The 119,970-nt window shown below is 49.4% G+C and overlaps 8 protein-coding genes and 1 long non-coding RNA gene across 20 annotated transcripts; 4 read left to right on the top strand and 5 right to left on the bottom strand.

Annotated features, from left to right (window-relative positions):
• Positions 1–23,081: 23,081 nt before the first annotated feature.
• On the bottom strand, positions 23,082–51,038 carry CDC42 (cell division cycle 42). 4 transcript variants are annotated; one of them, XM_048326217.1, is made up of 7 exons: positions 50,937–50,952; positions 49,593–49,670; positions 38,010–38,151; positions 33,588–33,660; positions 30,533–30,642; positions 30,240–30,437; positions 23,082–24,483 (listed from the first exon to the last, which is right to left on the bottom strand). In XM_048326217.1, exons 3-7 carry the CDS (start codon positions 38,112–38,114, stop codon positions 24,394–24,396), a joined length of 576 nt encoding a protein of 191 aa, XP_048182174.1. In that variant the 5' UTR covers positions 38,115–38,151; positions 49,593–49,670; positions 50,937–50,952; the 3' UTR covers positions 23,082–24,393. The 4 variants fall into 4 exon arrangements, with proteins under 4 accessions (XP_048182174.1, XP_048182172.1, XP_048182176.1 ...); XM_048326215.1 differs by lacking the exon at positions 49,593–49,670 and having other exon boundaries at positions 50,937–51,037; XM_048326216.1 differs by lacking the exons at positions 23,082–24,483; positions 49,593–49,670 and adding an exon at positions 24,744–25,967 and having other exon boundaries at positions 50,937–51,038.
• Positions 51,039–53,647: 2,609 nt separating this feature from the next.
• C22H1orf50 (chromosome 22 C1orf50 homolog) lies at positions 53,648–57,478 on the bottom strand. The gene is made up of 4 exons (XM_048326445.1): positions 57,296–57,478; positions 56,334–56,420; positions 55,174–55,305; positions 53,648–54,533 (listed from the first exon to the last, which is right to left on the bottom strand). Exons 1-4 carry the CDS (start codon positions 57,437–57,439, stop codon positions 54,342–54,344), a joined length of 555 nt encoding a protein of 184 aa, XP_048182402.1. The 5' UTR covers positions 57,440–57,478; the 3' UTR covers positions 53,648–54,341.
• Positions 57,479–57,574: 96 nt separating this feature from the next.
• Positions 57,575–65,484, top strand: P3H1 (prolyl 3-hydroxylase 1). The gene is made up of 15 exons (XM_048326444.1): positions 57,575–58,136; positions 58,484–58,636; positions 58,794–58,983; positions 59,451–59,582; positions 61,431–61,570; positions 62,247–62,336; positions 62,447–62,499; positions 62,862–62,983; positions 63,164–63,291; positions 63,399–63,494; positions 63,610–63,760; positions 64,235–64,352; positions 64,563–64,638; positions 64,796–64,936; positions 65,014–65,484. The coding sequence occupies exons 1-15, from the start codon at positions 57,630–57,632 to the stop codon at positions 65,131–65,133; spliced, it is 2,217 nt and encodes a 738-aa protein (XP_048182401.1). The 5' UTR covers positions 57,575–57,629; the 3' UTR covers positions 65,134–65,484.
• A 1,389-nt stretch (positions 65,485–66,873) lies between these two features.
• CLDN19 (claudin 19) lies at positions 66,874–70,637 on the top strand. The gene is made up of 5 exons (XM_048326193.1): positions 66,874–67,096; positions 68,015–68,179; positions 68,408–68,495; positions 68,917–69,122; positions 70,260–70,637. The coding sequence occupies exons 1-4, from the start codon at positions 66,874–66,876 to the stop codon at positions 69,071–69,073; spliced, it is 633 nt and encodes a 210-aa protein (XP_048182150.1). The 3' UTR covers positions 69,074–69,122; positions 70,260–70,637.
• A 2,381-nt stretch (positions 70,638–73,018) lies between these two features.
• On the top strand, positions 73,019–77,359 carry LOC125336984 (claudin-16-like). 4 transcript variants are annotated; one of them, XM_048326188.1, is made up of 6 exons: positions 73,019–73,169; positions 74,568–74,764; positions 75,061–75,163; positions 76,110–76,274; positions 76,423–76,614; positions 77,180–77,359. In XM_048326188.1, exons 2-6 carry the CDS (start codon positions 74,576–74,578, stop codon positions 77,269–77,271), a joined length of 741 nt encoding a protein of 246 aa, XP_048182145.1. In that variant the 5' UTR covers positions 73,019–73,169; positions 74,568–74,575; the 3' UTR covers positions 77,272–77,359. The 4 variants fall into 4 exon arrangements, with proteins under 4 accessions (XP_048182145.1, XP_048182147.1, XP_048182148.1 ...); XM_048326190.1 differs by having other exon boundaries at positions 73,020–73,169; positions 74,568–74,737; XM_048326191.1 differs by having other exon boundaries at positions 73,023–73,169; positions 74,568–74,689.
• A 1,660-nt stretch (positions 77,360–79,019) lies between these two features.
• Positions 79,020–88,558, bottom strand: YBX1 (Y-box binding protein 1). 3 transcript variants are annotated; one of them, XM_048326186.1, is made up of 8 exons: positions 88,237–88,558; positions 87,832–87,895; positions 84,374–84,407; positions 82,191–82,280; positions 81,669–81,971; positions 81,236–81,315; positions 80,867–81,144; positions 79,020–79,390 (listed from the first exon to the last, which is right to left on the bottom strand). In XM_048326186.1, exons 1-7 carry the CDS (start codon positions 88,391–88,393, stop codon positions 80,898–80,900), a joined length of 975 nt encoding a protein of 324 aa, XP_048182143.1. In that variant the 5' UTR covers positions 88,394–88,558; the 3' UTR covers positions 79,020–79,390; positions 80,867–80,897. The 3 variants fall into 3 exon arrangements, with proteins under 3 accessions (XP_048182143.1, XP_048182142.1, XP_048182144.1); XM_048326185.1 differs by having other exon boundaries at positions 79,020–79,395; positions 88,237–88,557; XM_048326187.1 differs by having other exon boundaries at positions 79,020–79,395; positions 80,867–81,132; positions 88,237–88,556.
• Positions 88,559–91,660: 3,102 nt separating this feature from the next.
• Positions 91,661–101,463, bottom strand: PPIH (peptidylprolyl isomerase H). Its single transcript, XM_048326247.1, has 10 exons — positions 101,355–101,463; positions 100,938–101,002; positions 100,319–100,342; positions 99,779–99,823; positions 99,307–99,349; positions 97,224–97,316; positions 95,615–95,702; positions 94,728–94,768; positions 93,445–93,533; positions 91,661–91,850 (listed from the first exon to the last, which is right to left on the bottom strand). The coding sequence occupies exons 1-9, from the start codon at positions 101,418–101,420 to the stop codon at positions 93,465–93,467; spliced, it is 534 nt and encodes a 177-aa protein (XP_048182204.1). The 5' UTR covers positions 101,421–101,463; the 3' UTR covers positions 91,661–91,850; positions 93,445–93,464.
• A 281-nt stretch (positions 101,464–101,744) lies between these two features.
• On the top strand, positions 101,745–111,431 carry LOC125337016. Of its 4 annotated transcripts, none has more exons than XR_007207909.1 (4): positions 101,745–101,786; positions 102,941–103,033; positions 110,360–110,453; positions 111,223–111,431. It is a non-coding gene; the product is annotated as an uncharacterized LOC125337016 (long non-coding RNA). The 4 variants fall into 4 exon arrangements; XR_007207907.1 differs by lacking the exon at positions 111,223–111,431 and adding an exon at positions 110,643–110,868; XR_007207906.1 differs by lacking the exon at positions 111,223–111,431 and having other exon boundaries at positions 110,360–110,868.
• Positions 111,432–115,426: 3,995 nt separating this feature from the next.
• HIPK4 (homeodomain interacting protein kinase 4) lies at positions 115,427–117,374 on the bottom strand. Its single transcript, XM_048326012.1, has 2 exons — positions 115,656–117,374; positions 115,427–115,453 (listed from the first exon to the last, which is right to left on the bottom strand). Exons 1-2 carry the CDS (start codon positions 117,171–117,173, stop codon positions 115,427–115,429), a joined length of 1,545 nt encoding a protein of 514 aa, XP_048181969.1. The 5' UTR covers positions 117,174–117,374.
• Positions 117,375–119,970: the final 2,596 nt, after the last annotated feature.

Genomic DNA, 119,970 nt, shown 5'->3' with positions numbered 1-119,970 from the left:
TCAAATTTATAGGCTCAGAGTCTCTACTTTCCTGAAGGAGAGGAAGATGGCGTATAGAAGTTTATCAGAAAATAGCTCTTGAACCCAAGAATTAGAACTTTCTAAAGGGAGTTTTCAGGCTGCTTCTGAAAAAAAGAGAGTCCAGGCGTCCTGTTGTACTGCAGAATTGCTTGTTGAGCTACTGTCCAGGGAAGAAGTTGTGCAGAAAATTAAATGTAGAAGGGTTATAGAGGCCTTCAAACTTGGCTGTAAAACAAGATGTCCAAGAATGACCACAGAAATACAGAATACGTTCAGAGCAGTGCAGAGGGTCAAGGCACTGGTTACTATGTAGCTTAATTTGAAAGGTGAAAAAACATGGAATTCTGGGGGGGGGTGTGGGGGAAACATCGGTATTCATGTGGCATCTCAGAATTACCAGGGGTAACAGATTTTGCATAGACAAGCTCCATGAGGCCAATACAAAGTGATGGTCTGCCTGCAGCCACTTTCAAGGAATCCATGAACATCACAGAATCACAGAATCGCAGTGTGGTTTGGGCTGGAAGGGACCTTAAAGCTCACCTCATTCCACCCCCTGCCATGGGCAGGGACACCTTCCACTAGACCAGGTAGTTCCAAGCCCCATCCAACCTGGCCTTGAACATTTCCAGGGATGGGGCAGCCACAGCTTTTCTGAACAACCACTGCAGAACAGTGACACTCTCAAGGGGCCTGGGACCACAAGGGATGACTGGGACAGACCAGACCCCCAGGATGCTGTGAAGAAAAGTGAACTTTGAGATGATCATGGGGGAAGGCAGAACAACCAAAGTGAAGAAGCAACAGTGGAAGCCCTGTAGATAGCTCATCTGGGACCTGTACTCTAGGGTGAGTACTCTGCTACCTGGCCAGCTGAAAAACATGCAACCATTTAATTTCCATCAATTAACCCAGCACATCTGGGAGGGCCTTAGAGCTGAGTTAGATGCAAATTAAATCAGTCCTTTGTGACTTTTTTTTCTCAATAAAGTCACTTTGTCATCTCAATTTTCAATGTGACACATCTAGGAAATGTCAGGCTGGTAAGAAATGCTACTGGGATTATGGTGACATTGGAGCCCCCACTCTGGGGCACCTGCAGGTTCAGGAAGTCAAGGCATCAATTACACATTGCCCTTAGACTTTTTCCTTTACCTTCTCTTGGTTAGAGAAGGCTGGTGTCTATCACTGTACCTGCAAACTCCACAAAGGTTGGAGCACAGTCCTGGTCTCCTTGGTGAGTGCCAAAAGGCACAGAAACCATGGTAAGAGAAGGCATTTATGGAATGGGAAAGCATCTTCCAACGCCAAGGTGTGAGAGAGCTGCCATCCAAGGGCTTTGTCAGATGAAGGTGCTGGAGGCAACAACATACCATTTAGGGGAGCAGAAGTCAGGATGAAGATGTGGCTGAGGAGGCAAACAGATTTCAGAGCTGTCCAGGCAGAAGACACCAGGCAGAGGCAATGCTGGAGATGTTGCCACTTCCCCAAGCATTCTCTGAGTTTCTCAGCAAGCATGAGCTGGAAACGTCCCAGAACCAAGCAAACAGCCCAGGAGGCATTGATCTCTGGGCTAGTGAGGATGGTGCCTGGAGAGCAGGTGAAGACAAGGTTGTAGAAACCAATTAAGAGTGAGGGCAGTGGGATAAATCTATTTGAAATCTCCCTGCATGGCTCTGCCACAGTTTAAGAGCAGCCTTTTGGAAGTGCCCAAGATCTCCTAGCAGAGCAGTTTCCCAGCTGAATCCCATGCATCTTCCCATGGTGCTAAGTCCCATTCGCCCACATGCTTCCCCATGAAGAAAACCTCCTAGTGCTATGGAGGCAAGAGCAGAAGAACCCGGTTGGGCAGATGGAGAGCAGCTGTTTCATCACTGCTGAAGAAGTGCTCAGCCCACTGGAGATTTGGGGGAAACCCAATTCTGCCATGGGGCTGAGCACTTACAGCACACTGAGGAGGAAGCGAAGGATGCAGCACTCAGTCAGGAACAGCACTGGGTGTTCCACAGGTCATCTGACCAAAAGGGCCGTTCAGGGGCGTTCTGAGCACAGTAACAGACTCTGCACATGTTTTTCCAGCCCAACCCAGCTCAGGAGGGTCTGTTCTGCACCCTGATACAGCAGAGGCCCTGATCTTAACTCTGAAAGTATAATAAAAATCCCCTCTAATAGAAAAATGCACAATGGTCCTAATGATACCAAGCCCTTTTTATTTCCTTTGCAGTAACCAATGGGAAAACCACCTCAAGCTGCTTTTGTCCCATCCTATTTCTGTCTCCATCTCTCATTTCCTTCTATCCAATATTACCTTCCAAATTCCTACTCTGATCCTTGGATAATTCAAACATATTGCATTGCTTTACAAACTGTGTTATTTTATCCTTTTCACCTGCCACTTTTCTTTTAGATAAACACTCATAACTCGCAACACATCACTTTAACTCTTTGATTGTCACTGGAAATTGAACCAGCTGAGACCTTCACTGGGGAAATTCTTTCTTCTCCTTTTCTTCTCTGTTTTGTGTGTTAAGCCAAGCAAAATCTCACCTGCCTTAGCACTGTATTCAGATCATTTTACTTAAGCTCTGCCTAATAGTTTTACCAACTTCTGGCCCTATTGTATTTGTCTAGGCCTCACTTGTGGTGTAAAGCTGTCTCAATCACAGCTCCTTGTTGAGACCCACTTATTTCTTGCCCCAACCATCACTTCTCAGGATGTGAAGGCCCTGAACTGTGCACAGGATACAAGATTCAGATACATGCACACGCCCAGCACCTCACAACAGTTTGCCGTCCCAATGCAGTGAGCATGGACAGCATCATGAGCAGGAGCTGAGCAAAACACTCCCAAATGAGGAGCATTTTCCTGATGCTCCTTCCATACCACTGCCATCACCCAAAGTCCAGGCCTGCCTCGTCCTCACTGTTGGGTCTGAGCTCAGAGCTGCTCCAGCAACACATCTTACAAATCAGCAGAGTCCAGGCAAGCCAGAAACAAGCCTTGGTGGAGCTGGAGAACAAAAAACACAGTATGCAAAGGGAAAAAGTTGCAAGCTACAGTTCCCCTACAAACAAAAATCAGGAGCATTTCAGTCCTCATTCTTACATCCATCACCCAGGGATCCCTGTTCAGTACCTTGGGCTTAGTTGTGCCTGCACTCCTCAAGACCCAGATCTACCTCCTGTAAGCATGGGAGTAGCTAAATCATCTCAAATCCTTCAAAACATCTAATCCACTCAGTCTTCCCAACCTTAATCTGTTTTGCTTCCCCTAACTTCCTTCAGGACACAGGATTAAAGTGGGGTTTTGGTGGAGTTTGCTAAAGCAGGGTTTTGCTTTTGCCTGCGAAACATCCTGCTGGATATCCTGCTTTGGCCAAGTGCTACTCACTGCTGGGCCACTGCAGCCAGCAGACTGGTCCTCCACCTTGCACACACTACTACCGTGTCCTCAGTTCCAAGGGGCTACAGAAACATGTCATGTACAAGGCAGGTGAGGTGGTGTGGAGAGGAGTGACTCGAGCCCATCTTTTCCGCTCCCATGAGAAGACATCTCCCGGTATCTATCAGTGGATGCTGTCATCTTCTTCCAGGGCCACGCTCACCAATCTTTGGTCACCATTTTGAAGAAAAGGGCCACAGCATGGAGGTCTTGGGAGGTCCCACACTAGCCACAGACCTCCTGGCCTGAGCACTCTGCCATGAAGCCCACGTATTGCATCTCCTCCTCACCAGCACCACTCCAAACCAGATCTCAGGAGTGGGACCAGATGGACTACAGCTCTGCCATGAGGGATGGCTGTTTGGAAACAGCTCACAAATCAGGGGCGATCCCACAGCCCTCTGAAAACTGCTGCTGGCTGCTTTGCCATGGGCCTCAAAAGGCTACCGGGAGGTGCCTGGGTTAACAGGGCTGCTCCACTGAGATCCTCCAGCTCAGTCGGGGTCACAGCCAATCTGTGTCGCAATGCCTCTCTGAGTCATCTGTTTCCTTCCAGTCACTGAAAATGGCCTCAAAGTTTGTACAGATGGTGCTTAATCTCCATTTGGACAATAGGTGTTTGGGCTTTTAAAGGACAATTACTGAAGGAAAGCAGGGGCAGGGACAGAAGGGTGGGAGAGGGCACAGGCAGGATGCAGGCCAGTAGAGCAGCAAGCAATGCAGGGCTAGGCATCCAGCAGGGGTGAAGCCACAGGACAGGCATCCTGGTTTAGCCCACAGAGGCTCAAAGCAACAGTCAGTGCTAAATCTCAGAGGTATGAGGACCAAGGGACCCTGTCCACCCAAGACCTGAGTCTGTCTGGGGTTTTCAGTCCTTGACCTGGCACAGAGCCCTCTCCCTGCACATTGCCCTGGGTTCAACATGTTTTGGGTCAGCAGCATGAGCATGGCTGCATGAAAGATGGTGGCACGGTTGGTGGCCTCTTCCCAAGGCCAGGATAGCACCTGGTAGCACCTCCTCCTGCCTTAGATGCCACCCAGCTCTGGGAAAGGACATCCCCTCCCACCAGGATGGACAGCTGATGCTACAGGAAACAGTGGTGAAGCTGACCTGCTCAAAGGGGAATGATGGTGTGTCCAGCCTGCAAAGGTAAACGCTCAGCAGCCCACAAACAGCGCCCAGGGTTTGGGTGCTAGCATGTCTGGAGGTCCCAGAAACACTCTGTACAACACACAGTGTGGTGCTTTCAAGGCCTGTCCACTCCTGCTTGCCCTCAGCTGGGCTCATATCAAGGTGAGTGAACTCTACCACCACCCCAGAACTGAAGCTCTGGTAGAGACCAGGTACAGTGGAAGGACAGGAATGGAGGGGGTCAGCTGATGCTTGGTGTGGAAGGTATCTTTTCAGCTTTATACCAGCTAGCGCTTGTATTTCAATGCCTTAGAAAGCCTCGAGCAGCCTTCAGAGGTAGCACGGGCGATCTAGCACTTCAGTAGCTCTAAAATCGGTACCTGAATCAGCTGCAGAGCAAACACCATCAGCAGAAGCAAAGAGGGAGAAATACAGCTCCCTGCTCGCTCAATTCCCTGCAGTTAGAAGCTTTCAAATGAGACAGACAATCAGAGACGTTCACAGGAAAGTGGCTGAGCTGAGAGAGAGCATGGAGCCTCCCCTCGACCATCTTTTATTAGGAGAAGGGGAAGGGGGAGGACTGAGGGCGGACCCGGGGTGACCGGCCAATCAGACACTGCTAAAGAGTCTGAGTTACATTTGGTTTTGCCCGCCCTTGGAACAAAGGAGCTCGGAGCACATGGGCAGGAGCACGTGTCTTTGGGAGGGGGAGGGGAAGCTCAGAACAGGCAGCAACAGCTTGGAGCAAGGGAGAAGCCTTTCTGCGGGGCAAAATCCTCCATTCCCACCACTTGTCCCTCCCAGCCACCATTCCCACCAGTCAGAGCACTGTGGGACCTACAAACAAGCATAAGACCAAACCTGGGTGAGCCAATGCAGGAAGAACCAGCATGGGGATTTGGGGCTGGGAAAGCCTCTTGCCCACCAGTTCTCCCTCTCCATTCTAGAACAGATGATGTGCAGCAGGGAAGGGAGTTGCTCTCTCTCCACCAGAAACAGAACATCACCTAGGCCTCCCCAGCCACACTTGCTGTCCCTATCATGCATCTGTTTGACACATCCCCACACTTCAGAAGCAATTAGCAGCTGAACTGAATGAATTCCCAGCATGGCGGGTCCAACACAAACAGCACAGGCTGGCCCATGCCCCACACCTCTGTGCATTTTGGAGGGCCGGGGTTTCCCTGCCAAGAGCAACAAAAATAACTCACTGCTTCTCCAGGTTAAGAAGCAACCCTGGAGGGCTGGAGCATGATGGCTGAGGCTGAACTCTGCCGCTGGCTCCTACACCAACAGAAAAGCAGCCTCTGTTACCTGGTGGGTCAGGAGGAAGGCAAGTCTGTGCATACAAGGGTCCGTGTATGCAGTGCCTGTCCCGGGGGCCTGGGGAAGGGGCATGAGGGGTGGGGGGCAGGCAGCGAGGGAACCCCAAGCCAGGGCACAGGAGTGTTTCATGGAGAAGGTACTTGCAAACGGCACCTGCAGGGTGTTTATCAGCCCCTCCATGGCTCCAGCAGCTGAAATAACAACTTGGGGAAAGGGGGGAAAATACTGCTGGGCCTCCTTGCCCCAGCCCTGCTTGGCTAGGCATTGCTGGGATGCAGGCCAATGGGTCAGCACAAGGATCAACCCATCCCCTCTGGAGCCAGGGATGTTCCTGGGCTTGGTGACAGTCCCCAGCAGGGTTTTGGGACTCAGCCAAGGCCTCCTGCTCATGTTAGAATCACTCATAAGCAGGGTGGATAGCCTTTTCTGAGGCACATCACAATTTTGGATGAAACAGGTTAAAACCAGGCCCCTCCTCTCCAGGGACATCATGTGACAATGAAGGGACCCAGGCTGCTCTCCAGGAGACTGACAGCTGAGGACAGGACCCTGCCCCTTGGCATGCCAGGGGGCATCAGGCCAGCCCTGCTTGAAGCCATTTGGCACCAGGCACTGCGCAGCTGCTGTCAGGCCAAGATGCCACTCGTGCATCCCCAGCAGGTCAGAGCTGCCCGTCTTGTGCAAGTGTGCTGAGACAGCCGCATGGTAGCAGCCAGCACACACCAGAGCTGGCACACGAGGATATGTGTTGGGAGCAGTGTTGGAGAGAAGCCGGTGGGGTTATGGTAATGCTGAGAACTGTGTCTTGCCTGGGATCAGCAGGTACTGGGGATCCCAGATGGCATCAGAGAAGCCATGATCCCAGTGTGTCAGCTCCTCCTCACCTTTCACTGTATTGGAGCTGTACTTATCCCACCCAGCATCCATGCCAGGACACGGCCAGGATCATGCTGCAGTCATCTACTGGAGGAGAGATGAGAGCTATGTCACCAAGGAGTGTCCACAAACTCACATTTCCCATATATACCCAGGGACAAACCTCTCCTGTGGGGTCCTTTGAAGTATACTTGGACAAGCAGGGCCTTGCTGCCCATCCTGCCCATACTCCCCAACCAGCTTCATGACCAAGCAGTGGAGTAACCATGACACCCCGAAGAGCTGGGTTCAGACAGCCCATCTGGACACAGCCACTGTCTCCCAAGGTCACGGTGCACACGCAAGCCTTTGGCCCACAGACACTTGGTTCTCTGCCGTGAGCAGGGGTCTGTCCAGCTCCTGTTGCAGCACACAGCCAGGGATTCACCCCAGCGGAGCAGTGCCTGGCTCAGGACGCATTTCCACCCATGCTGTGAAATCACAGCCACTGCCCCAAGAGGGTAATGGAGAGGGCCCAGGGTCAAGCTGTTAAGCTCCTGTCTGTGTGAAACCTTAAGCTGTCCTGTGATCCTGGCCAGGTATCCCCATGCTGGAGCACCCGGTGGCATTCAGCAGACTATGCCTCAATGCAAGCATCCCAAGGACTGGGGGCTGCCAGCACCAGGAGGGTTCAAAGGCAGCACCAGCAGGCACAAAGCAGCCCTTTTACCACCCCTGGCCAGCCCTTGGGCTCCCTCCTATGGTGCCTGTGGGTGGCCAGAAGCTTCCAGCCCCACAATGCATCTGGAAGACACAGAAGAGGAAAATGTGAGGCAGCCAGGGTATAGGCTGGCAGATGGATCAGGGGTTGGAGGCACGTTCGACAGCGGGAGAGTCAGACCACCACACCTGGCAGGACCAAGCTCTCCCTGAGCACTTACCCCAGGCAGCTCGGCTGGGAAGAAGAGCCGGAACGAGGATCTGGAAAACGACAGGCCTGCCAGCCTGACCATGGAGCATATCATCTTGAGTGCTATCACACAGCACATACAGGACAACCAAGGGATCAGACCCAGCCAACAGGGGTTTAGGAAGGGCAGGTTCTGTTTAACCAACCTTTTCTCCTTTTATGTCCAGGTGACCCACCTAGGGAATGAGGGGAGGGCTGTAGATGTCTACCTGGACATCAGCAAAGCCTTCGACACAGTTCCCATGGCATACTCCTGGAAAAGCTGGCAGCCCACAGCTTGGACAGGTACATCTTCACTGGGTGAAGATGAACTGGCTGATAGCCAGGCCCAGAGAGTGGTGGTGAATGGTGCTGCATCCAGTTGGTGGCCAGTCACTAATGGTGTCCCCCAGGGATCAGTGCTGGGCCTAGTCCTGTTTGATATCTTTACTGATGATCTGGATGAGGTGATCGAGTGCACCCTCAGTAAATTCACAGACAACACCAAGTTGGGTTAGAGTGTTTATCTGCTGGAGGGTAGGAAGGCCCTGCAGAGGGACCTGGACAGGCTGGATAGATGGGCTGAGACCACTGGCATGAGGTTCAGCAAGACCAAGTGCTGGGTCCTGCACCTTGGCCACAATAACCATATGCAGCACTACAGGCTGGGGCAGAGAGGCTGGAAAGTGGCCCAGCAGAAAAGGAAGTGGGGGTGCTGGTCAACAGTGGCTGAACATGAGCCAGGGGCCCCTCAATTCAGAAAGGACATTGAGGGGCTGGAGCAGGTCCAGAGAAGAGCAACAAAGCTGGTGAAGGGTCTAGAGCACATGTCCTATGAGGAGCATCTAAGGGATCTGGCAGGGCTCAGCCTGGAGAAAAGGAGGCTCAGAGGGAACCTTCTTGCTCTCTCAACTCCCTGACAGGAGGGTGTTGCCAGGTGGGGGTCAGGCTCTGCTCCCAGGCAACCAGCCCAGGGGGGTGGTGGAGCCACTGTCCCCGGAGGTGTTTAAGGTACTCAGTACCATGGTCCTGCTGACATGATGGTGTTCATAGGTTGGACTTTATGATCTCAGAGATCTTTCCAACCTAATTGATTCTGTGGTTCAGTGTCTCCTCAGTGTATTCCACTGAGCCCAATGGCTGGGATTGGGCTGCCATGAGGGTCTTATCCTCAGCAGTGTGGACAGGAGGATGAAGCAAGCCGTAAGTACAAAACATGGCCGGAGATGGTCTATACAAATGCCACAGCAGTGGCAGCTTATTTTGGGAATGCTGTGCAGGCAGCTGAACTCCTAGGACATCTACCCATCAGATTCCCACCTTTCCCACACAAGGTCTTCAGGGACAAGAAAAGAGCCAGGGACACAGAGGAAAGATGCTCCGAAAACCATGACTGAACAGTCTGCCCAAAACTCCAGGCCAGCTGGGACTGACCCAGCACACCATGGCACCAGCCCTGCCACAGAGCAGACTAACCCAGCATTGCCACAGCTGATTCCCTTGGAATTAGGGACCTGAGGCAACCACTTCTCAGGCTTCTGAGAGCTTTGAAAAAACAATGTTTCCATTTTGTCTTGGTTCCTCAGGTGCCAGCACCTCGCCAAAACAGAGGAGAAGCTCCCAGCCAGAGATGCCAATATACAGCCAGCCAGCCAGCTGGGTATCAGCCTCTGGTTTTGGCTGTGCTGGGGGTGTCTGGTCCTTCAAGCTTTGACAGCACCTGTAGTGACCAAAATGATCCTTGTCACTGCAGTGACATTAAGACAGACTCATTCTGCCCATGCCTGTGCCTTCCAACCAGCCCTCAGGAGGGAAAGCAGGCAAGGAGCCAGAGCTGGCAAGTTCAGCGAGCAGATTCAGGGGCTTTTTGGATGGGACAGTGTCAAAAGACTGACAGACCCAGCTGCGTACTAGAGCCCTGGTTCCCTGAGCTCTCCCAGGAATAATTGACACAGACCTTCCCAAATCAGCACCCTGGTCCCATGACTTGCCCTTGGGTCAGTGGAGTCAGCAGTAGCTCCTCCAGTGTCACTTGTTTTCATGTTCCCCCCTTACTCATCCTCATTTTCCAAGACTCCAGGACCCAGTGTTGGTCTTTGGATACATACATCACTGATGGAAAGCTGCAGGATTGCTTAGGCACCCAGGAAGGAGCCTAGGTCCCTCCAGCTTTCTTGGTGTGCCTTGGGGGTCGGTGCAGAGAGATAAGGGGGTCTGGCAACGAACATACAGCACACGGAGTCTCCCCTACAGCTCCAGCTGTGGCAGGACCTGCAGGGTGCACCACGCTTTCCAGCATGATAGTTCATAACTCTACCCAAGACAGTAATAAAAGGCATCTGGGACATTGTCATGGTTTAACTCCAGCCAGCAGCCAAACGCCTCGCAGCTGCTCGCTCACTCCCCCACCAACAGTATCAGAGAGAGAATTGGAAGGGTAAAAGCTGGAGAACTTGTGGGTTGAGATAAAGACAGTTCAATAGGGAAACCAAAAGCCACATACACAAGCAAGAAAAACAGAATTAATTCACTGCTTCCCATGGGCAGGCAGGTATTCAACACCTCCAGGAGAGCAGGGCCCCATCCCATGGAACAGCAGCTTGGAAAGACAAGCGCCATCACTCCAAATGCCCCCCCCCCCCCCCTTCTTCCCTCTAGCTTTATATACTGAGCATGATGTCATGTGGCCTAGAATATCCCTTTGGTCAGTTTGGGTCACCTGTCCTGGCTGTGCCTCCTCCCAGCTTCCCATGCACCCCCAACTTCTTCCCCAGCATGGCCTTACGAAAAACAGAAAAGGCCTTGGCCCTGTGTAAGCCCCACTCAGCAATAACAAAAGCATCTCTGTATTATCAACCCTGTGTTCAGCACAAATCCAAAACACAGCCCCACACCAGCCACTATGAAGACAGTTAACTCCACCCCAGCCAAAACCAGTACACAAAGACAGGGAATAACATGGCTGTAGCTCAGAGGCTCCATTATCAGTACGCAAATAGGTGTCCCTCCTCAGAAGCAGGGGACGGGCAAGGAATGGACTGAAAATCCGGCTTCACTCATGACGCACACCTGGAACACAACCAGGGCGCTGGCGCTGGGCTGTGATTCTGCCGGGCAAGGCAAAGGTGGGAGCCAGACTTACCTCCACCTCCAACAGAACAAACACCTTGGCATCACTGCATCAGCAATGCACCTCTGAGTACACGAACAAGTCCTTCCACAGATTTAATGCTGGGAAAGGGCACTGGACATCATCCTCAGCTCCAGTAATGGCATCGTAGTTGGTTCAAAATGTTTTCAGCAGCTGCCATCACCCTGGAACTCCCCACAACAGAGATGGTCAGTGCTCCATCCTCTTCCCATCTTAAAACTCTGCTTTAGAGGCAGTATCCTGAGTCTCTGTGCTTCGGGAAGGGAGGCCACAGCCTCAGCTAACCCTCAGTCACACAGCAGAAGTGTCTGCCATTCCCTGCTCTCTTCATCAGGTTGGCCCCACGTGGGACAGGAGCAGCAGGCTGAGCAAGCAGCACCCTCAGCTCACAGTGTGCTGTGAGAAGTTTTAAACACCACAAAAGTAAATTGCACCTTCTGCAGAGCTGGAGCTCCCCATGCAAACTTGGTTATCTTTACAACCAAAGCTGCAATCTTCCTGGGAATTCAATCAGGTCTGTTAGACCAGAACTATTGTTTTCAAACCTAAATTGCTGTAGGTCACAGGAGGGGAGAGGAGGCAGAGATCCATGATCATCCATTGTCTGGGTGGGTTTGTTAGAAACAGTTTGACAGATAAGTCATGTCGGAGCCAGGCTGAAGCCAAGGCAGGATGAAACCAGAGGGGAGCAGAGTAAGGGGAAGACAGTTGAACAAGGGGAGGTCAAGGAATCAAACTGCAGAGGCAGAGCCTGCACCATACAGTGGGCAGGGACCCCAGGAAGGACCAGGGCAAAATGGCTTTAAACTGAAAGAGAGTAGGTTTAGATTAGACATTAGAAGAAATTGTTCCCTGTAAGGGTGGTGAGGCCCTGGTACAAGTTGCCCAGAAAAGCTGTGGCTGCCCCATCCCTGGAAATGCTCAGTGCCAGGTTGGACGGGGCTTGGAGCAACCTGGGATAGTGGAAGGTGACCCTGCCCATGGCAGGGAGGTGGAACAAGATTAAGGTCCCTTCCAGTCCAAACCAGTCTGGGTTACTATGAAAAAGCAGATGCCCATGGCATCATGTGAAGGCTTTTCTGCATCCACTGTCAAGTTCATCACTTAAGGGTGGTGCAAGTACTACATGCACCCCACACATCCCACTAGCACTGTGGACACATCACATGGCCCAGACCCTTCCTCTTTCCTACCAGGGTTACGAGTGTATGTGAACACATACCTCTGCCAGATCAGGTCACCCCAGGCAAATCATGCCCTATTCTGTCTCCATACAGGGCTGAGGAACGGGACAGGCTTGATCACGGCACAAGGTCCAAAGCCCATCAAGCAACATAATCCCATCTTCAAAGCAATGCTGCTCTCTAGTCATGGCAGCTGAGCTCCAGCCGGACACCACAGCCAGGTTTTCAAAGGTATTTCAGTTCCTCATCATACAGATTAAAGTCTGGAGGGATTCTCAGAGGCACCTCAGTACCTGCATCCATCAAGTTCCCGAATTACTCAGGCATCTCAAAAGTCTCCTGCTCTGCTGCAGAAACAGCCTGCCCCCCCCCCCCCCCCCCCGGCCAATTCCCTGGCCAGTATCTGTAACTGGTAGCAGCTCTTCCATGTCCCATGAAACCTGTCAGCTTGGCAGATTCCAGCGTCATCACTCTCAGCAGACAGAAGATGCTCCCACTCTTTCGCTGAACCTCAAAGGAAAAATCCCACCCTGGAAACTCAAGTGGCACGTTCCATTCATGAAAGAAAGGCAAAAGGCCCAGGAGCCAAAACTGGGGAGAGGCACTGGTCTGCTGGCAGTGTACTCCCTCAGATAGGTTTGTCCCATCCAACTTACAGCAGTTTCTTTGACCAAAGAGGCCAAACCACCTGGTTCACCAGGGCTAAAGACAATAGGGGACAGCACTGAAGAGATACCTACAGAGACAGGGTGTCTCAGCAGCATTCTACCCACCCTGGACCATGGAATATCCTAAGCACGAAGGCACCCACAAGGATCATCAAGTTCAGCCCCTGGGTCTGCACAGGACACCCCCAACAATCCCACACTGTGTTGTCCAAACGCTCCTGGAGCTCTGGCAGCCTTGAGGGCATGACCATTCCCTGGGGAGCCTGTTCAGTGCCCGACACCCTCTGGGGGAAGAACCTTTTCCTAACATCCAGCCTTAACCTCCCCTGACAGAGCTTCATGCCATTCCCTTGGGACCTGTCACTGGTCACCAGAGAGCAGAGATCAGCACCTGCCCCTCCACTGCCCCTTGTGAAGAAGCTGTGGACTGCAATAAGGTCTTGGATCGAGGTACCTGATGGGAACTGTGCCCATAAAGCACTCCACGGGGACACAGCGTCAGGGCAAACAGTCACTGAGGATGTCCTTGCTTAGCAGCCAGGGAAACCCAAACTGCTCAGCACAGTCAGTGGAACAAACTACCCCACTAAACCCCCAAGCCTCTCTCCTCTTCCTCCTGGTCCTCTGTAAACCAGGGCTGGGCTCATCCGGAGCAAGCCAGAACCAACAGCAGCAGCAATGGGAGCACAGCTGGATGTGGCTCACTCGGCCGATGCTGCAGCCCCAGCACAGCTGTAAACAGCTCAGCAGTTTGTGCACGCCCCAGTATTGATGTTATACAAAGGAGCTGGAAACGTAAATGACTGCACTGGACCCACAGCCGGTGGCTGCTGGGGCAGACAGCCCCAGCAAAAAGAAATCCAACTCTTCCAGCCCCCTCCTTGGCACTGGAGCCAAGGACCGGGCTGGCCAGGAGCGAGCAAAGCCTTTACATGTTTGCCATCTAGTGGGCTGGGGACAACCTGACATGGGCTGTCCTGAGACAGCTGGGACACACCTCTGCCCTGGGACACGGCGGCATCCCCACTCAGCTCCTTAATGCTCTGCAGTGCAGGCAAGACAGCGAGGTGGACCAGCACCTTGCAAAGCATCCTGCGGATGAGAGCCCAGATCTGGGAGAACATGGCTGGGGACAACATCCATCAGGGCAAGGGGGCTGTGCTTATGTGGTGAGAGCCCAAAAATCTACCCCTGGCAGCTAAGGTGGTGCCATCACAGCCAACATGACAAGTGGGGCTGGAGTATGGATCTGCTGGAGGGCAGGAAGGCTCTGCAGAGGGATCAGGACAGGCTGGATTGATGGGCCAAGGCCAATTGCACAAGGTTCAATAAGGCCAAGTGCCGGGTCCTGAACTTGGGTCACACCAAACCCAGGCAGTGCTCCAGGCATGTGGAAAAGTCTGGAAAGCTGCTGGGCAGAAAAGGACCTGGGGGTGCTGTACATGAGCCAGTGTGTGCCCAGGTGGGCAAGAGGCCAATGGCAAAGCAGAACCAGGCAGTGATCGCTCCTCTGTGCTGGGCACTGGTGAGGCCCCACCTCAAAGCCTGGGGTCAGTTCTGGGCTCCTCATGACAGGAAACACTGAGGGGCTGGAGTGTATCTGGAGAAGGGAACAGAGCTAGGGAAGGGCCTGGGGCACCAGGAGCAGCTGAGAGACTCAGGAGGCCTCAGCCTGGAGAAAAGAGGCTCAGGGGTGACACAGTTACCCTGCATGCGACAGGAAAATGGAAAACTACCAACCCAAATGGTGGATTTGATCCCAGTTAGTAAAGTCCCATGACCAGAGGAGGGGACCCCATGATGAGGTTGGCTACACGGGCTACAGCGACGCACATGCTGAGGCGCAGTGAGAAATTCCAGATTATTTGCTGCAGCCAACTCCATCTCTGCCTGTTCTCCCACTGCACAGAAGTGACAAATTCTGATGTTATCCGCGCACATCCCAAATCAGTGATCAGTGTGTCAAACAAGGAAAGAAGAAGATACTGTGTAAAACATTTTCAGGTTTATTTTAAGCAGGCTTTTGCTATCAGCTAGCACCTTTTGGTTGGCCCTCAATTGCCATAGGACACTTACTTTTTCTTCGGTTTTTCCCTTTTTATTTTCATTAATTCAAAGGAAATAAAAAAAAAGCCTGCAGCCTCACAGCATCCCTGGAGCTTGGGTACCACCACCAGAATCTGTGCAGAAGCCCAGATTTATCTGCCTGAGGCAAAAGACACAGACAGCCAGCCTCACTAGTGCTTGGTGGGCTCATTTCTTCATCCTCAAACCCAAGAAACACCCCAACCCTGCAAACACCATGCCTACAGCAATACCTACCTGGTTTACTGCCAGAGCCCTACTCCTGGTGCAGAACATGAGTTGGGAAATGCAGCTTCATGGAAAAGGCTTTTTCCTTGTGCTTCAGAGGCAGATCCCTGGAAAGCTGCAGTTGCTGCTGTGCGCTTCTGTGAGCTGGGCTGAATGGAGGCACCACAGGACAAGACTGTCCCACCCGCAGCAAACCCCGACTGAGTGAAGGGTCCCATGTCACACCAGTTGTGCTCACAAATCTCTGATTGGCTCTGTAGGAGCCACTGAGCTCCAGTTCCTGTCATGTAGCAATCCTGGAAAGCTGAGTAGACCTCACCTTCCACCAGGATCCAACCCCAGACAGAGTCAGGGCCAAATCAACGCCCGTTACCTCACCCTTTGCTGGCACACTCCAGCTCTGAAGCAGGGCTAAATGCCTCCAGGAATCTGGAAAAGCTATGGCTGCTCCACCCCAGAAGCATTCAAGGCCAGGTTGGACAGGAGAAACCTGGTCTAGTGGAAGGTATTTCTGTTCATGGCAGGGGATTGCAACTAAATTACCTTTAAGGTTTCTTCAAACCCAAAAAATTTTAGGATTCTGTGATTTACCATAACAACCCCCTTGGTTCCTGAGTATCCCCTGCCATCAAAAGTGACTTCAGCAGCCACCTGCATGTTGCAGCACTGCCACCACCAGGAATGAAGTCAGGGACATTGTGCTCCAGAGTGGGCTGCCAATGTCTCTTGAAACCACATACTGGATAAAAAGCATGCAGCCCCCTCACAGCCCCCCCCACCCCATCCCCCTGCTCTCCCACCTCTGCCTGCTCTGCTTTCCAGAAAGCAGACTGGCTTCTCCTCCACAGCTGCAGCACTCAGACATGGCCAGATCTCAGAGCTCACCAGGCTCACAGGAACCAAACCTCTTGGCTGCCAGGATGATGCCTGAGCAGTTTCTAAAAGTGGTGCCCAGTTCAGACTCTCCCCAAGAGAAGGGAAGAAGCTGGAACAGGTTTCCAGGACAAGCCTTTCCCATGCTCTTAAGCTCCCACATACATCTAAGCATCTTCCCTGGACTCAGCACAGTCCTGCACCTCCAGAGCACACACAGGCTGGAAAGAAGGAGCTGGCTGCACTGCCAGGCCATGGCTGAGGGGGCTGAAACACTCCTTGAGGGCCAAAGCAGTCACTTACCTTGCCTGGAAGACATCAGGTCTCAACTCCTGCAAGCTCCCGATCATTTATGTTTGTGGTTTTGCCCTGACTAGCCTCAGCTGCATTTAAAGGGAATTGCTTCTCACCCTATGCTGACCCTGGGATATAAGGAAGGTCCACAGCCCAGAATGGCACAGGCAGGTGACAGACAGCAAACAACTAAGAAACCACGAGGGAGGAGCCCATTCCACTATGAGCTCTGGGAAGCATGCAGCACTGTGCCAGCATCTCCACTTCCCCTTGGATACCCAACTGTGAAAGGTGGGAGGAAGATTTGGGAAACACACGATCCAAGCCAGGACTAGCTGCAGATCAGGAGCATGGCTTTTTGAAGGTTCCCACCTGATGGGAAGAGGAACACCATCAAAACAGGAGAGAATTATGAAGGAGGGGGCACGATACCCATGGGCTTCACTGTTGCCACAGCATCTAGCAAGAGAACCTCTGCTCCAATCTGATCCTCCCAAAGCACTCAGGAAGGGCCAAGAGGTGTGTTTCTCCTGGGGTAAGCTTCCTCCAGCTGTAACTATGTCATTGGGAGCACAGGGAGGTCATCACAGCTATGCATGGGACAGCAGCCTAGACGCAGGTCCTATACTAAATTCAAGGAAGATGTATGCAGCACTTCGCTTCCAACACCCCCATCCTTCCAGAGCTGGGTGCTGGATGAAGTAACCAACCTTTCCCCTCTGTGGAAAGAAACCCTCTCTCCTCCCCATGCAATTACAGGTACACTTCGGTGAGCAACATCACCCCAAAATAAGAGATGCTGATGCTACTCCACAAACTGAGCATTGGTAAGTCATCAGTGTCCTGCACTTGTGCAGAAATCACTTTTATCCAGAACAGAGAAGAGCTGGACTATCCAGCAGCAACATTTCCTGGGATGTCAGTGCAGGAACTGCAGATGTCTTATGTTTTGGTACAGCCCACCTGCTGTAGCTGCTCCCAGAGAAACGACCACCCACCAGACCCTTGGCACATAGGTCTGAGGTCACCCAGCAGGAGCCAGCACACAACCCTACACAGTATGTGTCCAACTCTGGATCAGGTTTCCAGGGACTGTAGAGACAGGACCAGTACATCCCTTGTACCATGGGGTTTAGGCTTCTCCCTCACACACTGAAAACATCACTCACACAGGCACTTCAGGCTGAGTTGCAGCACAAAGAGGTACAGGAGGGTGAGCAGATGCACACACACTTCCCACGTGTGCAGGCAGTCATTTGAGGCTGCACTACACAACCCTCAGCAGGGTCCTGATTTCTTCAAAACCAAAGAAAAGCTGGAAATTCAAAACTAACAGAAGTATTTTCACAGATGCATGAAGTCTGAAGGTCAGGAACTCAGGACATATCTAGTTTAATTTTATGTAGTTTATTCCAGCACAAATACTGATGGCAAGAGATTAAAGGTGATGGCAAACCTATGCTCAAGCCCATTTCTCATCAGAGCCCATGAAGAAGCCTGCTGTAGAGACCACAGTCTGCATTTTCCTGCTTCAGAACTCCACCCCCTCACCCTGGAACATGAGGCCACCTCCCATGCAGGAACCAACCTCTACGACCCTTACAGTCGATTCCTTTGGCACCTCATCAGGCTTCATTAGCAGCACCATGACCCAGGTACCGCTTCAGGTCACCCAGGAGGCCCGGAAGACTGCTGGAGTCGAGCCCACTATGTCCCACGCTGCGGGCTCCTGCTCCAAGGGTCGCTCAGGTCCGGAAGGTCCCATTGGCAGCAGAGGCTCTCACGAGCATGTGACGTCAGGAACACAGGACAAATTCCAATCTCAGCCCTTCTGTCGCAAACCACCAGAGGGCAGCTGGAAACGCACCATGGACACGCACACACACGGTGAATATTCCCTTGCCCAGCTACTGCACCACAGGAACTAAAAAGACACCCCAGCGCACACACTGCCCTCCAGGGGCCAGGAGCTGCCCCCATCCCTGCCTCAGGGAAGCCCTCTGCCAACAGCCAAGAAGTGCCAGGGACCTGACAGCACACACTGCACGGGGCCTGTGTCCAGCTGGTCCTTAGCTCTCAGGGCTCACAATGACAACTCAAACCAAAAACCTCCCTGGCATAAGGGAAAGAGTTTACTAACTTCCAGGGACCACTACATTAGGGGGTGGTCAGATAAATATACCCCCTTGGTTACGCTGACCCTCTGTCAAAGCAGAGCAGTAGGCAGAGGGTAGCAGCATCAGGATGGGTCTAAAAAAACACACAGTCTATACCCAAGAGAACCCACAAAATCAGACAGGAGACCTGATGCAGATCACGATTTTCCTTGCCCCTCATCCAAGCTCCTCCATCTCTGCTACTATCAATTTATTTTGCATTCAGGCTTTTTTCCTAAGCCCATGATGAGCTGTATTTTCATCTCACCTCACTGTAGTGAGGAATTGGTCAGTCAGCATCAGCTTCCAGAGGAACTTCCAAAGGAGGGAGGACCCCTGGACTTGCCAGTGTGTTTACAGCGGGGCAGCAGGATCTCTAGCTAAGATAACCTTGTTGTTAAGCTCCAGCCTTTGCCAATGCTGCCAGCTTCTTGCGCAACCCCGGACAAGTCATTTAGGGCAAAAGTACACAGAGAGCTCCAGCCAACTCCCAGATCACTGCTGCTTTTTTCCCAGGCTCGATTTCAGGAACTGATTCAGCCCATGAAAGGGACAGATCACCAACGGGACCAAGCTGACAGAACTAGCAGAAATTCACTAGTGCATTTCACTAGCTAGAACTTGTTTATACATCATTTAATCAATTCAGGATTATTCTTTGCAGTTTTTGAAGCAGTAATTTCCTCTTTCACGCTTGATCTTCTTAAAGAGGAACAACAGTGAGGGATATTTTTCAGAGAAAGCAGAGCGTGGGCTGCCAGGGGAAACAAAGCAAGACACCTTCCAAGCACAGCACCCCAGAAGCACCCCATGGAAAAGAGCCAGACAGAGAGAGAGAGAGGATGGTTCACATAAGATAAGGCAGCAGGAAGGCTGGGTCAGGTCAGTGCTGACAATGCTCTTGCAAGTACCACTCAGAGTCTGGTTTTAAAAGCAGGCAGCTGCTGCCATCTGCAAATCAAGAACTAGATGGTGGTCAAGTACCAGAGGACACTGCTGTCTCTTGGGAATATGACAAAATCATTGGTCTGTTTTAGCTGTGTGCAGCAGCAAGCAGCAGAGGCAGCAGGCGCAGATCCACCAAGCAAAACCAACTAGTAGCAACACTGAGATTTTGGGGGCCCTTCAAACTCCCTCCAGTCAGGCTCCAAATTCCATTCTCTACTGGAGGGCAATACACACATTTCATCTAGTACAAATCCCACTAGCACACTCCAAAACCACTATGGGATGTGAAATAGAGCACATAAAGGACAGAAAACTCAGGAGATTTTTACATCAGTCCAATGTAACACTAAAGCAGCTGCATAGCTGCATTCTGTCAAATCTCCTTTTCGGGAACCCCTTAGGACAGGAAGGGCAGACACACATAATCCAGGCAGAGACAGTGAAGCACAAAGGGAACCATCACAGGTCAGATGAACTAACACACTCTTTGGAAAGCCCTTCAAGGCCACTAACTGGGGATGTATGACAGTTTGTGTAATGCCACGAAACCAACTGCTCAGAAGCCTGGGTGACTCGGCTGTGTTGGGGAACATGCCATTGCTCCTGAAAGCTCTTCTCTCAGAGGTCCTATCAAATGTGCCCATCTCTCCTTACTTGATACCCTCCCCATATTTTAATTAGGGCTATACCTCACTATGTGTAATGCCCAGCACTGACAGCAAGATCCAGCACACTACTGGGAAGGAGAGGGAGGAGAAGAGTGAAGAACACAGCTGAGCAAAGGAGCTACCTTCTGGGAAAGTTGCAGAGCTCAGCCTGCCTCACTGATCTCCCAAACACTTCAGTAAAGATGACCCTTACTGCATCTGATGTTCAACAGAACCATTTCTTCCATGGCATAACAGTTTCCCATTCCTCCACAGGGAAACAGACAAGGGAGAACAAGAAAAGGCTCATGACTCCAACATGATTGCAGAGCACAGAAAAGCTTAGAGAGAAAAGACAGACATCAGTTTAACACAATGTTAGCACCAGTCTGCATTACAGCAGCCATGCAGAGTCCATGCCTGCACCAGAAGGTACAGAAACAGCAGGATTAGCTGAATCAGCTTAAATACAGAGGAAAATTTCCACATACCAATTAAATCAGCAAGGCAGGGACTGAGCATAGGGCATGCTTAAAATCATCATCTGCTCAGGAAAGCAACTGCTGCCCTGGAGCACTCTTCCCACCAGTAATCAAGCCTGGAATCCAGTGTCTTGGTCCCCTACAAGAGGCAGGGCTTTTTTCCACATTAACTACTTCCTATTTAGTCCTCAATTTCCGTATGTCAACTCCATTGACAACAGAACAGTGGGAAAACAAACTGATTCATGCTGTTTGTCACCACAGCACACAGGAGCTTACCTGATACAGCTGTAGTGGTCACACTGTGGGCATGCTCCCACCTACTCCCTAACTCTCTATACTAGATCTGCTCTCCTACCTCCTCCCTTGCACTCTTTTTGGTATCAGCTTGACCCTGAAAAACAGGGTCCACTAGTTCATCAAGAAAGTATCGTGCAAGATGTCACATTTCCATGCAATTCCTGAATGTAACTGTCTCCCTGTACAGCTTAATGGAGCTGATGTTAAAGACGTGTGAGAACACACAGCCCAGACAGGGAAAGGAGATGATCCCTGCTTCAGAGACAACAAACAGCTGATGAAGTGCCACTTGCTTTGAGCAGCCAACAGAAGCAAGAAATTCGCTCACTACCTGATTAATACTAGGAACCAGAGATTCACAATGAGAGCCAACCAAAACCCTCAGATCACAAACCTAATCCTTGTGCAGGAAGAACTAGCTGTTCAGTAAGAGTTACATGAATAACCCAAAGATTTTAATAAGAAATTGCAGTGGCCCAGCTAATAAAACACAAAGCTGCTCTTCAGCCTCCATGCAGCCCTCAGTCCTTGGAACAAGTTTGATATGATTCTCAGGCATCTTCCCATTAGAGATGTTTGGCCCTTTACAGGGGACCCCATCAGCACACGTAAGGCCAAGCTGGATGGGGCTTGGAGCTACCTGGTCTAGTGGAAGGTGTCCCTGCCCATGGCAGGGGGTGGAACAAGATGGGCTTTCAGGTCTCTTCCAACTCAAACCAGTCTTGGATTCTGGGATTTTATGTAACAGCTGGTTAAGCAGCCAGTCCAAACCTCATGTTCTGTTTGTGCTTATGAGCTACTACAGGTACCTCAGTAGCCCTCACAGGTGAGAGGACAACAACCCTGAGCCACAAGCACATCTGCAGAGGGAAATCCTCTGTCAGTAATGTGAGGAAATCCCAGCTCACAGCACAGACTGGCTGGCCATACCAGGATCAAAAAAGTGCCTCCAAGCCCTGTGCTCTCGAATCCACTAGCTGAAAGCGGCAGTTCCAAAGCGGGAAGCAAGTGGTGGATTTGCCTGCTTTTGCCAGTTTTTCATGCTTTCATACAGGAAGACAGTCACCACAGAGCTCATTCAAGAACTTGGCAAGACAGAGCACATCTCATACATCTGGCCTCAGACAAACCTCTCTACCACACTCCAGCAAAAACCAGGCATAGCATGAAATAGCTCAAGAGCTGTTTGAGCTTGTTTAACCAGTCGCAGGCCTGGGATAGCTATGTCCTAGCAGATCCAGGAAGCTATCAGGCCTCTGCAAAGCTAATGCAACACTAAGAGGAAGGAAACAGCATCACTCCTTGAAAAGTACGTTTTCATCATGTAGTGCCTCCTGGATTCCCTCCAGAGCCAAGTTTAACCTTGTGGCCCTGATTTAACAGAACAGACTTTATTGCTTAGCCAAAAGTGATGCCTTGAGGACTGGCACAGATCACTGCCATGAAGATGTATGCAGAGGGACCACTTAAGGACATATCCAAGACAGAAAAGGCTTGACAGGATAACCCTGAAGAAGTCATAAAGGGTTCTCCCTCCACTCCAAAGGCAGTTTCCTGCAGGCAATCCCTTGGTCTTGCTGATATTTAGACATAGGAATTAGGATTAGCTGTCACAAGGTGCAGAAGCTGTAAGAACAGCCACCAAGACGTACCAGCAGAACCTTCTCCAGGAAGCCCAGAGTTCCAGCCAAACCTCCCCACAGAAGGCAGCAATTAAAACTGAATTGCAAAGTTGAACAGCAGCACTAATCACTATGAAAAGTGGAAAACCACACATTTTACACTAAGATTTGGGATTAGAGTACCCAAAAATCAGCTTCTTAAAAGAAAAGTGAGGCTCCTTCTAATGAATTTTAATAAATGCAAGTTATTATCAACAGTGTAAGACTTCACTATTCTTCTGGAGCATGAACTTTATCATGGTGTGATAAAGTGTATGCAGTTCTGGGATAGGTAGATGTCATTTGTCCCTTTAGGCTTTCTGCTATCCACTCATGAGGGGGGAACAACAGGAAACCTCTTGACAGAAGAGGTGCAGGAGCCCAATAAGCCCCAAAAGCCAGCTTTTACTATTTGGGAGCATGCACACTGAGTATTTCTTTCATTAAAAACTAACAAACCCTCTCTTCATAGGGGTCTGACAGCGAAGATGTTGCATCAAAGATTAGAGCAATTTTGACTGGACTGCGGCCAGAAGCAGACTGACAAGGATTAAACATTAAGGAAAGACCCGAGCTAGCTTGCAAGGAGGAGAGTGGGGCTCACAAGGGATAAAGCCAATATTTACAAGTGCTTCACACTCAGGAGAAAGGCAAAGGAAATAACTACCCTCAGGCAGGCTTGTGAAGATACTTTATGTTTAATACATCTGAAAAGAATGCATATACAAAGAACTTAGACATGAAAAAGCATTGGTTCAACACTAATGAGTCTACAAGAAATTGAAATTTTGGAAGATGGAGAAGATTCCCTAAGTCTTAAAAAAATTTGAATTTGCAAACCAAATATATTTTTGGTAAAATCCTTACAATACTGCAGTTGGTCTATGTAGAGACCCTGCACATGATCCTCAGGGGTTGGAGCCCCTCTTATAGGTTCAAGGTTACTCACGAGCAAAATGCAGAAAAAGGGGTTCCCTCAACTGGTCCCAATATGGTGCCACACCAAACACCAGAAGCCCCTCCCTGCAATTCCTTTCAACTGACACAGGCCTATCTTTCCACCCCTCCCTGAAGGATGCCAAGCCATCCAGCAAGAGATGCACCATCAGAGCCAGCTCCAAAACCCATTGCAGCATATCCCAGGTCCCTTCAGGGTGTCCAATAGCAGTGTATGTGCTGGTAATTGTAAGCGTTTCTCTAATAATTAAGGATTGGCAGAAGGTAGATTCGTTAAAAGCCAACTGACCCAGCTAGGCATGTTTTCAAAGGCGCAGTTATTTCTTCAACATGAGCCAGAAGCTTATGATGGCAAAGATTAAGGAAGAGACTGGCAAGTTAGTTTCAAGTCTGATGGTGCATCCAGAGAAAATCATTCTCCTATTCCTAAGGCTTCATAACTTAGAGGATGGGATATAAATTTATGACCTGCACAGTAAAAAAGCCAGGGGAAAAAGATACAAGGCAACTTCAGAGAAGATGTGTTTTCTACAATCCTTCTTAGAGGAGCACCAGCTTGGGACATTTTATTTTCCTGACTAAAGTCTGCTCATACCCAGGCTGCTGGCTGGCTGGCTGCAGAACAGCCCTACAAGATCTAGAAACCAGAACCAAGTTTTGCCACACTGGCATAAGGGGCAAGGCTTCAGTAAAACAGCCTAAAATTAGTCTGTTACAGAAAAAGTCATTGAGCATGCCTTGATGTTAAACAAAAAAAAATTAGAAACAATAAACAAAAAACTAGTAATGATCAGTGTTTTCTGATAATACATAATTACTCAAAATTAACTAGTTTAACTGAATTGAGGGGGCACTGGGGAATAAACACTAACATTCTCATCTCACACAGGGATCGTGTGGGGGAGATGGGAGTGCAGGGCATTTGTCATTATTGCAAAAACAAATTTTAAAATTTGTATCTTTAGTTTGATTTTAACATTGCTTTTAGTATGACATCAAACACCAGCTTTGCAGAAAGGGCCGTGGAGGGATGTTCATAGCAGCACACACCTGCGAGTCTTCTTCGGCTCCGGGGGCTCCAGGGCAGCCAATATCGCTTCGTCAAATACATTCTTTAGGCCTTTCTGAAAAGGGGCAAAGAGAGAAAGGGGCAGTCTCATTTTTGAGTTTTCATACAAACAAAACCCCAGAAAGCTAAGTGGCAGCCACACCCCTCTAAGGACAGATGGAGATTTGCCATCCCCAAAGCCTGCCTGCCCAGCAAGGCTCCATACCACTGCTGTCAGCAGCTCCCGAGCACAGCATCTCATTTTCAGAACAAGAAAACTTATCCTCTGAGAGCAGAGCAGTGTACTTCACAAGAAGCAAAACACACGCACCAAAGTAATTTCCTTAAAGCAATTTTTATGATTAACTGGCTACTCACACATTTCACATGCTAATGGCAAAGTAGAAAGTGCTGCACTCGGATGGAAGAGCTCAACCTGGAGCACACCTGGGACAACACACACCCGTGTGTCAGTGGAGGAGAAACAAGGCAAGCATGCAATGATAACCTGGTCCAGTACATGCTCTGGTTGGGCATCCAGCCCCAAACACCCCAGGGTTAGAAGTAGCCAGGCAGAGCCCAGAAGCTGCCATGGTAGCAGAGAAGTCAAACTGGGAGGAGTACAGAGGGGTACCATACACTCTGTTAAGGATTAAATGGGAGCCAGGATGTGCAACTTGAATAAAGCTTCATCAGTCATTTATACAAACAACCGCAATTTTTAATTTCAAAATTTAAAGACAAGCTACAATTGATGTTTTTTCCTTAAAACAATAAAAATCAGAACCACGATAGTAAGCAGAAGCTTTACATCTTACAGTAACAGGTTTTAAGGATTGATTATTGAAATGAAGAGCTCTACCATGTTAGTGAAAGCAAGAATTTTAACAGTTCATAAAGCAGTAGCAAGTACATCAATATTTCCTTCCCCCCAAAGACTGACAGATACTCCACCTATAGCACAGACAGCCAAAGCAACAGCAACAGAAAACATCTCACTGCACACAGGAGAACCAGAAAACCCTTCACGTTACAGCATCATTTGCAGATCACCAGTTCAGGTACTTTTGTCATGCAAATACAGTTAAGAGTCACAAGTAGAAATTGAAAACATTCACACTGTTTCTTTCAGTTGGATTCAGGAAGATCAAACATCATCTCTTATTTTTTTGAATGTTCTTTAAATAATGATGTAACCAAATCCTTTCCCCCAACAGCCTGAATTATAAAGCTAGCCACACCTGGCAACCCAAGCAGCAGGGAGTTAAGCGAGTCCAGTTCACGTTCCACAGTCACAATGTTTTACTAAAGATCTCAAGTACTGTTTTCAGTCCAAGAGCTAATACAGAGGTTGCTCTAAGATGGCAAGCAGGCACAACAGCTTTCAATCAAGGTGGTTTGATTCATTTTTAACCAGGTTTCTACTGTAGTGGGACAGAGGAAGCAGCAGCAAGAGGGGAAGAAGAAAGTTTAGAATATACAGCACTTCCTTTTGGGCTGAGTTTCCGGAGGCTCGAGGGCAGCTAGGATAGCCTCATCAAACACATTCTTCAGACCTCTCTACAAGACAGAGGGGAGGAGAAAAAACAGCAGCCAGGTTAGAGGATTAGAGAAAAACAAGCAGATACAAAGAGCATTCAGGAGCAGGCTGAATTCACAGAGGCAGTAAACAGATTTACTTTGCAAAAAACAAAGTAGATCCCAAGAGGAAATCTCATTTAGATGACCCAGAAGTCAATGACAGACAGACAGAACATGTGACAGGCCAAGTCAGACAAAATCAACACTCAGAAGGGCAGAGGCACAAACACAGCAAGAACATGGGGGTGCGGGCAGAAAAAGGGTGACGGTTTCCACTCCACTGCTGTACATACATTGAGGGAGTTTACAGGGGAATAAATCAAGCAGACAGCAGCTTGCCCCACCACAGGGACCAAAAAGGTCAGTTAAACCTTTTGTCATCACCCACGGATAAGCGAGCACCTTGGATGCACAGACTACTGCTCCCAACTCTCCAGGTGGCAGCTGGTCCAGAGCAAAGGCTCCAAACAACTCCTCTGCTTTGTGAATTCAGCCCCTGAATAACTGAAGATCTCCAAATGGCTGGGAACACACAATCTGGGATGGAAGCAGGACCTCCCTGGTAAGCCATCATCACTGGCAGTCACTAACTCTCTGTCTTTAGAAGTGATGCAATATCTTACCAGTGCTACTCTGACACTGGGAGCCAGCATGGAAATGGTGCATTTCAGTTATTCAGTTTAGTTTCCAAAGCAAGTGTAACCACAGAAAGATGGGAACAGCGTTAGGAGTGGGAACAACTGGGATCCAACACCAGACAAGCAGTCACAGAGCTGCAGGACTCTGCAGGGGTTACACCGGAGCACGGAGTATGCGCTGCATTTGCTGTAAGCACAACAGGAACAGTGCAGGGTGTTACCACTCCCACCCAACTCTGCCAAGTTACACACCACACTGGAAGTGAAACCTGGCTCAGTTTAGGCTAACTGGACTCGCCTAAATCTACTGTCATGAGTGCACCCTTCAAAAACTCAGGAGAACTGTTTATGACAGCTAAAGGCAAACAGAAAAGCTTCAATTACATCCTGTAAACAACTGCAGTCTGTGCAAAATTTAGACTTCTTCTTTTAAGATCACTCAAATGTAACTGGTTTCTCCCTTACAGGTTATACTGGATATATCCCTTTTAGAAGGTCTTTAATCTTGTTTACCGAAGCACATACATGGGAGACCTCTAACGCAGTGCCATTTGGAAGCATTTAAGGCCATCACATGCAAGATTATACTTGAAAGAACAGTATTTAAGGAAACGACAATGTACATTCTGCACATTCTGTACATCCTCCCCAGCAGTTTTTCTTTTTCTTTAAATGAGTTCCAACTCAGGCTCACAAAAGAGCTAAAAAACTTCAGATAAATAATGCCTCTGAAGTCTAAGTACTAATTAGATTTCCCTTCTCTGTGAGAATAATGCTGTGGCATAAAATCAATTATGCACTGTTAGACAGATGAAGAACCCCGGCAGGACAAGAGTCAAAAAACCAATTTTACTTAAATCCTCCTATTCAGAGACTCCTCTTTTATTTTCCTATTGCCAAGGAGAAATTTGTTCAGGAGTGCAGAATGTGGGATTTGGTTTGAAGGACCTAGCCAAAAAGGGAAGAGGATAAAAAAAAAAAACGACTGGGACAAAATTATTGCGAAAATGGACCAGGATTAATAGCCTGGATGACCAAGAGTAACAACATGGGGGAAAGGAGCTGTGTTCAATACCACAGGCACACAGGCCTGTTAAAATCACGACTTTTGTGTTACACAGGGAACAGGCTGAGATCAGGCTTCCTTTACTCCCTCTGTTTATGGACAACTTAAGGCCCTTTATAAATCTGTGTCAAAATTGTCAACCTACCATCAGGAGGGAAAAGAAACCAAATTCAGCACTCTCTCTGGTATTAGGTACTAGGATTGGGCTTCAGAAAGTCCACTCATACACTTGCACCCAAGAGTAACAGAAGTAACAAACACTGTAGTTGCAATCTGTCAGTCACCCTTTCCTAACAGCAAAGCCTGACCTACTTGTCACAGTGACACTGGGCCCTGTTTTGTAGAGAAAGGTTGGAGATGGACACTGAAAATGCCTTCATCACAAAAAGGGATTCCACAACCTGAGGAAAAGGGGATAGAACTGGCTCTCCAATAGAGCATTCATCCAAACTGGGGGAGAAGATACTCTGTCTTTACAGAAAAAAACTCAGAAATTCAGCCTCTCATGACTCACACAGTACAAAAACAAATAATGCCAGCTCCATGATTCTACGACTATTTGCTAGTGGGTTGCCAAAGTCATTTGTAAATTAGTTGGGAAGAAAAAAAACAGCCTGGACTGCTGAGGTGAACTGCACAGACAGCATCCAAGGCAAAGAGAGACTGAATACCCAGCTGAGTCTCACTTCAGCTGAAATCAGCTCCTATAGCACTGCCTTGCAGGTAGGAAAACAACCCTCCCGGCCAGGGAAGCAGCCGGCTTCTGTGTTCAGCAAGCTGCCAGTGAGATCACTGCAAGAGCTCCACACAACCCTTCGCAGTTCAGCTATGCTGCTGTTCACCAGCTACTGATGACAGACCCAGGAAAAAAGTGTTTTGTGAGTCAACAACAAATGAAGGGAGAAGAATGGAGCAGATGCAAACCGACTAGTCGTACAAGTGAGAAGGCTTCTGAACCCTCCTCCCAGGTCACTCCTGACTCCTAAAATTATCAGTGGGTATACAAGCACTAATGCTCTGGAAAAAAATCAGGCTGAGCTTCCAAGTGCATAAAGTCGTTCACTGCAACAGATACAGATTAGTCTATCTGGAAATAGAAAGAATGGATAAACACTGCCACTTTTTTGTTATATCAACTCTTCCTCTGGTAATTCTAAGTGATTCCATGCAATTTGAGCAGACTATAAAAGGCAAGTCCAAAGCTACAGAGGAAAGGTCTCAGTGAGCAATACAAGACAAAGGCCCTTGCAGGTACTTACCCAGCTAGCAGGTTCTACAGCCTAGTTAGCAGCAGCATTCAGGCTGTGCCAGACACCATCTAAAAAGGTATTTTGGGGCTGAGCAGATCCAAGAAAATTACAGCCCAAGCATAAATAACCCTCAGCTTGCCTGTGGGCAGTTAGGAAGCACGGCCAAGACCACCTTTTGATCAGGGATTCCCAGGATGAACAGCAGCATGCCTCACCACACCACCTCCAGTGCCAGCATCCTGCACAACTCCAGCAAAGCCACTTCCTTCACAGGAAACACCCAGGCGAGTCTTTGTTACAAAAAGAGCCTCAGAATTTTAAATTGAATGGATTTTAAATGGTCAACATGCAATCTGGGCAAAAGGGGCAAGATAAGTAGAACTTCAGGCTTTGTGAAGTTTGGCAATAAAGTTTCGTGCTCAAGGAGATGAATGCACAACATAACTGGAAAGAGTGAGGGGCTTGATACTGTGCACCCTGGTTCATGCACATCAGGAAGAACAAATTCTTTACAGACCAGCATTAAGGAAGTTGTTAAAAGAGTTGTAGTCAATTCTGCAAGAGTAGGAACTCTGCAAGAGTAGGATTAAGTTCCCAGAGCATCCAAAGCCAAGGCAACAGACCAGCTAGCCAGAAAATGGCTGCCACTCCAGTATTCCTAACTGAAAGGGAAAAGATAATTGCATTTCTTGCCCTCAAATCAGCTACTTTAGCTGGCTCTACACTCACATTCACAAGTTATAAACATGATGTGAGAACTGTCTTAAGAACTATTTAACTGTTATTTTCTGTTTCAACAGAACTTCCATCTGAAGGAAGGACACAGGAAACAAGCTCACCACCAGCTGCACAGGAAGAGAAGGCAGCTCTCAACTATGAAGGTTTCCGGTCTTACAAGTAACAGCATTAACTTTTACGAGAGGCTTTTTTTTTCCTTCGCCTGCTCGCTTCAGCAGTGAGGTGCACTCTGTATCCCAACCCAATTATTGTCTGTAATGTACCTTTTTCATTTTTCAGTGAGTTTTCAACAGTTATTTTTCTCCAGCACAGACGCAAACACAGTAAGCACATCCTCCTCCATCACCCCTCAACACTAGGCTTAAGCCACACAGGCTGATTTTCCTTGTACCACTGCCAATTCCCTGTGCCTTAGAACAACACAACAAAGAGAAAGCTACAGTGTAAATAGCAGAAACAGAGTTTACACCCTTTCACATCCACATTGAGCTGTTTTTCCCTGGAACTGAAAAAAGTATGGAGTATAAGCAAGCAAAAATGGTCAAAGACCAACCCTCACCTGCGTAAGCGCAGAGCATTCCACGTATTTTACAGCCTTCAGGTCCCGGGCCAGCTTTTCAGCAGTCTCTGGAGTTATGGGCTTCTGCTTGTTCTTGGCAAGTTTCTCAATTGTTGAGGGATCATCTCTTAAATCAATCTGGGTCCCAACAAGCAGAAAAGGGGTCTTTGGACAGTGGTGAGTAATTTCAGGTACCCACTAAAGACAGACAAGACACAGCATTTGTTACTAACCACCTAAGATAACTCCTGACATACTTCAGCAGCTCCCTTTTCAGGCAGAGTTCAACCAACCTTTTCTTTCACATTTTCAAATGAAGAAGGAGAGACCACTGAAAAACAGACCAGAAATACATCTGTCTGTGGATAGCTGAGAGGTCGTAATCTATCATAGTCTTCCTGACCTAGAGAGGAGGAAATTAACACTGTATTAGACCCAGACAACAAAATCCTGCCCTTTATAGGGAGCCAGAATGCACATTTCATCACGGTAACATTGCTGTGATTAATCCTAACTCTTAAGCAAAGAGCCAAGCTTAAGAATGGTGAACTCAAACATTTCAAAAATCTAGGTTTCAAATCCAGAATTCATTCAGTTGCTATGTAACAGCGAGCTGCTGAAAGTCACAGGAAAGCTGGGAAGCCTCCAATACATTTTGAGATCAAACACCCTCAGATTGCTTAACACCCTCCTCAATTATAAAGGGAGGTTGCAGAACATGGATCCAGTTATAGAGGAGGTCCTCTGCACCTAGTCCATTCATTACAGGTATTATGCCATCAAATTTCCTTACCCTGCAAAAAAAACCTTGCTCTTTGAAGGGGAGAAAAAAAATAGTTTTGTTCACAAGAATGTTCTGACTTATTCTGTGAGCAGTCAGTGAAGTGTCTCCAGGCAAGAAGAGGAGAATGTTGCTGGTACACAACTGACCAGGCCACTCAGCAGTATTCTCCAAAAACATCACTAAAGTCCCAGCATGGGCTGTGTTTTGGAAGAAGCCAGCCTCTTCCCTTTGAGTCCCTGTGGACAAGCAGTCTCTGTAAGGCACCATTAGCACTGATCCACCAGCCTGACTCTGTCTAAACTCATTCTTAAACCTCCTCCTGCCCAATTCAGCAGTACTGCTTTTAGAAAGTAAATTTGGGACTGAAGCTGCTGCATACACTGACAACCAAATCCGAAGCACTCGGTTAAAATGTCTCAGATTCCAACTAATGCTGTCTCATTCATCATACAAGACAAAGACCTCAAAGAATCTTGAAGGAGCCGACACAACACCTGGGACACCTCAACAGAAAAGACCTACAGTTTGAAAACAGAAATCTAGACAGCCTACTTCAGCTACTGTGCTTGGCTGGACACAGAGGAGTAAGCACTGACCAGAATGATAGTCTCAGAATGGTTTGGGGTGGAAAGAACCTTGAAGCTCATCTCATTCCACCCCTGGCCATGGGCAGGGACACCTTCCACTATCCCAGGTTGCTCCAAGCCCCATCCAACCTGGCTTCGGACACTTCCAGGGATGAGGCAGCCACAGCTTTTCTGGGCAACCTGTGCCAGGGCCTCACCACCCCCACAGGGAACAATTTCTTCCTAATCTAATCTAAATCTAAAATATCCTGTGGCAATTAACAGAATATTCCAAAAAGTCTGTCTTCCAAGTACAAGCTCAAAACACAGACTTGGGTTTTAACCTGAGAACTAAAAATAGGGGTTTCATTCATTGCCAAATTTTGTCACCTGTATTGGCTGCTACTTAGCAAAAAGCAGGCAACCATTAAGAACAAATACTTTCCCCTCAGAAGTCCAGCTCTGGAAAGAAAGCCTTTACATTCACAAGTGCAGAGAGTCACCTACATGCACTCAGGTCATTTGGTAACTGCTCAGAATTACAGGCTGGATCACTGCTCATGTTGATAGTACATGAATGTGCGTAACTACGCACACACCACTTCTCAGAGGTCTGAACCCTCATCATGAAAACAGGCAGAGAAGGACCCAACACAACTTTCACCCACACAGGGACCATGCAATGCTACAACTGCTGTAGGACCACCAAGTCCCTAGAGCACACCACACAACGTGTCAGGAAGGAGTCTCTCTTCTCCACCTAACTCCTTATCCATGAACGAGGAAGCTTACAATAATGGGAACACAAATCCCATTTGGGAGGAGAACATGGAGAGCTAAAGTGAAGCCATGCTGAAGAATACATTCAGTACAGACAGCTCAGGGTACAGCTGCAGTGCCAGCTGCAGGTTGAGCTCTGGGTGTCCGGGAGCCCCGGGTGAGCAGGCACTGACCCTCTGCACAAAAAAAGGGCCCAGGGACCTGTGGCACCACCAGCTGATGGACGTTCAGAGATACAGCAGGAGCCAAGGATTCAGCTGGAAGCCCCCAGACTTTCAAACACACGCTGTGAGGGACACAAAAGCCCACAGTTTGCTTTGTTCAGGGTCCCCTCTCAGAGGCGCTAGCTCAAGCTGTTATTTTGGTTTTGCACCACAACTAAATTTTAAGGATCTAGACATCTGAGACATCTATGGGAAACCTGGGACCAAGGCAGTAAGGAAACCTTGTCTGACTGCAAAGTGTGGTGCACGTTGAGCGTCAAGCGAGGCCCCACTGGGTCACTGGAGCTGCTACTACAAACAGACTTCAGTCCCAGCTCAGGTGGTGAAGTGTGACTGTCAGAATGGCTCCTGGATGGGCAAACAGGAAAGTTTCTTCAACAGCTATAGGGTTTAACTGGAAACCTAAGATTGTTTCATTAATTAAATTAGACGCTAATGATGCATGTAAGAATACAGCTGGAAACAGATTAAATTATATCAGGACAATTTTAGATGAAAGCTTATGAACTAAGCTCTCTAGAAGGGCTCTTTTGAAGAAGAGCTTACAATACCAGTTGCTGCCACATCACTTCAGTATTATTATGCAGTAGAGACAGGGTATCCAGCAGCTGAACCAGTTTCTACCCTTTCTTGGTAACTGTTCACACACGCAAAGCAATGTTTAGCTGTTTAATCACTGCACATTTCTCCAGCCTGAAACTGAGAAGCAGCTTAAACAAGAGGCCAGCAGATTTTTAATTTTTAAAAGCACGCACTGAGAGGGCTTATGAAATCCACACCGTGACTTCATCCACATTAAGGATGCAGAGACATACACACATTTAAGACATTCCAATATCAGTCATTCTGTCTTGACAGAATCAAGAGAGATTTTCCCCTTCCATTAAAAAAAAAAAAATATCACCAAAAAACCCCCAACTGTATGTCTCCATGTTCAACATCACCTCAGGTAAATCTTGGTCAGGTACAATGACGTAAGCACTTGGTTTCTCACCTGCAGTATCGAAGAGGCCAAGGGTGTAAGGCTCTCCTCCAATCATCACTGTTACAGCATAGTTATCAAAAACCTGTCAAGAAAAGAGACACACATTCAGAGGGGACATGAACAGGCCATCTCTCAAACCATCAGCTTACCCATCTTGCCAGAGCACCTCTGATTTGAACAAGAGACACCTCTACAGGAAAACAGAACCATCAAGCTTACACTGCTATTACCACTAATACCATTAACAGAACAATTCCATATGGAATAGGGATACTCCAGCTGTTTCCATGACATACTAAAGCAAAGGCGTATGATGTACACCACTGAATAACACATGGTAAAAACCACTGAGCAAAACACCTACAACAGTGTTTGCCTGTTACGGCAAGGAGGTTTCCCACGCTGCCACAGAAATTCCAAACCTTAGTGTGACAGAATAAACACATCTCCACAAGGACAGAACGGGTAATGTCAGCCCCGCCCTTCGGGCACACAGTGATGGGGCTGCATCTCACAGTACCCAAATCCTCTGAAGTCCGTATTTCTAAATATCTAGGGAGCTCTATTATAGAGTCCATCTTTTCAAAAGGGATTTATCCTCCATCTTTGAAGGAAGCAGCATTTGATAAAAATCAGCCTGTGTCAAATTCAATCTAAATGGAGAGTCTGACTCCAGATATCAAATACTATTGCCTCTGCAACATCACCTGGCACAACAGTACTGCCCTCCAGGACAGACCCACTGCACAGATCAAAGCCAGCACTACCCACCGTTTCACCCACTAACTGGTTTAGAGCACAACTGAGCACAAGGGCCTACACAAAAGCTCACCTCCAACACCCAGCCACTCAGCAGTGCTATGTCTGAGGTCAGCATCCTTCATTCCAATTACCATGTTATCTTCAGAACCACAAAAGACAGTATTGCAGAAACTACCTTTGGCAAAAGATCCTTCCCACTGCAAAAAAACCAAAACCCACCACCTGTCCCTGCAAGTTGCTGCATGGTCACTTGGGGCCAGTCGGGATCTCCAAATGATAACGGGGAAGTTCTGCTTCCTCACAGAACTGCAGCCTGAGCAGTTCTCACAGCTGAAGTAAATCCCAACAGGAAAGAGGCCAGCAGCCACCTCAAAGGCTTTTCATGGAAGCAAGCAGGGAGGGATGTGGAAAATAAGCAGTCCCATGCACCTCTTGTTAATATAGCAAGAGCTTAGGTCATTGGGAAAAAAACCACCAAAATTTGAGGTAAGAGCACTGAGACTGCACTTCAAAGCTGTACTTCCCAGAGTTCAGATATCTCCTTCCCACCTGACTGCCCTGGTTAAAGACACTGACACTACCCTAATTTTTTCAACTTTTCACTACTCACAATGACTGAGAAAGCAACTACGGCCACTGCACACTGCATATCCCCACAGCATCATCCAGAAGCAGAAATCCACTTCTCACACTATTTTGAATTAGTACACTCAAGATTTTAAAGCACTGCAAGAGACCTCACCACTCGTTCCCATTACCTGCAGCCCAATCCATCACACGCTGCACTGGGTTTGCCTTAACTGAACACGCAAGTATCCAGCTCCAAATAACACCTTGAGGCTGAGGGAGGGTGGAAAGTATTTCACAGGGCACATTCAACACGCCTGAACTGCTTCAAGACCCCAAAAGACAGATCAGGATGAGGACTCCTCTGTTCCTAGGAACAGAACAAGGAACCAGAATGATGAAGGTCAGAGCATTTGCTCTTCCAGATGTCAGAAGACGGTCAGCAGCTCAATCCCCCAATGATATCCCCCCGTTTTTGCTCACTACCACCTGTAGCTGCCCTTTTAAGGCAATTAGCATGTCTTCTTTTTCATCTTTTTTTATTTTTAAAGCTCCCTATCGCAAAATGGGATTTTTTAATTTCAATATTTTTGTTAAGGTACAGCTACTACTGAAATGTTTGGGGTAGAGCCCTAAGGAGGCCAGGGTTACGAGGCTGGCCTTCACACAAACCTGGCAACTACAGTCTCATAGCAGATGTCACAGACAATTTCATCCTCAGTTGTGCCAAAAAGGCTAAAAACCAGAGCCCAAATAAGTTTCAGTTCCTGCTAATGCCAGAAAGCCCATGGCAGCAGCTGGCATGAGCTCTCATGGGAGAAGACTCACACTTGAGCTGTCACAACCCAAACATTGCCAGTGCCTTTCCATAGATGTGCCCCTCACTGCCTTGATTTTTGAGAATGGCAACAAGATCAAAAACACACAGGTAACAAACCATGTGCAGCACCACTGTGAAATCCATCTTCCACTGGCTAATATCCTCCATAAAGAGAAAAGATTGCAAAACACAGAGCCAACTGAACAGAACTATCTATCAGTCTGAACTGGTATGTTCTCCATCCATACTGTGGCCAGGCCACTGCACAAGCACAGCAGTATTGGTTCTATTTCTCTGTCCATTCACTACTAGAAGCATTAGCTGGAATATCAGAGGTTACACACCAGTTTCCAGAGTCTGAAATATGCCTCTAGGTCATTCACAGATTTAGGAATGGGCCTCTGATATCTCCGGAACAGCAAGTTCCTCAAGCCATGAAGTTCACAGATAAGTAACAGGCCAGAAACATGGGGCAGGTTTGAAAGGCACTATAAAGAAGCCTTAGCACCTTAGCCTTAGGACCTTGAACACACTTCACTGGCAACTAACTTTTTAGCAAGTTTTCCACATTCCTGCTAACAGAGATTTACGGCCACTACTACTGTGTGCAGGACAACAGACAAACTTGAAGGCTTTCAAAACACATATTTTAAGATTATAACATTTTTCAACTTAATCACTTCCCTTAAGGGATAAGTATAGAAACACTCAGTGCTGAACTCACTGACCAACTTCATTTTGCCTTGACTACAAACAATAGCTTAAATAGGACAAGCAGCCTTCCAAAGGTTCAGCACAGGATGTGACAGCCCTACAAGCATCACATCAGGATACTTGACACCACTGAAAAACTTAAGAACGGTGAAACAGTTTCAAATGCCACTTCTGTACAAATCCATAACAGAGCCCATGAGAGAGGCTGATCCCGGGTCTCCATGCTTACAGCACAATCCACAAGTTCCCAACTGTGGCCACTGCATTTACCCTGAACACTATGAGGTTTGGGAGTCCTTTCATCTTTAGCTCCTGATCTACAGCTAAAGACAAACATTTTTATTTTGTGGAAGTCTGTCCTACACAGGACAAACCTTGTATTTGGTAAGTTGAAAAAATTTTGATAGCATACAAAGCCAATACCTCCAAAAGATGTGATGATGTTTACTGCAACTTCTTTCCCACAAAGAAAGGACATTTCTGTAAAGTCCTATTCCAGAAGAGCTATTGGGCAGAGCTACCCAGCATCTCAGAGGAGCTATCTGGTCTTCTGAGTTACTTTGTAACACAGAGAATATTACCAACCCTTTCACCGGCGGGTGTTCTCTGTGATGCATTTCCAGACCCAAATTTGTTTGGGATACCAAGGTAAACTCTTCAACTCGTGTATTAGTAGAAGATGGCCTTTTCAGGTCCACAACAGACAAAATTACTAAAAAGTGCATCCAGCTGTCAAAGTCTCTTGCAGCAACCTCACTAAAAACTGACGCACCTCAGTGGCAGTATATGATCTTGCATATGCAATATTAAGCAGAAAAGCACTTTTCTAACAGGAAGACTGTGCACATGTCTCACAGGCAGCCAAACTGCTCTCAACTAAAACTTTAGATACATCAAGGGATTCGGTATTTCAGAAAACGGAGCCTGTGAAACTCAAAAAGGTTACTTCAACATAGTCAAGGACTACACATAAACTGGCATACATTTGGAAGTACAGAGGAACGTGACTGCATCCAAACACAGTCCTCGTTCTTAGCTGAAGTTGACCAGTCACCCTCCATAGTTCACTACATCTCTGGATCTTTCCAGAACTTTTTGGAGTTGCAAAAGAAAAATGAGCCTCAGAAAATGTTAACTGTAGTCACTGACTATTCCAGCAACATGAAACATGCCTTTCCCTAGAAACAAAGGTGTAGCAGGAAGTGAGAGTACAACCAGGACAACAGGTGTTCCTACTGCTTGCTCTCCACTGGTCTGCAGTTGCTCACACTGTTAATCTCACGCACAGAATCCACCCACAAAGAGAACACAGATTCTGCAGAGCAATCAAGCAGCAAGAACTGACCAGATGCAGGTGAACTGACCACCATTACCAGGTGATATGGAAGGCAGCAGCAGGGTATCAGACTGATTGCTACTTTTCCATGCTGTATTAGTCAGTCTCCAAGAGGAAAGCAGGCTGCAAGAACACATATTAGGGCATGCATGCCATCAAGGTTAGTTCGAAAGGGAACTCATGCTACCCTGCCCCATCATGCCCAAAGAACATGAGCCATTCTCACACTTACCGTTGGTACGTATTCCGACGGGAATTTATTTGTTGTATAAGAAATTAAGAGACAGGTTTTACCAACAGCACCATCACCCACTACTACACACTTGATCGTCTGCATAGCTGAAATCTACTAGAATATCAACTCCAAAGAGAACCTAGAAGAAAAAAAAAAGAAATACATGTATTTAGATGTTTCCCATACTCACTAGATAGCCATGCACATCACCTTTGACTCAAGCCCAAACCACTAACAGCACATTTGAGATATGAAAACAAGACATTCCTAAATGAGCTGGTATATCCTTTCTCTCCACCACACACACAAAGCTGCTCACATTCATAAGCGAAAGAATTTTTGCCTAATTACCTAGAGGTGGGCAAAAACATCTTTGGGCTTTTCCAGACTCGGTTTTTAATGCATGGAAGCATCTAGCCCCAGATGCACTGAAAGCTTGAAGTGTAAGCTCTGGTCTTGAGAGCTGCTCAGTAACACACCTGCCTCCCCGAGAGCTCCCTCTGGAGAGCAGCTCACCATGAGACATTCTGGCAGTGCTTTCAAGCTAGTTTATGGAATAAAAATTAAGGTGTACAGACAGAAATAAATATGATTAGTTTCTTCTTTCCCCGCCTTTTTTAAGGCCTAAGCACCATTTTACAATCTTCTGGTTAAAGTTGCTAGTTAACACGCACCTCTATCCCCACTGTGAAGTGTTAACAGCACTGAGAGCTCAGCAGGGCATTCAGATCCCAAGGGAATTACTCTTCAGTAATCCAGATGCACCCAGCTACTCCAACACTGTCTCAGCAAAAACTTTAGTATGTGAACTAAACCAGTATGTATCACCAATATCTCCTCCAAACACTTGCTGGCTACCTCCAATGTTGCATGGCCGTCTTTCATTCGTGTATTACTTTAATTAGAGGAGTACCAGGCCTCTGGTCATTCCTTCACACAGATGTGTGAAATCCTGACCCCAGCAAATTAGTTGCAAAGCTCTCACTGACTGTCAGCATCATAACATCCGAAGTACTTTTATTTACAGCAACAGAGACTTGCTGCAACGTCTTTGTAGTCCTGACGGGCACCAGGGGGTGTTGCAAGCAGCAAATTTGCCACCACAGGAACAGCAGAGCCTTAGCCAAGCAAGGATGCTGCCACGGCTCTCAGGTCTGGGTAACTGCATTAAAAAACCCAAATCAAACCCTCCTGAACTGTGCATTTGGTCACTTCCTGGGGATTTCACTTCTTACAGTAATGTGAATAAAGTACAGCGCAAATCCAGATTTTTGAGGCTTTAGTCACAGCCAGCAACATGATTTGATACTGTATATCACACTGTCATGCCTGCAAGGAAAGGAAATTACTAGGGACTCAAAAGAAACATATCACCCCCAGCTCTTCTTCAGATACTGCAGGGATGCTCTAAGATTTCAACAAAGACAGCTACCTTCATAATAAACATCCTCAAAGTTCCTAAGAACAATACTTGTAGGGGAATACTAGTCACCACCATTCCCACAAGACCCGGACAAAAATCACAAGCAGTTTTAGGAAATGGCAGCAAAGATTCTCAGAGCAGGCCATGAGCCAGCACCTGGTACACAAGCCACTTACACTGCCATCCTCATCTATAAATCTTCTTTCAGCAAACACAGAGACAATGAACGATGTGTGTAAGTATCAGGTGTTGCCACCGGTCCTCTACTTGGTGCCCAATTTCAATATCAATAGAACCTATTGATTTATACAGATCTCAGTTTCACAGTGGACATTCAGCAGGATGCACTGTGCAGATTTATCAACAGGCCCTTCATTACTACAGCAAAAAGCTCTGCAATTCAGGCCTGAAGCAAACACGTATTTACTCAGGAGGACAAAGCAATTACTTACGTTTCAAAAGACATCCTCTGTGTTCAGGCCAGTTCAACTGTTTACATCCAAGTACTATTATTCAATATTGCAAAGTGCTTCCACAGTTCAGCCTTGCCATGCTGGCGGCACTGACTGATCCCAGAGAAAGTCCCATTTCAGAACAAAAAAAAAAGCAACCAGACAGAAAGCGGGCAGTGGAACAGCACAGCTCAGGCCCACATTAAGAAAGTCCTCATGCTCAAAGCAAAGGTGGAAAGGGATGAGCCACTCATTAAGGAGATTTTCAAAAGGAAAACACACCAAAACTCAGGCCGAGCAAACAACCCAAGTGCATTCCAGCTAACCCCAGCCACAGTAACCAGTATGCCCCACTAGTATAGCCAAGACAATTCTACCACCTGCCTTTTGGTTTGGGCAAAGCTGAAAGCATTCAGCTCTGCCACTGTTCAGCACAGGTAAACTGCTGCCTCCAGGAATTCCTCTCAGAGTTAGTAAATGAAGTACAAAACAAATCTCCACACTGGGTTTCCCAGCCACTTCTCATATGTTTTTCCAATTTCCACTCAAATTTGTTACACTGCCCAGCCAGTCCCTGGAACCCCCGCTCCAGCTGTCCCTGCTCATCCCAGGGCTGGCACAAGTGGAGGAACATCCATCCCTCTCACATAACAGCACTTACAGTCACCCCTTTAGAGAAGCACGCTTTCCACCCTGCTCTCCCCTGGGCAGACCAGAACTCCTCCATGCTGTAATCCTCCCTTCCTGTTCTACCTCCCTCTTCTACCTGCTTCCCCAATTATTTGCATTTCCTTGTTTACCTGTAATTTGCAGGTTACACATCTGCTTCAGACCAGAAAGCACACCAGAGATAAAATCCCGGCTCTGAAGCATTCCCTGTGCTCACTGCAACACACCAATCCATGACTCTCTATAAATCCAAATGTTGTTTATTACCAGAAAAGCTCACATACACCTTCGCAAAAAGAAAAAACAAGGGTTTAGTATTATTCTGTAAAGCTCATTACTCCAGAGAGCACCAAGCAAGCCACAGTACTAGAAAACATCTCAGGTCACAGAGTGTGCTGCAAGCCTTCACTTTCTTTCCTGTCCTTGGACACAGTCAAGTCCCAACACTGGCACTGGGAGAGAAGCTGCTGTTCTCTGGCAAGTGCTCAGGTCAGAAACTGGGGCTGACACAGCACCAGCTGCGCACACACACCTTGCACATAGCTCACATTATTCCTGCCACAGCTCCAACGCTGGCAGTGAGCTATCAGCCCTATCCACACAGTTTCTCTCGCAGAGAACACCGGCACTGCAAACCAAGAGCATCTACAACAGCACTGCTCATTCCCTCTGCACCTCCAATTCCCTCCTGAAGTGAAGCACTGGCGTGGTGCACATCAACGACTCAAACACACACACCACTGCACTGGGTGAGGCAGCATGCACTATCTTTTTCTAGCAGGTGACCTGACCCTTTCAGTTTTCTGGCAGTGGGAACAAAACTTTCTTATACAACAAATAACCCAAAGCCTTGCTCTGAAGCCTAAAACAGAACCTGAATGGCACAACAGGGGTCTGGAAAAGCCTGGGCAGTGCTGTTTTCTCTTTTTTTTTTTTTTCCCCTCCTTTCTAAAGCACAAAACTAACCACGTTTACCATGAAAACCACTGAACTGGACCACTGGAAGTTCTCTATGAAACAAGCAAGTACCACTGCTCTCACACAAGTTGATGAATTGCGCTCCCCCCAGCCCCAATTAGACACTTCAAGATTACATATTAAAAGGAAGAAAACAAATGTGAGCACATCTCTTGGGTAAAGGCATCTCCCCACTTTTTTTTTTAACGGATGTATAACTTTAAATACTGAGACAAGATGGTGTAAGTTCTAAACGCATTTAAGAGTCTTCAGCATAGGTCTCCAAAGTCTTAGCAGTGGCAAAGTGGAGTTGCTGAATAAATTATCTTCCTTGGATTAGTAGGCTTTCTAGATTAGCTGGATGAGCTATTTCATGTTTTGCACTTCTTAGAAGTCCACAGATCACAGCTGAAAACAAGCTCATTTCTAAGGAGCTTTAGATTCACTATCCGGGGACCTACTCTTCCATAGGAATAGCTTTAAGGAGACATACATCATTAACTTGTGGTTTAAAAGTAATTTAATCCAATTTGACATTAACCAGAGAATAACTCATCCCCAGAGTGCAACAACAAGGGAGATAGAAACAAAGAAGTTACAGAGGCTTTGGGCTTGTTTCCCCCCTGAAGACACCACCTAATAAAAGGAAGTCTGTATGTAAAACACCCAGCAGAGAGAGCACTCGTAGCAGTTTTAAATATCTGAGGGAATTGAAACAGACTGGAAAGCACTGAAGTCTTCCCAGCCTGAGTGCAGTGAGTGGATTTTGAGCCATGTAATTGTGAGCCATCTGGCCAAGCCCAGAAAGGAGAGCTGATAAGAGACTGAGAATGCAATGCAGATCAATATGACCTAGTTCTGTTCAAGGAGTTCTAAAGACTTCTTAAAAACATAAATAAAAATTACAAAAAAAAAAAAAAAATGGAGCATTGCACTGATTTAATCTCTCAAGCCTCTCTGCAGTGTAACCAAAAACTTCAGCAAATTCAGTAAAGTACATGTTAACTAACAATACTTGTAGTATTTGCTGGATTCTAACCTGCTTAGCATGTAATCACAACAGCAGGATTTCACAGAACTCAACAATGTCCTAGAGAACTGCGATCCGGCATCCTGGAAACTGTGGATTACACAGCCATGCAAACTCTGTCAAATTCATAGGCCCATTTTACAGAATTTTGCTTTGAAGCTCAATTACACTTTTGTGGAAGACAGCTGATCTGCATTTAGGTTCAATTCCAAAAGTGTTTACAGAGATGCAAGTAATAGTGGGACATCATGGAGGTCGGTAATCCCTCCTGGCACAAAGGAAATTCTGGAGTGATGGACTTTGGTCACACAGGCCTGTTCAAGTACCAAAACACTGACTGATCACAAAAGGCTGAAGAAATCCATGGTACCTACGGCAGGTTCCCACTGACTAAGCACAAGCCATACCATCCCAAACACACTTGCATCTCCTGTGGAAGTCTGACTTTCCCATTCTAAAGGCAAGGCAAGCATATGGAATGTGGTGGTACTATGGGAGCACTTTGTTTTCACAAACTCTGTAACTTAAGAGTAGCTGCAATCTGTTCCAGTACCTGTGTGCACTGCTAATTGCAGAATTAAGTGAAATTTTGTGAGGTTTTGTACACAATCAGTGTTCTCCACTACACCCAGAGTTAAGAATCTGCATGATCTCACCTTCACTTTTGCTGTACGTGCAATCTGAAGGAGAAACCACAAGCCTTCAAGCTTGTTAAAATTTCTCTAACTTTTACGCTACTGAAGTTTGTTTTCAGGTTAAATGTGTATATTCCCCCAGCCAAAGGAAACTGTGCTGTCAGATCTGTCTGCGAGTCCTGAACTTGCTTCCTGCCTCGGCAGCACCACCACTTCCTCTTTCAGGCAGGACTGAAACTGCTGTCATTTCATCACTAGGACCAGCTCCCTTGGCTTGCTGCAAGGCACCGCTGACCAAGAACCCATTTGTGGTGCTCTCTGGGATACACCATTAGCTTACAAGTTGAACCTTAACCAGTCCATCACAGCTTCCGGATCCTGTTTGGGCACCTGCTCCACATTCCAAGAAAACAAACAGCCATTTCTGAAAACTAAGATTCTTTTTCCCCACCCACTGTCATTTTACAGCTAACAGTTTACTCATCCAACTCAAAGCACTCAGGAGTCCACACTGAAAGGAACAATATTCACAGGATTTTACTCATGATCTCTGGTAACTACTTTTGCCCTTCCACAGTACTTTCATTTCATATCTTATAAAACCACACAGTTCTAAATAAATTATTCATTTGTACTTGGTAATTTCTTCCCAAATTAATCCAATCCATTGTAAGGTCCTTGCCCTCAGCTATCTCTTCTAGCCCTACTAAAAATAAACACTTCCTTTTCAAAGTGACAAGTCTCTCCAATTACAGGGGGAACTCAGGAGAGGTACTTGGCTACTACAATCCCAGCAACCTGATTTGCCTCACCAGAGAGACATACCAGCAATTACATGGAGGGTGTATTGTATGCCTGTATTACAAACACTACATGACAAAGGTCACTGCGTACAACACACCGGTTCTCTGCAGAGATCCCAAGCCACTAATGAAGGCACCACACAGGCTCAGCTGCCAACCGCACCAGGAAGAATACCTTGGACCTCTTGGTACAGACACAAACCTATGATGCAAAACACCAACAGGAGCCACTCTCTTTAAGAGAGATTAAGAGCTAAACTCCAGAAGGATAAACTGGCACAGAAGGCAAAACTGTTTTTAAGAGCAGTATCACCATGGCCAGAATTCTCCTCTGCACATGTGCAGCAACCATCTACAGACACTGTGCACATCCTCCAGCCCAAAGCCAACCTTCCAGCCTGCTAGGAATCATCTTCTTCATGAAGATCTCACCCCAGAACTAAACACATCTGCCACTTCTATGCTAGTAAGGTGGCAAATGACATGTAAAAGAATACATTAGGTTCTAAACCACCTGGTGCCCAAGCTCAACTGCCCATCCTGCCCACAGCTTAGGCTGCTGCAGACACTTAAACTTCATACACAAATACACTTGTTCCCACAGGTTCCAAGTCAAGCTTATGGCCTGGGTCTTTAGTTTCTTAGGTGAGGCTTAAACTGGCTGTTGAACTACAAACCAGCACTGGAGCTGCACTCCTCTAGAGCAAAGGAAATTATGAAGTCCAAGCTAAAACCTGCAAAAGCACAAGGGACAGACTTGAGACACAATCCTGTACTCCATCAGTTCAGCATCTTGAAAAGGATATCCTGCTTTAAGCATTGTTTTGGCATTACCTGTCACTAACAGATCAGACACAATCCTTTAAATACTACCAGTTCTCCTTGCAGAGTACAAATTCTATCTCCAAAAACCAGTGTTGCTGCTCACTTTATAAGCATGTCTAATTACGAGACACAGCCACAAACGCTCAGTTGCACTAGAAGCTGTGTCAAGATAAACACAAGAACTCATGTAAAGACCTGGATCTGCAGTGGGTGGGTTTTTATCTGAGGTTGAAGAGACCAACAGCAGCAGAGCACACTGGTGGGCTCCATCCCATGTGCCTGCTCACACCAACACTCTCAACCTGGTGTTGGATGTCAGCATGAGAAACTTGTGGGTAGGCATACAAAAGCGAGCAGTGGGAAGAGCCACAGGATCACCATCACCAACAGAGCTGGATCAATACCATGACAGGCCTGATTGACCTCATAGCCTCCTGTTGTTCCTGAAACCCACAAAGTTTGCTATCATTATAGGAATCCCTGTAGGAGATAAAGCACATGTCGGAGGTCCTCGAGCATCTCTTAATCTGCCACTCAACAGAGCCTGCATATCCCAACACCTCTGCAGGTTTGCAGCTCCCATTTCTGGACAAGTTACTATGAATTGCCAAAGAAGCAGTAAGAGATCTCTTCTCAACATGCAATCACCATAGAGCTATCATAAAATAGAATATGCTGAATTGGAAGGGACCCCACTGTTTGACATCAACTGATATTTTCTATACTTAATGCAATTTTCTTTTTCTAATTCCCTAAGATTTGAGAGCTACTTTGCACATCTTTCTAAAGGCTCCTCACAACCATCTGGTACATACACACACAAGACAGGAAGTGAAGACAGTTGGGCAGGGGAATTTTAATAGCCTGAGCCCAAACTACCAGCAGCACCGTAACACACATTCCAAGTTTTGCAACTTCAAAAAAAGAAGGGGAAAACCATGTCATCCCATTTTAGCCCTAAATTCAAAACCAGAAAGCTGACCAACTAGATAGCGTGACTCAGCGGACTCTGCTGCCACACCAGGTACACTGTGGTACAGCTGTGCCTACACCTGCTTTACCACAGGCATTGCCCACTATCCCACTTCAAGGCTCCAACCAACCACCTTCATCTGAACACCAAGTCCACAGAAAAAAATCAAAAGTGACAACTTTCCCATTATCACTCTGGTTAAGGTTACACTGTCAGAAGTAGCATCAGCACGGGAAAAACCTGCCCCAGATAAAGCACTGGGAAGTGTGTGGGGTTACATTAAATCCTTTTCTGTCAAAGGCACTTTAATCTTACCTTATTACTCCTCACTTTTGTACTCTACAGAAGGCTGTTTTCCTCCTACATGCAACAAAATTCTGTTCAATATTTTACTACGACTTAAAAACCCCTATCTTCACCAGCTTAGTTGCATACTGCTAATATTTAAAAAAAAAAAGATGCACCTACACCCTTATTTGGACACAGCATCAAACCAAGGCCCACATGGCCCTTATAGTTCTCCCCACATTCCTGTGGCCAACTACATTCCACAGTGCTACAAAAGACACTGGCAGAAGTTCCTCTGTTTTGAGGCATGTTTTTCCTCCATGAGAAGCACCATGCCTTGCACACCACTGTAGCAGATCCTGCTCACTCCTGTTATGCTCAGGGAACAGGACAGCTCCAGGTGCACCATCCACACAACCAGAAAGTTCCCAGGAAGACATGCTGTGTTCAGGGGGAATAGCTCAGGCTGTGTACCAACATGCTGTTTTAAGACTAAAGAGATAAAGCTTTGTTAAAAAACACTGCAAAAGCAACTCTTCCCGGATACTGAGCTATCCTGGATTGCTGTTAAAATAAAGTAGCTGGAAGGCTCACCAACACCAGGACAGCAGCAGGGGAGCTACCCTTCATTCACCTAACCAGCAGAAGGAACCAGAGCAGATGGAACCACCCCACTTTGCCTGGCCCAAGATGAGCCCTGGCAGCCGTCTCCTCAGGGCCAAGAGCATGCTGGGCAACTGGCAGTTGTTCAGCCATCAGCAGATGCACAAGAGGCTCATGAAGAAGAAACTCCAGGACATCGGAGACTCAGCAACACTTCACACGCACTAAACCCTGAAATACCACTGAACTCAAGGTAACTGCTCAAACACACTAAACTCACTGCTGCTGTCAGATCCAGGCCCCACACAAGCCCCTCTGCATTTAGCTGTTCCCCAGCTGCTCTTTGGTGCACGCAGCCATCCAGCTCACAGAGTGGCAGAGGCCTTCCTGACCTGCATCCAAAGCTGCAGGAGCATTTTTGTCATTAGTTCCCCCAAACAGAACACTCATCATCGACCAGAAACACAGCACAGCATCCTTCAACTTGAGAAGAGCTGAGCAATTCAAACCAGCTTGGTCCAAAGCAAGACAATTCTGGCAGCCTCAGCATGCAAGTCTAGCACCGCATGCAACAGCAATCCTCTTCAGCTGCCCCAGGGCCTCTACCAGTCCCACTCCACAGCAGCCTAAGGCTTGCTCTAACACCACTTCAGCTTGGTGAAAACCTTCACCTGCCAGAGTTTGGTCTATGCTGGAAAACACATGCTGATCCCACACAATCTGATCATAGGCATGGACAACTTGGCAAAAATGACCCAGTACCTACACATCCCCTCCAGACAAAGGCCCCAAGGAAGCCCCCGTGCTACTTTATTAAAAAAGGCTTTGTACTAATTTTTCATGAGACAAGAAAATAGTGTACGGACCAACTCTCCTGGTAGGAATAATGCCACAACACTCTAAAGTAATGGGTTGAATTGGCAGCACAAGAGCTTAAAACAGAAAAACAGCTTTTAAAAGCTTTTGCAAAACAAATTCTTTGTTTTCTCTTTATAAAATATCACTTGTTTAGAAGAAAAATCAACACATCTCAAGTAAAGAACAGCTGCTCTACTGAAAACAGGCCAATTAGTATTTTGAAGTTTTATACCTCTTTAGGTCAGAGTCATTCTCTGAAACTCCAAGGGAAGATTACAAAGATTAATTACACAACAACAACACAAACATTGCTTCTTGCTCTCTCTGTTTGCCATTTTCTGCACACCCAGGGCCAGGTAAACAAATCCAGTTCATCCACTCAAAAACAACCTAAAGGATGCCCCACGAGAAGCTGGGAATTACCTGCCTTAATGCCACTCCTGTCACTCACCTCAGGCATTGACATACACACCACAGGCTGCAAGAGGCAGCTGACCGCTATGTTGGGGTGCCCAGACATCCTCAGGGAGGGAGAACTTTTGTGCCAGGCTTCAGCCCTTGCAGAAACTCTGGAGAAAGGGCTTTCTTTACCTACTAATCCTAATGGCAATATTTCCTGATGGATATACCCTTAGCTTGTATAGTGTAAAACCATTATAAAGTGCAAAGTGAAGGGCTTGGAGGAAGCCAGCTGATTAAATGCTGACAGGCTGCAGAAATGTAAAGATACTTTAAATTTCTTTTAAAACTTTAGATAAAAGCTTATCTGGCCAGTAGGTTGTTTTATTTGTCATATATTAACTACTGAAAATAGGGTGCTTCCACCTACATTTAACGTAAGAGAGTGAAAGGAGCCAAGGAAGAAGACTATACGGTTAAAGAGAGCTTCTTGCTACCTGAAGCACCAGAAAACAATTTCACTTCCATTTGATTTGACAGCACCTTCATCTTCTAGAACAAAAAAGATGTCATTCTTTCCTCAGGAAAGAATCTTTTCCTCAAAGGCGAGGATAACTACACGCCCCTACAATTCCTCCTGTCTCCGGCTCTAGAAACTCATATCATAAATTCATGATGGAGACAAGGGACGGCAGGAAAGCTCAGCTGACCACAAAAGGCAGGCAGAGAAATTAGGAGGATAAAACACACAAGCCCACAGTCAACTTTTAAAAGCTGTGAGCACTCACATGAGCATCAGGCAGATTACGCACACCTCAGCTGCAGTGCTGCATGTTCGTTTAATGTCCAAGTCTTCCAGAGCTAGCAGCAGAGCTACACCAATCCACCATGGTAACATCAGAGCTGCTGAAAAGGTTTTAATTAAAAGGTCCAGCTATGTATGCTCATAAGACTTGGAAATTTATTTTAGTACTAGAGCTGCATTTTAACCAAAAGGAACCTTTACATCAAGACTAGTAGCCAGCTTCACGCTGCACTTTCCATCAGCCTCACAGATGCTTTTACAGCAAGGAAAGCCCACTGCACACATGTAAGAGAAATCCCTGGGAGTTTCACAGGGCTCCATTTCTGTTTACTGTTGGTTTTTTAGTGAAACTACAGTTTCCATTTCAGGTACCTCGCACTCTAGAGCTTACAGAGCTTTTCTATTTAAACAGTAAAAACATCATGAACTCCCCAGCCCTGGCCATCAGTTTCAGGTAAACAAACAGCCCTAAAGCAAGGCACTTAATGAATTCAGAGCATCAGTTGCAGGTCATGAATAACCAAGTTCAAAGTATGCAAACCTAGTGATTAAAACTTCTGCCTAGGATATACTACCAAAGTGAAAACATGTTTTATCTTGCACCACAGTAATTTTTTACTCCTTGCCAACACTTAAAATTCCTTCTTCTCTTTGCTACTGAAGCATAAACGTGAACAGTTTAAACACCAAGCCACTTTTACAGTCAGCAATACACTGATTCAAACCTTATGTGCATGTCTAAGACCTGACTCAAATATACACTTGCCTATAATATCTTCCTCAGAACCCTAATCAACAAGAGTTTACAAAGCAGAACAACAGCTTCCCCACATACAGCCAGCTGAATATAATTTGCTTACCGAAAAAGAGAAGCTGTAATGCTTTACTGAGTTATCCCAATCACAACACAAAGAGCTTGAGCCAGGTTTTAAATGCCCCTTCAGAAAAAAGAAAAAGATGTTTGAAGTACTGCAACTCAACACTTTGAACAGAGACAACCAACACCTCCTTCCCTCGGAGAGAAGCACATATGAACATGAGACAAAGACAATCAGAGATGGCCAGACCGAGCCACCTCTGATCACCCAGTTGCCATCTAACATGGCCTCCTCGCCAGAGCCTGTCTTCCTCATGCTGCTGTCAGGCGGGGAGCTCCAGCTGCTTTGGCCACAGCATCCATCCACACAGAGAGGACACCGGGAATCCTGACCATTCTTTGTTAAGCAGAGGTTTCCAATGCTGGCTGTTATGTTCACAGCTACCTGGCTCTCCGACTGCCTCCTACTGCTGTCACCAACTGCAAGTTCTGCCTATTTATAAGTACAAAACTGAAGTCCAGATCACTAAAACAGACCTTTAAAACACAGACAGGTGTTATGCTGCTGCAGTATATACATTTTTATGAGACTTCAAAGGAGAATGAGAAACACATGTCAATATGTCAACCCTCGAAGCAGCGCTAGCTCTTGCCCCAGCTGCAGCCGGTGGCATCACGCTATAACGAGAGCTGTGGGACGGCTCTAGGTAATCCACAGCCTTGCAGCTCGTGAGGCAGATGCCCAGAAGAGCCTGCGACTCCTTGACTGAGCGCTGTCTATGCAGGGCACATAGCTGGAGCTCAACCCCTCGCCATGCCCGCACCCCCTGCGGCTCAGGGCTCCTGTGGCACGGCACACCCAGCCCAGCCCGCAGCCCCTCGGGGCTTCTCCCACAGCCCCGGGCGCAGCCGAGCTACACCGAGCGCGGAGGGCCGCGGCTGAGGCCGGAACGGGACCAGGGCGGGGCTGGTACAGGCAGGGCCCAGGGAGTGCAGCCGGGCCTCGCCATGGCCGCGGGAACGCTTCCTGCGCCTCTCCGAGGGTCGAGGCCGCCCGCTGCCCGGAAGGGGGGGAAGGGTGGAGAGGAGAGGCGGCGGCCACCCCCACCGTCTCAACAGACCCGGCCCCGCAAAGGAAGCGCCCGCCAGCAGCCACCGAGACCCTTCCGAGAAGAGGCCGCCCTTCCCCCCGGCAGGCGGCTGCCGGGGAGGCCCCGCACACACAGCGGGCCCGGCAGGGCGGCTCCCGCACAGCGGGCGCTCCGACCAAGGTGAAGGCCGGGGGTCTTTCGGTGGGTGCCGGGCGAGGATCGGGGCCAGTCGGTGGTCCCGGTGGTCGGGCGAGGGGTCCCCGTCCCGTCTCCGCCCCCCTCCCCCCCACTCTCACCTCGGACGCTCCTCCGGGCGTTGGCAGCTCACTGCGGGGTCTCCTCAGCGCAGGCACAGGGGCAGTCGAGTGACGTCACCGCGCAGCGCGCCGGCGAGGGGCGTGCCGACTACATCGCCCCCTGCCGGCCACGCGCTGCCCGCCGGGCGCTGCACGGACCGGCAGGGGGCGTGCGCGGGCACGGTCCGGCCGACGTGGGGCTCGCCTGGGGCAGCGCCCAAACTCCCTCTAGGTTTTCTTGGTTTTTTTTTTTTCTTTTCTCCCTGGACCTGAGGCTGAAATAACAAGGGCCAAAGGGCCACCATTCTTCCTGTTGGGAGACTCCTCCTGGCTGGGAAACAACACCCCAGAGCAGTGGGCACGTATGGTGGGTTAAATCCCCCTAACCGCCCCATCCTTCAGGAGCAAGAGGCCAGGAAGAAAATCTCCAGGCACGGCCACTTTGAGAAGCAGGAGCAAAAATCTGCCCTGACACCTAAAACTCCAGAGTAAATGAAATTTTAAAAGCTGGAAAGAGCTGCAAGTACCAGTGCCAGCAGCCTCAAGTCACCAAACACTGGCTCTGAGGAGCACCTAGAGCGGGTCAAACCCTCGGAGCATCTTTGTGTTTGGCCTCTTAAATGAGCCCTGGTTCATCTGCATGGCCGAAGATGGAACAAAACCCACTCTGCCCAATGTAATGGTGTCAGAAGCACATCTGTGCCTTCTTCTGCAAATACTGGCAATCCCTGGGGATTTTGGAAAGAGCCATTGCCTTCTGAATATGCTCACTGCTGTCCTGAGTATTCACAAAAGAGCAAAGAGGAATATTTTGAAAAGAATTTTCAAGATGAAATCATGAATGGATGGGTCAGTGTCTCACTATCTCTTCCAGCTGATTTTAGATTAAGTCCCTGCCCCCCATCAAGCACAAAGGCATCAGCTGGATAGAGGCTGAGTGGATGAGATTGTGAACCTCGAGAGACTCTGGAGTCTCCCACAGGGCACCACCTCTTTGGTTCCCCAGAAACTCATCCTTACCACAAGCATCACAGGAGGCTCCACTTCATCCTCCTGCCACCAGCTTCATCCTTGTTCCAGATTATGGGTTGCTTTGGCTCTAAAGCACCTTCCAGTATTTCTGATGATGCCTCAGTTCTTTGGCTTTAATTAGATCCCAACAGTGCATAAGGAATTTTGGGGGAATGGTTTCCCCTCTCCATCAACCCCTCCCTGTAGCAGCCTCCTTCCCCACTTCCCACAGTGCCAAGAACACGGAGCATGATTATGAGCTCATCACCTCCATGTCCTATCTCTTGAGACCTCCTTTGTGTTTTCATACAAAGCCATAATGGTTTTGGTTTTGGGGGGCAAATCCAAGAGAAAGACTTGACAGTGCCCAGAGGAACTGCAGGACACCAGTGAGTTGTGGGGTATGGAGGGCCAGGGGTGTCTGCTGGACACAAGTGACATCCCACCAAAGGCTACAGAGGTCCACAACCACCACCCCCCAGTCCTCTTGTGCATGCCATGGTACAGATATTAATGATGGAAACAGATAAAACCAAGGTAGGAATCCCCACTTCCCAGAGCAGCATAAATCAACACACATGAAGATCTCGTTTTGCTGTAATTAGCACCACATGAAGCCCATGCAGTAATTAACTTTCTCCCTTCCAAGTTAAGATTTAATAGCATGCAGTAAAATCAGACCCGAGGTGATGAAACAAGTAGAGAAAAACCCTGTCAAATTAGGCACCTGTGACTTGAAAAGGAATTAATTATAGCCTGGTCTAATACTACTATTAATAACAATAAATTGCTGTTAATATGCCCTTGTGCTCCAAGTGAGGAAAGACATTGAGAAAAACGACCCATATTGACTCCAAGGAGCAGGTTTCTGCCAAACAAAGGCTCAGCCACACTGGGATATAGGTGAGCTACAGCACTGGACAGAGCTGGGAGAAGAAAATCTGGGACAAAAAGAAATCCTGGGCTGCTAGGGAGCTGCCCCGAACCTCCCAAACCTCGGTAATGCCAGCAGGAAACAGCTCTTCCCATGAGGAACTGCCAGCAGTCTTGAGCATCTCCCAAGGCAACTCCCAGTGCATGGGGATGAGGACAGAGGGACACTAGAGGCTGGAGGAGAGGCTGTGTTCTGCAAAGGGGGAATAAACTCCAGCAGTGGAAAAACAGTGACAAGTGCTGGTCCCCAAGGGTCTCCTTTTTGCAGATGCCCTCACAGTTGGGCTCCACCAAGAAGTGCCAACTCCATCCATAGTGGGCCCAGACCCCAGGGTCAGAATTCAGCTCCTACAAGCGGTCCCCAACCCTCCCATGTTGCCAGTGGAGGTGGCAAGGCCACTGTGCACATGCAATGCCTGGAGCAGCATGTAAGATCACCTTGTCATGTCAGGAAAGTGAGAAAGTTATGGGAGGATCTGACCAGATCTAAAGTTACATGCCAGAATCCAGCCCGGACATCCTCTCTTGTCGATAAATTCCAACTTTGGCTCCTCACAGAAGAGCAGGCAAGCTCCTGAAGAAGCCCTGTGTGGCTGAACAGAGGGAGGATATCTCCTCAGCAGCTCTGAGCTTTACTTTTCCCTAGTTTTCCTAGGTGGAAAAAAAATGCTGGAGGTGTCCTACCAGCTCCACATGCCACTAAGTCTCCCTAGTAAAGCTGAAGGGATTCTTGCCACGCAGGAAGAACACAGAGCCCATCTTGGAGGTACATGTGAAATCAAGGTTGATTTATTTTACTCTCCCCACTGCTCTGGCATAAAGTCATCCAGTATCCGGTCTCTACCTGGCAGCTCATGCACTCAAATCCAAGGGAAATGCATGAGGATGTCAAACACAGATCATCTGAAGAGCACCTGAAGCCTGCATGGCACTTTTGAGCATGCTCTTTCCAGAGAAGAGAGCTTCAGGTCACCCTATGTTCCCAGCTCAGGGATTCAGACCAGCTAGGACAGAAACCAGAAGACTCATCACAGCAGACCCTTTGCACAGGCTTTTGACCACTCTTCCCAGGCCACAGAGCTCTCTAAATACATGCATTTTAATAAGGTGCAAAATCCAGTCCTGAGATTGCCTGCCACAAGCACTCACAGTGAAGTACACCAGAGCCAGGCAGATAGGAGATACTATTTTACAGCATTATCACATCTGCCCCAAGTATTTCTGCTTTTTGCTCCAAGCTCTCTTGGAACTCACACTACCTGCCTCTTGCTACACCTTGGCATACGTCAATGAAGTCAGTTATTCAATTACTAGAAAATCCAGTAAGACTGAATGCAGAATTAGTCTCCTTAAAGCACAGAGCAATCAGCATTTTTGTTTCTTGGTCTCTCTCCTTGCCCTGCCTTTGACAGCGTACTGTGTCCCCTCACTCAGGGACTCTGCTCAGGGGGTCCTGTGTGGTCACTCATGTGACTTGGTCAGGCCCTGGAAGTTGGGCTCCGTGCACGGGGGCAGTGCTGCCTGCCGGCTCAGCAGCTTCTCCAGGACAGTTATTTCAGCATCTCGTCTCTCTATGTCCTCAAATGGAGTCCAGGACATGTCATGCTGGAGCTTATAGGCGCCAAGAAATTCATGGGGAGTGGTACCCCATTCCTGGTGGAGAAAAGAGAGATTCCATCAGTGCTCAACTTCCCTTGGAGCTGGGCTGTCCCAGCTACATGACCATCTGATTTCCTAACCTAAAAATAGACTCAACTACCCCGAGTCCAAGATCAGGTCGAGCTCCAGCGCTGCTGACACAGGAAGGCTTCTGGACACAGGATCTCCCTGACCTGCCCAGAGCTTTGCCCTGAAGCCTTCCCCCTGTAAGAAAATGGGTAGTCTGGAAGGAGGAGACCTCCAAGACCATCGCCTCAGCTGCAGGCAAACTCAGTCCCTGGGCTGAAGTACCTGAGGAGACCATCCTGCCAGGCAGCCACACCAGCCAGGGAAGGCTCAGGGCACATTGGCAGTTCTTTACTTCCAAACAAAGAACCACAGGTACTGAAAGACAAAATTCAGGTCCATGCCCCAAAGGGCTTCTTGCCATTCTCCACCAAGAGCCAGAGAACTCCGTAAGATGGCTCTGGCCCCAGCAGACTTAACCCAGACCAAGGGCAAACACCAACTGAGTAGGGACCAACAAATGCCCCCATCAAGCTGGTGCTTTTGCCTGAGTTCCGTATGTTCCCAAGCACCAGAAACATGGCTTTTTTTTCCCCTCCCTGCTTCTTCATGGGCTGTAACCACCCACCTTAGGAGACAGGATGGAGAAATACCGCTGTCCACTCTCCCGCCTGTACATGTAGTAAACATTTCCTGGCTTTTTTACAAGGTTGCAGGCCACGTGGTTCAGATCAGCATCCCTGTTAGCTTCATCCAAGACCTGGAAAACACAAAACTTAACATCTTTACACTTGAAATAAAATGACAACATGCTATTGCATCTCAGCCACAGGCCGAGACACATCACTTGACCTATGGGTCATGAGGCCTTGATCTCCCTGGCACACATCTGACTTCACTTGCCCCAGGAAGGAGATGCTTTCCAAAGAGATAAAGTTTTTTCCAATTCTTCCCTGTCAGTAGGACTTCAGAGAACCTCTCCACAGAGGTGGAAATACCTCTGCATCTCACCCCAGATTCACCTCTACACTTGACCTCACCACATGCTGGGCTTATTCCTCATCTCCGCTGCTGGACTCTGGGGCCTTCCTGCTGTGCTCCGCAAGGGAAGGGGCAGCAAACAAAGGAGAATTCATCTCCCCAGCTCCACCACCTGACTGGTCCACTGATCCAGCTCCACCAGTTAATGATTACATCACGTAATGGCCTCAGTGGCAGTGAGCCAGTTGCAGTGAGTGGCATATCCTTCCCCACTCTGGCTCCAGATTTCACCCCTAAGGGTGAAGGCTGGATTGAAGAGCACAGCCAAGCCCTGCTGTGTGCTGCTGGGACCACTCGTTCCAGCAAATGAGCCAGGACAAACGGAAAAGCCAAGCTCATCATCAGGTAAGAGCTCATCTCTCCCAGGGCCTGAGATCCAGCCAGGGCCACATCATCACCTCACCAGATCATTCCAAGAGCACAGTCCACACACAAGTCATCTGTCCCAAAATCAGAGTCATCTCTCTCTGACACCTGAGCTGTTTTGGACCATCTGCCCTTGCTCCCCTACTTTATCCAAAGTTCTTCCTGGTGTGCTCAGGACTCAGGGAAAGCACCAAAACCAACCCTCCCCCATTCCCCTTGACACCAGACAACAGACCTCCTTACTTTTCCATTGAATCTCCTCTGCTCAGCTCCTGGCCCCAACTCACATCCAGGCCACAGCTCTCCCCAAATGGCCAGCAGTGGTGGCAGATGCTCATCTCCCCAGGCAAGGCAATGAGCCTTCTGCCCATCCTCACTCACCTTCCGCGCCTGCTCCTGCAGGTGCCGGATCTGCTCAGCGATGACTGTCAGCTTGCTGCAGGCATTTGCCCGGACAAAGTCATTGGCCTGGGACAGAAAATGACGGCTGGTCAGGACGGCAAGAACTGCAGCCCTCCAGACTGTGCTGGGCCAGCTATGGTCGAGCTCAAGGCATCAACAGAGCTGGGGGATGCAGGAGCTGTCCTGGCACCCCCGGGCATGACCAAGGACCAGGAGCTGCCTGGATAGGCTGAGGGGCAGTGAGAGGGAGCAGCAGGACATACTGGGAGGCAATGGGTTGGACTGGGAGGTAGTGAGATGCACAGGGAGGAGGCAGTAGAACATACAGTGAAGCATTTAGGTGAACTGAGAAGCTCTGAGGGACAAACTGGACATCACTAGAGGCCACTAGGATGTACTGTGAGGCACTGGGGGCATGGTATAACATATTGGAGGGCACTGGGAGGGCCAGTAGGACATATCAGAAAAAACTGGGGTGGACTCAGAGGCAAGATAGACTGGGAATCATTGAAGCAGTACTAGGACATAACAGGGGTGCTGGGATGGACTGGGAGTGTGGTAGCAGGAGGCATCTGTAAACACTGCTGTGAACTAAAGGTACTGGGACATACTGGGCAGCAGCAGGGCATACTGGAATGGGACTTCACAGGGAGTCACTGTGGGGCAGCAAGGCACAGTGGGAAGCACTGAGGTGCAGTGGGAGGTTCTGGAGACACCAACAGCGTTGGAACTCGGGAAGGGACTGGGGGGCACTGCGAAATACTGGGACGGGACAGTGGGAGATGGTGGGAGGCACCACTGGACACACCAGGAAGCCGCCGGGGCCACCAGAGAGCAGCGGCACGTGCTGGGAGGAACCAAGGCCGGAGACGGCCGGGAGGCAGCGGGACAGCGAGCCCAGCCCTACCCCCGCAGCCCCGCCGCTAGGACCCGGCCCTCACCTGCTGCACCTGCCGGGCCAGGGCCACTAGGTCCCCGGGGTCCCCGACGCGGCCGGCGCTGCCCTCGACCAGGGCCAGCCCGGGACCGGGACCGGGACTGGGGCCGGGGCCGTCGTCCCCAGGCTCCGCGCCGCCCTCTGCCATCACCAACCGCGACACAACGCTTCCGCCCGGCGAGGAGGTTTCCGCTGCGGCGTCAGCACGCGCGGTGAGGGGTGCGGCCGTGGCAGAGGTCGGCGGTCGCTGATTGGCCGGTGGGCGGGGCGGAGCGGCGGGGCTCGCGTCGCTCCGGGGCTCGGGGCGGGTGGTGCTGCGGTTCGGCCGGGGTTCGGACATGGCGTTGTCGCCGCCGCCGCCGCTGCTGCTTCTTCTGCTGTTGCTGCTGCCGCCGTTGCTTATGGCGCTGCTGGCGTGGGCGGCCACGCCACCGGAACCGGTCCCGGTCCCGGTCCCGACCTTGATACCAGCCGACCCGCCGCTGCCCACGCAGTCCCCGGACGCACTGTTCGCCGCCGGTGCCGAGGCGTACGCGCGGGGGGACTGGCCCACCGTAGTGCTGCAGATGGAGCGGGCGCTGCGGGCGCGGGCCGCCGTGCGCTCCCGGCTAGTGCGGTGCCGCCTGCGCTGCGCCAACGCCACAGCGGGGCCGGCGGAGGGGGCTGAGCCCCAGCCCGACCCGGTGCTCCGGGACCTGTGGTTTTTTCGGGCGCTGCTTCGTCGCGCTGCCTGCCTGCGGAACTGCGGGCCCGCCGCGCCCTCCCGATACCGCCTGGGCGAGGAGCTAGACCGGGAGTTCGGCCGGCGCAGCCCCTACAACTATCTCCAGGTCGCCTATTTCAAGGTAAGGGAAGGGAAGGGGATATCCCGCTGCGACGGGATTTGGGACGGGCGGGATGCACGGAGGATCCCGGAATCAGGCGGGAGGATGGAAGGGTGGGACCGGGTGAACCGGCCGGTGGCAATCCCGGTCCCGGGACGCCGGGAGGGTTCAGTGTCCGTCCCGGCGGAGTGGGGTTGCCGGCCGGCAGCCCCGGCCTTGCCCCCCCCCGCCCCCCTCCAGTGCCACGTCGGAGCTCGCCGGAGCCGCCCCTGTCACCGCCCTCCGCACCGGCCGCCGGGATGCCCCGGGGACGGGTGTCCCCTCCGCTCCGCGTGTTGTCTGCGCTGTCTCACCCCCGTCCCACCCAGATGAACCGGCCGGCGCAGGCGGCGGCGGCCGCTCACACCTTCTTCGTGGCCAACCCCGGGCACCAGGAGATGAGGCAGAACCTGGAGTACTACCAGGCCATGGTGGGAGTCCGCGAGGATGACTTCACTGACCTGGAGGTCAAACCCCACCTGGTGAGACCCTCCGCCCCCAAAGCCCCTGTCCACTGTGGAACCCAGGGTAGTCGCTCTGCGGCTGCTGGCTCAGAGATGCCACTGTGGTGGGAATGAGGTGATCCATCATGGGGAGTGGGGCATTGAGATCCCCTCATCATTTCCCATCCCTCCACAGAGCGAGTTTCGGCTGGGTGTCCGGTTTTACACAGAGGAGCAGCCAGCTGCCGCCATCCTGCACCTGGAGAAGGCACTGGAGGAGTATTTTGTGGCAGACACTGAGTGCCGTGCTCTCTGTGAGGGACCCTACGATTATGAGGGCTACAACTACCTGGAGTACAACGCAGACCTTTTCCAGGCCATCACAGGTGGGAGCCATGCCTTCTGTGTCCTGTCACAAGAGTTGAGTACAATTCTCGGGGGGTTGGTCCCTAAAGACCTGGGGTGGGGTGTCCCTGAAGAGTGCAAACCCTATCCTAGCTTTCACTAGGGAAAGTGTGGCCAGTAAGTGGCAGGAAGTGTTTACCTGCACTCAGCACTGGGGCTGATGCCCAGGAATCCTCCAAATTCCAGAGATATGGAAAGACAGAAGAGAGACCAGTAGAGGGTCACCAGGATGTGATGGGAGGCTGAGGATGGCTACTCTGTCCTGAGAGAGCACCACAACCCCACCACTGATCAACTCAGAGGTGGACAACCCCCATCCCTGAGGGTTTTCCACTATCAAAAAGCTTGCAACAACCCCAGTATGAGCAGGAGGTTGGACACCTCTCAGAGTCCTGCCCACCAGCCCGTGGGTGACTGTGAGCAGTGACACGGGGTTTTTCTCCACCAGATCACTCCATGCAGGTGCTAAGCTGCAAGCAAGGCTGCGTCACAGAGCTGGCCTCACAGCCCGGCCAGGAGAAGCCTCTGGAGGATTTCCTGCCCTCACACTTCAACTACCTGCAGTTTGCCTACTACAACAGTAAGCAGCTCCTCACCCCATTCTCTGTGGTTGTCAGCACTGGGCACTCAACTCTGCATGGACTGAAATTGTGGATCCACAGAGTGGTTTGGGTGGGAAAAGGACCTTCAAAGATAATCGCATCAGTCCAACCCAAGATGATCTAGCACTGGTCACTCACATCTCTCAGAGCCCCATCCAACCCAGTCTTTAACATTTTCAGGGATGGGACAGCCACAACATCTCTGGGCAGTCTGTGCCAGGGCCTCACCGCCCTCATCACAGAAAATTCTCTCCTTATGGCCAACCTAATGCTGCCCTTCTTCAGTTTAAGACAATTGCCCCTTGTCTTGTCAATATACATCTTCTTAAAAAGTTGTCCTCATCTCTCTTGTGGCCCCTTTAGATATGAGATCTCTTAGGAGCCTTCTCATCTCTGGGTTCAACAAGCCCAATTCTCTCAGCCTTTCTTCACAGAAGGGCTCCAGTCCTCTGACCATTTGTGTGGCCTCCTCTGGACCCGCTCTAGTGAGTCCATATCCTTATGCTGGGGAACCCAGAGCTGGAGGCAGCACTGCAAGTGGCACCTCACCAGAGTGGAGCAGAGGGGCAGAATCCCTCCCTCACCTGTTGCCCACGCTGCCGGGGATCAGCCCAGAATGTGGGGCATTTCTGAGCTGCTAGTGCACACAGATGGGCCCTGTGCAATTTTTCAACCATTGTTATCTCCACGTCCTTCTCCACTGGGTGCTCTAATCCCATCCATTCCCCCGTCTTCACTGATACTGGTGGAGAGCCTTCCACTAGGCCTTATACTTCATGAGGTTCATACAGGCATGTTCCTCCTGCCTGAAATGTTCTCCAGATTTGGATCTCTCTGTGCCTGGCTGCAGTCACTTTTCATGTCGCTTTATTCCTGGGCAGCTTCACTTTCCAAGTGAAACAACAGCCTGGAGAAGCTTTATTTTTTTTCCTCCTGGCCAGCTGTCCACCTCTTGCCTGAAATCACAGCAGCACACTCACACTGCAGAAGAGTTACAACCCAGGAAAATACACCTGATTTTATTTCATTTTTTTATTCACTTCTTTAGAAAAGTATAAAATGTTTCTTTGTGAATTTCTTCAAAAGGAGGGGAAAAAATAGGAAGTCCAAGAGGATGGAAATCCTCAAGAAGAGACAGCTGTGAGGGTACCCTGTCAATGCTTGTCAGTATCTGCAGGGAAGTGTTGGAGGCTGGAGTCAGGTTCTGCTCAGTGGTGCTGAGCAATAGGACAAGAGACAGAAACTCATGCCTAGGAAGTTCCACCTGGATATGAGGAAGTGTGCAGTGACCAAGCACTGACAAGATTGTCCAGAGAGGGTATCAGATCTCTCTCACTGGAGATACTCCAGACAATCTGGACACAATCCTGTGCCATGTGCTCTGGGAGGACCCTGCTTGAGCAGAGAGGTTGGACCAGATGACCCACTGTGGTCCCTTCCAACCTGACCCATTCTCTGATTGTGTGATTCTGTGAAAGGCTGCAGGAAAGTGTGGCAGGATGCTTCAGTGGCTGGAAACTGCAGGTTAGCCAGGAAATGGTTTGGTCTGGATACCTGTAAATAGGCTTTGTGATGTTTTCCAAATGAGAAAAGTACCCAAGCTGTGACCTGGGTTTCTGTTGTGATGGTTTCTGGAGACAGGACAGCACCTCAGAGTCTGAATTTTGCCTTTGTGGCAGCAGTTATCCTTGCTCCAGGGAATCTGTCCTAGTCATGACACCTTTTGGAACACAAGGACTATGTCTCTTGTCTCTTCTCCATACCTGTCTTTGTTCTGCCTCCGGTGTCCTTGGACATGCCATTAACAGTCCCATTTCTCATTGCAGATGGGAATTACGAAAAAGCCATTGAATGCGCCAAAACCTATTTGCTCTTCTTCCCACATGACGAGGTGATGAACCAAAATTTGGCCTATTACACCGCCGTCCTGGGGGAAAACCTGGCCAGACCCATCCAACCCCGAGAGGTGAGCAATCAGCTGGGACGAATGATTGTGGGGACATCGTCTCTCTTCCCTGGACACCTTTGCAGAAGTTGTAGGGTCTCGTCTGGGCCATCTACCAAAGTGGACAGGAATGGGTAGATTTAAGGTCTGACAAGTTGGAAAATAGCTGAGAAAAAAATAGCTGATGAAAAACATCACTGGCAAAATGTCTTAAGCCAAGTGAAGCTGGATGACTGGCACACGTGGAGCCATTCCTGAGACAGAGGGCTGTGAGAGGCAGGTGGACAATCTTTTTAGGAGGATCTGAGCCCACCTGTGTTGCACTCTTCCACAACTGCAGTGAAATTGCTTAAAAAGGAGAGGATTTGGCTTCAAAATAGCCAGATCTGGATGGCTAGGTCCTGCCTGGGATGTGATAGGCATGGATGGGAGTCTCTGCTTCTAAAGAGCCTCCCGCAGAAGGGACACACATGTGCCTCTGCTCAACTGTCCTCTCCCCAGGGCTTGTCCACAGGGAAGTTCAGACAGGATGGGGAAAGCCACTTCCTTCCCAGCTGCCAGATGGAGCAGGAAACCAGCTGCGGGTCTGGAGCAAGGACCACAGGAATGGTGTAAACCTGCACCTTCCTGCCCACACTCAGGGTCTTTCAGAACCCTCCTGCTGTACCTCACCATGTCCCTCTGCCCCTTGCCACAGGAGATCCAGGTATACCACCAGCGGAGTCTGATGGAGAAAGAGCTGCTCTTCTTCAGCTACGATGTCTTTGGCATCCCTTTTGTGGACCCGGTGGGTGGTGCGAGACTAGGGGGATGCAGTGGCCAGATGGAATGCAGATGAGGCGTCTGTGTCCTGGCCATATCCTTGTCCAGCTCCTGATGTTGTTCTTCTGGCTGCAGGACACATGGACACCTGAAGAGGTGATACCAAAAAGACTGCGAGAGAAACAGAAGTAAGTGCTGTCCCCAGCTGAGCTCACCCAACAGGGATCCAACAGGACAAACCCTTCTTCCTCTGTGCACTTTGGGCCAAAGGCCATGGCATAGAGCTTCTCCCATGGGAAGTTTTGATGTTGGGACTGGAAAAGGATGCTGGAGGGCAGAACTTTGCTTCCCATCAGCCCATGGGATGATGGGCATGGATAGGTCACCCCAAGCACCTCAGAGTGAGGGATGCATTGAGGTGACTCTCTCTAGTCTTGGTGCCAGCTTTGTCACTGGCACCTGAGACTACTGTCCTGCCCTTGTCTTAGTGGCCCTCATTTCTCATGTGGGGACAGTGGGGTGGTGGTGCTGATGGCTGCTGCATGCCCAGGGTGGAGCGGGAGACAGCAGCACGCATCTCTGAGGAAATCGGCAACCTTATGAAGGAGATCGAGACACTGGTGGAGGAGAAGGCCAAGGAGTCTGCTGACATGAGCAAGTTCATCCGAGAAGGTGCAGAAGGCCAAGAGGGGAGGTGGGGTGGGGACCTCTGTGACCCCTGCTGCCAGCTCATGGTCCCTCCACACATGGGTGGCAGCAGGAGCAGGTGGTGGGACCACAGCTTCCCCCAGAACTACACCCCAGAGTTGGTGGCATCCATCCCCATGTCCCCTAATCCCATTTGTGCCACAGGTGGCCCTTTGGTGTACGAAGGAGCCAGTGTCACCATGAACTCCAAGGCCCTGAATGGCTCCCAGCGTGTCGTGGTGGATGGACTCCTTTCTGCTGAGGAGTGCTGGGAACTGCAGAGACTCACTAATGTGAGTGCAAGGACAGGTGGAGCAGGCAGGGATGGGCAGAGGATGCTGAGGGGTCTTGTCCTGCCACTCAGACATCAGACCAGTAACACCAATTGGGGGTTTTGCAGGCAGCTGCCTCAGCCGGGGATGGCTATCGAGGGAAGACCTCTCCTCACACTCCCAGTGAGACCTTCTATGGCGTGACTGTCCTCAAGGCCCTCAAGGTTGGGGTGGCTTGTGTGGAGAAACAGGCTGTGGGGACAAGGGAGGGTAGTTTTGGGGCAGGTGGTTGCCCATGCCCAGCTGGGGCTGAGCCCCTGTCCTGTCTGTCCCCCACAGCTGGGCCAGGAGGGCAAGGTGCCCCTGCACAGTGCCTACTTGTACTACAATGTGACAGACAAGGTGCGGCACATGATGGAGTCCTACTTCCGCCTGGAGGTCCCACTCCACTTCTCCTACTCCCACCTAGTGTGCCGCACGGCCATTGACGGTGAGCGTGGCCCGGAGGAGCAAGTCTTGTCCTGTCTGGATCTCCGCTAACAGCTGGAGTGGTCTAGCCTTGGACTTTTCTTTGGAGACCTTCTTGCTGCTCCCTAACCCACTTCTCTTCCCAGGAGTGTGTAGGAAGCTTGTCCCTAAGCTGAGTTTGGAGAGATGAGCAGCAGCTCTGCTGGTTGCCTCTAACAGGGCAGATGGCTTCATGCCATACAGGATTTCATCACTGGGAGGTGTTTTGGGGTGGTTGCTAAGAGAGACTGTGCCTGGAGGGCCATGGAAATGCCGTGGGACAAGTCAACAGTCTTTTATGCCACCCAAATGGCCTTGCACGATCCACAGTCCAGTGAGTGGAAGTGCTTTAGGCTACACATGACTTTCTTGTCACCTCCAGGCACAGGATACTTGGAACAGTAACAGGACCCTGTTCTTGCACAGAGGGGTCCTGACATGCCATGTTCCACTCTAGAGAAGCAAGAAGGTCGGAGTGACAACAGCCATGAGGTGCATGTGGACAACTGTATTCTCAATGCAGAGGCACTGGTGTGTGTGAAGGAACCCCCAGCCTACACTTTCCGGGATTACAGGTATTGGTGGTGGCTGTCAGCTGCAGCTTCCCCACCTAAGGCTACCATTACTTGGTGGCAGCTGGGTTGGGAGCAGCAAGGTAGGACACCAAACCTGGCCTCTCCTGCCTCTGGCTCTCACCATGGTGTTGGGGAGCTCTGGACTCACCTGCTTGCTGAAGCTCTAGTGATGGTTGCTTGTCACCTCCACTTGTCCCCTCCTCCCTTTAGTGCAATCCTCTACCTCAACGGGGACTTTGAAGGAGGAGCTTTCTACTTCACCGAGCTGGATGCCAAGACTGAGACCGTGAGTAGCTCAGCTCCGAGGATCCATGTGCAGCACCAAATCCAGCTCCTGCCTGTTGGGCCTGTCCCCTGGGAACTTCCCCTGAGCCACTGCAAAAGATGAACTTGGGTTGAGGGGAACCCACTCACCCCTGACTGGGGTCTCCCACCCTTGACAGGCAGAGGTTCAGCCACAGTGTGGCCGTGCCGTGGGCTTCTCCTCTGGCTCAGAGAACCCCCATGGGGTGAAGGCTGTGACCAAGGGCCAGCGCTGCGCCATTGCCCTCTGGTTCACTCTGGACCCTCGGCACAGTGAGCGGGTAAGCTCCCTCCCAGCAGCGCGTAGGGTTTTTGGGTGGGACAATGGCCATGCTTACCACCATGGATCTGCCCAAAGGAGCGTGTGCAGGCGGATGACCTGGTGAAGATGCTTTTCAGCATGGAAGAGGGGGATTTGCAGCCAGAGACGGAGAAGGAATCACCAGCTGCCATTGTGGTGGGGAAGGATGAGCTGTGACATCCTACGGGGACTAGGACGTCTCTGCTGGGACTAGTTATGCCAGCATTGTGGCTTCAGGCTGCACAGTCTTAAGGGTGACATATGGGACCCCCTCTGCCCCCAACCCAGGTGGAACAGCGCATTGGGGAATGCCCTGTACAATCCCTGCAGCTTCCAGCATTCCCCTGCGGGAGCTGACCTGGGATGTGTGATAGAGGCTCAGGGGTGGGTGACATGGGAACAAGGGAGGGATGCTGTGTTAGGGGTGGGGCCCTAGTACCATGGGTGGAGATGTGTGCCTTTCCTGAACGTGCAGCTATTTAAGTGCCTTCCGCAGAAAATGGATAAATAAAGGTATTTTTTTTCTAAGCTGTGGCTGAGTGGGGACTGAAGGCTGATGCTACCCTTTGGCTGTCGTCAGTGTTGCGGTGCAGCCTTTCCTCCTGGCAAACATCTACCCAAGGGTATTGTAGCCCTGTAGCCTCACAAAGGTGTTTGGGAGGGGACAAGGTGCCCCAGGGGCAGTAAGGGCAATGTAATCTCCAGCTGAGCATCCCCTGGACCCTGCTCCCATAGCGTGGGAAGAAACCCACCATTCCAGGGAGGAGGGAACCGTCCTTGAACAAGAAGGACATTGAGCACCCTGGCATCCCCAGACAGTGCATTGAATTGTTCCCGCAGATGTCTGGCCATTACCATAACCATTCCAGGAATGTGGGCAAATAAATCCTGCCCCATGTGCAGCCAGCCGGCACCCCCATCCAGCTTGGAGGGCCATTCAGCACTGGGGCGGGCAAAGGGGGTCTGGAGGATGATTTCTCCAGGATGAACATATGGTCCCAGTGGAGGCTGCCCACCATCCCGGCATCCACCCCCAGCTGCCTGAGCGCGTGAGCAGACTGCTGATGAGGCCATGGCGGTTAACGATTGCCAGGTCCTGGGGCTGCAATGGGCTTGGTGTCACCAGGGTGCTGACACGTGTCCCCCACACCCCCTGTCCCCCTCCTGCAGGAGTACACCACTGACAAGGGCTTCTCTTGTTGATGCCATGGTGGCATAGTGTGCCTGAATTCCCTCACTGAACGAACTCCTTCCCTGCTCCCTGTTGAATTCCTGGAGTGACACCTGGGGCCTCTGTGGGGCTCCCAGCCCATGGCAGGGGTTCAGGGGGTCATGGATGGGGTAGGGTAACCTCCCACACACCCCCAATCCCCTCCTCCTGTTGGAGAGCCCCATTTTCCCATATTCCTCCACTGTCGTTTAAGGGGTACCCATCTCCCTCAAGACCTAAATCTCTCCTGTAGGACCCAAATACCCTCCATGCTCCAAATCTTTCCCCCAAGACCACATTCTTCCCTCTGGGATTTAACTCCCTTACCTCCAGCCCCAAATCACTCTCCTCAGACTCAAATCTCTCCCCCTCAGACCCAAGGCTCTTCCCAGGGCCCTAGTGCCTCCCCTCCAGGCCCCTAATTCCCGACTCCCAGTACCCAGTTCCCCCTAAGCTCCAGGTCACCCACCCCCTTGGCCCCAGCTCTCCCACTCGGGACTCAAATCCCCCCCGGAACCTAAATCTCCCGCGCAAGACCCATATCTCTCCCTTCACCTCAAATCCCCCCCCCCCCCCCCCCCCGTCATTGGCCTCCTCCAACCCGTCTTCCCCCTCAGAGCCCCCCCTCCGGCCCTTTCCCTCCGCCCATGGCCCCTCTCCCCCCGCCGGGGCGGGGCCGGGCGCGGGGCGGCGGGCGCGCGGCGGCGATGGGCGGCGGGGCGCGGGAGCTGGCCGGGTACCTGGCGGCGCTGGCCGGGTGGGTGGCGGCGCTGGCGGCCGCCGTGCTGCCGCAGTGGCGGCAAAGCTCGTACGCCGGGGACGCCATCATCACGGCCGTGGGGCTCCACGAGGGGCTGTGGATGAGCTGCGCCGCCCAGAGCACCGGCCAGGTCCAGTGCCGCCTACACGACTCGCTGCTCTCCCTCGAAGGTGGGTACGAGGGCCCGGGACCCCGTGGGATGAGTCCCGCTTCCTTTCCTGGGTGCAGTCCCCCCTCCCACTCTCCGCCTTGGGTCTGAGCTCCCCAGGGATCTTGAGCTGCCCTTCCCCCCCTGCAAGTCTGAGCCCCACTGTGGGTTTGACCCTCCCTCATATGGCTCTGAGCCCCTCTCTGTGCTTGAACCCACCTATATGGGTTTGAACACACATTCCCAACAGGTCTGCACCCTCTTCACGTCTGGGTGCCCACTTTCCCCTGTGGATCTGAGCTCCCCTGGCCCCTCCTGGAGCCTGAGTCGCCTTCAGGTCCAAGCCCTTCTTGCTCCCACCCTTGTCGTAGGTCTGACCCCCCCTCAGAAGGGTCTGAGTCCACTGACCTGAGCCTCGATGTCGGTCCAAGCTTCCCCCTCCATCTGTGAATCTTGGGCTCCAACCTCCCCATCCCAGGACTGAGCCTTTCTTGGCCCTGTGGGTTTGAGCCCCTTTGTGTAGCCAGGACACTCCTGGCCCCAGTAGACTTTGAGCTCCAATGTGGGCATCACATTTAGGGACCAACAGTGCCCCATGGGAACATCAAAACCCCCCACTCCGTGACTGTGCATCACCCTTTTGGCATTTGGTGACTGTGATGCTGCTCCAGGCAAGGTGTTTCCCAGCCCAGGCAGTCATGACCAAGATGAGGGTGGCAGGGAGGAAGGTCAGGGAAGGCACTGGGAGCAGTGCCCTGAGCTGAGCTGAGCTGGAGTCTCCATATCTGCCAAGTGGGGAGGATATTACATGGGAACTACACAGCAAGGACAGGATTAAGGACAGGTCCATCACCAGCATGGAACGCGGTGACCTTGTTTTCCAGTGCCCGGCTGTGGCCAAAAGCACCTGCTGGGAGCAGTTTTTCTTCCCCCCTTGCAGTTCACATCCAGACATCCCGGGCTCTCATGGTCATTTCTCTCCTCCTGGGCTTCTTTGGTATCATCGTGAGCGTGGTGGGCATGAAGTGCACTAAAGTTGGGGAGGAGGATCCTGTCACCAAGAGCCGCATAGCTGTTGCTGGAGGTGTCCTCTTCATTCTGTCTGGTAAGGCAGCTCTAGCCTTCGCACATCACTGGTGCAGGAATCCTCAAACACCTTTCAACACTGATGAAGGAAAGGGAGCAGTTCGGTGAGGGCTGGATGTCACTGACAGTCAATGTTTGATGTCTAGTGGAACACCTAGACCCTCTCACTGCAGAGGCTTGCACTAGGTGACCTTTAAAGGTCCCTTCCAACCCGAAACATTTTGTGATTCCATGATTCTCTGCCCAGGTCTGTGCACACTGGCTGCTGTGTCGTTGTATGCAACACAGGTGACCTATGAGTTCTTCAGAGAGAGTACCATCCCCATCAACGCTAGGTAAGAGCCTGGCTCAGGGGGTGCCCTTCTTCTGAATACTGTCTTGTCCCTGCACTTCCCACTGGACCTTCCCTTGCTATTTTTGGTAAGGCACAGGGTTGTTGGCCAATGTGCCCCACAGGTGGGACCTCACTGCCACCTTGCAGAAGATGTCCCTGATGCTAAAGCTTTAGTTGTTACCAGATGGGACAGGGTAGTGATGCACATGTGAAATTTCAGCCCAGGGGAGGATTAAAGGATGGGGAAACGTGGGAGCTGGATACAGCCAATAAGAAAGATGGGGATGGAGAGGGAAGAACCAAAATCTGCCTTGGCATCATTGGTCACCTCATCACGGCTTCAAGCATCCTGTTGGCCCATCTCAGTTTGCACCTCTGCCTCTCTGCCCCTCCCTGATGCTCCCTCGCCCCTTTCACCACAGGTACGAATTCGGCTCTGCTCTCTTCGTGGGCTGGGGGGCTGCCAGCCTCTCCATGCTGGGTGGGTCCCTCCTGTGCTGCTCCTGCCCTGCCAAGGAGCCCCGAGGACAGCAGTACCATCGGCAGTCACAGCCCTCCACGGCCCGGGAATATGTCTGAGCCCTGTGCCTGGCTGCCGCCCAGTGCCTCCCTCCCGTCCCAAAAACAGGCAAGACCCTGGCGCTCCCACCCGGCCTGGACCCACGACGGTGTGCTGCACAGAAGCACTTTGTGCCACGACCACCCCTCTCCCACATCCTGTTTTCAGGAGCAAGCAGGGAGGAAAGCCAGTGCTTGGTTTTTCTGGGCTGAGGTTTTCACTTCTAACAGCACCAGCCCAACTCAGGGCTCAAGTATCCCCACAGCCCGCTCTTGGCATGCTTGCAGGGTGCAGCATTCTCCTGCATCATTGCTAGCAAAAAGCAACATTTTTTAAATTATTATTAATTATTATTGATTCCTGCCTGGAGGCCAGTTGCTCCCGCTGAGCTCTGCCAGTCCAAACGTTCCCTGGTCTTGTTCCTGTCCAGAACCAGGCTGTACCTTACTAAACAAGAATAAATGTGTTTGGGCAAATTAAAGCAGCAAAAAGAGGCTCTGAACACAAAGGATTTGTTTTTATTTTTGGTGCCCAGCACAACTATTTTGAGTGGCACATGGACAGAGCCCTGAATTTTGGTGCCTCCCTGCTGGGTCCAAATCCCTCTTCCCCTCCAGGATCCCCTAGAGTGGACACTGAAAGCTCCAAACACAGCCTGCTAATTGCCTCCACCTATTTGTACCTCTATTCTCCTGCTACTAATTGTTTTGCAACCGCCAAAGCTCCAATTTCATCTGTAAATGCCCCAAACTCCCTGTACTCCATCCCTCCAGCCCTACTGCAGGTGTTGCGCCAGCCAACCCACAGGGAAGGACACTGGAAATTATCCAGTTTGACTGTCTATTTCTTTATTATTTTATTTTTAAATCTAAATATGAAGAGAGAGCTGATTTTTTAAAATTTTATGTTGCTCTATTTTCTTTTGTTTTCCTCAATTTTATTTTATTTTGCTTTATTTTATTTTATTTTACTTTTTTTTATTTTCTAATCCTCTTTTATTTTGCTTTATTTTATTTTACTCTATTTTTCTCCATTTTATTTCCTTTCCCCCTATTTTATTTCCTTTCCCTCTATTTGATGTTATGCTCATGCCCTGGTCTGGGTCCCTGGCTGTGCTGGAGGTGAAGCAATGCTATTTTTTCCCTGCAGGAGTGATTTCTCTCTGTCTCCCTGGCATTAACTGCCTTTTTCTCTCTTAAATTGCAGGCGCCCTGTAAAACTGTGTCCTGCACCCCTCATGGGAGAGCAGTGCTTGTAGGCTGGCTTCACCCATCAGGCGTTGAACCCAGATTTTGGGGTTCCCTTTGAAAAACACCAACCATAAGCCACTGCAGTGAGGATTGAAAAGGAGCCTTGTGCTTTAAAACAAACAAAAAACCCCAAAACCAACTAAAAAGGCCTTTTTATATTTCAGTGTAAAGAATGTTTTTGTTCTATTAATATTAATTCCATTAACTTTTCTATGGGATGCATGGCCTTGGAAATGGGACAGGTAGGGATTTTTAAAGGCTTTTTTTTTCTTTTTTTGCTGTTTGTACTAAAAATTGTGACTCAGAGGTATTAAAATATTTTCAGTCGTGGCCATCTTTCTGGAACTGTCTCTTTGATCTCCCCTCATTCCCCATCTGGACCAGTCCCTGCCAGTGACTCCAGTACTGGGTCAGAGCCACTTCTGCAGTGTGGAAGGAGCCTCTCCCCCATCCTCAACAGTTCTTGCCCTCCTCGCTAAATATTTTGAGTCTTTTGCCACGTGTTGCTATCAAAGGTGGGGATGTGGCCTTACACATTTTTTAATTTAAGGTTAACCCCCTGGGAATCCAGCTTGGCCCCTACACAAGTCTTTTCTCAAGGCTGAAATGCCACCAGCGTCTTCCACTTATGGACCCTCTTACGGACCCTCATAGCTCAAGTCTCCCTATTTTCTCCCATTTCCCATGAATTCAGAGCTGACTTGTGCCTAATAGGGTACTTTGCTAATTTAAACTGATTTTTGCTCCCCTGTGCAGGGTCATGACCCCTGCTGTGCACGTTTTTCTTCAGAGATCATGTTTTCTATCCAGGTTTTTGCATGGCTGCTGTGTCGTCTTAGCATCCTCGTCCTGCTCCCTGTACCTCGTCCACAAACACATCCCATCCCACCTCAAACGCAGGGATTTGCTGTCCTTGGTGGTTGCCGTGACATCTCCAAGAGTCACCTGAGGGCTCCCTGGGATGGACACCCAGGCTGGAAGCACATCAGAGAGGGGGTCTGCCTTTGTTCACAGCACAGGCAGGCTAAAACACAGTTCCCCCCCTCTGACACACATCTTTTGGTCATTAAACCAGTTTGACCAGCAGTATTGAGGTTTCTGGTCATACCTCTGTCTTTCAGCCAAACCCCTGGGAAATAGTCATTTTTAAATGGGCAGAAATGAGGGAAAAGGGAAAATGACCCCCACTGAAAGGCATGCAGAAGGGCTTTCCTCACACGTCTGAGACATGGCTGTTTGAATTTGGTGGTGTTTTTAATAATTCTTATTCACTGTCCTGCCCCAACAGCATCTACCGAGTCCTCTCTAGTTCTCTGAGATGATCCCATCAAAGAAAACATCTTTCTTTTTTTCCCTTCCAGCCACAGCAGGTTTTTGCTAAAGTTCAAGGTTTGGGTCTTGTCAGCACTTTTTTAACACATGGTTTTGACAAACCTCATGGTATCCATGATCTGATTTTCACTGTCATTAACCCGGGAAAAGAGCTTAATCATTTGACTACTGCTAGTTTTGCTCCTCTACCTCCATCTTTTCACCCCCAAAAGGGTTTCAGTTGGGGATTGACAAGGCAGACTAGTTTTATATATCATAAACTGAGTGTTTAGATGAGCAGAAAATACAAATAAATCTATTTTAAAGGTGTTGCCAAGACCACGGAGGTACAGTTTTGTATCACTTGGGGTCGCACAATATTTCATGTGTCACAGATGTCCAAGAACCATAAATTCCTGAGCTGTAAAGGCTGGAAAATGAAGGTTCATAAACCCTTCTGAACATTTTTGGCCCTAATTCACTGCTACATGCCAAAACATTGGACCTGCCATGTGCCAGAATTCTGGGGAAATAGGATAACTCAAAGCCCCAGGAATCTCACACATAAGGCACCTGGGGGTCTCTGTGGGGCTGAAGCTCAAGGATTTGCCAAGACTGGTGCTTTGCCAAAATACCCACAGCAAAATGCTGCAGAGGATTATCTAGAGGGGAAAAAAAAAAAAACCACAACAAAAGCCAAACCCACCCTAAAAACCCAAGTGCACCTCAACTATGATTCACAAAGTGGAAATATGAGTGTTTTCCATGGGTCTGAGAGATGAGGGTGAGTGATGGCAGAGCCGCGAGGCACAGCTGAGCCCAGGGATGCTCAGAGGATGCTGTAACACAGATCCCATTTAATCCCCACATAGTAGGGGATTAGAGAACAAACCAGAAGTTTTTAGGGCAGCTCCAAGTGCCAGACAGCTGGGGTGCTGCCACCCAGGGTCATAGGCACCTCCTTGGGGGCTGACCAGACATGGTACCTGAGCCATCACCACTGCAGTGGTTTTCACTTGTTTTCTGTTTAATGGGGAAAAAAGAAAGGTCTTAATTACCAGCCAAAGAGGTTCATTATCACCCTGGCATTCCAGCTTCTTTCTTTGGCCCCTTCCAACCCTCTGACTCTCACACCGCTCCTGGATCTTAGGCCACTCCAGTGCCTTAGGCAGTAATTGAAAGATCTAATTAAAAAATGGGGTATTTGTCCAGGACACAGAGTCCCCCACCTGGGGAGAGTTCCCAGCAGGTTTCCACCGGTTTCCCCATGTGACATTTTTGGGGAGGCTCCATTCCCAGCCTATGACTGCTCTAACTGCAGGGATGCCCATCATGTTTCAGAGCACAAAGCCCAGCTGACGTACCTTGGACAAACCTTAAATAGCCCAGCGCAGGCTCCAGCCGGTGCTGTGTATCTCTGACTCCATTAGATTAGTCAAGATCCAATCCCATCAGCACTTAAAAGCCTTCCAGACCTACATCCCTATCCCAAATCATCAGCAACAAAGAGATTCTGTCATCATCCCACTGCAACAAGGATGAGCCTGCGGTGAAGGTAATGCTCCCCCATGAACCCCTTTTATTATCAACAAAGAGCTGATTTTTCCCAGCATTAAGAATTTCTTTCTCTTCCTTTTTTTTTCTTGCTCATATAACTGGCTGAACAGATTTTCTTCAAAGGCTCCAAAACAGCTGGGGTCTTGCAGAAACAAATAAGGTTCTGGAGAGTTAGCTCAGAAGGGAGCCTGGGGAATTTTAAAAAATTATTGTAAATTGGGGTCTAAGAGGCTGCCCACTTGGAGTGAAACTCATGGAAGTGCTCAGAGATGATGGGAGAGTGATGCCTCTACTCCCAGTGACATCCCAAGAGGGGATGTGGGGGGAGATGGGGCACATTGGGTGTGGGAACCACAACCCTCCTTCCCACCTCTGCCCCACAGGGACCCTGTGCCATGCCAGGGTGGGCAGCCTCTGGCTGGAGGTACCAAACCTGGTGATGATGAAGAGTTACCATCTCATGGTAATTAACCCATGTAGCTCAGAAACTCATGTGGTTTTGCTAATTAACACGTTTGTATGGACCCCTGTCCAAAGGTCTGTTGCAGTGGTTGCAATTTCAGGCAGTAAAATATTTGGCATTTTGGGTTGCAAAACATGACAAAGTGTGATTCCTGCCCAGGGTTTGCAGACGCCATGTCCCCTGCTCATACCTTGGGCACAGCTCCCCTCTCTGCAGAGTCCCTTCATCTAGGGATGGAAAACTATCATCCATCCATCCATCCATCCATCATCTAGGATGGAAAACAAATGGTCCCATCCCTTCTGCTCTGTGGAAAGCCTTGGCAGCTCCTCAGGGCACCTACATCATGCCCCAGAAGCCTTTGTCCCCCTTGAAATGGGAGAGACGTCTTTGGGCTTGTGCTTAAGATTAGGACACCTCCATGGGACACTTGCTTGTGCTCCAACCTGGACGTTCAACACCTCATAGCTTTTCTTGGAGTAAAAAACAAAAGCAAGAAAAGGTAGAGGATGTACCCACCAAGTCACATGGCAGGGATGGAGGTCTCTAGAGGTTCTCTGGAGACGTGCTTAGGCCACACACAGGTTTTTGTAGCAGCTGTTATTTGACAGTGGTTTCCAGCAGCTCTTGATTCCCAAAGGGCAAGTACTGATGGTTGGCAGCTTCTATTTGGAAGAGAGGGAACCAATGCGGGAACATCTCCACTACAAAATTACTGTGTACCTAAAAGCTCTCTTTACATGTAAACCTGGTGGCCCAACCATAGCAGAGGATATCAGAGCATTTTGACAGCAGTGAGCACCGTGAGACAGGGCCCAGATGACTCCTAGGGATCCAGAGGATGCCTGGCGTTGGTGGCACTTTGTCCTTGGAAGACTGGGTGTCTGGAAGTAGCCACAGCAGAGCTGGTGAACATCTCTGTGCCCCTTGCAGGTCACCCCATGAGTGCAGCCCTGCAGGTGACAGCATTTGGGCTTGCACTTCTCTCAACACTCTTCCTACTCCTGGCCACGTGCACAGACTGTTGGATGGTCAATGCTGATGACAGCTTGGAGGTGAGCAGAGAAATCACCTGGAAGGTGAGCAGAGTGGCCACCTTTAAGGTGAGCAGAGCAATCATCATTCTCAAGGTGAGCAGCTGAGAGCAAGGGGGGTGCCTTGCCATCCATGAGGTTGCACCATGTCTCCACAGGCTTGGAAAAGGGACATGGTGGGACAAATCCACTGCTTTTTGAGTTGAAGGATTAGAGGATTATAGAGACAGAGAGATGGAGCAGGAGAAAACAGAGAGCAAGTATGGGCAGGGAGTCACTGGGACATTGTCCAGGTGTAGTGGTGGGAGTGTGAAATCTGCCCTGCTGGGCTGGGAGATCCGTGGGAAGCTGAGGGGACTCTTTTTGCATGAGTGCCTTTCTCCCGCTTCCAGGTAAGTCACAAATGCCGGGGCCTTTGGAGGGAGTGTGTCACCAACATGCAGGACGGAGTCAGGACCTGCGACCAATATGACTCCATTCTGGCTGACCACCCAGGTGAGCTGACCTGGCCTGGAGGCATTTGTTAAGTTCACAGCTCAGAGTCTTGAAAGGGAAGAGGGAAAGTGATTTTCATTGCACCAAGCTTCCCTTTGTCAGTCAGCCACGCCAGCCTAAGGCTGCTCTTGGTCTCCTGTCCCAATAGGTTGGTCTGGGCAGCAGTTCAGGGTTCAGTCAGACCTGCCATGGGGTCATCAGGCAGGAAAGAGGCCATGAAGCTGTGCAGCTCACAACAAACATGTTCTGGCATGTAGAACTTAGGATTTGCAACCCACCATGCTGCAGGCAGAGCAAGGACCATTCCCACTGGCCAAGAACTCATGCCCACAGCTCAGAGACAGTCACATCAGGGTAGGGACATTTCTTCTGGCCTGCACAGGGCACATCAAGCCCTGCATAGAGAACCCTTGTGTTGGGCCATGACATGGAACAAGACAGATTCAGGCAGTGGAGAAGGAGAGTTGTCGGTATGGACTAAGGGAGGCTGCCACTTGCTCTGGGGAGGAGGGACCTTTGCAGGGCACAGTCCCATCACAGCTGGTGATGTGATCCATGCCAGCTCTTGTTATTCACTGGTATATTGACATTTGCTGTTCAAAACACCTGCTACACAACTTGGAGGAAGAAACAGTGTGGACAGCAGTGTCTTTTGCTCAAGAATGTCTTGAGCAGGTGACCACATACCAGGTGCTGATGGGTATACCTTGAGTTGTTTTGTTTCTTGAGCTGGTTTAATCATGAGTTTAAGGCCTTATTAAGTTTCTGATGAGTTTGTTGAGCACCTTCCCTTGGCCCATGGCAGGGTTGGTGGGTTCCAGTGTGATGGCCACTGGTGAGCTGGGTTACTCTAATGGGGACATGGGCAGCAATCTGGAGTGGAGAGACCTGTTGTTCTGATTATTCCTCATTCCCGTTTCTGGTTGTTTTTAACTTCCCTGCCCAGTGAAGATCGTGGTGACACGGACCCTGATGATCACAGCGGATCTGCTGGCTGGCCTGGCTTTGGCTACACTGGTCCTTGGGCTTGACTGCATCACGTTCCTCAATGAAGATCCTTGTGTCAAACTGAAGATGTGCTATGGAGCTGGAGTCATACTTGGCGCTGGGAGTGCGTGGCAGGGAGAGCTTGGGACCAGACAGACCTCATGTCCCCAGGGAGCTGGGGAGCATGCTGGGAGCTAGCGGCACCCCCTCAGAAGGGCTTGGGGAGCATAGGGGGTTATATGGTTCTTTTTAACAAGCCCCATTCCTCCTAGGTATCCTGGGGCTCATAGGCTCCGTGTGGTATGCGGTGGACGTCTACCTGGAGAGGGCCATGCTGGTGTCACACAATATATTCCTGGGAGTCCACTACGACTTTGGGTGGTCATGCTGGCTGGGGATGGCTGGCTCCACTGGCTGCTGTGTGGCATCTGTCCTGCTGACCTGCTGCCTCTATGCCTGCACAGGTCAGTCTGTCTCATTCCACCCCATCCTATCTCAAGTTTTGCCCTGCAGGAATATGGGGTGAAGGACAAGCTCAGAGGGCAAAGGGGCTTCTTGCAGGGTCCAGCCTAGCCAAGGGGAACCCCTTTGTGCCTGGCCTGTGCCCCTTGGCTGGGGAGGCTACAACAAGGCAGAACAGGGCTGAGTAAGGAGCCCCATAAACCCTGTAAGGGCACGGAGAGGGTGCAGGAGTCCATCCACATCTGTGGGCCTCCAGGTCCTGGTGAAGGTGTGGTGATGTTTACTCAAAGCAGTAGCCGTGCTAGAGCTGAATCCCTGACATCAGCCAAAGCCTGAGCCAGTGGCTGCAGGGATGTGCTGGTTGAAATCCAGCCCCACCACCAGGGACATTGGGCAGGTGATGCCTCCCCAGACGTCATCTCTAATCCTTATGCCTGGTCCCATGGGGTGTAAGTTAACCCTGCTGGCTAGCTGGGTTCAATTCTCCTGCCATGTCCCCGTGCTGTGGCAGCCCCAAGTCACCCTGCAATGGCCAGCTGTGACATAACCCCAACTCTTTCCTGGCAGCCCCCAGCAGCTGCTGTCAACCCCAGAGGCATCCTCAGCCCCAGGGCCGAACAGCCACCAGCAAGATGTACGCCATGGATTCCCGTGTGTGATGGCCAGCAGCACCTCCTGCACCCAGCTCTGATACGGGACACTCTCCCTGCCAGTCCGACCCCATTAAAGCACTAGCACCTCTACTGAGACACTTCTGCAGCTGCTTCCAAGCTCTGACGCAGCCAGATGACTGCTAAAAGCGAGGGTACTGCAGCAGTCAGCCAGGGAAGGGTATTTTTCCCACTTCCAGCCAGGTTTCATGAAAATAAAACCCAGAAAAGTGTTGCTTTAAGAAAAGATGCCCCTGTTCCCCAGGGACACCCAGGAAAGCTTTCAGGACATTGGGGGCAGAGTCGCTCCTCTGACACTGCTCAGCCCATGCTTTGGAGGAATTCAGTGGGAAGTCTTTTCTGCATGGAGCAGTACTGACTCCATGTGGCTGGTAGTCCTGGTTCCTCCCACACCAGTCCCACTGGAAACCTTCCCTGGGATCGGACAGAGGGCAGCACAATTTGTGCTCAAAAACTGGGTAAAACCAGGAGTCTGGAACACTTAGTTATCAATGTTTTCATGGGGGATCATCAAGGAACACCAAAGCCATACACACCAGACACAAGGAGGTGAGTCAATCTGAAGCCTGATGATCTACCTGCAGAGTGGGGTTTTTAAGTTCACACAAAACAGGAATTCTGTTTTCAAAGTGAATTATTATCTTTCTACACTTGTAAACCATTATGAAAACAAACCAGAACCTGAAACCACCACCAACTCAATCCTCACCACTCTCAATTACTGAATGCTGGTTTTGGCCTCATTCCCTTACTTCTCACCCCAAGCTCAGCACAGACACAGAGCAAAGCCTGGGGCACTGGGACTGTTGGGACACCTGGGGTGGTTGAGACACTGGAGCCTAAAGGAAAATGATTAAGAGCACAGAGCTCACTAGTATGTAGAAAGGTCCCAAAAGCTGCCATTGGACAGCCACCCCCTCCTGCAGGTGCTCTGCAGTGGTTCTAACGGCTGTTGTCAGAGCATTGCACAGCTGGGCTGAGACAAGGGTGAGCCCCATGCTGAGGGAGCAGCCCCCACTCACCAGGTTCTCACCATGGCACTGGGGTGCAGCCAGAGCCAGTTTTGGCATAAGGCATGGCTCTGGCTCCGTGCTTCTGCACCCCTGGGGGAACTGGTGATGGACTGCCGGCTCTGCAGTGCACTCATGAGCAAGTGTGCTACAGCACAGCCCCAGTGATGAGTTTGGTATTTTTTGGAATCTAGAACCTGGCACAGGTTGCCCAGAGAAGCTGTGGCTGTCCCATCCCTCAAAGTGCTCAAAGCCAGCTTGGACCGGGCTTAGAGCAACCCGGTCAAAGTGGAAGGCGTCCCTGCCCCAGTGGCAGGGTATGGGATGAGGTGAGCATTAAGGCTCCCCCCAACCCAAAACAATGTGGGATTCTACCATTTGGGGGGAGGGGGGGGGGTCCCCTTTTTTTTTTTTAAGCACCCTCACACCACCTCAGTTCTGCAAGTGCTGTATTCCAGCAAGGACACAGGCAAGCTGCTCCAGCAAACAGCTCTTGGAAACACTGCACTAGCACTAGGCACTCCCACCCCTCTGTGCCCACCCCTCCTTCTCCAGTGTGACTCAACTGCATCTTCATTGGTATTTTCACTTTCATTTTCCTGTTTTACCCCACCAGTCTGTATGCCCAAAGAGTAAAGCACTCATTTTTTTCCCAAATATTTTATGAATATTTAACTTAAAACCCTTTCACACTGAAGTGGGTTTAAAACGCTCAAGTACACACGGTAACTCTTTAAGACCTTTATTAACAGATGCTTGCAGTTTGACTTGAAAAAATCAGGCGTATATTTCATACAAATTAAAAATGAGGTTCTTAAAAATCTCAACTTGACCAGATATGAAACAATTTACAAACTTTTAAAGGTATATTGAGAAAAAACAGGCTTTTAAAAAACGTGTTTATCATTTCCAAAAAGAGAATTCTTTAGGTAAAAATAATAAAAACCCCATGCTGCATAGATAATGCAGATAGTTCTAGTAATCTGGTCAACAGCAAAAAGCAAGCACTTAAGGTCTTCAGTTCCAATTCTTTTGTTCATTTCTTATTGCTGGAATTTCATTTTCTTCTTCATTTCTTAAAGTCTTTTCTTTGATGACTAAACTGAAAAAGAGAAAAAAAAAAGGCTCATAAGACAAGTGACAAAGGGTTACAGGGATGCTTTGTGTACCAAGACTCACCTGCAACTCAAAAATTCACCCTAAGCTGCCTGTCACATGCTCACAGGACAACCCTCACCAGCTACTGTTCCTTGTCAGCCCCCTCCTCTCCCCCTCAACAACCACACCCACCACCTTCCCGCAGGACCAATGCCAAGGACTTCAGAGAGAGCAGTCAGTCAACTTAAACCCAAAGGGATCCCTCTGGTCATGGGGAGAGCTGCTTCCACCAGGCTCTGCCGACATTCAGCTACTGCCCAGAGCACAGAAACTAAACACAATAACTCTCCAATGCTCCCAGACAGCAAGAGGAACCAAGGTGCCACTGTGGTATTCTTTTGAAGCCCATGATCTAAGAATTCATCCAGGAGGTGTTGACCACCAAGATGAATACCAGGATACGACAAATATTCACAACAAGTGCACAGAGACCACTGCAGCAAGGCCTGGACAGGGACTGAATGATCAATCTGCAAGTGGAACATGAAGCACCTGAGGCCGTGCAGATCAAGTTCCCAAGCTCCCACAGTTGGGAGAGGCTGCAGCTGCTGCCAACACCAAGCCATTCTCCCAGCCCAACTCCTGCGGCCCCTGTCCATCCCATCAATGTGACCACTCAGTCTGCTCCCACTACAGCCTGAATTCCTCTTCCACTTTCCTGCCCTCCAGGAACAAGTGACAAAAGGAATGGGATACACACACGGGTGAGAAGAAATGCAGAACAAGTAGAGTCCTGGCAATGAAAATATTCCCAGATTAGCAGAACTGTCCCTTAGGAGTCAGCACTAAACAAGCCCCAATCACAGTCAGGTACCCTTGCAACTAACCCAGCCTTTGACCCCTGCCCTGCACACAACCCTCCCAAGCCCACACCTCAGCACTGCAACCACACCTCCCACACACTGACAAAAGCACCATTTCTACCAGTTTTTCCAGCATTTTGGTTAGATAAAAAGCTGCTCCTGAGACACTCCTGCTAATTCCTCATCGACTTCGTAGAAATGGATGCCAAAGTCTCAGTACCATCCACCTCCCTGAAGGGACTCAGCTCAGGCACTGATGGAGTTTGGTAAATCCCAGCACATGCTTCTCCTGACTACTTTCAAGTCTTTACACTTGCACTGCTTGAATTTCTGGGTGAGCAGACTGCTGTAAGCCTGAACTACTGAACATAGCCAAGATTCAGAGTGTAACAGTATTCCATCAATGACAATTAAAGCTTGTCATTGATTCCCCCCAATCAGTCGGCATTGAGGCAACAAAGCCTCGCAGTTCAGTTCCGCAGGGACACTCACAGATCAGTTACAGCACGCATGAGCAAGAAGTGTCCAAACCTTGTAAGGCACAAATTAAAAGAAAGCATGAGAAGAAAAAGTCAGTCAGCAAACGGCATCCCCAGGCCCCTGGTCACGCACCCGGATGATGGTAGAGATGTTAAGCCGGTATTTACTCAGCCCCGCCCTGCTCAGCCTCGGGAGCGGACGTGTTCTCAGCTGGTGGTTCGGCTGTCTTCGTCTCTTTGCCATCTTGTGGTTTAGGGTTCTCTGGGCGTCTGCGTCGGTAGTTGAAGTTACGGCGGTACCGACGTTGAGGTGGCTGCTGACTTTGGGTTTCATCCCCTTGGTTCTCTTTATCTTCTTCATTCCCATCCTCTCTAGGCTGTCTTTGACGAGGAGGACCCCTGAAAGTCAAGCTAAGCTTTAACCATGCAGCACCTGAGCATTGCCATGTCCTGGCTCTGTCGCAGAACAAGGCTAAAACCAGCAGCTTGATCTGCAGCATACCTGCGAAATCTTGGTCTGTAACCCCGGTACATGTTTTGCCTGACTGGTCTGCCATCTCCTGCACCCTGGTTGTCAGCACCCTGCAAGACATCAGGCCACAGACCCTCTCAGCCCCAAGCAGAAGTGTGCTAACACCACAGCTTGTCATGCTGTGAGGAAGGAGCTGGAAGGTTGTCAGTTCAGTCAAGGTGGGCAGCAGTTCTAGGGAACAGGTGTGCACACAATGGAGAATCCTCCAGTTAATCGTATCAATTGAAACACTCTGGTTTTTAGAAGCTGTAACACGAAGACCTTCAGCTACTTTATTTCATGTTACTGCCAAACCTTACCAAAATCATCTGGAGTACCTACAAGAAGTGTCAAAAGGTGCATCTCATCACCCTGCTCCAAAGCAACCAAGCCTGTTTAGCATCATATGTCATACAAATGTTACCTCCACTATCTCTCCCTGCACGGGAGGGTTGGTATATTGTGGACGACGCCCGTAGGGCCTACGCATATAGTAAGGTGGGTACCGCCGCCTGCGATAGGGACGGCGTTGCTGAGCTTGACCTTCTGGTATGTTCTCTGCTCCTTCATTTTTTTCCCCACTCTCACTGTTCTGGTAGTTTTGCTGGTAGTTGCGTGGAGGACCCCTACGACGTGGATATCGTCTGTAATGGTTACGATCTGCTGCGTATTTACTGCCCTGCACTGGAACTCCACCAGGTCCTGTAACGTTGGCTGCCTCCGCGCCCTAAAGAGTGGACACAGCATTAGGGAAACAGTCACCATCCCACTAGCTACAGCATAACAGTCTAGTACTGAGCAATGATTTACATCCACATTGTGAAGCAATGAAAAACCATTCAACTCCTTGGATGTCATCAGGCATAGACTCAAACCACAGGCACCACACCAAAGCCTGCAATCTGAGTTTTCCATGTGCACTCTGACACCCGAGAGATGTGTTTACCTTTTCTCCCTCAACCACATCAAACTCCACGGTCTCTCCATCTCCTACGCTGCGGAGGTACTTCCTGGGGTTATTCTTCTTTATGGCAGTCTAACAACACAACAGTGCAGGCACAGCATAAGAATACAAAGGAAGATTTTTTTTTTTTAAGATTACTAAATACTCAAATTCTTTATCTTAGGAGAAAGACCTGTACTCCTGAAAAAGCAATTCAATCATTGGGAAAATCCAGGAAGTCATAAAATGTACCTGTATTACGCTCTGGACTATTTGAAATGAGCAACAGCTTTACCATTAACTGGAAGTACCAGTCAACATGCTGTCTACTGGCTAAAAAGGCAGTTTGAAAACAAAGAGTAAAACTCCCAAACCACACACTGGCTACAGGATTCCTAATCAGAGTTTAACATTCAACATCACTGTGATAGTTATACATTCCTCTGAAGCATATAAATCAATATATCAGCCTTTCCAATCACCCTCTTGGATTTCCAGTCCTCCATTATTTCCCACACCACCACAGGACACAGCAGCTTCTGCATTCCATACTCTATAAACCTAACAATGGCCAGGTATCAAGAGATTTCCTCCTCTGAGGCTGCCAACACCATAGTTTCTACCACAGGACCGACCAATTAACCCTAAATCTACTCCAGCTGTGTACTGCACACCAAGGACTGGCCTTTCCCAGGTGTCAGCACCAGACAATCCTCTGTATCAGTGGCCACCTGTCAAACAACATTACTAGAACAGACTCAATTTTCGATGCTCTCCAGTACTGGATGACATCTTCGACAGATGAGTTAATACTCAATACACACCATGCTCAGCCATGTTCTGCTTATCAAACACTTCAACTGAACAGCAATACAAGTGTAACAACATTAACAAAAATACTTGCCACACAATTTGGTTATATTTTTTTTTCCCCCTAAATGGAACAAAATCAATGGAAAAACATGCCCACAAGTCTCAGTCTAAACAACAGTAACTTTAGAGAAAGCCTTATTACAACAGCAGCCAGTCCAACAGCTTTTTGTGACACCTGAGCTATGTAACAGGGATGGAAAAAAGCATACACAGAAAGAACTTCTCAACCAACCTGATTTCTTTCAGATTAGAGCCCTGTAACTGTTTTATTTTCAGTATTACACTAGAACAAATCATTACCAAACTGTTATTTCAGAAACATAAACAGTAGCTACATGACAAGTCCTGTAATGCAACCAGTAAGTCAAGGTCACTTACAGGTGACCCTACTTGCCAATCGGGTCTGAAAGCTTCCCCTCAGGGTATGTATAACCTCTCACAAACCAGTGCCTCTAATAGCTGGCAATTTAGACAAGGAACAGGCAAGAAGCTGAGAGATTATAAACACTTTCCAGGCATTGCTTTTCCCTTCCTTTGTGTTAACATCAGCAGCACATCCCTAACTTGAGGCAAAAGAATGACCCACAGACTCCTAAATGCCAGAGGAAAACCAGGCTCCACTACAAATTCTTTGTGGGCTGCTTGCTGACGAGATCCTGAGCCAGAAAGGGCAAAAAACAAATTGCTGATCACAGCCTTGCAATTCAGACAAAGAACTAAACTAAGGCAAACCTGCTCCATGAAGTAATATACAGGTGTGGTGTGCAGTCTTGGGCTATTTTCCAGAGGTTTACCTGTTTGCCATACATTGTATCTCAAGTATACATACCAGTTAAATTGAAAAGCCCTTATTTAAATGTTTGTAGACTTTCACTGAAAGCCTAGAACAATAAAATCTATAATTTTGCCTAGGGGAAAAAAGCTTCACTGGCACTTCATCCCTATTATAGCTCAATTAATTCCTCTCCCTGCTGCAAGCTTTTCATTTAACTTTATTTCCAGATGCTTACTTAACCACTGTATGAATCCACAAGATGACTGGACTCCATGCAGTTATCCCCAAGCCCATGCTGGCAGCCAGTGCAGTTCTCATCACTACACCATCAGCCCACTCAGCCCTCTGTACATCACGTGGACGTGCAAAACCAAGAAGTGCAAGCAGGCTCCACTTGTAATGCAATCAAGAATCAGTTGCTTGTATTCAAGTAACAGTGAAAATGCAAGGCTCTTCCACAACTTCAGTCCTACTTAAATGGGTCAGGCACAGTCAAATTTCTGACAAGGAATATGTTTCAGTTTCAAGGAAACCTTACCTGATGGACAAACACATCTTCCTTGGTGTCATTCCTGCAAGACAACAAGAAATTGAAATTTGTGAATAAAATGCACAGTAAATTAAAAATTCAGTTGTCTGGTACAGAGCCAAAATGCAGATCTATCATAACAGGCTTTGAGCATCAGCCTTACTCATCAACCTGCTCTCAACTAGTTCCTATCAGCTTACTGCGTGTAGAAGAGATCAGCAGGAAGCTCGCACAAAGTGCAAAGCACATCCTGAAGGTTCAGTAAGGCACATTGCTCCTCACTCCTGCACACCTCTCTATCCTTCACGTCCCATCAATGGAGACGGTTTGAACACCTGACAGTGACCACTCACTCCTTCCCAGCGGTGCTCTGTGGGAGACTGGCTACTGCAGCTTTTGGAAGTAGCTCTGCCACTGGAGCCTGACATTCCCTCAGCTTTAAAGTCTCCCTCACCTGAGGAACAGCAACACCAGCTGCCTGTGAAGGCAGCACCATTGATCAAGCCTTGGTCTCCCCTCTCAAGAAACAGAAAACAGCTCAGGTCTGTATCTACAGGGACCCACGAGCACCCATCCTTCAAGCATGACCCTGGCAGAGCTTCCGCAACTGCCATGAGTCTGAACAACCACAGCTCAGTATCAGCTTCAGTCAAAATTTTCTACTCTGCTCTGAAGAGTTACAACAGAGGCACCCTTGCGCTGGTTAGAGCTGCACAAGCCATCTCCCCTACTCCTGAAGCATGGACATCCCAGCTCCCATCACATCAACCCACCCTCACTGCAGTGTTAGTTTCATTACTGCATGGAACAATTTGAATCAACAAGAAAATGGCTTTTATTTCCTAGAATGACAGGTTAAAGACATAAGTAAGCTCATGTGAAAACGTGCTCCGAACTGGAGTGCTCGTATCCAGTGGTAACAGAATACTTGGGTTGGTTTGTAGTAAGATAAAGCTAGGTGCTCCTCACCCCTGGCTTTAAAAAGTGAGAATTGACAATTAAACGTTTTCCAGAAACTCCATCCAAACTACGGCTATTCTGTCAGACATCACCAGTAAAAATAAGTCCCCTTGTTTCCTCTTGAAATTGATGCCTACAGACCTCAAAGATTACTGGGGAAAGGCAGCCAAAAGGCAGCAGAGCCATTCTGATCTCATCTCCAAAGCCCCATGATGCAGCACCCAGAAGCCCTTGCAAAAGCCAAAGCTGAGAGACTCTTCTTCAAAATACAATATCCAAAATGCTGAAAACCTTCACAAGAGCATAGTAACATGTTTCTAGTAAAAATGCTGAGCACCTTCCTTCACCCTCAGCTGAAAAACAGTGGTAGAAAGTACTCATCCACAAGTGTGGACACTTTGTACTTTTGCCCAAGTTGAATTTTGGACAAGCAGACCAGATACTTATTTTTGAAGTCCTTTTGCAATGCAGTTTCCATTCAAAAGGACACTGGAGTTTTGGCTCAACAACTGACTGGGTCACACAGAGCTCACTGAGTGAAAAACACACCAGGCCCTTTCACAGCCTCGTGCCACTGGCCACACAACTCCCAATGCTGTTTTCCAGCAAGCACATCTGGAAGCAGCAAGCATGCTGTCAATGTGGATGATGGAACAGCAGGACCATCACTTTCTCAAGGAAAATTTGGAAGGGTACAAGAGAAACACTCATTCTGAAGGTCAAACAAACCATTTAGCTGATCTTTGCACTAAGCCACTCTTCCATTCACGTCTTTTATCCACAAAAATATACTAGAAAAAGGGAATCAAGCAAGCAGACAGACTAAGAAGTCCAGCAGGGCACCAAATGCCAGGCCAGATAGTGCAACTCCAGTTGCGGTACAGACTAAGCTAGCGGCTTTTGCACATCTACTTGTTATTTTGGCAAACATGAGAAATAATCATCAAAGACCCAGAATTCAAACTCCAATTTTGGAACAGAATCGCACTTCTAACACTAAAAGCACACAGAAAATACCTGAAGTGAGCATGCACCTCCATCAAAGCTGATTTCAGTTCCAAAGCTCATTTTATCTGCAAGCAGACCTGGCTAAAGCCGAGCCATGCAAGGGCAGGAGCTCCTGCACAGCTTCCCTGCAACCAGGCAAAGATTCCAGAGCTGAGGAAATGTCCTCCTCTTCAGTTACCAGGCTCTAATCTCTTGATAATACGAGATCATGCTGGGTTTCTCATTACAAATAGCAACCTCAGGGATTAAACAGCTGCCAAAGTAATGACTGGAGAAGCCATTCGGATGTCTTAACTAGATGCTGCTGCTTCCTCGCTTGACTGACATCACAGAACATTTCCACTACTGAGGGAACAGGAAAAGCCTTCCCTCGAGGTGGGGTTTGTGGCTGGGACTTGGGAGGCGTTTCCAGAGACACGACAGCTCCCAGCACTGGTGACTGCACAACACCAGGAGCTGAAGCATGGTGTGAACAATGCAAACTGGGCAGACTGGGAGGCAAGTTTGTAAAGCTGCAGACGCAAAACCAATTCAGGAGCTTCACGGACAATTCAGACTAGCTCATGAAGTAACGGGCAGTTCAAAAAGGCAGTGTTTAAACCAAACATAAACAAAACATCCAATAATAACACTACACTTGCTGCCCTAAAGGGAGATTCCCCAGTTTTCAGCCACATTCTGAGACCGGGGAGTTCAAGTACCACGATTAAGGGAAACAGCTCTGGCCACACCCCAGGGAGGCCCCCCAAACCAATGGGGCCAAGAATTGCCCATTTTTAAAAAACTTGCTTGCAGAGCACTTCCAGAACTCCTCTCTCCCTGACAGGCCCACATTAGCTATTTACACAAGTCCTGAAGCGTTCAAACTATTCTTTCACACCAACTACTGTCATAAAAAGAATCTTCTAGGCACTTATTTCATGAGACCCGTCCATACACTTCAGTGTGGCACTAGACAGTGTGAACTGTGCTCCTTTTGTTCATTTTCCTACATGTTGAAGATTTCCTCATTAGAGCATGTTTGAACTACCAAGTGCTCAAAGCAATTCTTGCTTGCATTGACTGAAATTCACGCAGGAGTTTAAATAAATACCGTGTGCACTGACAGGCAGTATACTTTTATATCCTTAAGAACAAAAAAAAAAAAAAAAGAAAAAAAAAAAAAGAAAAAGAAAAAAACACCAAAAAAACCCCACAACACCGAAACAACCCCAAAACACCACAAATGACCATAATATAAGACACATGGCCGTGGAAACAGACTCGCTTCGAGAGCGCGGCTCTTGCCTAGGTTAAAGGACTTAAAAATCAACCAGGCAAGCCCCGAGCAGGTCAGAAACCCCTGGGTGGAGAAAAGGCACATCCCACCAGCTCCTTCTACCGACCAGGGCGAGAGGGGGCAAAGGCACCGCCGCTCCCCCCCCCGCGTCACCTGTCACCCGCACGCGCCCCCTTCCCGGGGCTCCCCGTGACAGGGCCCGCCGCGTCCGGGCGCTCACCTGTTGATAAAGCCGTAACCGTTCCTCACGTTGAACCATTTCACTGTTCCCAAAACCTTCGTTGCTGCGGGAAGGGGCAGAGGGAAGAGGGGAAGGAGGGGAGGGAGCAGCGCGTCAGGGGCACGTGGCGGGGCGCGCGCACAAAGGCCCCGCGTGGCGGACATCTTGCGCCGCCCCGCCCCCACCCGGCACGCGGGGCCGGCGGCGCGCGGGGAGGGGAAGGGAGGGAGAGGGGGGCGACTAACGGCCGCCGCGCGCGCGAGCAGGGACACGCGCCGAAGGCGGGGAGGGGGCGCGCACCGCCCCTGGGGGGGGAAGGGAGCGCGCGCCACCCTCAGCCATAGCGGGGGAGGGGTAGGGGGTCGGGGCTTCCCACCCACCCCAGGGACCCCCGCCCGCCCTCACCGATGACCTTCTTGTCCCCGCCAGCGGGAGGCGCCGCCGAGGCCAGGCCGCTGCCCCCGTTCCCGGTCCCGCCGTTTGGCTTGGAGTCGGCGGGGGCGGCGGGGGCCGCCGCGGGGACGGGGGCGGCGGGCGGCTGGGTCTCGGCCTCGCTGCTCATGGCGGCGGCTGTTCGGTGCGGACGGTGGTGGTGACTGCTGTTTGCGCCGCCTCCCGCGGTGTGATGGTGACTGAGGCCGGCCGTGGGGGGGCTGCTCCCTGCTCCGGGCTCGCTGAGCTCCGCTCTCCGCTCCCGATACCGATCGAACTGGCCACAATGGCGGCGCGCACCGGCTAGCCACCCCGCGCGCCCCGCCCGCACGCGCCGCGATTCGCCATCTGGCCCGCCCGTTAAACGGAGAGCGACCCCATTGGCTTTTCCCCGAACCCCCACCGCCCCTCGCCGAAAATCTATTGGCGGCGACACCTGCCTTTCCTCAATATCGCGCGCCCATTGGCTGCTCCGCCCGCGGCTGCCAGACTAGCTTTTCTCACCGGCCGACCCGGAGTCCCCGCCCCCGCCCCCTGATTGGCCGTCCCGGCCGCCCCTCCTGCCCCAGCGGGCACGATCGGGGAAGTGCGCGCGACCATGTGGCGGTGGCTCTTGTCCTGTCCCGCCCCTGACCGCGCTTCCGCTCGCTGGAAAGACTCCGGGCAGAGCGAGCCTGCGGGCGGCTCCGGTCCTAGCGTTCCCCGGGCGCCTACTCCCGTCAGTGATTGGCAGAAAGGGCCCAGGAGCGTTAATTACCAGAGGGAAATGCCGGATTTGGACCTGTATCAGAGCTCACTGACCCACGTACGGATGTGCAGCTACCGCACTGAGCTGACCCGCGGGGAATCAGCCTTTCCCTAAGCATCCCATCCTTCCCTTCCCGGAGGGGCGGGGGCAGCTCCTCACCCTGAGCCCTTCTACCCAGCCAGGCTGTCGGGAAAGCATTACTGCTGGGTCCTTTACCCTGTTGGAGCCGTTCTCCAGCCAACACCTCTCAGCTCCTATTTGCCTCCCTACCCCTATGTCTTTGCCTTACAGAGGCCTGGAGATACCCAACATCTCTTGCTGGATTCCTCAGAGGGAAGATCCAGAGGAAAACCCTGTCCTTGTCCAACAAGTTAATTTTCCTTAGGCACCTGAAAAATGTGGTTGGTGGCCACAGATTCCTAGCCCTCCCTTGACTATGTAATTCGTCTAACATTAGAGGAGGGAAAGATCAGCAGCAGCCATCCAGAAGGTCTCTGGGAGATGGCCCACCACTACACCGTTTTTGCAAGCAACATGTATCCCCTGGGGATCAGCCCTTTCAGCACTGCACACAAATCACTGTCCAGTTCACCATCCCAGTTCCCCACATTCCACCGTGGCCAGGTGAGGGACTCCAGTGAGGCCAAGGTCAACCCACCACATCAACCCATTAGGAACACTGGTCTCATCCAGCTCTCTTGGGAACTCTTCCACCTAATCTTCAACTCAGTTAACAAAGGGAAGGGCTTGAAAAAACAGTAACACAATCCTACAACGATCTGCACCCAGATGATGACCTGGATAAAGAAGCTAGAATGATGTCAAAACTGGAAGCTGCTTAGTGATTCATCTGAAAAATAATTTACAATAGAATGGGAATTAGGGAATGCACCAGGCAGTGACCCGAGAGGGACAAAATGGTGGAGAAAACTCCAACTCTGGGAGGAAATCTGTGGGGATGTCAGGGCCATGCACCTACAGCTAAAACTGTGAGCCCCAACAATGTCTTTGGGGTGTAATATTGCGGGGTCTGGAGGCAACTCAGACCCTTAAGGAAATGCACAGGCCACCAGAAACACCATCTCAAGCTGCAGCATCCACAGCTGGAGGAAGATGCTGGAGCTGAGAGGAGCTCCATCACCTCTACAGGAGGAGATTCCAGGATTTGCTACATACAACAAAAGGGTGACATCATCATGGGGGAATTCAACCCAAAAATGTGGTCTTTGAGAAAACTTTCAGCCAGCAAGTAAGGAACAAGACACACAACCTGGAAAGCTGGAACCTCGCACATTCCATGTTGAAGAGAAATGTAATGGGATGTAATTAGCCATTGGAACAACAAAGAGGTAGTAATGGATTTGCTCTTAATTAATCTGGGGAAGCTCTGTGACCCCTGTATGCAGGACGTGAGACCAGCTGATGGCAGTGATATAAATACATCAGGCTGAAAAAGTGCTGCTAAGCCTGGATCAGAAATAAACTGGTTTCCTTGATGAAAAAGTGAATTTGGGTACCAGCAGCCAGAAGTGCAAGCCTCAGCACTGCACTGGCAAGCATAGCTCCCTGAGGCACCTGAGCCAGCCTGTTGAGAATCTTCCACCCTCCTCTCACAGGAGAGCCCTCTGCAAAGCAGTTGTGGGGCTGGGGAATAAAGGACTGCAGTGTCTGTGCTTCTTTTATCACCTGATGTTCTGCAGGTACAAAGTGACATGCCTCAGGCTGGAGAGAAGTGAGTGTCCTCAGCTGCTGTGCAGTCCCACAAATGACGACATAGGAATCCTGACAGCCAGAGCCTGCTGCCAGGATTTCAAAGAGCCATGAGAGAAAAGAGCACAGCCAAGCCTGTGGGAGCTTCCGCCAGCATGTCAGTGCTGGGCAAGGCCCAGCTCAGGCAGAGAGTGCACCCTACACCCACTGCCCAAGGAGGGATGGGATCTCTCCGCATAGGATGATGCACCTGCATGTGACAGAACAGATTCTGTCCTAACTCCTTTACCTTTAAATGGCTGGATGAGAAGCTCCTGCTGGAACCCAGCCCTGTGCAGGGTGCTGGCTTGTCCTCTGCCAGGTGGGTGAGCTCCCAGTCCTGTTCTGGGAGAAGAAAGGCACCCTCAGCTGCGCTCCATGCACCACACAGGACAAGCAGCCCCAACTTCACTCCTATAGCATCACCATTCTGTGTTCCCCAGATGACAGGCCTGCTCCAACACCCTTGTAGCACCCAGGTGAACTCCTCCTCCAGCACCTGTGGCACATAATAGCTTGATCCCCCCATGCGCTAGGGGAAGGCTGCAAGACACTTGTTTACATCGGAACTCTCCTCAGAGCCCAGCACTCACAGTGATGGAATCTGTGCTATACCAATTCCTTGTGCCTCAGCAAGGCTGTACACACAAATGTTCTGGAGATTCCCAAGATGCCAAGAACCTTTCTGCCAGCCAGGAAGTTGTAGTTACCTGCCAAATGAAAGAGCTGGTGCAGCACAGCTCTGCCAAGCTCCTTTCACCCCTTCTCTCTCTCAATACCATGCAGTAAATGTTCCTGACTGAACCAGCCAGGGATAATGCATGTTGCTGAAGATGCTACAGCCCTTCCCACCCAGAGAACAATCCATTCCCGCAAATGTTAACTGATGTGCACTGCACATGTTTAAAAAAATTCTTTATTTACATTTCAAAATGTAAAAAGAAAAAAAAGAGATGCCCATTATTAAATAATTTCAGGAGAACCTCAAGAGCATGGATCTGGCCTCCGGAGAAGTCTGGGGCAGTAGGTCCGCTGGCTGGAATTGGAATTGCATGGAGCCAGCACAGGTCTAATCACCAGTAAAGGAACACTGAAAGAAAGAAGAAACAGATCTGAAATACTGGACAGCCATTACCAACTCATCCTACAACAGCCAGGCTATGCAGTGACACTGGGGGCCACACAGCGATTTTAAGTGCATGCCAGTTGCTGCACACACCAGCTCTCATCATCCAGAGAACTCAGGAGTCCTCCTGGGTCTGCCTGCCAGGCAACTGCATCTACTGCTGAAGTTAAAACCAACAGTGCCTGTTTCTCCCAGCTGATTTTCAAGGATCTTGACAAGTAGCTGATGTGGCTGTCTGCAATGCAAAAGCTGTTCTCACTCCCAGGCAGCTGAGAGACATCAGGGTGCAACAAGGCTGTTCCTAAGACCTGGCTGGGAAATAAGAAAGGTGGCACCAGCCTCGTACCTATGAATGAAAAGCTTCCAGGCTCAAGCTGGACATAGGCCAGAGATCCTGTACTCCAAACTAAAATGATAAATAAGTCTGGGCTTGAGGACAACCCTAAAGGGGACTCAATCCTTCAGCACAGCTCTGCAAGAAAACGGAACAGCCTTGCTAGCAGGCTTTTTTCAAAAGCCTGTAAATGCCACCAGAAGTACCAGGAGAATGGAAGAATGATTACAATTCCCTGTTGTCACTTCATCAAATAGCAAGAGCTCCCAAGAGTCTGAAGTGCTGCAGATCTCTAAGACTTTATTACAAAAGAGGGAACATTGTGGGCAATTCCAGCTGCCTTTGGATATCATTTCATGGAAGGTCAAAAATTGTGGGTATGTGCTTTTGTCAGAGCTGCCTCCTGAAATTTGAAAAAAATCAGCAACCAAAAGGCTAATACAGCAGATTTTTGACAAGCTGCAGCCCAACACACTGAAATCTAGACAGATTTGTTTAAATACCTGTGGTTTTTACAGTAAAATGAGCAGGCAAATGGAAACAGAATACTATATGTTAGCCTGAGACTATTGGTTTAATCAAAATGAAGCCTGAATAACAGTAAATAGTGGAAACATCTCCCTTCAGATAAGGACGGTGGTACATTTTTCAAGTTAAGGTAAGACTATGTAAAATGGTAATTCCTTGGTCCTTCAATGGTGGCAATCCTACAGCTGTGCTGAGCAAGGAGGCTCAAGTCCTCCCTTTCTCCTCTCCTTTTCTTGATCCCTGCCTGTCCCACCCATGGATACTCTGCTTTTTGTAGGTGTTGAAGAGTTCTCCAACATGTAGGTCAAAGTGAGGCCTCCCACCAACTAGACTGCCTGGATAATTCCAGATGGATTACTGCTGCAATTCCCCTTCATCCACTTTCTAGAATCAAGGCTTCAAGGCAACCTAGCCCCATCCAAGAAAAAGCTCCCATAAACCCATCTTCCCCTCAACTGAAGCTGCAAAATCTTATCCCTGCTGTGCTGCCTCTGGTGTTTGTGCAGCTTGGAGGGAAGCCAGTTCAGGGACTTGAGCTGGCAAAAAACAAATGCTGTTAGAGAAGCACTTTCTGGTGTTTCACTGAGCTGAGACAGCTCTCTGCAGATTCAGAGGAATGTGAAAGCAAGTCAAGAGAAAAGTAAGAAGCAGAGCAGCCCAGAGTTCATGGCACCGTGCATGAAGACTGAGACTTACCACATTGCTCTTTCATCGCTTCACATTTCCCCACACTGAGAGATCACAACTGGCAACTTGGGTTTGTTATTGGGACCCGTAGGCACATTCTGGGGACAAACAAATACAGAACATTAAAACTTATAAAGGCACAGCAAACCCAGGCAGTGACAGGTACTAGAAGACTGGCTAAGAGATATCTCTGTAACATGAGGAATGGGGAATTCCAGACACAGCTCTGAGGAACAGAAAAGCACCATTACACATTTGGCAACAGGCCCAACCGTAAACTGGTGAATTCTCTCTGTGAGCGGAGGTTTGGGACACAGACCAGAGGCTGGTCCTTTGAACTGGAGGGAAGGAACAGAGCAAAAACTGGAGAGCTCCTCATGAGATACTTGAGGCTGCTCTGGCTTTGATACTAAAAGCAGCTGCCACAAGCAAAACAAACTTGTATTCATACAGAAAGGAAAGAGACAGTGGCAAAGCAGCCCTCATTCTGATCCTCCTGATGTGCTGGACTCAGCTGTTCTCTGAATCTCTAATTTTCTTTACTTTGGTCTCACTGCACTGATACCCAAAGCAGGCTCACCACAACCCCCCAGCAGGTTATACCATGCTGTACAGCTCCTTCCATGTGACCTTTTCTCAAAACCCAACAGCTCTGTGTTTGCCCTGCTTTCTAGATTAGAGGCCCTTATGCACATTATCCCATATGTGTCATGGAGTCAATGCTGGCTGTCTCAAAGAACTTGCTATTTGTTAAATCTACTCATTATCCTGCCATGACACCCAGGCCTGACATTGGCAGCAATCACCACCCGGACTGTATTTATCTTCAGCTCCTGGAAGCCCATCAGGAGATTAGTTTAATTTTTCTTATTAAACATGCTGATTGTGCATCAGCAGAACTGATGATTTTGCATCCACTGCATAATCCCAGGCAATAGCACAGAAGTGAGATGCTTTACGCTCTTGTCTGAGCTGCTGATGGAACAACTTTTTAATTCAGTCTCCTGAACAAATGCAAAGCAAATAAAGCCAAGAACGCAATCCCTGCTCAAAGACTATCAGAGCCACAAGAGCCTAGCATTTCCAAAGCCAACTCATATGACAGCCTGACAGCATTCAACAGATTTCCTGCTACATTATAATGATGACAACCGATAATGCCAGTTATCAACACTGGTATTCCCTGGTATCCTGTAAACAGACAGCAGGAGAGAACAGGACAACTCTACTTAATCCTGTACATGACTTTCCAATGCAGACATTCACAGGGAAGTAGCCATATTCAAACTTACTTCAATTTTTCTCATGACCAACAGCCCATCGACAATTTTACCTGGAATGAAAAAATTCATCCACTTCAATACGGCCATTTTTTACCTTTCTTCCCCCCCACTCATCACAGGTACATGCATTTTTGTCCCTCCTGAAAAGCCCTGTGCAGTGTGTAGCTATTGGGCACTTCAGGGTTTGTTACTGATCTCTAAACTCATAAAGGAAACAATCCCTCTTCAAACATTCTCTATATTCAGCACAGATTAAATAACTTTTCCCATCACAGGGGTGGTGTGTGTAGAAATTTGGAGTTTGGGACCACCAGCTTAAGGCTGGCCTGGAATTCCTACAGTTCAACCAACAGTAAATGCAAGTTAGCAGATATGATTTCACAAAATTACTGTCCAAAAACTCTGCTGAAAGCTCGGCCCTCTCTGATAATGGAGCAGAAAGGGATCTGTCCACTCATCTGTGCCTTCTGCACTGGCACAAGGATTTGTCCACAAATACAGTACACTGAACATTGATCTGGAAAGCTAACCTGTGAAAAAATGATTCATTTCAAAAGTGATCCATCACAGTATCAGGTTGCACAGATCCCTCGGATAGCACAAGCGAGGAGGGAAGAACAAGCAGTTCATACCCAGAGGTGGTCGGGCACTGAACAGGCTCCTCAGGGAATGGTCACAGCCCCAAGGCTGCCAGAGCTCCAGGAGAATTTTGACAATGCTCTCAGGCACAGGGTGGGATTGTTGGTGCGTCCTGTGCAGGGTCAGAAGTTGGACTTGATGATCCCTCTAGGTTCCTCCCAGCTCAGAAGATTCTGATTCTCACTATTTATTTTAACAGCTGCCCTGCAGGGACATCCGTGAGCTGGTGCTCCAGAACTTTTACTGCAGGTACTCACCAAACACAACATGTTTCCCATCCAACCAGTCACACTTGGAGCATGTGATGAAGAACTGGCAGCCATTGGTACTCGGACCACTGTTTGCCTGGGGGTTGAGAATGGCAAAATACAACAAGTGTACAATTTCAGACTGGCCAAAACTGAAGGCAGACACATAAGAAAGAGCTGTTGGTCAAGACCATCTTACTTTTAGCTTATTGCTAGACAAACCAAAGGAAACAAGATACACATTTGCAGGAGAGCACCCTATGCTGGGATGTAGCATGTCACCACCTCTGGTCACACCAGAATGCGCAAGAGCCAAATCACCAACCATTTATTGTATTTCTACAAAGGTGCACAAGACTCTGTCTAAGTCCAGGCTCTACAGCACACTCCTGAAAAAAAACTGAACTTTTTTGTGACAAGTACTTATTGGCTGCAGCATTGTCCTGGGGAAAACTGAAAGCCAGAAACCAGGGCAAGAAAAAAAACCCAGCTAATTTCTGCCTTTTGGGAGGTTTCCTCAGAATAAAAATAAAATTTAAAAAAAAGGTGTTCTGATGATTATGATGAGAAAAGTAACAACTGTATTGGCACAGGGCTCACAGGAACAGTGGGATGCAGATGTAAAATTTTATTCACACACAAGTACAGAACCCAGAGCATTTGCACTCTGTTAAGAAAACATGTCTGCAACATTGAAGGCCATTTGCAATATTGACAAGCAGGAGCTACTAAAGCAACTTTCTGTCCTGATGAGTGAACTGGGCAAGTTCTGCAGCTGCAGGACTGTATAGGACAGGGTCATTTTGGCTTTCTAGTTAATGCTAGCCAGCTTCAAAAGGATCCAGCTGGGATCCATGGTTTGACCCAGTATAACTACTTCAGAGCTGTGCCACTTTAACACAAAGCTGGCAATACTGCAGTGAATCTCTTCTCTCGTACCACAGCACACTAGCTGCTTAGCTGTGCAATTACACCTCTTTTTGGGCCATGTTTTCAACATGGATGAATAACTAACCCAAATGATGAAATGTCCTAAGCAAGTGGTTTTAAGGGCAGAGCAGCTGAAAGAGAAGAAGAGCTGAAGAAGCAGCTGTGGATAGGAACACTGAAGCACTAGCTCCATTTGCTTTCTATTCCAAAAGTCGGGGTACTGTTCCTACCAGACAATGTGCAATGGTTGCAGTTTCTCCTACTATGTTGAACAGGAAAGTCTGTTTTAAAAGATACCATGGTAACACTGCTGTGGCTTTGGATTTCCCAAATCTCTCTGTTTCATCCTTGCCGAGGTCAGTGTTTGATAACAGCATCAGGAAAGAAGAAAACGCCACCAACTCACCACTGTATGAAAACTGTAAGAATTAAGCTCTTCTGAAAGCTATCAAGCCAAGCCTGTCCCATCGCTCCAACAGGCAACAAAGAAAGGATGATGCAGGATCAGGACTATTGTGTTACTCAACATATTAACCCATAAGTAGTGCTTGACTAGTAGTTACAAAGCAAACCTTGTACCCAATGGCAGAGATTGCATTGTCCAGCAAATACTGTATAAACTTAGGAAAAGGGCACAGAGAAAGTACCAAAAGCTTTTCAGTCTGTAATGTCATTTTTTCATACTCACCATAGAAAGCAGGCCAGGAGCAGAGTGTTTCAGCTTGAAGTTTTCATCTGCAAAAGGACCCCTATATATACTGGCTACTCCAGTGCCATCCCCCTGCATGAGAGAAGTACCCTGTCAGCCACAGCATTTGTTCTGTAGCAATTGCTACAGAACATTTCAATTTAAAAATTAAATTTAAAATCTCCAAGCAAGAGTAAAGGGCAAAATGGATGTTGTATTACCATTTATATACACCAGCAGTGTACACATTCAGTGTTTCATTTCTGAACAAGAATAGCAAGTGGTTTCTAACTACACAGGTCATTGTTCGCCATTCATATGTTGGCAGAAACCCATGCGGGTGGTACAGTTAAGTCTAAGCCTCCCAGAGTGAAGTGGAGGCTACAGATTGCTTGGTACAGACCCATCAGGAAGGGAAAAGGGAGGAGGCATAGAAGTATGGGCTGGTGTGACAAAGAAAGCAGAAATGATTGCATGGCAAAAGTTGGCTTATGGTGAGTTTATGGTTTATATACCTTATTTTCTGTGACTTTACTGGAAACAGGAAAGCAACCTATCTGTTCTGCTAGGACAGTTTCTAAAATAAAGATTCTCTAGTTTGTGCTGTACTTTCTATTAAGTCCAAACATCTTGTGCTTAACTACAAGCCCAAGCACTCAGACCTCAGGACACTTACAATGAAAGCAGCATGGGCTGTGACAGTTACAGGTTGCAGGCTCTGACAGCCCACAAGTTCAGAACTCTGCAGAAGTCTGGCAGATGGCTCACATCAGACACATTGAATTGAGGGACTGCTCAAAGGCCACCCTGCCCTTGGGTTCAGCTTTTCAGAGACATTCCTGTATGATGACAAAAGGACTGAGCAGGGACCCTTCAACAGGGTCCTTAAAGATGCTGCAGTGAGGAACTCTCCAGGGAAAGCTGCAGAAGCAGTGAAAATGGGTATCTCTTGGTACAGTCACTTAAATTTACTATCCTGACAGTTCATTCCATTTCTGTGTTGAGCTTCCCTTTCTGTGTCAGTTCAGACCCATTTCTTCTGCCTTGCTGCAACTTGTCTCCCTTCATTGCCTTTCTGCTTAACATACATGATCTTTATTAGGCCAAACTTAATAGAACAATAATATCAGTAATACACCACATGCAGCTCCACATCTTTTGCTCTACTTGCCCAGCCCTTGTTTGTTTTCCTCCTGCTCTCTGTAGTTTACTTAAACTGTTGGCTCAGAGACAGAAACTTGCACCCTGTCTCAGGAGTCAGTGTGACTGTGCTTGCTCCCCAAGTGGCTTTTTAATAAATATAACATATAAATTCCAAATACTGGAGCAATCTGTAAAGCTTGTTGAGATGCAGTGGAAGTAATAAAGTGCACTGGGACACCTGAGCAGTGTCACAATTAGCAACTACCCCAGAGTCTGAACTGCCTGCTGTGTGGTCATTTCTCTCAGAGACTTTCATACAACCAAGTTTTATATTAAAAAAGCTTATCGCTTCCCTCATATTTTGAAACACTTCCAAAAATGAAATAATTTTGCTGGGTCCTAGGACAGTGAAGAGATCCTGTGGCCCTTCAGCCTTACTCATATATTCTGCTTATCCCCATATCAGAGCATGACCACCATTGCGGGCGCAAAGTATTTTCTATTTTGAGACAATTTAGCAACAAAAGGTTAGTTTTGATTTAAATGACCTCTTACATTACACACTGGGCTCTGTACTTAAGGTCTATCTACAGTGTGAATTGAAATTCACAGAGGTTTTTCTCTGGATGAGGACAACGGAAGAGGGAAGGAAAACAGGGCAAAAAAAGTTTCCAAGTTTTGAAAGCTTCCAGGGTATTGCCAGCCTATTGTAGAGAGGAAATATTTTGGGAAGAATGTGTGTTCACCCGAGGTTCCAGATTTGTTTTCAAGTGCCTTATGGTCTGTTGCAGTAAGATGGCAGCAGTGCTATGAGGACACCTCCAGTTACTACTGGATACCTCAAAAAAGAAAGAGATCCCACAAATCAGCACAGACCCTTGGAAACAGTAGCATGTTATACCATAGAGGAGAAGGACGAAAAGAATACAGGAGTACATACATTTACGAAGTCACCTCCTTGGATCATGAAATCCTTTATCACCCTAAAGACGTAAAACAACACTTAGTTCTCAGTGGCCAAAAGCCTCAAGAAGCTCACTGTAAGCTAAAAAGGGATTCTGACTCGCTGTGCAGCAGAAGTTAACAGAGTCTGTGAAAGCTGCAGCCTAAAATCTAAAACAAATATTAATTAGTGGTTGACATGAGGTCATTTAGGAATCATTGCTTTTGACCAGGGATAGTGCTTAGGTGATAGATGCCATATCTCTGATGTGGTATGCCAGGAACAGGGGATTCCTCCCAGTAACCCCAGCATACACATCTGACAGCATCCCCAGGTCCCCAAAAGCCACAGAATTACATTAGCCATGATTCACAAATGTCTCCAACACCACTAATAGCTCAAGGCAGGTCAAAAAACCCCGTATGGCTCAGGTTGCTATTTAGTGTCTAAACAACAGTAGATGATTTACCTGTGGAAAGTGCTTCCTTTATAACCTATAGGGACACCATCTTTCCTGTAAGGAAGTAAAAAGGAAAATTATTTTAACTTACTGGATATCCCAACACAAAACTCTTCCAGGAATTCAGAGTCCCAAAGAGTTGCCCTATACATTAGCAGCTACCTTGAAATACAACCAGGTGCTGCAGCCTCTCAGCTGCTGCTGTTGGAGGCAAAAGGAAGCCTCAAGGGAGCGCTGCACATGAAATGACTGTTCCCTGCAACATCCATACATCATCTTCACAGGATCCCATTACAAGGTGCAGCATGAGAAGATGGGCTTGCAGACAGGGTTTTTTAGAGCCCCCTGGCCACAAAAAAAGTCACATCAAAAAGAGAAACCTGCCATCTCTGTGAGTCTTCAAGCCCCTCACAATTTCCTCAGAGCAGATTTCTGTAACTCTTCCATTTTGTAGTGGTACAACATGAAAAAGTTCAAGACAAACTCTTTCCACCTCACCCAGCCCTGTTTCTCCAGTGGGACACTTAAAGGACATTATAATCCACTTACCTGAATTCACCTGTACAAAACTGCCTGGCAAACAAAAAAAGAGCAGAGTGTTAGGTGCATGTGAAGTCTGAGGGCTGCACCAACTGGTGCACAGGATTTTCCCAGAGAAACAGGAACGGGAAATGGCAACTCCTTCCCCCTGCCATTTCAAAACATTTTCTGTGCTCTTTGTGGTGAGGAGGTCAGAGATTTAACACCAAGGTTGTAAGAGATAGTAAATGTGGGGCAGGCGCCATGTTTGACAGAGACCAGGGTATGTCCATCCCGCTGATGGAAGTGGGATTTCACATGGTCCATCCCTCAGTTGAAGGCAGGAGAATTGGGTGGCCAGGAGACCCCCCCCCATGGCACAAGGCACTGCCTGTTCTAAATGCACAGAGCAAATCAGGAGGCTTCACAGAGGAAGCCAAGGAGGACCGGACCCCTTCCAGCCAGACAAGGTCCCCTGAGAGACCAGGATGCCACACAGCATCTCTGAGAACAGAGAGAAGACAGCGTAGGTGAAGCAGTTTGGGGCGGGTGTCAGCTAATCACTTTGCCACCAAAAGCCATTCCTGCACCAGAAAGCCTTTGCAGTTCCAGTCCAGGCTGAGCTGCAGGAATGGTAGCTGCTCCTTACCTGAAGTTCTCTGCTGTTTTGGGTACAACATCTGCGAACAGCTCAATTTTCATGCGGCCGACCTCCTGAGGAGACGGGGGCCAGGTGAGTCTTCTAGGTATCCCCTCACACACATACCCCTGCCGCTCGACCTCGGGCACTCCCACAAATCCTGTCTCCTCATTCACCCCCACCCCTACAGGCTCCTCCTGCTTCACTTCCCTGCGAGCCGTTCCCGATGGGCCCTGTGACCCCACAGCCCCGCTATCCGTCTCCTGGCACCGCCCCTCCCAGCGCTTTCAGTTGCGGCCCCGCCAGCCCCATGACGAACCCCCGGCACCCCTCGTGCCCTCTTATCCCCACAACATTCTGACACCCCCAATTATCCCCGCAGTCCCTCCCCGGGCGCGGCCGCTCCCCGTCCTGGGGCACCCCCACCTGCCCGCCGATGGTTACATCAAAGAAAACCACGGGGTTGTTGGGATTTGCTGCTAGCGCCGACATCGCCACTGCCACTGCAGGAAGCGGAAATGGCGGCGGAAGTGGAAACGGCGACGGAAGGCGAGACGGGGCTGGGCGGGACATGGGGGTGACGGTGTCCGGGATATCTGGGAGGTGTGTGGGGTGTCCAGACTGTGTCTGGGGTATCCGGGTGGTGGCCGGAGCTGCATCCTGCAGGGGCAGCTCGGGGTTCCCAGAGCAGAGCGCAGCCCGGCTGGGGAGGCCTGCCCGTTTGTGAAAAACGAGGTTCACTCTCCTGTTAGAAATTAAAGAGTTTAATATAAAGACAATAAGAGACACATAAAATAAAGCAAAGGGATAACGGCCGGGTGCCTTGGCGCTCTACCAAGAGCACACCTGATGCTAGAGGTGAGTCCTTTTTATACCATTTTTACTGTCTGTTCTCTATTCATATTAAAACTTTTCCTGGAGCTGTTCTGCATGGCCACTCCTTGGTTCCGCCTTTTTAGAGCATGCGTAGTCTTCTGCCTTGTGGTTTTATTTCTTTTGATTCGTGGGGATGGGCCCGCTAGGTGAGAGTCGATGGTAGGGTGGATCTCTTAATTCTCCAGACAGTCAGGGCTGATTGCAGCTTTGGCCTCTTTGCCCCCCGGGCAGAGCGGTGATAGCGGCTCTCGGACCCTCCTGGCCGCCCGTTCTCCGGGCAGAGCAGCCTTTGGGCCCTTTTGTTCTCTGGACAAAGTGTTGATGAGCAGCTTCTCGGGCCTCATCCTCTGCTCCCTTGGAGGTTATCTTACTCGCTCACACTTGCTAACATTCTTGCTAAAACGAGAGAAAACTACATCCACACAGCAAAAAAGCATTTCTAACATTATATAATATCTACCTTAATACTTTGCAAGAAGCCAATACTATAATATATGTTTATAACACCGTTCATCTCCCTGCCCACCTGGGCACATGCCGGCTGAACATGAGCCCAGTTGTGCCCAAATGGGCAAGGAGGCCAATGGCACATGGGCTGTACCAGCCACAGGGTGGCCAGTGGGACCAGGGCAGTGACTATCCGCCGGTGCTGAGGCATCTCTGGTCCTGGGGTCAGTTCTGGGTGCTTCACTAGAAGAAAAACATTGCTGAGCTGGAGAACAAGGAGCGGCACAAGGAGGGAGCTGGGAGGGTTCAGCCTGGAGAAAAGGAGGCTCGAGGGGACTTTCTCGCTCTCCACAACTCCAGGAGGATGCAGCCATGTGAGGGTCGGGCTCTGCTTCCAGGGAACAAGGGACAGGACAAGAGGGATTGGCCTCAAGTTGTTGCAGGGGAGGTTCACATAGGACCTCAGGAAGAACTGCTGTGGAAAGGCTCGTCCAGCCCTGGAACAGGCTGCCCAGGGTAGTGGTGGAGTCCCCATTTCGGAAAAGATTTAAAAGCCATGTAGATGTGGCACTTGGGGACATGGTTTAGTAGTGGCTTTGGCAGTGGTGGGGGAACAATTGGTCTTGATCTTCAGGGCCTTTTTCACTAATTCCGTGATTGCAACAGTTAGGTCTGTGATTGTTTTTAAGGTTTGATCAGCTGAACACTGCCTTTGAGAGGTCCCAATGTCCTGACTCTGCTTGGGGAGAAGTCATGCTTTCTCTGGCAGAAAGATGAGCAAGGTATGTAAACAAGTGCACTGCAACTTTTCTACTTGGAAAGAGACCTTTATTGTCGTGAGACGATTGGCGATGAAAGAGACAGGGCAGATTGCTTGGATGCAATAAGCCGATTTTATACATACAGAGCTGAGTATTTATACCTTTTCAGCAGTAACTAAAAATAAATTCTTATATAAGCAGCAATCACTATAACAACCATATCTATGTTTCTTAATAACATCGCAAAACTAAAAGCTAGCACTAACTATCACAGGTACATACCAAGCATGCTTTTCTTCTGTGCTGACTATTTCATTGCCACGGTTTGTGGCCTAGCAGCGTTAGCACGTCTACTTCTGACATGAGTTTAGCAGTGCTCTCACTTCTGCTTTCTAGCTGTATCTCCACACTTTTCTGAAGAATAATCCTGATTTGGAAATTGTTATGTATGCACACAATGGTTGAGTGCAGCAGTCTGAGTACAGTCAATGCTGTAGCTGAGCTTTGCCCTTTCCTTGTGGTAAGAGGAGGTTCCAGTGTGAAGATCAGCCCTGACTCGGCTCATACAGAACTGGGCTGGCCCAGAACACCTTTCTGCCACTGAAATGCCAAAACAGCAATACCTGCTTTTGGTGAACCAAGGTGATCTATTTCTACACCTTCAACCTGTGTTTGGTGACACAGTTTTCTCAGGGCATTTCCTAACGATTCTAAGGATAATTTTTGAGTCGTCTTGGTCTCTCTTTAGGTTGTGCAGATCCAGAATATTTGGGCCTTGGCACATACATGTCTTAGGCTGGAGAACCACTGCTCTATTCCTTGTTACAGTCTTGGCACATGAAGGTTCTGCTGTTAGGCAGGACACTGTTACTGCTTCCTGAAGGTGAAAATCTACTCAGTGATTTGCGTTGTTGAATTGTGTCCTTCAATGTGTCCCAGCTGTGGTTTTGCTTTAAAAACCCCTGCAGTTCATCTGAAGATAACTTCTTTTGCAAGCCAGGGATGGGCAGTGGTACTAGATAAATGATGCCTTAAGACATCTCTCTGCCAAAGTACATATTTACTCTTCTATGCCAGGTAGGAACAAGTGTGAAAGGATGTTCAGAATACACTCTCCTGTTACTGATTCTGTTGCTGTTCTTCTCTGGTGGATTTTGCTTTTTTGTCATAGGAGAGAATGACTGTTTGTCCAGGTGAGTTCTGTCTGTCCTTCAGTTTGACAGGCCCTTTCTTCTCCCTCATTGTCTGGCACTAAACTGCACTTATGTAAATTGCCAGCTGTATGCCCTCTGAGAAGGGCCAGCTGTGAAAAGTGGCAAAATGAACATCTGAGAGGGTATAAAGATGAGTCACTGCTTGAAAGGGACAAACATGGCTGGAAAACCGTAATCTATTTTCCAAAGCCTTGTGCTTCTTCAGTCTTCTGCATGTTATGTCAAGTGTGTCAGAAAATGATAGGTCTAAAGCCACAAGGAAACTGCAAGAAATCAAGGAGGTGGAGAAAACCCACACACCCTGAGGAGGGGGAGAAGCTGAACAGAAGCCAGCCAGACATTCCACCTCCCAGGAAATGCAGGGCACCCTCACCACCAGCTGGGATATGGCCATGGGAACCTGCTCAGCTGTTCCCACGGGGAGAGAAAGAGCCTCCTGATGGCAGAAGCTCAGGGGAGGATGGTGCAAGAGTGAAGAAGGGGAACTCCAGAGAGAAGGACTAAAAACTAGCAACATTTGCAGCATTGCAACAGTTGCCTCACTCTTTGCCAACCATTTCAAGTTCATGGCTAGCGTAGGGACCTGTTTCAGTACTTGTCACCAAGCTTCCCACCTGTGTTGGGTTGACCCTGAGTTGATGGACAGTCTTTAAGACCAATTATGCTTCTCACAATTTACATATTTAAACCGCACGGAAAGGCGGGACTTTGCCTTTTGGTCGGAGCTCGCCTGCTGGAAGGTGGGGGGGGGGGGCTCCGAGCCTCCCGGCCCCGCTGGGCCGGGCCGGGGCCACTGCCCCTTTCCCCCTTTCCCATCGCTGCGGCACGGACCCTGGGTCACTGAGGGGGACTGTCCCAGAGCCGCAGGCAGCTAAAACCAGCCATGGACTGCTCACAGCTAAACCCATCCAGCGCGGCTTCTGGGGACAGGCGGGTCCCTCTCCTCTCCATGCGGAGCCAGCGGGAGCCGGCAGAGCCTCCTGTCTGCAGCCAGCACACTCCGTGCTGAACTGAAGAGGACACCACGCAGCCAGCAGCACAGAGGGAGCGAGGCTTTCCCCACCGTAAAGCCTGAACGGGAGCACTCTTCAACATGGCGGCTTCAGAGTCAGAGAGAAAGAGAAGTGAGTCACGTGGGACGGAGCTGAGCATGGCGACGGGAGAAAAGAGGGCGGTGCCGCGATTCTGGCGCGCAGCTTAAAAGAAACCTTCTTGCATGCCATGGTAAGAAACTGTAATACCACAAACTGTTTGTCTCTTTAATCCATTTGAAGAACATGGGGGGGGGTGGAGAATCAACGTGTGCCTATGAAGTTTGTGAAGAGTGCCTATGCCAGGCTATATAGAAGTAGTAAGAGGCTGTTAGAGACTTGTGGCGAAGAAAAGCCTCTGTGTGCAGGCCAAAATAACTTATCCTTAAAAAGATGAATAACCCCATGTGATGGCCCATGTTCTGTAGTGTGAAAGAACTGTGAAATTCTTCATGGGAGAGATGTTCTACACATAGCAGACTGTTTGTTTCCGGGCGGGTCTGCTATTGGTGGCAGTTTGGGAACCACGTGCAACTGAAGGAAAACCCTTTTTTCCTTAAGCATAAGAGAGAGACATTTCAAGAACTGCAACACTGACTAACATCCCATGTTCTGTTATCCCTTGTGTGAGCTGGATAAAAGGAGAGAAGTGCTGGAAAGAGGGGGGGGGGGGGGAATTTACTTTAATTTTGTTTTGTTGTTTTCTCTTTACTTTTAATTCTGTTAGTAATAAAGCTCTTTCATTGTACTGCAACTGTTTAAGGTTTGTGCCTGCTTTGCTTTTCTCCTAATTCTTATCTCACAGAAGGAAAATAAGTAAATAATGAATATTTTGAATCAAAACCACTGCATTTAATTGGTGTTTCCGCCCGGTTTCAAACTCAACCCGCTACACCACCGTAACCTGCCAGTGATCATCAAAGGCTGCAGACATCTCAGAAGAATGTTGACCATTAAACCTGACATTTATGATTGAAACAATAAAACCGTCAAACCAAACCCAGTCCCAAGTGGTGCTTCTGATTATTCTATAGAGAGTTTGACCATGCAAGAAAAAACAGACGGGGTTTTTTAAAATTCGTTTAAGTCAAGACTTCTGTGTTGGTTTAACACAGTATGTTTTTAGTGGGGGTGGGAGAAAAGCTGCTCGAAACTTCTGTGTCCAGCAGAGAGCCAATCGCTGAAGGCTCTGATGATAGGCAGGTTACTAGCCCAATTAGAGAAGTTGGTGACACCTCTGTGATGACATATTTAAGAAAGGAAAAACCGTGGGAAGCGCTCTTTTCTTCTCCCCAGGGGTGGTGAGGCAGCCGCTGCGACCCATCCCAGTGGGGGATGCCCAGGGCTGCACGGCCGGAGCCCTCCTGAAGCCAGGACTGCAGCCGGGCTCCTCCAAAGCTGGAGCTGCCCCGTGAGGACCACGCGGCCAGGGCCGGCTGTGCGGTGCCAGCAGGGACCACATGGCCAGCAGCAAGAGACACAGCGAGCAGTTCCCCGATGCGGAGCCCAGATGAGATCAACCTCTCAACTGCAACTTACACCAATTTTCTTCCAAGTCAGAGAAGAAGGAAAAGTGAGGACACATGAGGAAAACCAACACAACGGCACCAAGGTCAGTGAAAAAAAGGAGAGGGAGGAGATGCTCCAAGAGCCAGAGCTGAGATTCTCCTGCGAGCTGTGGTGAAGACTATAATACATTTTCCCTGTAATTCATGAGGTGCACGGGGGGGTGCAGAGATCCACGCGCAGCCTGTGAAGGAGAGTACTCACGCTGGAGCACGTGGACACTGAAAAGCTGTAATCTAGTGAGGAACTCGAACAGAGAGAGATGACCCTTGCTTTTAGAGATAGAGGAAGAGAGCCTTTACTTCAAAACTAGAATAGCTCATCCTTAAAAGACTAAACCACATGAACTAAAATGACCCACACTAGGCAGTTGTGGGAAGACTGCTTGACCCATGGGAGGGATTTACATTGCAGCAGGTTTGGGCGGGACTATTGCTTGTAAAAGTTAAAACCACACTAGAAGAGTTCGCAGAGAGCTATCTCCTGTGGGAAGGATCCCACGGCACAGCAGAAGAAACTCTCTTCCTTAAGCATACTGAAGAAAGATTTTTAAGACATGGAATACTGACCAAAACCTTATGTTCTGTTTCCTTGTGTAGTTGGTGGAAAGAGGGAGGGACTGGGAAAGAAAGGTGTTCTGAAAGTTCTCTTTGGCTCTCATTACCCTTTTTACTTTCAATTTTGTTAATAATAAATCTTCTTTATACTGTTTAAGTTTTGAACCTGTTTTGCCTTAAAGTGGTTTTTTTTTTCAATAATCCTTAACTCATGAAAATGAAGTTTTAATTTCCCCTCATCTGCTTAGCTATGGCAGAGAAAAATGAGTGAATAGTTTTTTGTGGGTGCCTGGTGCTTAACCAGCTTCAAACTGCAACAACTTCCTTTATGAACACTCCCCTGTGATGCAGAAAGGTGGGAGCTTTGTAAACCTGTATTGAAAAAGCATGCAGAGATCTCAGGGAAAAAAATTTCTCAGGAACAGAGTGTCTCCAGGGCTGCTGGATCAGAGGCTCAGCTCCCCTGTGTGTGGCTCATGTTCTTCCAAGTGCAACATCTAGTGCAAGAGAGACAGGGAACCAAGGGAGTGCAAACATGGACACTGACAGTCCCCATCAACAGGGCTGTCTGGTTAAGCAGGTGGGTTTCTACTCTTTTTACTCCTTCTTTTGGTGAAGAAATTGGTTTCCTGGCAGACTTGGGCAGTGGAGTTTGATTAAAAAACACAACACTTCACCTTGAAGATGATTCTGCAGTGTCTCACACACGCTGCAGTTTGTATACCTTCTGGTCTATTTCTCAGCCAGCCCAGACCTGAAATCAGTTTCTGAGGCAAAAACCAAGACAAATATTTAGGCATTTCTTCTCACAGAAAGTATAAAGCACCCAGCTCCCAAGCCTGCTGTGAAACTCACTCCAAAATGAGGGAAGCATCCTCTTTCATCTCCAGTGCCAGTGCTTGGGACTGCTGTGCCTTCTAGAAGCCAAGTCCAGTGAGAAAGGTGTTGGGAGTGGGGAATGTGAGCAGGAACAGGGTCCAGATGAGCACCCAAGTGAAGAGATCTTTCTTGGCACCAGTCATGGTCTGGTGACCTGTGTAAAAGTCACTTCTCCACCAGCCTAGGAGAAAGGGAAAGATACTATAGTATTCAATTACCAAGAGAAATTATTTTATTTATTTAGCTACATGTATTGCATCTGCAGAAACCAGTCCTTTGTGTCTTGTCCTCTTACCTTCTCAGGCATATATGACATCAAAAAACACCTTCACAAATCGTGTAAAACTTGCAGTACCAGCCAAATTACTGCTCTTCCCCATCATCTGCTCAACCAACAGTGTTTCTCTCCAGGACCTGCACACTATGAGTGGCCTCCGTTTCCATGTTCCATAATTTTCATTTTTTTCTCTGTCTTTTCCTGTCTCCCTGGGCTCTCCTCTCTGCTGGGCACTTTTCTCAGTCGCTCCCTGACCTCCCAATGCTTTTCACTGTAATTGTGCTTCTGGCAGATGCTACCTAAAAGCACTGTCCAAGCCTGGTGATCTGCACCTTTTCTTCCTCTCCTGCTGCTGTTTGATGCATTTTTTTGATCTTATGGGCCGTTGTGCCCTGGCTCCCTCCTGCTGTTAAACCCTGTTAATGTAAGAGAAGTGACAGTCAGTCAGTGTCTCCTCCATGGTGCCTTACCTGCATCTCTCTGACCTGGACAGCTGATGGGAGCCATCACAGCCCCTCCTGGTACAGGCTTGTCTCTGGGTGTGGAACATGGTTCCTGAAGGAGAAGAGCAAAACTCACAATAATGCCTTGGAAATGTCCTGCTGGTAGAGCTGATTAGAAGGCTGCCAGCGAGGCAGGTTGGCATCAAGTCTCAAGACTGGTCCAGGGATGCTCTTGGGTAAAAGTGACACTTTCTCAGCTCCACAGCTTCTCTGGGCAAGCCATGTCAGTGCTTCACCACCCTCACAGGGAAGAATTTCTTCCCAGTGTTCCATCTAACCCTGCCAGGCATCAGTGTGATGCCATTCCCCCTTTTCCTGTCACATCAGCTTGTCCCAAGTGCCTCTCCAGCTCTTTCAGAGCCCCTTTAGGCACTGGAAGAGGCTCTAAGTTCTCCCCAGAGCCTTCTCTTGTCCAGGCTGAACATCCCCAGCTCTTTGTCTCCAGAGCAGAGCTGCTTCAGCCCTTAGAGCAGTTTCATAGCCTCTGGACAGCAGGTCCACATCCTTCCTGTGCTGGAGAACCCAGAGCTGCAGGTGGGGTCCTGTCTGACCAAAGAAGAGGGGCAGAACCCCCTCTCACCTGCTGCCCATGCTGTGGGGATCAGCCCAGGATATAGTTTTTGGGCTGCCAGTGCACATGGCCAGCTCATGTCCAGCCTCTCACCAGCATCCCACATCCTTGTTGGCAGGGCTGCTCTCAATCTGTTCATCCCACAGCCTGGATTGATACTGGGTGTTACCCTGACCCATGCGCAGCATCTGCATTTGGCCTTGTTGAACCTCATAAAGTTCCTATGGGCCCACTGACTGAGCCTGTCCAAGTCCATCTGGATGGCCCTGTCCTCTAGGTGTGTCACCCACACTGCTCAGCTCAGCGTCATCTGCCAGCATGCTGAGGGTGCACTCGATCCCACTGTCTGTGTCATTGATGAAGATATTGAATAGCACTGGTGCCAGTACAGACCCCTGAGGGATACCCCTTGTCACAGATGTCCATTGGGACTCAGCCATCTGCCCATCCATTCATCTGTCCTTTTGTCCTTCTGTCTGTCCATCCATCCAAGTGACTTACCATCTGTCCTCTCTCCCATCTGTCCTACCCCCATCCATCCGTCTGCCCATCCTTCCCTCTGGCCTGGCCATCCCTGCTCTCTCCATCTGTCCAGCCATCCATCTCTGAGAGACTGGAATGTTAATGGTTAAGGACTCAAAACAATTGTGCCCTATCTGAAGTGGAACATCATACAGTGTAGAACTCCCCTGCCCCTGTTCCCACGGAGCTGGAGCACATATTAACCTATTGAACATTGCATTTTGCAGGCTTCTTCAACCCCTGACAGATCAAGGCTGCGAACATCACTTGACCAACTTACATCGAAATTGCAACAACCAGGTTTTGTCCCTGGCCCCACTGGTGGGTGGTAACTATATAACCATTCTGTTCTTATCCTTTCTTTCTTTTCCCTTATACGTTTTCTTTAATGATATTTTTATGTTTTTATATTACTGATAGGAAAGATGTATGCTAATGTCTTTACAAACAATTCCATGGGTGAGGGTACGGGTCTTTGAAATGAGTCTTAATGTCTCTACCAACTTCAAGCTGCAGGTTTGTTACAGAACAGTTTGACTCCTGAAACAGACAAATGTATCTACACAAGCCTGACTTTCTGAACTTTGGATGGAAATGATATGTTTAAGAGGGGAATATGTGGCAGGTAGTTTGGAAAGGCTGTACCTTCCTAGTATCTCAGCCAGTGAGATACTAGGTGTGTGTGCCCAGTGGACTCTCTCCCTTTATTTGAATAAAGTTGTAGGACTCCTCTGTCTCCTTTATGGACACTGGCTTTTCATTGCGTGAATTTCTGCACATTACTATAGATAGTAACAAAAATGGCTACATTTTAAGATTTGCTAAGTACCTATTGGGGCTTTTGGGAGTTCCCCTTCTGTTTTCTTTTTTCTCTTCAGAAATTTTCCCTATATATGTTGCCACGGCAACAAATTGCTGGGTGCTTGGGAGAAACAAAAGACCGGGCCACTGAGGGAGGAGCCCAATGGGCTACTCTTTTTCACCTGGGGATGTGGGCTGTTAGCTCTCTGTGTTTGGACGGGGAGAGAGGCGGGAAGGGATTTGTCAGCATGGCAGGCTTCTGCTTTTTTGGCTGCCTTCCTTCTACCAGAGAAACCCTGGGATTCCCAAGCCCGCCTTTCCCTGCCCCGCTGGGAGCTGGGCTGCAGCCGCCCTGCCCCCGCCATTGCTTCGAGCCTTCGCTACTCTGTAGCCCTGCATGTCCTGCCTGCTGAGACCTCCGGGGGTTCCCACTGCAGCTCCGGAATTCGATACATCTCATCTGCCCCCTGGGATTTGTGCTCATCCCTGCCGTTCCAGCCTGCCATTCCAGCCTGCCGTTCCAGCCCGCTGTTCTAGCCTGCTGTTCCTGAGGGTCCGGCCGGACACCGGGATCGGCTGCCCAGGGGTTTTGTGAAGCCTTTGTTCCATCCCTTCCCGGGATCCCAGGCCACCAGTGCCGCGTGCTCCCCGAGCTCGCTCCGGAGCGCCCCCTGCAGCCACGGGGGAACCATCGCACCTGCCCTGCTCACCGGGAGCCGCCAGCGCCCCTGCCGGCTGCGAGCGGAACTGCACCCGAGGGGAAAGGGCCTGACAGCCGAGAAGGCTGGCACTGGGTTTGTGATTGTTTGCTGTTAATGCCATAGTTATTGTTGTTTGTTTGTCTTGTTATACATACATATATATATATATATATATAAATATAAAAGAGTAAAGAACTGTTATTCCTATTCCTCATATCTTTGCCTGAAAGCCCCTTAATTTCAAAATTATAATAATTCGGAGGGAGGGGGGTTGCATTTTTTTTTCATTTCAAGGGAGACTCCTGCCTTCCTTGGCAGACACCTGTCTTTCAAACCAAGACAGTACCTTATTCTACCTTAATGTTCTCAAGTTTGCAAATAAAAGCTTGTTCTTGAACTTCCTGAGTATTTTGTTGTTTCTCCCCACACATTTACTCACCACCAGCAGAGTAAATCAACCAACCTTCCCCTAAACCCTCCAAGCAGACCAGGGCATAACACCACCCCAGTCAGTCATCCAGCTGTCCATCCATCCTTCATCCTGGCTACCCCTGCTGTCCATCTCTCCAGCCATCCAGCCCAAACATTATTTCATCTGGCCGTTCATCCATCCATCTGTCCAGACAATCCCTGCCATCTGTCCCCCTGGCCTGGCCATCTCTGCTGTCTGTCTGTCCATATGGCCCATGGCTGGCCAACCTTGCTGTCTCTCCATCTAGCCCGCCCATCCATCCATCCATCTATGACCCCACTGGAGAGAGGGAGGTGTTTGTCCATCCATCTATCCCTGGCCCCCACCCCCTCAAGAAGCCCTCTCCACCCAATTTCCTCCATGACCCTGAAGGGGACAAGCTCGATGATGACTATCCCTGCTGCAAGAACAAGGGCAAAGTGACACCCTGTGGGGGAACAGAGAGGGACAGGTGGGAACCCCCACCTCCCCCAGGCATAGGATAGGGATGAACAAGATGGATGGATGGAAGATTCTGGAGGAGCATGGCAAGCCCTACATGCGTGGCAGAGTAGGGGAGTTTGGGGGGGAGATGAACCCCCAAAATTGTCACCCACCAGCACAAGCATGATGGCATGATTGGGAGCTGGAGAGCTGGGGTAAAAGTGTGGGTGGAGGCTCAAAACCCTGCTGGGAGGGTTCCAGACCCCACTTCGAGATCCCAGGGGTGGGGGGTGGGTTTTCTGTCCTATTGGGGGGGTTCTGGGGGTCTTGGACTCTTTAAGGGGGCCTCAGGTGTGCTGGAGGGGTTCCCTGCCCTCATTTGGGGGTCCCAAAGGTAGTGGGGGGAGGTCCTTGTTCCATTTGAGGGTGCTCTGTGGGGACATTGGTGAGGGTGTCCTGAATGCCTGTGTCACCTCCACTTCAGATTTTGGTTAGGGTCAGTGCTTCTGGGTGAGCCACCAGCTGCTGCTGACAGTGGCTTTGGGGTGGTTCTTGGGTTGTTTTGTCTTTCCCCACAAATCTCCTTGCAGGGATATCCAACTGGTCTGGGGACTACTTTGTGCAGCCAGCAAGCTCAGTGGTGAAGCTGAGGATGAGTGGAGCCAGTGCTGGCCACACCGTGCCACCAGCATCACGCAAGAGCAGCCACAGGTAGTTTGTGAGCAGGGAATGCCAAGTGCTGGGAGAGCCTCTGTGGGTCCATTCGAGGACAAGGAATAGACCTCTGAGGAACCACTGGATCTGGCTGTGCTGAATCTGGCTGCCCCCACTCCAGTTTGGGGAATGTCACAGGGTGAGTGGAAGCTTTAGACAAGCCCTGCCAGCTTAAATTTAAGAAATTACGCTGGCCCACAAGTTCTAAGGATGGCACATTAGGTCTATTTATAAAATGAGTTATTTATTAAACAGACAGGAGATAACAGACAAAAGATTTTAATCAGATTTACTTACTACACAGTATAAAATTAAAGGAACTAAGAGTAGGTTACATAGAACAGTGCACTATATCAAGGTACCTATATTAAAGCTAGCAAAAGAAATAGTATTGATTAGGAGTCAAATGTAACTTACTACTGAAATGAGGATAACATACTGTCTCGGTTTTGAAAGACAGGTGTCTGCTAAGGAAGGCAGAAGCCCCCTTGAAGTGGCAGATATAACCCCTTTTCCCTCCAAGTTATTATATTTTGAAATCAAGGGCCTTTAGGCAAAGATGTGGGAAATAGGAATAACAGTTCTTTACTGTATATATATATATATATATATATATATATATATATATATATGTATATAACCACTCAAACAAACAACAACAACTATGGCAGTAACAGCAATCACAAACCCAGTGCCAGCCTTCTCGGCTGTCAGGCCCTTTCCCCTCGGGTGCAGTTCCGCTCGCAGCCGGCAGGGGCGCTGGCGGCTCCCGGTGAGCAGGGCAGGTGCGATGGTTCCCCCGTGGCTGCAGGGGGCGCTCCGGAGCGAGCTCGGGGAACACGCGGCACTGGTGCCCTGGGATCCCGGGAAGGGATGGAACAAAGGCTTCACAAACCCCTGGGCAGCCGATCCTGGACTCTCAGGAACAGCAGGCTGGAACGGCAGGCTGGAACGGCAGGCTAGAACGGCAGGCTGGAACGGCAGGCTGGAGCTGCAGGGACGAACGCAAATCCCGGGGGGCAGACGAGATGTATCCAGATGGGAGAACCCCACGGAGGTCCAGGCAGGCGGGGCGAGCAGGGCTACAGCGTAGCGAAAGCTCAAAGCAGCAGCAGGGCAGGGCAGCCACAGCTCGGCCTCCAGCAGGGCAGGGAAAGCAGCTTTTGGGGTCCCGGCGTTGTTCCCAGCAGGAAGAAAGAACGGCCAAAAGAAAGAAACAGCAGCTCCTTTCTCTGCAGCTTCTCTCTCCGGACGCTCAGAGCGAACTGACCCCACACCCAGGTGTAGACAAAGGAGTAGCCAGGCCCGCCCCACCCCCCTTTTTGTCTTTCTTAAGTACAGCTATTTGTCCCGTAGCAACATGCCTATGGGAGAAAATTCCTTTAACAGGAAAAAAACTAAGACTAAACTGAAACCCCAACACGTACACAGAGTTCTTTTACTCAGCCTCCAGAGGAGTAATTGCAAAGCAGGCATCCCTGTTCAGGGAGAAACTCCACACATTTCCAGAAAAATGTGCAGAAGGTTTCTGCTTTATGAAAGTCTGGTGTAGCTTTTATAGTTTGTAAAGTGAGGTGTCTGTCAGTCAGAAATCCAGCTTATCTTTCCAAAATTCACTTCATCAGTAAGATGTTTATTGGCAGTTGGGAGATGCCAGACTAATGTTTACCGAATGGCACCAAAACAACTCATACAAGACAGCTTGTCTTGTCCTGTTTGATTTATCTGACCAGTTAACAAGCTACAGATAAGCTTTTGTGGGGTTTGAGATGCCCTACTACAGGGAAAAAAACCAGAAAATCCAAGTTTTCTGGAGTTTATATTGTTATTGAGCTGCAGGGAGGTTCTCCATGCTTCAATGGTGGAAAATGCCAGGCCTTTGCCAAGTGCTGTGCCAGCCCCGGGTGAGAAGCTGGGGCACCCCTCAAGTCTTGGCAGTACCAAACTCCCCTGGCAAATAATCAGTTGAAATGCTCAGATTTTTGCAAAACTATTTATTAGGGGATCAATGTGAGAAACAGAGCCGGTAGCATCTGGCACAGTATGTCCTGTTGCAGTCCTGGCTGTGGTCTCCACAAGCAAGGCGCTGGGTTTTGGTGGCTGGAGTGCTTGAGGGTGAGGAAGAAGAAGGTCTCTTGCAAGCTCTGGGCTGTTGAAGTGTATGCAAGGGTTGCTGTGGGGTCTTAGTGGTGCTGGGGGTGCCACTGGCTCTGTGGCAGGAAGAGCGTGCTGAGTACTGCAGGGGCATACCAGCCCAGCCTCTAGAGCCCATTCTCCAAACCCCTGGAGGCCTGGGGTTGCGCCACATCACCAGAGCTCTCTGTGGTGGGGAACAGGGAGGAAAGCATGAAGAGGGGGTGAGTGTTGCCTCCTTCTTTGTGGGAACCTTGGGCAGCTGGGGACATGGGGCACCAGGAAACCCAAGTATGTAAGGGATCCCAAGCACCCTTTGTCCCAGAGTGCCTGTGCCCAGGAGCCCCCTCCCTGTACCTTGGCACAGGATGAGCTGTAGCATCTTCCAGGCAGGTTCTGTTCCATGATTGGGTTGCCATTGTGGTGGCTGTACCATTTCATTCTGCTGGGAGACCCCATCACAGTCAAGTGACCCTTGGTGGGCTCCATCTGGGGACACCAGTGATGCTGACAGTACTGGCTTCCACAGTGGGTGGGGCTGGGGGCTTGGCAGATGTCCTGCTGGCACTTGTCACCAGTGTCCCCAACTGGCTCAGCCAGGCTGAGCCCATCCAGCTGGACAGTGGCTTTCTGGATGCCTCCCTGGCTGGCAGGGATGAAGGCACCTTTCTCCATGCTGGGGAAGATCTTGGCTATGCTGGAATCCTTACAGGATGCCCTCAGGGCTTCCTGGCTGAGCTGGTAGTACTGGGTGGCCTCAAAGCTGGCCTTCACCTCCTGCATGGAGATGAAGGGATGCTGAAGGGCAGCACTGGGTGTGATTCGCTCATGCGAGTCCCAAGTGAGCATCCTCTTGACCAGCTCCACCATCCTGTACAAATCACAGCGCTTGGCCAGCTCCTCCTGGTCAGGATCAGGCATCGGGCAGACATTCACTACCACCAACTGATCCAGTGAGGAAAAGATATGCTTCCTCCTTTCCATCAGCTTTGCCATCACCTTCCCTGGTGGTTTGAGCTGCCAGGTACCAGTGGAATGTGGCACCCGTTGGAAGAAGGACCATGTCTTCTGGGCAGCACAGAGCAGCTCATCCCGGGGTAGCCCCAAGGTGGAGCAGATGTAGCATACCTGGTCATATTCGTCATTGCCAGGGTAGAGTGGCCAACCCAAGTGAAGCTCGGCCATCACGCAGCCCAAAGACCAGACATCCACCTTCTCGCAGAAGGGCAACCCCAGCAAGATCTCCGGTGCCCGGTAGAAGCGGGTTTGGATGTAGGGCTCCTGGACATGGCAGACCTCAGGGAGGAGGATAGCCGAGCCAAAGTCAACAAGCTTGATGCGGAATGGATAGCGTGCATGGTCCACCAGCATGATGTTCTCTGGCTTAAGGTCAGCATGGATGATGGAGAGCTCCTTCAGCTTGACCAGTGCCACCAGCACCTGTGCTGTGATGGTACGGATGTGCCGGACAGGCAGCGGTGAGAAGTTGTTCTGCTTTTGGAAGTCAAAGAGGTTTTGCTGCAGCAGCTCAAAGACCAGGTAGGTCCAGACCGTGTCACTGAAGGACTCGAGGAAATGGATGATGTGAGAGTCCTTCGTGTTCCCCTTCCGCAAGGCCTGCAGCAGCCTCAGTTCATTCTTCACTATTTGGCCATCGTGATCACAGTTCTTCAGGATCTTGATGGCCACCATCTCCCCAGTGCTCCTGCACTGCCCCTGTATCACCTGTCCAAAGGTCCCCTTCCCCACCATGGCCAATATGTCATAGCACTTGGCACCTACCACCAGCGTCACCATGGTGGGTTGGCTCCTCACCAGGGGCTCAGGATCCTCCAGCTCAGCACCCAGTGGGGACTGGAGACACCTAACTGTCCCAACCCAGCCTCACAACACTGTGGGTTCCAACATCACCATGACAACACATGATGTCACAACAGAAGTAGCCTGGGTGGAGGAATCCCCAGAAACCCAACACTGGCCCCCCTGAATCCAGCCCTGTTCTCCCCAAATCCATCCACAAACCCAAGAACACATCCCTGATCCCCCCAAAATGGATCCCAGCCCCCTGAAAACCCATTTTCAACCCCCTAACCCCTTTCCCTGGTCCACCAAAACCCATCCAAGTCCTCCAAGACCCAGACACAGCCACCCAAAACTAAATTCTAGTCCACTAAACCCAGTTCCTTGTCCATCAAAACCTGTTCAAGCCCCCCCAAGATCCATCCCTCATTCCCCAAAACCCATCCAAGGCCCCCAAAACCTCTCCCTAGTCTCTCAAACCCATCTGAGCTCCCCATGATACATCCCCAGCCCCCAAATCTCCAGCCCAACATAACCCACCCCACGCCCCTCAAACCCAGCCCTAGCTCCTTGAAATCCACTTCTATTTCCCTAAAACACAGCCTAGCTCCCTCTCCCCCCCTTACTGCCAGCTCCAGAAAACCTGTCCCTGGCCCCCCAGACCCCATGCCCAGACCTCCTAGATATTCTCATTACTTTTTTGGGGGGTTAACATTTATTTCAGCCAAGCCAAGTGCAAGGACCTATTAAACACCTCTCCCATTTGATAGTAACATGTGGAAAGTATGCACAAAATCATTGAACACCGCCAAAAAAAGATTAATTTGGGGGAGTAAGGGAATTAAAGAGGGTTTGGGGCAGTAAGTGATGCTCCACCACTCTATCACCATTTTAGGGGATCGCAAAAGGTCCCCATGCTTGGTGGGGGGTTCATTGCTCACCACAGAGTTGGGGGCTCAGTGCCAGCTTACACAGCTGAAATGTAAGGGTCCTCTCACCTCTGAGTCCCCCCACATTGAAACTTGGGGTGACTTCCATCATCACTGGCTGGTGGTTGAATTGGGGGCCCCTGGGGATGAGCTCAACATAGGGTAACAGCATCTTCCTACCCTTGTGCTGGGTGATGGTGGGCTCCAGTGGGGACCCCCCAGAGGAGAAACCCATGCTGGGCACCCACTGCCAACACTGGAATTTGCCCTCTGCAGCCCTGTTGATGTGGGGCTGGAAGTTCTCCGCCTGCTTGTTTTCTCCTTTCTCCTTCAGTTTCACCACTGCTGATGCCTTCGCACTGCCCATTCTCATCCTCCCCTCACTTTCCAACCCACTCCAAACCAAAACTACACCAAATTTTTGCAATTTGATTCTAGACCAGCATCCCAGAACTATATCCTTCTTGGTGGTCTCCTTCATCATTCCATCCATCCCCAGTGGTACAAATTCAATACTGGCACCTTCAACAACTGCATGCTGGTAGGTTTTGGTATCGTCTGGCTGACTGGATCCTCTGGTTGTTGCACTGAGACAGTGCAACCAACAAGTGGAGACGGTGAACCCATGGGTCAATGGCTGCACCCACTCATCTCCCATTGTTCCCCTGGTTTTCAGCGTCAACTGGATTGTATTAGGAGACGACTTTTTCCTTCCTGCTGTGCCAATGATTAAGCTCCCAGGTCTTTCCCCACATCTCATTATTTTGGGGTCCCCCCAGTCCAGATAGCAGGGTTGGAGCTCCCAGATTTTGGCAACTTCACCCACCCCACCCAGCTCTGGCCAGACCCAGTGGGCAGTTTAGGCAGCGATGACACACAATGGCTGCCCATCACCAGCAAGGTGATGTTGTCCTGCTTACAGAGAGGGAGAGGAGTTTTAGTGCTCTGTGGGTGTGACTAAGTTGTTATTCTGCATCATGTACATCATCACTAGTTCTGGCAGGAAAACCCAGACTGGAAGCCGGCCATTTTTTCCTCCTTCTGCGAAGGTGTCAGCATCAACCCCTATGGATTCAGTCCCTCTGCCACCCTGCTGGTGCCCTCTCCCCTTTTTCCTCCGGAGTGCAGCCACAGACTATAGTGCTGAAACAGACAGTGTAGAAAACATGAGCTGACTGTAGTACTGAACTGACATTGCTGGCAGGGAGGCTGCCACAGCAAATGACTGGCAGGGGCGACCCCACAATGCTGCAGAGTGTTAGAAGCAGCACCAGAAGCACCCATGCAAAACTGAGCTCAGTGGAGTGGCAATGCAATCCCTACTTGGATGACCTAGATGCCAGGGGGTTTGTTTTGTTACTGTTTTTCGTTATTTCAGGCTGGGGAGGCAGGAAATGTTGCCCACAGGAGTTTCCCTGACATCTTGCCTTGGTTCCTGATGACCACAGGGGTGGTGTGTGGGAATGCTCACCATATTGCCTTTGTCTGGTGAAGTCATGTGGACACAATATATGGGAAGCACCAGCCATCTTTTTTTTGTTCCCAGTGGTGAACACCTTTCTGTGGGTGAAACACCTTCTCTTTTTGTACACTTTTGCTATTAGTACTGCCATTGGTATTGTGCATGTCTTATTCAGTTCCTTTGTGCTTTTAGTAAATTGTTATCTCAACCCACAATTTCTGGCCTTTTGTCCATCCCTTACCAGAAGGCGTGGGGAAAGGGGAGTGGCTTATTCTCCATCATGTAACCCTGAAGTTGAGAGGTCCTGTGGGACCCTGGTTCCGCCCACATCCCATTGTCCCTCCCATGACTTACCAATTCCAAACCACAGCAGCTTCATCCCTGTGCCATTGTCTTGGGCACT

This window comes from Corvus hawaiiensis, chromosome 22 (assembly GCF_020740725.1).
Source record: "Corvus hawaiiensis isolate bCorHaw1 chromosome 22, bCorHaw1.pri.cur, whole genome shotgun sequence".
NCBI classification, from domain to species: domain Eukaryota; kingdom Metazoa; phylum Chordata; class Aves; order Passeriformes; family Corvidae; genus Corvus; species Corvus hawaiiensis.
This window is presented reverse-complemented; position numbering and strand designations above follow the sequence as displayed.

What these genes read in the sequence shown, in the direction of transcription:
- CDC42 (XM_048326216.1), bottom strand. Translation starts at nt 38,114, where the DNA reads ATGCAGACGATCAAGTGTGTAGTAGTGGGTGATGGTGCTGTTGGTAAA. An exon ending in TTGAAAATGTGAAAGAAAAG is followed by an intron (nt 30,438 to 30,532) that starts GTTGGTTGAACT and finishes GTCTGTCTTTAG; the next exon opens with TGGGTACCTGAAATTACTCA. An exon ending in AATGCTCTGCGCTTACGCAG is followed by an intron (nt 25,968 to 30,239) that starts GTGAGGGTTGGT and finishes TCTGTCTTGTAG; the next exon opens with AGAGGTCTGAAGAATGTGTT.
- HIPK4 (XM_048326012.1), bottom strand. Translation starts at nt 117,173, where the DNA reads ATGGTGACGCTGGTGGTAGGTGCCAAGTGCTATGACATATTGGCCATG. An exon ending in TTACATACTTGGGTTTCCTG is followed by an intron (nt 115,454 to 115,655) that starts GTGCCCCATGTC and finishes TTCCTGCCACAG; the next exon opens with AGCCAGTGGCACCCCCAGCA.
- LOC125336984 (XM_048326188.1), top strand. Translation starts at nt 74,576, where the DNA reads ATGAGTGCAGCCCTGCAGGTGACAGCATTTGGGCTTGCACTTCTCTCA. An exon ending in CATTCTGGCTGACCACCCAG is followed by an intron (nt 75,164 to 76,109) that starts GTGAGCTGACCT and finishes TTCCCTGCCCAG; the next exon opens with TGAAGATCGTGGTGACACGG. An exon ending in CTGCCTCTATGCCTGCACAG is followed by an intron (nt 76,615 to 77,179) that starts GTCAGTCTGTCT and finishes CTTTCCTGGCAG; the next exon opens with CCCCCAGCAGCTGCTGTCAA.
- CLDN19 (XM_048326193.1), top strand. Translation starts at nt 66,874, where the DNA reads ATGGGCGGCGGGGCGCGGGAGCTGGCCGGGTACCTGGCGGCGCTGGCC. An exon ending in CTCGCTGCTCTCCCTCGAAG is followed by an intron (nt 67,097 to 68,014) that starts GTGGGTACGAGG and finishes CCCCCCTTGCAG; the next exon opens with TTCACATCCAGACATCCCGG. An exon ending in ACCATCCCCATCAACGCTAG is followed by an intron (nt 68,496 to 68,916) that starts GTAAGAGCCTGG and finishes CTTTCACCACAG; the next exon opens with GTACGAATTCGGCTCTGCTC.
- C22H1orf50 (XM_048326445.1), bottom strand. Translation starts at nt 57,439, where the DNA reads ATGGCAGAGGGCGGCGCGGAGCCTGGGGACGACGGCCCCGGCCCCAGT. An exon ending in TGGCCCGGCAGGTGCAGCAG is followed by an intron (nt 56,421 to 57,295) that starts GTGAGGGCCGGG and finishes TTTCTGTCCCAG; the next exon opens with GCCAATGACTTTGTCCGGGC. An exon ending in TGCAGGAGCAGGCGCGGAAG is followed by an intron (nt 55,306 to 56,333) that starts GTGAGTGAGGAT and finishes TGTGTTTTCCAG; the next exon opens with GTCTTGGATGAAGCTAACAG.
- YBX1 (XM_048326186.1), bottom strand. Translation starts at nt 88,393, where the DNA reads ATGAGCAGCGAGGCCGAGACCCAGCCGCCCGCCGCCCCCGTCCCCGCG. An exon ending in TGCAGGGAGAGATAGTGGAG is followed by an intron (nt 81,316 to 81,668) that starts GTAACATTTGTA and finishes GATGTCTTGCAG; the next exon opens with GGTGCTGACAACCAGGGTGC. An exon ending in TACAGACCAAGATTTCGCAG is followed by an intron (nt 81,145 to 81,235) that starts GTATGCTGCAGA and finishes GTTAAAGCTTAG; the next exon opens with CTTGACTTTCAGGGGTCCTC.
- PPIH (XM_048326247.1), bottom strand. Translation starts at nt 101,420, where the DNA reads ATGTCGGCGCTAGCAGCAAATCCCAACAACCCCGTGGTTTTCTTTGAT. An exon ending in TTTTGTACAGGTGAATTCAG is followed by an intron (nt 99,824 to 100,318) that starts GTAAGTGGATTA and finishes ACTTCCTTACAG; the next exon opens with GAAAGATGGTGTCCCTATAG. An exon ending in AAGGAGGTGACTTCGTAAAT is followed by an intron (nt 97,317 to 99,306) that starts GTATGTACTCCT and finishes TCTCTCATGCAG; the next exon opens with GGGGATGGCACTGGAGTAGC.
- P3H1 (XM_048326444.1), top strand. Translation starts at nt 57,630, where the DNA reads ATGGCGTTGTCGCCGCCGCCGCCGCTGCTGCTTCTTCTGCTGTTGCTG. An exon ending in GCAGTTTGCCTACTACAACA is followed by an intron (nt 59,583 to 61,430) that starts GTAAGCAGCTCC and finishes TTCTCATTGCAG; the next exon opens with ATGGGAATTACGAAAAAGCC. An exon ending in AACTGCAGAGACTCACTAAT is followed by an intron (nt 63,292 to 63,398) that starts GTGAGTGCAAGG and finishes GGGGTTTTGCAG; the next exon opens with GCAGCTGCCTCAGCCGGGGA.